Source organism: Melopsittacus undulatus, chromosome 1 (genome assembly GCF_012275295.1).
Source record: "Melopsittacus undulatus isolate bMelUnd1 chromosome 1, bMelUnd1.mat.Z, whole genome shotgun sequence".
NCBI lineage: Eukaryota > Metazoa > Chordata > Aves > Psittaciformes > Psittaculidae > Melopsittacus > Melopsittacus undulatus.
In genome coordinates, this window is record NC_047527.1 from 25644140 (window position 1) to 25788318 (window position 144179).

General features: G+C 37.2%; 3 protein-coding genes across 5 annotated transcripts in view; 1 reads left to right on the plus strand and 2 right to left on the minus strand.

Annotated features, from left to right (window-relative positions):
* Nucleotides 1-18467: 18467 nt before the first annotated feature.
* On the minus strand, nucleotides 18468-80709 carry SLC26A7 (solute carrier family 26 member 7). Its single transcript, XM_005150854.2, has 18 exons — nucleotides 80520-80709; nucleotides 67074-67184; nucleotides 62910-63082; nucleotides 53810-53974; nucleotides 46540-46692; nucleotides 45644-45726; nucleotides 43869-44016; nucleotides 42432-42545; nucleotides 40317-40394; nucleotides 38783-38878; nucleotides 31976-32082; nucleotides 29421-29487; nucleotides 26257-26394; nucleotides 24755-24803; nucleotides 22794-22894; nucleotides 20552-20606; nucleotides 20359-20462; nucleotides 18468-18503 (listed from the first exon to the last, which is right to left on the minus strand). The coding sequence occupies exons 1-18, from the start codon at nucleotides 80707-80709 to the stop codon at nucleotides 18468-18470; spliced, it is 1968 nt and encodes a 655-aa protein (XP_005150911.1).
* Nucleotides 80710-102885: 22176 nt separating this feature from the next.
* On the minus strand, nucleotides 102886-128330 carry OTUD6B (OTU deubiquitinase 6B). 2 transcript variants are annotated; one of them, XM_034063126.1, is made up of 7 exons: nucleotides 127950-128330; nucleotides 110731-110885; nucleotides 109753-109848; nucleotides 108022-108334; nucleotides 106366-106427; nucleotides 105589-105695; nucleotides 102886-105036 (listed from the first exon to the last, which is right to left on the minus strand). In XM_034063126.1, exons 2-7 carry the CDS (start codon nucleotides 110869-110871, stop codon nucleotides 104952-104954), a joined length of 804 nt encoding a protein of 267 aa, XP_033919017.1. In that variant the 5' UTR covers nucleotides 110872-110885; nucleotides 127950-128330; the 3' UTR covers nucleotides 102886-104951. The 2 variants fall into 2 exon arrangements, with proteins under 2 accessions (XP_033919017.1, XP_005150910.1); XM_005150853.4 differs by lacking the exon at nucleotides 127950-128330 and adding an exon at nucleotides 113500-113645.
* Nucleotides 128331-128543: 213 nt separating this feature from the next.
* The window catches only part of PIP4P2 (phosphatidylinositol-4,5-bisphosphate 4-phosphatase 2), a 23510-nt gene continuing 7874 nt past the window's right edge, over nucleotides 128544-144179 (plus strand). The window contains exons 1-5 of one of the 2 annotated variants that reach the window (XM_034063154.1): nucleotides 128544-128784; nucleotides 135097-135242; nucleotides 136645-136751; nucleotides 138510-138633; nucleotides 143956-144008. In XM_034063154.1, coding sequence (XP_033919045.1) covers nucleotides 128679-128784; nucleotides 135097-135242; nucleotides 136645-136751; nucleotides 138510-138633; nucleotides 143956-144008 — 536 coding nt within the window. In that variant the 5' untranslated portion in view covers nucleotides 128544-128678. Of the gene's footprint in view, nucleotides 128785-135093; nucleotides 135243-136644; nucleotides 136752-138509; nucleotides 138634-143955; nucleotides 144009-144179 lie in introns of both variants that reach the window. The other variant, XM_034063152.1, reaches the window with a different exon arrangement.

Consider the following 144179-nt stretch of genomic DNA (forward strand, 5'->3'; position numbering starts at 1 on the left):
TATATCTCCAATTACTTCCAAGATAGAAATGGATATAAAACTTGTGTTCTCTGAGAGATTTCAAGACAGCTTTAATTGATTTCAGTGGGAATTGCGCTTATGCATCTAAGTGAAGAATTCAACTGTTCATATTTAAAATTCAGAATCTCAACATACTTAATGTTGTTAGAATCTGAAAGAATGTTCAGCTTAAGTTTTTCTCAAGAGACTTGAAGATGCTGTAATTTACATGGAAAGATGGATATTCACATCAACAAGGATTTGTAAGTGCAGTGATGCAATTTGGATAGAAGCCCTGCATTTCAGATCAGAAACTGTTCCTGGGTTCATGCTGCTTTCATTTCAGGTAAATTTCTGAAAGAAATAACAAAGCGTATTTAGAGAGTTGACAGTTAAGGACTACTGCTTATTTATTTTCATTTGGAGCAGTGTGGTGAGCTGGGTTGTCATTCCTTCGTGCCCCTCTTCAAGGAATGGCAATGCATATGTGGTAACAAGCATGCTTTAGTGTCAAGGGACTTCAGCCCGCTTTGGGGAGAGTACTGTGTTGTTCAGCAGTATTGTATTGAATTCAGTTTGGGAGTAGAGAACCTGCATCTCCTCAGTTCAGAATATACTTCCCACTTTTTCTTCAGGACTGGAAGGGGAGTGGAGAAGCAGCAGCACTGCAGACCCCTCTTAGAGGTTTCCTAAGCCATGCATTTCTTGCCTTTGGCAAGATGGTAGCAGGACACACAGAAATGTGCAGGTAGGGAAGTGCTAGAGATTAGTACTGTTTAGCATGCATTTGTATGTTTTATTCTCAGCAGAGGCCAAGTCAAAGGGCACCAGGATAGCAAGCAGTAGTTTTTATTTTATGCTGAAACAGTTTTCTCAGTGTGATGTACAGTCAGTAGAATTACTCATTTATGTCTATTGAGCATTCACTGAAGCAAGTGCACCCTATTTAATTTCAGACTTGCCAAGGAACTGTATTTCATTATATGTTCTTTTTGCAAGAAAATCCAAACAATATTTTAGAAGGAAAGCTTGTCTGTCCCATTTTACTGTCTTGCATTTAGTCACTTGGCTCTCTTTAACTTAGTGCTGTCTCACAAGATCTCCTTTGGGCAGTGGTAGCATAGTTAAAAGCTCAAAGATTTATAACTTCAATTGTTCAGCTCGTTGGCAATAATGCATCATGACAGAAGCAATTGTTAGAACAGGCAGCTCTGAAACCATTCTTTTATGAAAAACTGTAGTTGGAGATAAGGAAGGCAAAAGAAGCCTCTTGTGAATATTATTATCCTCTGGAAATTATCCCAAAAAGATTTACAGTTTCTCTACAGACTATGACTAGAGTTCATTGATCCACACACTATCATCCTGAATAGCAGATTAAAACCAGATGGCCATAGATCTGCTCTTGGCTACAAATCTCAAAAGAAATGAGAGGGAGTACAGTGGTGGCTGACCACAAATGAAAGCACAGAAGGGATTCTTTTCTTTCTTTCTTTAATTCCCTGTTTGGTTCCTCTGTAGTTTTATACAAAGTCCTTTATACTTAAAACTCAAATAATATCAACACAGAGAAGGTATGCAAAGTATACTGAAGTAGATCAAAATTCTACAAAGCATCCTAAAAATACACCAGGAAGTCTTTTATGTGGGGCCTTTGTTACGTTATTGAGCTGGAGCAGCACATTGTCAGTGAAAAGAGTCTTTGTATAAACTGACTTGAACTGATGGTAATCCATTTGCTTTAGTGGCTCAGGTCAAGTGAAGAGTAGATATAAGTTATGTGTTTTCATAAAAGTGATAAATATACTCTACAAGTTAAGGCAAAGCAGAGGATGAATCCCTGAATATTTTAACTGTCATGTCAAAATCCTTGTTTTCTTTTAATGTATGCACATATGCATATTTGTTAATAGAATAAGTAATGTCAGTCCTTATGCGTATAAGCACAACCTCACAGATCAAGACTTTCCATCTTTTCTTTTGTAGTTTTTAATTCCATTTATTATGCAATGCCACTCAATTTTGAATAATATTTTCCTTTTTCTCTGCTCTGAATTAACTGAAATTATGAACTGAAATCCAAAGTTTCTCATGGCATAAAAATTCCAGAAAGTTTTAGTACATGCTCAAAGAAGCAAGCTATTTCAGCAATCTATCTAGTATTATTTTATCCTGACCTCAATAACATCATTCTAACAACATCAAAATACCATAACTTTAAACTGTAAAAATTCTGAGTTTGCAGTTATCATTTCAGATATTTTGTTTGGATTTTATGTTATATTAAAATGGTCATTACATATAATACAATGCTTAACGCATTAGAATAGGATAGTGAGTTATACCAATTAAAGAAACTAGAAATCTTATTTTTATATTTTTCATGGTACATTTTCCCAAAACCAATAGATTAAGTATTTTTAAAATAATGAAAGTGCACTTTTATTAGAACCCTGCTCTGCAAAATTGTTTTCAGGCAGGATCACTCTTAGAGAGCAAGTTACAAGTTTGGTCAGTGAAATTCTCATGCATTTTGTTATTCAGTTTTTGTTCATCTTTTTAAAAACATTTTCAAACACTCATCAAGTGGAAACAGTTTTCAGCAGGAGTCTTCTTAAATACCAACAAATTAATGGAATCAATCATATTAATTATGGTTGTATAATATTGCATTAATTATATAAACAATATTATTGTTTTCAGCATCTAGTATAAGTAGAGCAGTCAAATTACATCGTTTCAGTTCTTAGATTAAGAGTACTTTTATTTTTCAGTTCATTCTTGGAAATAGTGTCCAAGCATAGCTGTGTGTACTTCAGACTCACTGTCAGTGAAGTTGAGCATCTGTACAGGTCTGTCGTTCAAATGTTAGATGCAAGATATTGACAAGTCATCTTTTTTTTTATATTCTCAGTCCATGAAATAAATTGATTAATTAAATATGTTTCCTGTTTATCACAGTTGGAAGACGAAAAAAAATAAAAGTAAAATAACCTCAGCTCAGTTAATGTTTGTGGAACAGCATCAAAGTATTGGAAGGTGTCAGCCCTTCACAGTCAGCTTGTGTTAGCATCTCCTGGGATGGGTAACAACTTGGAATACAACATTGCAGAAGTTTTGGTCAAGACAGCTCTGTCTTCGGAATTAAAATCTGGATCTCATAAGCAGCTAAAACATCAGATGCAACTCAGTCTGAGGCTTTGGAAGGATGTTAAGGATTTTCAGCTGAACAGAAACTGGAGCTCTTGCCTCCCATAAATAAAACTTGCTTTTCCCCCTTAGATTATCATTTCATTTACATCATTGTTATTCTTCACCAATATGGAAGTATTTAATTCTCACATCAGGATAAATTGACAATTTTCTATCAAAATGTTTTCCCCTGTGAAAAATGATTTCACAATTAACTTGAAAGTTTTACTAAACGAATCCAAGAATGTTCATCTTCTCAATTAATAGTACAAAAATTCAAATTGAAAATCAAAATGTCTTTCCTGCCACTGGCTGACAAAAAGCACTTTACTCATGTTTTATGCCCCAAATCAGTATAGCTGGTGGAATAAGTTTGTTTTTTTTTTATTCATCAAAATAGCTTCTTCCCTCCCTTCCCCCCCACCCCAGTCTATCCTAAAAGAATTAAAATAGAGATTTTAATCAGAATAAAATACAAGAATTATTTTATTCTGCATACTTACCCTTTCTTTCACCATCTCTGTTTTACAATGTTGTTAGGTAGTGTCAGAATTCATCTTCTAGGCAGGGCAGGGAATATCTTAAGCATGACAACACTTCTTCAGGGATCAACCCATGAATCTGGCACTTCTTCAGTGAAGGCCAAGGAACTGATCCCTGCTGTCTCAGGGGTGTTCTGCCTTTTCTGCTAGTTCAAGGACTAGTTCTCCCCAAATCCCAGATTGGAGAAGACAACACCATTGCATTTACTCCAGATGTGACTCCACAAAACTATTGTAAAAATTATGACAGCTCTAAAACCTGTTACTTCTGATAATAAATATTCCCCATCTTCTCTCCTTTGTGACTGAATTTTGATGTAAATTAAACTAACTAAACTTTCCAGGGACCCCTGACAGAGGGTATCTTTGATGGATATATCAGGTTTGATATTTTACTCCAATAGGTAACTTACTTTTTAAAATATAAAAGGATAATGAGACTGCTTCTTTTCTGGAGTATTGTTACTACATGTGTATGTGGAAGTTAGTTACTATTTAAGAAGACAATACAGTAAAATGTCAAAAACCAGATTCCTCCAAAATATTGAGAGCAGTGCTTTTGTATTTAGAAAATGGTGGGCATTTTGAAAAGAAATGCACGAAGAACTTGCTGGTCTTGTTCAGTAAGTTTCTGTAAAGAATGCTAATTCTGATGTATTCATCCTATAACAAAAGTAATTTCCTTTCATCTTCATGAACTAAGTTAAGCCTACAAGTCTATGAATGTAAGTAAACAAGACGTCACCCACGCTAGCTGGACAGAATTTAGTAAATGGGAATTCATGATCTGTTGATTTGTTGCCAAAAGAAGACCAGTCCTTCAACACAAAACAGTAGACAATTTGGAGCTCAGCTACACAGTTTTGAACTCTGTGGAGAGCTGGGCAACTATGAAAGTCTTTCATTAAATATCAGCCAAGTTTGCAATGCCTCTTTGATTAACAAAAATGGTTTTGCATGTTATGCCTTAGAGTGCTTCCTCAAGGTCCCATTTCCCTAATTTTCTAAACGTGTACCTATTAACTTTTCATCTGCTGATTTGTTGTCACTGGTGCAGTAATGAGCACTCTTCCTCCTTGGCTGGGTTTGTTATCAGATGCAAAACACGTTCATGAATGCCAAGTATCAAAGTAAATTCACTGTTAACCATTCTGCTTTCTTACAATTCTCTCTTGTCCATTTGACAAAGTATAATTGTGCAAAGGGAAACGAAACAAAACAAAAGAAAACAAAACTGATCTCATATAATATTTAGCATTATATTTTTGGGGGGAGGTTTTTTCCCATTTGTATTTCCAGGCTTGGGCTGGGCAGCACACAAAATGTGCATGGAGACCGCAGGTGGGATTCTGAATACTACCCAAAGCCTCCAGACCTTTCTGATCTAGTGTCTGGCTTGTAGTGGTTGAGAGTTATTTCAAGCCCCCCCCCGCCCCCCCCAAATCATCCTTTTCAGTAGCCCATACTCAAATCTTGAAGTGTTTATTACATGAACAATGAAGAAAAATGTCCTGCTGTTAAAGTCACTTTTGTATAATCATGTTAAAGATAGCCACTATTTTTCTATAATTTACAATATCTTTGCCCTGCAAAGCCAGGCAACTCTTCAGCCAGGAGTGGCAAGGGAGGTTAAATAGCAGTTCCTGTCTCCAGAGATCAAGTGATGTTATTGATTATGCTGAGGAAGACACATTAATTTATTTTTGTTGAATACCCATCATAGTGAAGGGTCAAAGAAGAGCAAGTGACTAATGAAAACAAGTGGAAACCTTGGAAGGGAATAATTATTCACAGATCAGAATGGAAAAAGATGCAAAGGAGGTTGTGTATTTGTGAGTGCTGTAAATGATATTACAGACTGCTAAGTCTAAGGAGGAGTGAGACACACCCAGACTATTTTAGTCTATAATACAGACACAGAGGCTTAGAATTACATCCACCTTCAAAAAACTTGATGGCAAAATCAATCTTACTAGCCAGAGACAGTAAGTCATAGCTACATCTAAGGACATGACATACTAGGAAATGTAAACTGTCTGAATAGGGCTCATACATCGTTCTATAGAGTGCTTGAGGAGCCAGACCACCTTTGCGTCACTCACCTATAGGTCTTTTGAACTTAAACTTCTGTTGGAATGCAAGTCCATGTTAAGCACTATTTAAGTTTTTCAGAATGTCTTGTTACTACTAACCAGTTGTGTGCCCAACTTCAAGAAGTATTTATACTGCAAACCTATATGCAGTATAAATACTTCTGCTATTTGTAGAGGTATTCTATTATTATAGACAAAACTACTGCAAAGTAATTTGCTGCAGTCTCTGCATGCAGGTATAGACCTGGCCAGGGATAATAAATTAATTTTTTCTGGGACTGAGACAGATGCTGGCAAAACAGAGAGAGATTTGCACTCATTTTTTTCTTTTGCTCTGCTTCTGTAGCAGGCAAGATAGCTGCGGACTAATCTGCAGTAACCACTACATTTGTGCTTAAGCAACTATTCTTTTCCAGCAAATGCAAAAAAGCACAACCTGGTGAATTTATCACATTTTTTCATTTATTTCATTCTAGGAAAAATCAAATGACACCACAACTCAGATTATGAGACAGTCCTCCACAAGGATTTCTAGGGATAGCAGTATTTTTAATAGTAGGACAGTTGTTAAAAAAAATTTAGAAAAACCTCTTCCTTTTTCTTTTGGCTTTAGGTCTATTTTAAAACATAACACAGCTATTTTGCCCTTCTACCCTTCTATTGTCACTGTTTGTGTTTGGAAATATTTTTCACCACGTAGGAGTGCTCTGTACAACAGGGAAAGAAACCATTTTTCGCTTGTTCAAAGAAAAAAAAAATCCAAAGGTTTTACTATAGAATGAAAAAGGGTCTGATGACATTTTCTAGCAGCCAGAAAATCATGCTGTCATGCATAGGGAAAAAGCCACTAAAATATCCCCAGCTAAAATATCACAAAATTATGTAGAGCTCAATCCTAGGGAGCCATCTGCCATGTGAAAGCTCCACTGATTTCTAAAGGCGCTCATTGCAGGCAGGCTTGCAGGACTGGACGCATAATTTGCCCCTTTTAGAAACTAGCTGTCGAAAAGAAGTCTTCATGAAGAACACTTGAGTGGCAGAGGCTGCCTGAAAAGAGTCTGTAAATTCAACTGGGCAAAACCCCCACCATATACCCTCAAAAATAACTTCTGTGCTGGCTGAAAATGCACGACAACTACAGGTATAGAAATGAGTTACCCTTGAAAGATCTGATTCTGCCATGTGTATGCATGGGAATCTGCTTCCTGTCAGGGAGTTTTCTGTTCTGAAGGTGTGCAGATATGGTTCCTCCTCAGTAATTGTCCTTTTCTAAATTATCAGCCCTTTAAAAGAAAAGGTACATAATGCCAGACCATATGGAGGAGCTTTTGACATATTTTGCAAATGTATGAATATGTGTATATGTATATATGTATAATATTTTAGTATTTCCTTTTATTTTGTTAACAAATACCTGCTGGGAATGGCTTAGTGGGTCCTTCTTTGGGACAGCAAGGTGGCCAAACAGCCCCATAGGATCTTTCTCCCAGCTCTGTCTTTCTGGAAGCACTGAACCTCAATGTGGAGGAAACATTCTGCAAAGAGGCAGAAGGAGATGTGTTTTAAAAATTGCAGTCTGATGAGCTCTTCAACAACATTAAACACCCATGGAGAATTACTAGAATACAAATACTAAATGAAAAATCTTTTACGGCAGTCGTGAAAGCAAAGCATTTGATATATATAAAATAGATAAACTCCATTAATTTTTAACTTGGGACAGACGGTATATTTGAATTTACAGACATGCCAAATGGTAATTTTGGCTTCCAATCTTTGAGATGTGGCTGATCTATTATGGGTGATAACAGCATATGCTACTTTTTGAGTCAGTTTCTGTTATGTCATGAGAAGCACCACCACTAGTAATGGAAGGCATTTTTAGACTACCTAAATTACAGAATGAGGCTCACAACATAGAAAATAGGTAAGCCCCAAAGGTAAATTTAATATATCAGATGGATGTCAGATTCAATACTGAGTAAATAAATTATTGAAAGCAAATCTCACATGACAAATCAACATGACATGTAGCTTGTTCAGATTTTTTCCTTTTACAATATCAAAGAGTTGTTTATCTTGACAACTTTCTTTAGCTGGTTATGCCTGGGAGAATTAACAGAGACATTTGGTCTTTGTGGGTCTGTCCGAACATGTATGTCCTGGGGATGTAAGTAGCTGCTTGAGACACCATGGAGCAGTGGTGAACAGCTGAGGAATGGGAGCATCTGAGTGCAATTTGATGGAGCAGATGTTGTATCCTGGCACTCCACAGCTGCCTCAAGGCTTTGTCTGGTGTCAGCCCTTTCCTAAATGAGTTTTCATAATGAATTTATCTGTTAATTGACACATAAAAATCTATCTTAATATAACATTAAGCACCTATAATGAATTTACTAATGTCAGGAGATTGGAGGGAAATAAAAAGCCTAAGCTGGACTGTCACCAAAACTTACCTGCTGTTTTCCATGGGGAAGAAACCACTGAGGCAGACACACTTTACATGCCACAGAATTAAACATCACTTTTTTCTTTTTGCTGGTACTTACTAAAGGAAACAATATTTCTGTGGAAAGATCCTCTTTGACAACTGCACGAGCAGAAGCAGCGCTTACAACACCTGGTGAAAGTTTTGGCAGTTGTTCCTGGCTTTGTGTGGTGCTGCAGTGTTAGAACACTGTATTTTCTTTTACCTGGCTCCCAGAGCTTGGCTCTGCTGGCACCAGGGTGGTTCCACCACTGGCCAGGCCAAGCAGTGATGTGTTTCACTTACCCCTTACAGAAATATAAAGATGTTCCCCATTGATCTTCCAGAGTTTCCATCATTTTGACAGTAAAAGGCTAATAAAGCACAATGGTGGCCTTCATTTCAGACATAAGCTAAGACAGCTCCTTCAATATAACAGCCAGGTTTTACTATACAAGATGAGAAATTAGATCCAAAACCAAAGTCCTTCTGAGGCTGATAAGATTCAACTCTACCATTCTGCCTTCAGGGGAATACCCTCCCCACTGGATGCTGAGAATGCATTTCATCAAAGCTATACCAAGAATAGTTCAAGCCTGAATGGGGCACTCTGGGAAGAGACTCTGTTTCAGTGCCTGGTGAAGTCATATTAGCGGGACCTCCTGGGCACCAAACCCTATTCCCAGGACAATTCATATGTTTAATGTTAAACCACCATTGCAAGGACCATATCCCAGAACTTCATTGTAGATCTCTAGCTCATGCCTGTTGTCTTTGCCTTGGCCCCAGTGCATCCTGTTGCTCTCTTTTTTATTCAGCAGGATAATGTCCATAAGAATGAGAAATCATAAGAAAGTTAAGGCACTTACCCAAGGGAGGAACAGGAAATGCATGGCTGAAAATATCCAGCTAGAAACTGTGATTAAGTCTGGGTATCTCAGCTCTCAGGAGGTTGTTTGAACTACAGATACATGCAAAAGGGCACAGGAAGCCTAAGCACTTCTCCAGGTGTGTTTTGAAAAGGAAAGAGCCTTTTTCCTTCTTAGCAGAAAAGTCCTCAGTGCCTACCTTCATGAAGCTTGGGCTGGGAAATGGAGATGTTGCACCATGGTTTCCACAAACCAGGGTGTGTTTTACATTTGGGCAATATTCACATAAGACTGTCCAGACCCCATCTGTCTGGGTGCTTGTTTCCGTGCCAGCTGACAGCCAGTGTTTAAGATCATGGTATCAGCTGTACCATCCTTTGCTGCCTGTCTGGAGAGGGGAGAGGGCTGTCATACAGGTTGCTGTACAATGGCTGGTGAGAAACAGGGTGGCAACAGGCACACATAGCAGAAAGACAGACTTTAATTGGCCAGATTTTAATTGTGGTCCCCCAGGTACACAGACTCAGAAAGTCACTGAGGTTGGAAAGTACCTCTGGAGGTCTCTTTTCAAACCTCCATGCTCAGAGCAGGGTCAACTACAGGAGGTTACTCAGGGCCATGTTCAGTTGGGGTTTGAGTATCTTCAAGGATGAAGACTCCACAGCCCCTCTGAGCAAGCTGCTCCAGTGTCTGACCACCCTCACTATAAAAGTAGGTTTGAATGGAATTTCCTGTACTTCAGTTTGTTCATCTCGCCTCTTGTCCTGTTCCTGGGCACCACTGGAGAGGATCTGACTCTGTCTTCTTTACTCCCCTATCAGGTAAGATAAGATCCCCCTGAGACTTGTGTTTTGCAGACTGAACAGCCATAGCTCTATCAGCCTCTTCTACTATGTCAGGCTTTGTGGCTTTTGCTGGACTCACTTCTGTACAGCTCTCTCTTCTACTGAGAAGCCCAGACCTATGCACAACAGATTTTGGTGGTCTGGCAATGCCCAGTTTAAGCTCTCAGACTACACCTTAGTGCACACAGCTCAGTGTCAGGTAGGTCTCAGCAGTCCTCTCTGTAGGGTCTGTACATCTCCAATGCAGCTCCACGGGTACACGGGCAGTACAGAAGGCATCTCTCTCCTGCACCGCCTGGTTTGGCACTCCCCTACATGGACAAAGTGGCAGCACACATCAAGGCACAGGCTGCCATGTCCCCATCAACATTGTTCACAGCTCATTGTTGACCAGTTATTCTAAAACTACTGCCTTGTCTTCAGATTAATCTTTCAACTGAAAGTATTTCACCTTTACCTTTCTTTCTTTTGGTTAACACACTTCTAGTCCTATCCTAAGTTTTCTTGGAAACAAGCCATGAATGGAGCTGCCACTACCCCTGCTATTTCCTGATGAAATATCTGAGTGGTGACATTGATGGAGAAATGATTGAAGTGCTTTGAGTGCAATGACTGTCCATAACATGGAGGTGATCATGCTCAGATACACCTGCTCCTCCTTATGGACCACCAGTCTCTCTGAAAAGGTGTAGCCTGTGAGGTTGGAAAGAGGCAGATGTGAGCTTGCTTATACATGTACTTCATGTTTACATGGATGAAACACCTACAAATGCTGTATTTTGTCGAAAAGTCTTACTTTAGAAGAAATAACCAACTTTTACTGATATAAAGTAACTGAAATGTTATTAAAACCACATTAGCAGGATCAGTGGCAGTGTGGAGAAACTATCCTTATGTGAGGCAAACTGCACTTCTGAAGTAAATGACCTGGTGTGGTTATCAAAAGCCTGCCAGCAGCAGTCAATCAGTTCAAATTTTTATGGTCTACCTCTCCTTCATCCAGCACCTCCATGCAGCCTGACGTCCCAGCTGCACCCTGTGCTCTTCAGCTTTTCCATCCAGGCACAATATCACACAGTCTCATTACCGTGAGATTTCTAAGCTCATATACCATCTTCCTACACCCAGCTGCCCACCCCAGTGTCCTTCTCCTAAAAAGTCCCATGCACCACAGCCTTGCCAGCATCTTAGCCCTGGTTTCCAGCTTTGCATCCGCATCTTCTCACACATAGTTCAGTACTGCAGTACTGCACCCACCAGCACTTCTGCTATGCAGTCTGTAGAGCAGCCCATATCCTGATAGGAGAGATAAAAAGGAGGAAGGAGTGAAGGAAGCAGACCCTGGTCTGCAGAGCATCATGGGTCCTTTAAAGGTCACCACCTCTGCTTCATGGCTTAAAGAACTGAAGAGGCATATCGGAAATGTGTGAAATGAGGGCAACAGTAGAGCCAGGCTACTGCTAAACCTGAGCTATGATTGGCAGATTTAAACACAATTTTACTACCGAAAGTAAAATGAAAATGATCACAAATTGCAGATTGCAAATGTAATATTTCAAAACCTGTTTCAAATCTGGAGGTATTCCAAGACCACAAAAAAAGTGCACTTTTTTTCTTACCAGTTAGGATTGATCTCATTCTTTCAAAACATGTCTTCTTTTATGGAGGTACTCTGAATTAAGAATTTGGCTATAGGAAGGAAGCTAAACCAGAGATTTAAAAACAGTCACAGAGAGAGAAAAAAGAAAAGGAACTTGAGACAAAATGTTGAGGGTGTTTGAAATGATTCTATGACTCTAAATTATTAGTTTGTATTTTATTATAAACAAACCACATTGGAGTATCAACTAACAATTCCAGTACATTGACTACTAAACTCTCTTAGACAGGAAATACCATGGTGCTATTTTAAAATATACTTTAGAAGGGCTTACTAATAGAGATGTAAACACAGCACGTCCATAGAGGCAGAATGGAAAAACAGCTATAGATGTTGCAGCAAAATAATGACCACTGGTACCATAGATGAAGCTGGATCCTGAGGCAGACATGATGTTCAGTGTCTGATACATGATGTTTATAAATAGTTCTCCACAAGACTGCAGAACTAGTAAAACACTACACTTCTGCCTTTGTCATAGAAGGATGGATATGATCTGCCAATTATTCTACACTCCAAACTGAATTAGTAAATATCATCCATAACTTCCTGCTTGTTTATACAAGAACAAAAGGCAAGAATCCTGTTCCCCCAGCTCACAGGCAGATTTACAGTTTGTCCCAGCAGTTTACAGATTGAAGAGATTGCATGAGGAACATCTGTGTATGACAGTCCATTAGGAATAGAACAGGTAATCACAGGTGGAGGTGTATGAAGTACTTCAAGTGTAAAGCTGCTTCTTTGAGTAATACTACTTTCATTCCTGAAAAATCTCTTCATCCATAGACTACCACAAATGAATTGAGGCTATAACCATTATAGCCTGGTCAGGCTTAAAATGTGTGAAATAGCAAGTCATGTCCCAAGCAATCGTGAGTTTAAAGATCGTTCTTGGAGATTATAAAGCACGGTTACCAGGTATTGTATTGTATTTTCACACAGAAAATACAACTCAGTGATGAAGTAGGTCCTTTCCAGACCTCTGTTTCTAAAATTATATACTTTTCTATCGGTTTACTGGTTCAATTATCCCTAGAAGCTGCAAGTGGTACAAGTCTGAAGCTGTCCAGGGGATGTTACTTATTACTCTGTGACACTCCGCTGCTTTGCCTGTAGACTAATAAAGAACTCATTTCCTCAACTGATGAGCAGCATTTTTAACTGTACTACCTGGGTCTACATATGGCAGTTTAAGTTTCATATCTGCTGATAGTTTTACTTATATAAAGTCTGTGTTTTATTCAACAAAGCAAAAAATGTGCAAAGAATACCTTCACCAAAAACTTGCAACTATTAATTGCAGGTAACAATTAAGGGATCAAAAAATTTTGTCCCTTAAACAGAATATAAGTTATTGTATCCAACTACTGGGATATATTTTGTGGAATTTAAGTGAATGTCCCAAATCAGAGCAGCAACATGGACTTTTATGACAATTTGTGCAATGCTGTGAGCCACTCTCTTCATTCTTCTTAATTACCTGAATGTATCCAGCATAAAATACTTCTTTATTGGAAAATACACTAGGAAAAATATAATCAAACAGCCATTTCTCTGCTTTTGCATGCATACTCTTCAGAAATGCCATGGAGCCAAAGGATTCCCATCAGGGAAGGAGTTGCTCCTAATGTTAACTTTCAAGCCCCTGGTCAGAGCAGATCTTGGACTTCTTTGTGCTTGTTCTAGGAATGAAAAGAATTACACTTTTTTTTTCAGCCATCTCACTCCAAAGTGGTTTACTTCTTATTGTGTGCATGTAATTGAAAATCACAGCTCTAGGAAATAGCCTTTATTATTATGAATATCATTAAAATTATTTAGCTAGGAATTTATGGTACTGCAAATTGTTTATACTTTTGTAAACCACTGTAAAATCAAAAAAGATAGAGGTTGTGTTAATTTTGGCAAAGGCAAATACTTAACAAATAACCAGAAGTTTTAAAGATATAGCAATCTATTTTACATTAATGCCATCAAAGTTACTAGGGGTGGGTGGGGTGAAGGAAAGAGATTGACCATCATTTCCACTCTACTGAGGTAAGCCATAGACTATATATTGAATACCATCAGTATGCACAACTTGGATGAGGTGCACTATCTGTAGATGCAAATGACAATTTAAAAAGACATATTCAAACAACTGTGCATGTATAGTAGCAATATTGGAAAAATTGGCCCAAGATTTCTATATCTCGTACAGAGGTAAAAACGTCTGTTAAATACTGTAGTAAGAACTGTAAGAAAATCAAACTTCTGCATGTAATGGAATTTCTCGTCTTTCACTGTCAAAATTGAATACATTTTGAGGTTGGAGAAGGCAACATATCTCATTACAGACTGGTTAGTACAGAATGTAAAAAAATCAGCTGCTAAGTATTGAAATAATTAAGACGTTTTCCTCCTTTTACATGTAAATTATCTCATAATCCAATTTATTTATGTATAAATTTATTGCAGCATATGCTAATACACAGAATTGAAACAAGAAAAAAATTAAATGCATTGGAAAACATATGGAAACATACAGATTATGTGATCTTTACTAAAAATCAATCTTAATGATGAAAGCACTGCGTAGCATCCTCTCTGGAACTGCACTCTTTCATTTATTTATGAGATACTACTTTTTGTAGACAAAGAAAGTATCTCCCCAAAATAGGAGTGCCATATTTTCAAGACATACTGTATATTTTATTTTTGTAACTAGTAAATGTCAGATAGTATTCATACATCGTATTGACGCATTAATGTTTTCATTCAACAATGAAGATACCTTTCCTTGTTACATTATATATTTATGACACACAGAGCTGTCAAATAAATTATGTCAAAGCAGCTAAAGCCAGACCTTGTGACACTTGAATCACAGAATCAGGGCACATAACCTTTAAAATGAAAGACATATGATGAGGATTAGAAACATTTAATTTGCATAAATATAACATTAACAGTCTTTTCCTTATTACATATTTTATGTCTAATTTTTAATTGTCACTATATTAATTTCTTAACATGAGTATGCACTCTATTGTTTTTCCTCATTGCTCACTTTGCTTTGGAACATGTGATACACAACTTCTGTAGGAAACATATGATCACATTCCCATTTTAATATATTCTGATTAACACATCTTAAATTCACATAATGTACTATATAACATTTAGAATTAATTCCTAAATCCAGATAAAAACTCCTAAACATATCAAGAAAATATACCATCTCTGAATATACTGGGCCATCTCTTGAAAACAAGCTTCTATTAATGTTTTCCAATGAAGTGCAAAATACACTAACATGTGCAAAACTGAATAATTTATTTTCATAAGCTAGATGACTCTTACAATTTGAATTTAGGAATGTAAAAGCTGAGCACCTAAGTATACATATAGGAATCAAAGTGAATGATTAGATTTTCAGAAGTGCTTCCTACTCAGAGTAGTAAACCCTTTGGTTTCATGAGTTGAAATCCATCACTGAATGAGAGACTCCCTTTAGCTTCTGCTGGAGAGTACCATCTTTTTCTCACACCTTTAGAAATCAATAAGAACAGAGTGACTTTGCAGGGCTCTGCCGTTTTTGCTGTTGCAGCAAAAGCTTAGGTATACAAGCATACTTACATTACTCTGAAAATTATCTATCGATGTTCAAGAAAATAAGGCTGAAAGGTACAAAGATGAATGATCTACCTCAAGAGGCCATAATAATTAAACCCCACCTCAGTGCGGGCAGCAAGACCAGGACCTGCACCACTGTAAGGAGGAACAGACTTTGTGCAGTCTCTTTGCTTCAGGGTGAGTTTGTCCCACTTCACCATTCTGAATCAGAAGAATAAATGTGGTTTATTCTATTCTATTATCCAAAACTTAATCTAGAAGGTTTAGGGCATTTCCTTAATTCAAAGAATTGAGCAGTTTTGTTGACAATTGTCAATTTGTGAAGCTAGTGAAGCAAACACACCATCACCAGAGATTTACAGAGCACCTCAGGCAAGATGCTAAGCAACTCCCAGCTTATCAGCAGAGTGACCAGTGAACTCCTGCTGGTCAGTTGTCAGTGCATGAGATCTGATGACATGGTATCCTGGTCATTTGAAGACAGGCAATGTGCAATCACCGGTTTTAGTAAACATCAGCAGCTCAGAGGAGTGGTGGTGTTGGAATAGAAACTGCATCACTAGTAATTTGCCTTTCTTGGGCATTGGTAAAAAAAAATATGACTGTCCCTCACCCACTAACCATGGTTCTGTAAAGCAATTCTGGTCCAACAGATCTTAAATTCACTTCTGCTGGTTTAAAAGCAATTGAAAGAGTGGCTATCTTCCTGGGTCCCTTGACTGCTCTGTTCCGTTGAGAAACAGCTGTCCTAAGTGGTAACACTTTCTGGAAAGGAAAACTTGTTAGCAAAGTATATTCTTGAAAACAGAAGAAATTCGTACAGGAAAGATATCGTAAAGCCCAGAGTTGAAAGGTTAGAAAATTTAGAGTTATTATTAAATGTTTCAAGGGAAGAAATGCATTTCATCCCTGATTCTGCCCTGACAGACAATCAAGCAGTAATCACGGCAATAAGACATTTTGAAATCTTACACTGATGAAATCCTTTTTAAAATGACACTGTGCCATAACAAGGTCTTTGAACTAATGGGAAATAAATGTCTACCCAAAAAGCCATTTAGCTGTGGAAAGTTATGCCTATTGAAAGCAGTAGAAATTAGAAGCCATTTTGTTAATTTGATGCAGAGATGCACAGGGTTTCATTAAGGGCTAACACTGCAAAGAATTTTAAAAGTATCTGTGTTGCTCCATTTACAAAATCATTCAGAACGAAACCAAAAGTCTCCTGGTAGATACTATCTTTGCTAAAGACCCTATTTTTAATAATTTCATTAATCAATTTATCTGTAAATTTTCAGGGGAACCCCAAACCGAAACATTTGTCAGGGAATAAATAGTGAATGTAGTAGAAAAGATACCATTTATTCATTTATTCATTTTGTAGTTAAGTAGAGATCTCCATTCAGCTGTGACATTAAATTGATGCTTCTACAATTAAAATACATTGTAAATAGTTTCCAGAGTGGTAATAAATTACCAAAACTGTTTGAGGAAGTTATTAATCAAATGTTATAGCCTGTTACTGAGTCCAAGGATGTAATGAGTCATTTGCAACCAACTGCAACCTCCAGAATGAATGCACCTGGGACAACGTACAGAACTCGTGGTTACTAATAAACCCTTTGAATAGCAATTATGAAAGCCAACTCAGAAGAACATGTATAGAACACTTCTGGTCATCTGCAGAACAAAATAAGAAATAACTCCAAGAGTCACCTATAAGTGAAAGGGTAAAAACTCTCATGGGTCTCTCCCATTGTCTTCTAATAGTGTGAAATCACCAAGACCAGAAGAAAAGCCTTAGAACAACTATGAAGAGATGTGAAACCACTCCATGGGCCACCTCATCTACTGCAGGTAGCTGCTTTGAGCAGACAGAGCAAGGAGAGTCCAGACAAGCACATATATGTTAACTGCTGCTGAAATAAGATTCTTGACATCAGATATTGCCTACAGACTCCAGCTACACAAAGCACCCTTGTACTTCTCTCTGCAGTACTGACCTGGCCATTATGGCTGTGATATATTCATTAACCTTTTAGCTTCCACAGGTTCTTTTTAAGTAGGTGAGGAAAAAACCTACTTCTTCATCCTTTCTCATTTTTTGTCTTTTTCTCAACTTACATTTTACTGCTGGTATTCATGTATGGCAACAAAGGTAGAAGGAAAAAAGTCACACATCTTGCCACATAAAATGATACTGATATGATAGCACAATCTAATATGGTTGCTAGCAATCCATACTTACAAGCCAAATACTCAACCCTCGAATTCTTCCACCCCATTTGTGTGCTTGTACATAGAGCTGCGTATCAGGATTGGGACATCTTATATCTCTCCACTGTCATATCTCAGCTGCCACAGCTGAAGATTTCAACACCAAACAAATCACAGCTCTAACTGGAAATGAAGACTGCTCTATACTGGAAACAAGAACAAGTTTTGGAAAAATACTGCCAGATTTTCCTCTTTGACCTGAGCTAAAGGATACCTGTGGCTTTGAAAATATAGCAAACTGTAATAATAAGTTTTGACAACTACTAAAGGGGGAGAGAAGCCAGTGCACTTAGCCAGCATACATCCACCTTTTCTGAGCATACAGTGCTTCCACTGACCTTGGCAGGCATTAAAATGTATGCAAAACCCAGTACAAAAAATGGAAACGTATGTTAGCTATGATATGATGCTGCTATTGCAAATGGCTGTCTTGAACAGAAGAATGGGTAAGTAAAGCCATTAGACACATGGTATACGGCTTCCTGCATGTACTATATCAACTATAACACAATGTTTTTAAGAATTCATAATGTCTCTATTCCGTACACAAAACTACAGATGCATATTACAACTAATGTTACAATAGAAGATATCTAAAAGAATATACCTCACTGGTAAACACAGCCTGTACCTCATGTCTGCTTTCTAATAATTTGTATCTAAATGCATTTTAAAATATTATATAAGCTTACTATAGAACAATTGCATGGACATTCTCTGCCTGATGGCAGCTGAAAGATTTCTTGTTTTCTGAATGGCAGATCTGTCATTACTGAATGTAGTAAATATATATGGCATACAAAAGATCATCTATGAGACCCCATGGAGAAAAAAACTAAGGAGAAACCGTGGTGCAGTTAATTCTGAATATGAGCAGATGAAACTATCCATATTCAATAAGTTGACATCACACTTCACTCTGTTCACTGAACTTGCTGTAATTCTAAATTGGGAGAAACAGAAAAAAACATGCATTATAATGTTTTCCTAGAATATAATGCAGGATTAGCAGATGAAGCAGTCCTAGCCTGAAAATGCCACCATTATAAAAAATAATAAATCAAAAAATTATTTATTTATGATGAGGATGAACTGCAAAAAGCAACAAATGAATTTCTTAACAACTGATCAACATAAAAATGAGAATTACATGACATTATCCTTGGAGGATATAGATAAGAGCACCTTCGCATTTGCAAACAGCAGCAAAAATTTCAAGGAACCACAAAGCCTTCTTTGCCTCTGTCTTTCTGCCAGTGAAAGACTATTTCCTGCTGTGGGGTGGAAACTGGAATCTAAATTAGGATGAATCACTTTCCACAAACATCCATGTCCTTCCTCCTATTTTTTTTTTAACCCTCCCCTCCTTTCCCCTCCCCTCCTCTCCCCTTCCCTCCTCTCCATTTCACTCCACTCTGCTTCACTCCATTCTCTTTTCCTCTCCCATCCCCTCTTCCATGCCATCCCATCTTTTTCTGCCATTGCTCTTTCATGTAAACACTCAAAATACCTTCTCACCCCAGCATCTTAAAAAGGCAGAGGAAGAGTAGATAGATCGTCTGTGTTAGTTACAGTGTGGTACTGCTATTGAGATCACCCTGCCTTTCTATTCCTGTTCATCTTATTTTCAGGTGTTAAACATAAGGAACACATTAAAAAAAACCCCAAAGCACATGCTTTTAATACTCTGAAGAAGCATCAGCATCATACAGAGACTGTTCATAATTACATTTAAAATTTGAGGCTGCGTGCCTCAGGCTAATCCACTAAGCCACTATTCAGAGTTTTGATTTGCCTAGCAGCTCTGGTAAAACATAACATCAGTTCCTAGAAAAGTGGGCTCCTGAGCTCTAACTCCCCCTTTTCACTTTGAACATTTGTCCTGGTGTGGTCATGTCCCATTCCCATAAAATGAGAATGCTAATACATAACTGTCTTACAAGAATGTTAGGAAGGTTAATTAATGCCTGTAAAGAATGCAGACATTTTATAGTACAACAGTCATCCTAATTCATCTAATCAGATCCAGACAAAATATACAATAGCCATTCCCACTATTTTTGCCCTGCAGTTACCATTTCAGTAAATTATATTTTTTTTGCAGGGCAACAAAATGATAAATTATAAAAAGCTCTGAATAGAACAGGTTTTTCTGGTGAACCCACTAGACCAATGTGCCAGCTTACCTTGTCTGGATAAATCAATGAAAAGGGATTTTGTCCATAGGCAACTCTAATTTAATTAGTAAAATATAAAGTGGAGGAAAAAACCCAAAACCACAGAGGATGATGAGTTTAATGTCTCTTGGAGAAGGCTCTGAGCCAAACTCTAGCCATGTTTGGAATTGTAAATAGAACCATGGGAAAAGGAAAGCACACTACTTGTAATGCATGTTCAGTTACACTGGGATTATAATGGAAAAAGCTCACATGGTTTATGAGGAAAACCCAGGCTTTTAAACAGGGAATGCAAGAATTATTGAGCAAGTAAATATGTGTTCAAGCAAATGTATGTTCAGGCTTCAAGCTTCAGTTTCTGAGGCAAGTCTTAGTTCTCCCTCTAGCTCTCCCTTATACCTCATGCAAACACTCTCCACCAGTGAGCCAACACAGCACTCTACAGTTCAGGGTACAGACAAGCTTATTAGCTTGAAACAAACTTGCTCAGGATCCAGAAGCCTTTCAGTCAGAACAGTGTGGTGCTGTGTAAAGTAGCTGTAAGACATCCAGGGGTTGTTTAATTGCTGTGAGCATCCAAGAAGCCCTCCAGATGTTACTTACCCCTGCTGTAAGTCTCACCCTGTGAATCTGAATGGCATCGATTGCTGAAGAAATGGATTCAAAGAAGACAGGAGTTTCAGATTCAAGATTTCCACCGTACTGCATTGCTTTTATCAAAGAAGCTGCAATAAAACAAACATGTGAGCATTGCTAAGGTAGTGAGGATATATAAACCATCAGGTTAAGAGTTTTGCTGTAAACTGATACTTGCCTTTGCAGTGTGCTAGCAACACATCGATGTGTCTGCTTTTACAGTCCATGTAAATCTATATGTGTGAAAACATGAAGTTAGAAAAAGAAGAAGAAAAAAAAACTGTTCAAAATACCAAGAGAGAATAAAATACGCAAAATATGATATTCAAAGCAGGCAGAGAACTCGAGTGCTGCTGTTGAAGCTATACTGTGAGTGGCCACCAGAGTGCGCTCTTCTATAATTGTAACACCACACAGAATCACAGAATCCCAAGGGTTGGAAGGGACCTCGAAAGATCAGCTAGTCCAACCCCCCTGCAAGAGCAGGGTAACCTAGAGTACATCACACAGGAACTTTTCCAGTCAGGCCTTGAATATCTCCAACGTAGGAGACTCCACAACCCCCCTGGGCAACCTGTTCCAGTGCTCTGTCACTCTTACTGTAAAGAAGTTCTTCCTGATGTTAACATGGAGCCTCCTATGCTCCAGTTTACACCCATTGCCCCTTGTTCTGTCACTGGATATCACTAAAAAAAGCCTAGCTCCCCCACACTAATTTCCTCTCCGCAGCCTCAAAGGACTCTACAACTCTACTGAGAATTAAATCTGACTTTTATTAACAATTTTGTATTTTTTACTATACTTTTAGTGGTTTTTTTTCACAGTTCCTTTTTTTCAGTAATTTTCCCCACCTCCTCTCTGTATGGTTACCTACCAGTCCACAACCACAGGAATCAGACCTAGGAAACATAGAGACTCACAGCAGCCTATCTGCAGAAAGTTCTCTATTCTTTCTTTAAAAACGTTCAACTTCAGAGACTAAATATTCAATAAGCTATAAAGTAAAAAAATCTGAAAATAACCCTTTAACCAGAGGAGGGCCTTTTTCTGGCAGATAGGGAACATCCAAAGCAGACCCTGCTTCAAAAAATGTTTAAATAAGCCATGTAAAGAGGAACAATTCTGAGAGGAGAAATTAAATGAGAAGCAAGTCAGAATACCCTATTTTAAAAACAAACCAAAAGCCCAAATTGGTATAAAAAGCCCTTCAATTTTAGCAGCAGTGAAAGAATGTAACAAGTACATGTTGAGTATGTTTCTCCTCTGAGTAACTCAGTTTTGGACCAGTCATTCACTCAGACACTGCATTTCCAGCCTTACCTCTCAGAGTCAAATACTTCTTTGACATAATGTGAAGTTAATTCTGAGGTCTCAAGATCTTTTGGAAGCAGGGATCTGAGACCTAATTTCAAATCTAGTCTGTCTTACTCAAAATAATTATATGAACCAGACTTTGCATACCCACTTAAATCTGTGTCCACTGCACAACTTGTAAATGCCAGATCCAATGGAAACATAAGGAATAGCTTACAAGCATATTTTTACCCACTGAATAGAACCACTGATTATGTAGAGACATAGACTCATTTAGGCTGGAAAACACCACTAAGACCAATGAAGTCCAATCAGTAATCCAGCACTGCCAAGTCCATCACTAAACCATGTCCCTAAGCCCCACGTCTACACATCTTTTAAATACCTGTGGGGTGGTGATCCAACCACTTCCTGGGCAGCCTGTCCCAGATTTGACAACCCTTTTTCCTCATATCCAGTCTAAATCTCCCCTGGCACAATTTGAGGATATTTCCTTTTGTCCTGTCATTTGTTATTTGCGAGAAGAGACTGTACCCCACCTCACTACAACCACCTTTCAGGAAACTGTAGGGAGTGATAAGGTCCCCCCAAGCCTCCTTTCCTCCAGACTGAACAACCCCAGTTCCCTCAGCCACTTTTCATCAGACTTGTGCTCCAGGCCCTTCACCAGCTTTGTTGCCCTTCTCTGGACCCGCTCCATCACCTCGATATCTCTCTTGTAGTGACAGGCCCCAAAGTGTGCCTCACCAGGGCTGATCACTGCTCTACTCCTGCTGGCCGCACTGTTTCTGATCCAGGTCAGAATGGATGTCTGGGCACACTGCTGGCTCATATGTAGCTGGCCATGAACCAACACCCCTAGTCCTTTTCTCCACTACATACAGATACTTTCATTTGCACTGAATGTCACCTAAAGTCTTTAGAATTATTTTTTATGTAACTTCAAACATTACCACATTCTAGTTTAATATGAAATCTGTGTTCATGTTTTCCACAAGTTGCATGTTTATCTACCAGTATGGGTGAGGTGACTGGTAGCTGGTCCTAATAACTAATACATGTAAACGACATTTCCATGCACAAAACTTGTGTGATGTCATAAATACCTGAAGCAGCACTGAGACTCCAGTGTAGTCAAAGAAATTCAGCCCACTGCAATCTAATATCAAAACACGTTGCTCACTGTGACATGACTGCAATGATTCACCTACACATTTGATAAATGGAAAGCTTCAATTAAAAGGGAGAGTAGTCAAGAAATACATATAAGAATAATGACAGTTTAACAAAATAGGCCCAAACTTTAACAAATAGCACATTTTATAATCAGAAAAGAAGGATCTTCAGAGCAATGGGATGCAATGATGGTGGGTAGATTTTTTTAGACAGGCATAGTCTGCCAAGAATTAAAGAATTGCTTCTTCAGGTTTGAATTTCTAAATGAGTCAGGATAATATCTTGTCTTGTTTGGAAAAGTTTATATGGGACACACAGACAATGTATCTCTTAATATCACATTCGTTTCTGTAATATCCAAACATCTGCTATGGCTTAACTAATATTTGCCTGTAAGGAAGAAAAATATGTAGAGTGTTTCATTTTCCTAAGGTATTACTATGATGGGTTTTGTTTGGTTTATTTTTTATATACGATCACATGTTGGAAATATGTTGGTAAGATTTGCTAAGGTCTTACACTCATTCTTCAGTCTCAGGCCATCTTGCACTAAAACTAAGAACACTCTGTACTAAATGTATACTGAACTAGCGCACAGATAAATGATTCCTGGCTTTCATAAAGGGAAAACTAAAAAAGAGTGCACATCTTATTTACATTGTTCCGTGAACAAATACTAGTTATCATAATACACAAAACTGAAAAAAAACCCAAACCATAGTAAGGAAAGGAATCCTGAATGTAAGAATGGGTTAAACTAAGTGCTTTTGACAGAGCAGAGATAAAGATTTTAAACTCTTGAGAGGACTGAGGATATTCTCATGGTATAGATTTATAGTTGGTGTTAATACCTTTCTGACAGTAGTCTGAAGCCAGAGCCTTTTGGACTTGCACCTCTAGAGATTTACTCTCTTTGTACTGTCTAATGTACATTAATAGATACATGCCAAGCAAAAATACTAAATTTTAAAGGAAACTTCCTGTCTTACATTACTGTGATGGAAGCCCGGAAAGAATTTGTGAGATCTGCTATGCTGCTCACTGCAATAATTTCTACATACCTCCTCTCCCTCTAAAAGAAAAGAACCTAGTCTTTCTGCCTCCAAATCAGATTCTCTACTGTGGCCTTAATGCTTATAAATATTTTAGATAAGCACAGTGTTTTAATTGCATCCACAATAAAGTTGTCTGTATAAAGTATCTTCTGCAATAGGTTGTTGTAGCTCTGCCATGGGAATATATGTGCTCTGGTTTGATTTATGTGTTACAAAGGGTGAGAAGACCAGAACTGCCCAGCTTAATCCTTAGCTGAAAGCAAACCCTTAAGTTCTTTTCTTTATACTATACTGATATACTGTACCATACTGATGCTCATTGTGTCACTGACAAGTCAGCTGACATTTCATGAGATTTTTCTCCTAAGTGGCTTTAAAGATCACAAAGACTTAACATGGCTCTAATCTTCTCCTTATTTTACTTTTGCATACTAATATTCAAGAGCCACTCTGAATGCAAAAATCAGTGCTTAGCAAAACAGCCTCTTCGGCCTTGATCTGAAGACCAACCTGTGGCATACCCATCTCAGTATGCACACAATGATTACTGTGAAATAAGCAGGGACTCCTGCAGAAAAGGTATTCCTCTGGGTTCCCTGCTTTTTAAATCTTAAAAAAGTCAGTCAAGAACAGAATAAAAATAAGACCCACTAGGCCAAGTTTAAAAGAGTATAGCACTATTTAGCACTCATGCTTCATTCATTTAGGTCTAACTGAAAATACTAGTTTCTAAACTTCTTGAGTTCACCCAGAAATAAATAGAAAAGGATAGAGCCATTTTGCATGCTTACATCCATTTTCATTTTAATATCATTTATGGATGATAATAAACTCACCATGACAACTTCCATTGGAAAATGAACACAGCAATGTGTTCTGCTCACACTGAAATAAAAGCAACAAACTATTAACATAACAAGGAAAACTAGTCTGGCATAGCAACCAGAGAAAATCAATGCAATATATAAGCATTCTGTTTCTCAATATCAAAGTTAACTCCTCATCAAAATCATTTTATGCAATAGCCTATTAGATACGTAAGATTTGCTGAGTACGTATCTCAATTGTTCTTCTAAAGTTATACCAAACTGATATTCCACTTTTCTTTTTAGATGACTCAAACTATCATGTTTGGATCCACTAGAAAGCATATTATAAACATGATGCTTTTGAGGAAGCAGGGGTTGGTTAAGAGATGGGTCAAAAGATGGGAAAGATGTTGTTGGAAAGATAAATTCTAGCCAGTGATTTTATAAGATTAACTTTTGATTCATCTTCTACTTGCTATGATCTCATCTGTTACATAGTATTTAGTATGGACTTTTTTTGACATGAAAATTTATTAAAGAATTACCTTTATCTGGATAAACTCTTTATAATTATTTCAATATGAATTTTAAGTTTTCAGTAGAGATATGAGTTAAAACCAGAAATACAGCACAGAAAAAATCCAAAGTGAATTTTTTTCATTCCCACTGTGTGCTACAGAGAGACCTTTATTTCACAAGAAAAAATGCATACACAGTATTTCAGACATCTGTACTGCCAAGAACCTTACAGAAGAGACAAAGGATAAAATCTCCTTCCTAAGTAATTTATATATTAACTTACTAAATTAACTTATTAGACTTATTAAATTAACTCATAAATTATTTCCATGCAAATCCTAAGTAATTTCTCTGTTTGGAAGTTTGTTATCATACTAATCCTAATCAATTAGCCTGGCAGAACCAAGGAATAAAAGCAGCATAATCTCTGAGCTGAGTTTCTGAAAAAAGAGGAGAAGCCACCCATCAAGGGAGGTATGGGTAGCACAGCTTTTTGGCAAGAGACAGGAGAAGTGGTAGATATACATTGTTGAATCCTAAAATCATAGAATGTGTGGTTGAAACGGACCTTAGAGATCACCCACTTCCAACCCCCTGCCATGGGCAGGGACACCTTCCACTAGAGCAGGGTGCTCTCCAGCAAAAAAATAAATCACATCTTATTCAAGTAGATATGTAGCTACTCGTTCTCTTTTCAAAATCACCACCTTATGTTAACTGAAGTTATGTAAGTTCTTTCAGAAAGTTTTAGGAGTTTCAGATCAGTGCTTTAATGGCTTTTACAAGATCATATATAGAAATAGTAAAGATATTCTTTTCAATTAATAATTAGAAAATAAACCTTATCAAATCTGATTAAGATAAGCATTAACTTTATCCTATTCTAAATTAATCATTTACCTTTTTATATCTGTTTCAATATCTGATTACATTCTCTATGAAATATAAGGAAAGAAATAAAGATCTTCAACACTGTCACCATGATTACTCAAGCGTATAGCATATCCTACCTTGTTTACATCTTCACATGCTTGGCTGCTCCTGTTATCCTTCTGGATTATCTTTATCAGATCAGTATGAAATTTCCTGGCATTCAGAAAGACTAATGGATTGTTGACTGAAACTATGTTTACCTGTTTTAATGATTCCTGTGGAATGAAAGAAACATACAGCTGAAAAAAAAAGTATCTTGGGTTTGAAAACTAAAAACTGAACTAATTTCTTTAAAAATTCTAAATATTCCTGGAAATCAACCTGTCAGGAATTCTGGATTGCAAGAATGTTTTAACAGATAACTGTCTTGATCAGTCTTCACACACAACTGAAATAAAAAGGAAATATAAGTAAACCATAAAGGAAATTATCCTTAATTCAAGTTAGCATAAAAGGAAAATCATGGTCATTATGTTGCATGATCCCCAAACTTAGGAAAGCTCAAGTTTTCAGACAGCGAATATCTTTTATTAGGTGAACACATGTATTGAAAAAAGTACACAGGGTTTTGAAGCAAACACTGCAGGTGGTTTAAGGAAGGCTGTAAATGTTCATCTTGGTCACATGAAGATGACTTTAGTACAACAGGGATATTTCTCTGTGGAAATACTTAGTCAATTCAGACCAAGCTTGTTTAGCTCAAAACATAGATGTTACACAACAGAACGATTTCTGAGGGATGTCAGATGAAGGTCAGAAACTCACAGGTACCAGTGGGGAATATTTCCCACAAAACAAGTACTATTTCTCTCATTCTCAAAGTAGACTTAAAAAATGCATTGAAGAGCCAGTAAGAAAATTTATATTTATATATAAATATACTGGATATCAGCAATCACAAGCCCAGCTGAAATGCTGGTTTTGTAGGTAGGTGGAATTAAACTAATTCTACCAAGCTCTCAATTTTATGCAGGTTGTGACCCATGTCACTCTTTTCCTTAGGAAAATTAAGACTCAGACAGACCTAATTCTGTGTGGAGCACAGCTGCTTGGATTTCTGCTGTTCCTGCTTCAGACTTGAGGAAAAGTCTATCAGTTGTTAGGGTCTTCTACATTTCCTATTTATGTTATTTAATCTATTGAAAGATATTACATCTACTTATAAAGTTTTTTATGTATATTCCAATAAATAGTTATATTAATCTTCAACACTGTAAACAGAAATAAGCAGGATCGTGTGTGACCCATGAAAGTTATTAATATTTTCAGTAGCATTTTCTGGTTTTCTACCTGACAAGCAAGCATGCAACTAGAGAATCTGAAATAAACATAATAACACTGCTCATAAGCACCAGCTGCCAAAAAAAGTAACAGGATTAAGAAAGAGAATTATCACAGAAGTCCTATCCCTGCTGTCACTTAGAAGGATACTGGCAATTGCCCTGTGCACTCTGCACACCACTGTCTATACTTGAGTAAGAATTCAGTTCAGTGAGTGCCTGTGATGCAATGTGTTTCATATAAGCTTCTAAATGCCTTCTTGACTTTTTCCACATTAAACTGTCTTTTCTCTTATTTATGAAATAACCTCTATAAATCTATAGACCTTAATGGCAGGGTAGACCATTAAGCTTGCATATTTTCATGTTTAAAAGTCCTGTTGTTCATGTGTAAGCTGTTATTTACCAGGGGAACTTGGATCAGTCTCACATTCATACATTAAAAGTTACCCTAAATGCCTGCTGTAACCCAGCAACACTAAGTTAAATTAAAGGCATTTTTCTAAATCTTAAAAATACTTTCCTGCTTTGTTTTTGTGTAATAAGCTCTTAAGCAATTTGCTTTCTTAACAAAATATTATTTTCTCCACTGTCTGCAGACATTACCTTGTTATTACTTGGTTACTGGCATTAATCTTCATGATTAAGGAAAAAAAGCAGGGGAGCAGTTAGCATAAGAAAACAAAAAAAAAGTCACGTAGGGATTTGTACAAAGTATTTTGTGAACTGATGTGAGTACAAGCAGGCAAATAAAATTCTGGTTGCCCATCTCTGACAAAGTTACTGCAACATATTTCTTAAGAATGAAAAAGGATATAATAATTGACAGATTAGACAACCTCACCAACACTGGTTTTAATTCACATTTCAGATTCCTCCCCATTCACATGTACCTTTCACATTCCAGCATTGTTCAGTATGCCAAAACAGTAAACACCCCTAAGCCAAATTCAGATTTTGAGACCAAGATAGCTCTGATGGAAAACATTTGTCATAAAAAAATAAACTCTTTAGAGGAAAGCTTCTTAGTTATGAGGTAATAACTGATGAGCATGTTGCTTACTGATACATAAGACCCTTCATAAGCATTATGAAAAAGTACATAATAGAAGCTGTCACCGTGGAGAAGGCAGGATGTCTTATTGTTGGGACTCTGTGCTGAAAGGACACATGGTTCTGCTTCTCCTTGGCTCCTGACCTAACATTTCATCTTGGAGGAGGGATTTCACCTCTCTGTGTCATTGCCCTTTTCCTCTTACCATAGGGCTGACAGCAAGCAGCTTTGATGATAATTGTAATGAAACTAACCTAAAAACATAAGATTTCTGACTAGGTAGATTTAAGTTTGTAAAAAATAAAATTTCAAAACCACAGTCTTTGGGAGAGATTTTTCATTTTAGATGTGAGGTACCCTTGCTTGAGTACAGAGTGGTGAGATGTATGAAACAGTCTGTGACAACTTCATGCTGCTGTCACTCATTTCCCAGACATACATGGTGTCCTCTGAGACAGTTGATCACAAGGGGCTGGTGGCAGAAAAGGGGTCACAAAAGAGATTGCAGATGATGAGAATGCCAAAGGGCTTTCAGGAAATTAGAAAATCTTATAGGAATATAAAGAGAGCTGTTGCCTGCTCAGATGCTCTTGCTGCCAAGAAATTTCCTTAGACTTAGGAACTAGGAAACTTTTACAAAGAGCAATTCCTAATTTAAGAATAATGAATAAACTAAGATGGACAGATCTAAGAGGACTTGCTCGACTTTACTTTGCAGGCCAGCAGCTGAACCAGGAAAATATTACAATTTCTGATGCCCAGACTAGTTTTGTATTTGCAACATCATACTGGTTTTAGATTTCAACTGATCATATAATAAGAATGTTCCCTTAACTCACTGCTTACAATCTGGTAACCAACTAGAGAAAATGAGGATTAGTGTAACACACACACAAAGTTAACTCACACAATTATCTTCTGTTTTGTATTTATATTCCACTTCTTTCACGTCTTTCAAATTCAGTGTCTTTGCTCTGTAATCAATACACACAGAAAAATCTGTAAGGCAAATCATTAGTTGTCTTGAACAGAAACAGAGACACCCCCCTGAAACTACAGCATAGAAGTTTAAAGTTGAGGCAATGCATTCCATATGTATTTTCATGCATATAGAGCTTATTTTTTTGTGATAATGATCCAGGTAAAGAGTAAAAAGCATAATTTAAATTATAAGATATCACTTAGAAAATATGGGTAATGGAAATTTCTGGCAAATAAACTCTTGGCTTTAAGTTTCATTACTGTTTTGTAGCTGGCCAGAAACCTAGTCTCAAGTCAAGGTAGGTAACACATAATCTACAGCTTCCAAAGGAGAGAGGTTTAATTATTTTTTTTTTTACCTGGAAAATCATAATTACAGGAAATTTAAAAAAAAATCAAATAGCTGTGGGTCATGAAATTTAAGAGTGTTTCATTTGTCATTAAAATTGACATAGCTTTGTATGCAGAAAGCAGAACATTGCACTCTAGCTATCAAAGTGGGGGACTTAACTAGAAGAGCCAATATCCCTATGCTCTCTATACAGTCAGTGAAAAGACAAAGTTGCCTTCAGAAGGTAGCTCAGTGTAGGACCTTCTGCTTAAACACATCATTAGCAGGAATACATTTAACTTCAGGAGAAGATGACTATGAAACTAGCTATCATCTGAGCTTAGTGCCTAAAGCTAGGGAATGGAAATAATCCCAGAACACAAACATTTAATAGATGTGTCAATATGCAAGGAGTGCTTGCAGGTACTGGCTAAATGAGGCTTGTAAAGTCAGCTGTTCTTTCATGTTTTCATAAATTGAATTGTAGCTGCTGCAGGTTTTAATACATTCAGATACATGATGTGTACCTTGTTCAATACTCTGGCATAAAAACAGAAAGTTCACAACAAATCATCTACAGTGTTTTTCTTGCTTCATTTTTGCTGATGCTTTTGCCTAAGACTGAACAGTTTACTACATGTTCTCTTGCTAATCTCATCTGCAGTACAGATTTTAAGACTGTCAGCTTGTTCAACGCCTTTAGGTTGCATGGACAATCATGCGTAGCCTGCCTGGAGACCACAGAAGTCAATAGGAAAAGTATTTTTTACTTTAATTAGAGCAGGTTCAGACTCAGGTCCGAACAGCCAGCAAAGGATTACGTTCTTCTGTGTGAGATAAACCTTTCTTTCTGCTGTCCTTTACTAGCAGAATTTACCAAAATTTTAGTTTGCTAAGTAGCTGAATGTATAGATTGATTCAGGCAGAACCAGCTTCCATAATTTGCAATTCTTGTCATTTTTGGCCATTTTCACACTGGATCTGCAATTTATTCCATGAGAACAGAGCTATGCATAAATGGTTAACACCATTAACTTTGATAAGCATTAAAATTAGCTGTCTATATTGTGCTTGATTTCAGTGCAATTCAATATTCCTGCAAACAACTGCCTTCAAGCAGCAAGTCATTTCCAGGACTGGTGAGCTATGGATTAATTCTGTAGCACAAAGTTATCATGACCTCAGCTGATATTTTCCTTTACTCATGATCCAAAGTAGCAACTGTAATACATACAAAATAATGAATAAATTTATGAAGGGGACCTACAAGGATGCTGTAGAGGGATTCTTCAAGAACAGTACTGATAGGATAAAGGGTAATGGGTTCAAACTTAAAAATGGACTATTTAGTTTAAATATAAGGAAGAAATTCTTTACTGTGAGGGTGGTGAGGTAGTGAAACAGGTTGCCCAAAGAAGTAGTGGATGTTCCATCCCCTGAGTGTTCAAGTACATGTTGGACAGGGCCTTGAGGTCTAGTGGAAGGTATCCCTGCCCATAGCAGGGGGTTTGGAACTAAATGAGCTTTAAGGTCCTTTAAAACCCTGACTGTTCTATGATTCTATGACTCTCTTAGCTCTAGTTTCTTTGTCCTGGCTTTTCTAATTCATAAGTAGAATTTATACTTTTCATTAGACATTAGAATAGTGATGCAGTTCAGTTTCCTTAAGTTGTATTTGATGATCTTAAATGACTTTTCCAACCTAAACAATTCTATGATTCTGTACGTTAACAATGCATATGTCAACTATCAACTCCAGTGCAGCATAGTATCTGGGAGTTTATAAAGGCACTTTGTTACTGAAGTTTGCCAGACATACTTTCACCTTAAGGAGCATATAAATATCTAATGGGAATAAAATGATATTATTGATCCCTCTGTTGATTTTATGCTACCTTCACCATCATACACATGTGTAATACTAAGACAAATCACAAAATATTGCCATAGTATGAAATATTTTAGACATCCTTAGCCTACCGTAAGTGCACAGGTGTGACTTTTCCTCTTGAATTCTCTTACCTTGTAATTTTCTACAAATAAAAACCTGAATTTCATTGTTAAATTTAGAATACCATATTCCTATCCTGACTGTGAAGCAATATGCCAGAAAAAAAGACATAATGATGTGCTAGTAGAATGTTTCTTACCTGGGAAAGCGGAAAATCACAATTACTATAGTGCAGAGAACACCATACAACAGTCCCACGTTAGCAGCAAAGCATATTGTAAATACGTAGGTACTAACCCATATGCTCTTTATGGAAGGAAACAGAAAGAAGTGGTTAGTTTTAATTCTTGTAACAATGTGCATTTTATGAATCAGAAATAAAGATTTAAAACTAAAGATAGTTTCTCAAAGACAAACAGTTGGATCTTTGAACTGACAAATATTAAAGACTGAATTAGCAAACAACGCTTCCCTCTGGAAGAACATATATGATATAATATTGCACTATATATGATATTGCACTATATATGATATTGCGCTACTCATCCCAGTGCTCACACAAGTTTCTTTGAGAGTTATATAAAATAGCATCTGTAGCTGTGCTAACAGCATAATTTAGAATTAACTCAGTTGTTTTGTGAAACCTTTATTTTATTTATCACATTGAAAGTTTTTGTCACCTTTCTCAGAGCACACATTTAAAATCTTCCTTTAGTTTTACACAATGACGTACCTGAAAGGTCAAATACAGAAAGCTCTTCTTCCACTAATTGTATAAATGAGAATTATAATTTGCAAGTTAATTGAGAGTGGCATTTATCAGAGTACAGCTGACTAAACCAACTCTATAACAAATAAAAATTGTTGAGGAACTAATTTCTTCACATAGAAATGGTGAGATTTCAGATTCCTTCCCCATTTTTTGATATTTGTTTAGTAAAACTTTAGATTCATTTAAAATATAGTAAAAAAATACAAAGGAGCATATCTGAAACAATAATCATTTTGAAAAGGAATTTAAAATTAAAAACATCAAAATATTTCAACATTTCAAATCTTTTTCTTAATAATTTTCCAAAGAGAAAAGTGTATGACTGAGAGATATCTAGATTTTATAATTAAAAGGAGAAAAGTATAAATTACCTGATTTCTTATACCAACCTAGTGTCAGCCCATATTTCTTTCTTGAGGGAGCCTTAAGCAAAGACTGACACCTAATCTTTATATAAAAAGTGCTAAAGAAGAATGGAAAGCATTTTCACTCCTCTGGATACTCTGATCTCAGCAGGTGCCCATTTCAATAATTACAGTGCTTCTTGTTAATGTTTGCAGAGGAACAGATCACATTAGAACAGTACAATCAGTGTTAAAATTATCCTTTCTGATGCTTTCACTTAACTCAGGAAAGCCAGAGGTAATACAATACTTTCAGTCTAACCACAGGAATTTTTCTCGAGCAGATTTCAGAACTGTTATTTTCCAAATTATAAAATGGAAGTCATACTGTCCTAATTTGTGCTTCACAGGGGACAGAGTTAGACTTTACTGAAAAACATTTTCCTCCCTCATCTTCAAAATTCTAAACTACTGCAAAAGGTTTTGCAGTTTCTTCAAGGGCATGGCTTCTAGGTAAAGAGGTAGTTCACTCTTTGAAGCAGTGCTCCATCTCCAGTTATATATTAAAATGACATTTTATACAAATTTTGATATATATATTTGCAAACAATACCTTTATGAGCAACAGATATTGAGTTCTGATTAATAAGTAAGCAACTAATTCTAAGCTTTACAAATACAGTATATATTTATAAAGGAGCTTGCTGGACATGAAAAGGCTAACAGACATACTACAAACCCAGAAATCCAGTGGGATCAAGAATTAGCCCATGCTGATAAGGCTGAATTCTTGACACCTGAGATCAAGCAATCTACTTCAACTGCAGACCTGAGCCTCATCGCATCTAACTAAATCACTGCTGCATGACCTAAAAAATTCTTCTGCCTCAGAAGAAAACAGAAAGCATGAAAAAAAAAATATGAAGTCTGCATAGGAAGAATCAAAGACAAAAAAGTTTAAGGACTGTTCAGTACTGAAAAAGCTACTTGAGTACCTCTTTAGTAGCCTAGTATCTTACATCTTAACTGTAACCAGAGATTGCCATTATTGTAGAGGATGAGCCAAAACAATTATGTTCTCATCTGTCAGTCATTCTTCCAGTGCTTTGAATTGGCCTGAAGTCAGTACTTTTTTAGTCAGGGAAGCGTCAGACTTGTAGAAAGGAGTTATGTTGATCTCAGAGACATTTTTTTAATTCATGGGTTTTCACAAGGTTCAGCAAAGAAGTCATAAAAATATCAACATTTTCTTTGGCAACTTATTTTAACATGACTACCATATAGTCCAGGACAGACTGAATCTAATCATTCTTCAAATCTTAGCAATAATGTGTTAAAAGCAAATGTTATTCTCTAAAGGCAAAACAAAATCCACCTCCAAAGTATACTTGTACTGTATTAATTAAAAAAAACAAACTTCTAAAGAGAGAGAAAAGAAACAAACAGAAGATTTATGCTGAATCCTGAATATGTCAGAAAGTACTGGGAGCCCTGAGAGGTACAGTAATGGTGTAGATATAGCAGCTGCCTATAGAATTCTGTGGACAGTGTGTTTCTATCTAGAACTTTTTATTTCATAGGGTCTACACATCCACCATTACAGGGAGCCTGAAACAGGAAAAAAGAAGTGGGAGAATACTCTCTGTGCCTGTGGCTAAACAATGCAATACTACAGTATCGTGATGATAGATGTTTCTGCACCACTTTGAAACTGGATCATAAACTTCCTTTTTCATTGCAAACTGATGAGATTCTCAGCTATTGCATAAAGTGGTTGGGCTCATTTCACTTGGCATTAGCTATCAACAACACAGATATCTACAGATGTGTGAGCTGTCTAGACACCCACCATAAACAAAGAAGATCTGGTTATCAGAAGGGAATTTAAAACTCAGTGAAGGCCCCCCAGCCACAGAGCAGAAACTCCTTAATAGTGAAATGGCATGGTAGTTCTTTAATAGAATTTTTCACAAGCATTCCATACACAATGGTGGAATGCTTGAGAGGGTATTTGTTTGCAAACTGCCCTGGAGACAGATGGACTGGCATAAATATTATTCTTTAAAAAGAATTTATATGGCAGTCATATTTTCAATGGACTAAACATTTTTAAATTCCTTCTCACTGCACTGAGACTAACTACAACAATGGTAATGTAACTCAGGGTAGCATATTCCTAACAAAGGAAAGATAGAAAATCTCCCTAGAATGTCATTAGCTAGAAGCATAGATGTAAATTATTACACAGAAGAAATGGCTTCCTACTCTGTGGAAAATATAGCAAAGCTCTCAGAGGTCTCAGAGCCCTGTCATGAATCACGGCCCCTATCTGATGAATACCTGAACAAATCTTAAAGGTCATCTCCTCCCTGGGGATATCAAGTTAAAAAGCTCTCAAACATACATGAAATTGGACCAGTGATCTTCAAAATACCATGGAACACCCTCCCCTTTCCCACTCCTCCAAACTACTGTGACAAACTAGATTGACAAGGTGGTGGATCCAAGGCTCAGAAACTTACACGGGCAAGATCTTGCAGGATACTTGTTCAAAACGAGACTCTCCCTGTTGAATCCCCTTTAATTGCCGAATTAATAAAATTTTTTATGTCCTTACACGTTAATATATGTGCATATGCATACAATTCATACATAAATAACTGCCTCTCAGTCATGACACCATGCAGGGAATGTGTAATTTTTACCACAAGTTGTTGCCACTCTTTCTGCTTTACAAGTCAGGCATGCAACTTGGCTTTTTGTCTGCTGTGGTCATTTCCTGGCCAAGTCATTTGCACAAATTTGTAATATTTTCTTCTCTTTAAATGTCTAAGATTTTCTCTGTTAAATATCAAAAATCCATGTGTAAGATTAACTCATTAAAATAATCCTTATTCTGTTGTCTTTTTCACTTAAAGCATCGCCTTCTGAAATACTTTTTCCCCATCTTTGGTTGCTTCAAAGTCCAACTTCAGAGCTAAAAGAATATTTTCTTCAGCTGGTCTTTACCAGTCTTAAATCGCTCCAGCTTATCTGGGATGCTCAGCCTTAAAAACTAAGTTAACAAAAACTTCACTGCCTTTTTATTGAGACCAGAAAAGTGCACCTTCAAACTGGAGAATAAAGGGAAGTTGGTCATCAAGTAGGCCTGCATAAGAAATGAGACTTGCAGAAAGAATATGGAAATCAACTTTCTATTTGATGACCTGAAAAGTGAGGTACACTTAAGATGAAATCCAGATCAACTACCTGATTGCTCCAAAAAAAAAGGCAAAAAATTAATGACAAATCACTCTCAGGTTAACGTATAAAATTCAGGTAACACAAATCAACATATTGGAAACCACCAACAGATGAAAACAATGGAAGGAGGGCAAATACTATTATGTATAGAGTTATGTGTTTAGCATATATATCATGTAGTAGAACAATTATTGATCTGAAATTATTGAAGTCATCTAAGAAGATGTGGGGACTGACAGAAGACCTTAACTGAGGCAAGAGACCTTTGAAGTTCATATAAATGCTGTGAATGGCAGGAAAGGGCACTTTGGAGTAAGGGCAACGGTGTTTTACCTAGAAAGATATTGAATGTGATTTGAGATGTGAAATGTAAAACCAGGACATTTCCTGAGGGTTGATAAAAAACAAGTTAAAAGAAAACCAAACCAAATATATGTAGTAATATTCAGCTGATAACATTTGGTATTACCTAGTGAGGTCTGTCAGCTTAGCTCCTTCGAACTCAGCTGTTTCCAAATATTAAATATGCAAAAAAAACCAATCCATGGCAGAAGGATGATTCCATAGAATCACAGAATATCTTGAGATGGGAGAGACCCATGAGGATCATCAAGTCCTACTCCTGAGCGACACGTTTCAAGCTGTGCCTTTTACATTTAAAAGGATGACATTTTATAGAGAACTAAATAACAAATATTACCTATCCTGTTTGTGTTCAATGAGAAGCTTAAAATGTGAAGGAATAATGTAAGAAACCTCATAATGTTCCCTTTCCAGACACTATCATTTGCCAGACTTATAAGCACAACAAATCTGACTTCTGTGCTACAATGACACACACCCTTCAAAGAATCAGTTCCAGAAAGGACAGATGTTAATTATTTCCAAATGTTTTGTTAGAGTTTCTGTCTTCAAAATGGCTTGGATAACCTGTGTAATGTAACTTATTCATTTCTGACGTGCTGTCAATTGCAAGGGTGAATATTTCAGGCCAAAACCAACCCCGGTGTAGCTACTCAAATCACTGGGCTTAGTGGGGCACCTCTGACCAAGCAGCAGTGTAATGTTTATAGCCTTACTTTAGATTATGCTATTTAAAGCAAGATGATTTACCCTGTCAGGCTAAGTACTGATGGTACAACTACTTGAAGATAAATAATTGTTCAAGTATGTTCAGTCAAGAAGATAAACCAGGCAATCTCTCTCTCTATAAGCTCTCTTAGTAACAATGACAGATGTCTGAGATATATACACTACTCCCCCATCTTTTTCTGCCAAAATCACAAAATCAAAATCACAAAGCAAAAAATCAGTCATGCTAGTCTAACTGTGAAGATACATCAAGTCTAGTGAGATTCCAGAATGTCCTGCTGGAAAACTTGACTACTTACTGTTTCAATGCACTGATAGACAGGCTATCTGTCTCTCCCATAACTACCAACTTTCTTAAACCCATTGTCCCCAGAATAATTCTTGATCTACACCATCCACCATTTGTGTCACTGGCAATATGGAGTAGAAAATATATTCAGAATTTTGCTGCTTGAAAAGCGTAAGACTTCATGAGAGATAGAGGTTTTCTTCTGAATGGTGAAAACCAAACAAAAACCAACAACAAAACCCCCCCAACCTCTAGTCTTCTGTGACAAAATATGGAAAATCACACATAGCCAAATCAGTATAGGTTACTCAGCTCTGCTTTCCATACTGAAATACAGTATTCTATTTAAAAGCATTTTACTCAGTTTAAACTTCCCTTTACTGCTGTAGAATATTAAGTCACTGGTGTGTTCAAAGCCCAGTATTACCTCCAGTAACCTGTATCTCCCACAACAGAGAAGGAGGATATAGCTGAAATACTTTCCTAAATATTTGTTAACTTAAACAACATAAACGAAATTTTCAAAAGCTTTATGGAATATCAGTATGTGTTTATGGAAATGGCTATAGGTTTCAGTTCCACTAACTGGTGAGTATATTCAAGAACTCCCTCAGAAAAAAAAATCTAGGAGTCTTCCTAAACATGGAGGCATCTTTTAATATTGGCTAGGAATTCTGTGCAAATGTATGTTGGACTATTAAGACTCTGCATTAAACTAGAATTTCATATTATTTCCTTTTCTATCTAGCTTTTTTCCTCCTCTCATACTGCAAAATGTTTCATTATGGTCAAACTGCAAAATCTGAATGAGTTAAGACATTTACCTACATCACCCTAGGACATGTATCTGTCTGCATCTCTAGTGTTTCCAGTGCTGTTTGTCCCATATGATTATTCTGTACCCTCAGAGGACAAAGATACCAGAATCTCTTCAAAAATACTGCAATAGCAAAAACATGATAACCAGCTAGAGAAGGCATACAAAATTAGACACACATCTGCTGAGAGCAACCTGATCTGTCTGTATACACATCTTTAGCATTGAATTAGGCTTAATTCTTTATCATCTGCTATAATTCCCTTTTTTAAATACAATTGGCATTACAGATGCTGTTATTCTGAGACAGAAAATAATCCGACAGGACACAAACCCCCTATAATAATGGCTTGGTTATCCCTTCTAGGGACACAGAATTAATAAAGTTTATTTATCAGGTATTTGTTAAAGGGTCACAGGGAGACCTTCTTACATTAAGTTTCACTTACCCAATCTACTTTATCCACATTCCAATATTTTTTTAAATCCCGGAACTGTATTAGCATCCCCTTCAAGCCCACAACAATAATGCTTGCTAGCACACACTGCAAAGAAATAAAAACCAAAAGCCATTTGCAGAATTGGTAGTGAAAACAAATGCTCTTTCTTCAGTTCAACAGTCAATATTCTAACTAAATCATAAAAAATCTGAAGTTAATGTTTCAAAAATTGCATTAATACAGCTGTAACATTATCAGATCCATTTGTTTCATTTCCTGAAGGCAATCTATAGGCAACCTAATTGTGAGAAAAGCAACAGAAACTTCAGGACTTCCCAAGACTCTCCATGCATTGCCAGACCAGCAACATTCTGCCATAGTCTGGCAGACTCAGGAACAAATCAGTGCCCAACTTCTACACAGTGAAGAATTTCCTTTCTTCACCACTTAGAGAAGGCCTTTAGAGCAAAAAATCCATAAACTTGGAGGCAAACAAAATAATTTATTGTTCTCCAAATCAGAAATGGGGAGGAGATGGATGAAAAAATTATCTGAAGCCAAAAAGGATGGAGTACAAAGTGGTGGACTTGGAGCACATAGGTGGGGAGGCTAAGAAAACACAGTAGAGAAGAAACAAAATATCCAAAAAGCAACATATAGAAAGTTAATATGGAAAGGAGGGGGAAGTCTACAGGAAACCAGTCAAAATTTACATATAATCCCTAAAAAAAAAAAAAATTAAGGGAGGAGAGCAGTATAGTAAGAAAAAACACATATTGTGCATCCCTCTTCAAGTGTCCTTATTTTGCATAGTTAAACTATAAAAGAATCTGTGTTTGAAAAGCGAGAATCTTCATTTGACACTATGTAAACAATAGCACAAAGTAAATTTTAAACACAGTTGAGTTAAAATATCATGTACACACATGGCAGAATTCAGGATAATTTTGGAGCTGTATTTTGCATCTTTGACATGCGTCTGGTTAAAATTAGCTATTAACTTGTAATTTCACATAAGGTATATGAAGATAAAGCTTATGTGAAAACACACCACCTTGCTCTATAGATTCTTAGTGTAGAAGAGGTATTCCATGACAGAGATGTAAGAACACCTCATAATCTTTCTAAATTAACCTTAGATCACTAGCTACAATCATTTGTGTCAAATCTATTTGAGAAGCAAAGCCATACGTCATATGCATAACTGGATAAAATTGATTCATTTCTATCACACTTTGTCAATTTACAAATACACAGCAATCTGGATGTATATTTTTCATAAACTACATGCCAAAAGCAAGCGGAAGAGAAATGCTTATGTGATAGCTTATATATGCAATTCCATATGTGTAAAATCTATGTATTATGTTGTCATCTCTGCATTTTATGATTCCAAGACTTGCTGTGCCCTTAAATACTTGTTCTCCCACTGAAATTAAACAGTGCTATTTTAGAGGTAGTGCTATCTTTCCCCGAAAGAAATCAAGTCACTAGAAAATGCATGACATCATAATTTTGAAAAAAAAAAAGATAACTACCATACCATAGGCAGCCAGTACAGCATAGGTCCAACTGTATATATCACCACTAGAATTAATGCACAAGAGATAAGGCAAGCGACCTAAAACAACAAACAAGAGAAGCAGATCGTTCAGTCTAACAAAAGAAAATTATATTAAAATGTGTGAAAACGAATAATCATCGAATATTGCAAAGTCAAGGGCTAGATGTTGAGCATGTTAGCTGTTAATGTATCTATGGATTGCTGATGCATTTAACTATTGTTTTAGTTTCCGGTGACTACCTTCAGCCAGCTACAGTGAAAACATAGTAAGAGATCTCAACATCTGTGCTTGACCCTGTTGACAGATCCAGACCACAGCACCCCTTATACACTTTGTAATTAAATGGAGCATGTGCGTGCAATATCTCATCCCAGAGATTTTGCAGCACCCGCTCTCATTCTGCAACATATTTATAGCCATGAACCCTGTCTTTCAGTAAATAACAGACCTGTTATAGCACTGAGCAAAAATTATATATGGAGAACTGTCATAATTTTTGCACAAGAGAAGTTTTCTAACTTCTTTTACTGGGATCAACAGTAAAAGGAAACTATTGTGTTTAGTCAGATGCCACCAATGATTTCACATTATTATCAGTGGACTTTAGAAAAGGCAGGAACATTTTTTTTTAATATCTAAAAATTAGAATTAATGCAGGTGGCATGAATCCAGAAAAATATATGATCTAAGAATTATATTTCTCTTCATAATATTATATGTTATTAATCTGACAGAAGACTACAGTAAAATTGCAGTCTCCTACCCCACTTTGATTGCTCACAAAGTGGAGTACTTCTGGTCTCATTAAGATACAGTCCAGATTCACATAAGTTTTTTGATGATAAGTAGACAGATGCTTACTTTATTTTTATATTGATAATATGTTTCTTTACTAAAATAATTAGGTTTCATTTTAAGAGACAAGTTGTTAAAAACAAAACCAGACAAGTTGCTAAACCACTAGAAAATTAAAGCCATGATGTACTCAAAAATACCATCAAGAAGGATAGACAGAATGTTTACAGAAAAAGGGACACAAAATCTGTTGGTGAAGTCACAAGGAACTTTTCCCTCTTTCCACTCTCCCAAAAGGAAAAAAAAAAACAAACAAAAATGTTGATTCTATTTGAAGGACACTTCTATCCTGTGATGATCTTTACTGTGAGGGTGGTGAGGCACTGGAATGGGTTTCCCAAAGAAGTGGTAAATGCTCCACCCCAAGCAGTGTTCAAGGCCAGGCTGGGCAACATGGTCAAGGGTGAGGCATCCTTGCCAATGGCAAGGAGTGTCAGAGGAAAGAGGGAGAACAGGGCTTAGAAGGCTTCCCCAGGGGTGCCCCAGCTGAGGTGGCCCATCACACAGGTAGGTCACTACTGAGCAGTTTGCAGCCTCTCTTGTTCATGAGCATGATTTGAACAGGTAACAGCCTCACAGGGTCACAATTATAATTTTCCTCAGTTGCAGTTCCCTCTTTTCTAAGCTACTGAACTTGGGGGTTCAGTTGTCAGTAGTAGGAAATAGCCCTCAAAATCCTCAAATATCTGAGTGTCTTTTCTGTGGGCTCAGTGTATATGGAGGGACAGGACAAGTACACTGTGTCACAAAGCAGACATTAGTAGATTAATTGGGGTTTTTTAAATGAGCAGCTCTTAGGGTTACTTTCAGTTTAATTTTAAAATCAGGTAGAAGCACCAAATGAAATCTGACCTTTTTCTAAAACTTCAGTTTAGCCTGTACCATTAAATCCATTAAATACCATTAGAGGGCACTTTTGTTAGGGTGATGACAAATCTCACATAAAATTGCAAGGGCTTGTGTGCCGTTTCCTACAGCCTGAAAATACAACTCCCAACCTCCTTACTGGCACGGACTTCAGAGTTTAGATTGAATTAAACAAGTAGAAATGAGTAAGTAGAACCATTAGCTTTTCTAGTAAGATAGTTGAATTCCATGCAGGTTGTTAAAAATAACAAATCGTTTCCCAGGGCAGAGGAAATGAGAGAATAGGAAAATATGATGGATAAATCAGTACAAGTTTCATTAAGCAGTACCATAGCCTTAATTCTCCTACATACTTCACTCTAACCCATTACCTGTGTTCTGGCGCCCGTACTGTACAAAAGTGCTGTCCGTCCCATCGCTGCAGCACTTGGTATGCAAAAGAAAAATGAAGGAATCACGTTGCTGAGGCCATGAGCCAAAAATTCCTGCAAAGTTGTTAAACAGAATATGTTTTTTCTTATTTTTCTGTCATTTCAATGTTTCTTGCCAGCAGAAGAGTCCTCGATGTAAATATTAGCAATGACAAAGGATGTTTGAGGGAAAAAAATCACATATCTACACAATAAAAGATCTCCCAATAGAATATACATTCACACAACTGTAATTTGAATGATAAAGCTGCTGAAACAGATTCGTCAAAAGCAGGAGGCTCATTTTTTTCACAACATAAAAGGTATTGCTAAATTTTGAAGATTAAGTTCAACAAAAATATTTACATCTTGATGCACATCTTTTTAACAGGCCTCAAGTAGTGGGATCTGGATGGTGTTCAGGTTGTTTCTAGATTATGACTCTACTGAAAAAAAGACACTGATTCTTTTTGTCTTGGAACATACTCTCATGAAAGCAAAATATGGTAACAAGCCTATCTGCATGCTATCTTTCATTACAAGTGCATTTGGTGTTAGAAGAAAAAAGTGGAGAAGCCACCTTGTATCTATAGAGCCATCTGAAGAACGTTTTCTAAGAAAGCACCCCAACTTGGCTACCCAGCACCATTCATTTCCCCAGACTATAAGGAGTTTATTTGTCTGCTGAGATTAATGTGTAAGAAAAGATCTCAATACTGCTAGAAGTGTTTAGGACACAAATAGTACCTTATGCAGCCAAGGCAACACCTAAGCATAACTTTGTTTTCACAGCACAAGACAGCACTACCTTAAAGTTCCCCAGACAGTTTTACATAGCCACATGCCAACAGGCAGAGCCCTGTGCCTGGATCCTGAATGCAATACAGCCAGATCCTGCTATTGTAGTCTCTGATGTTATGGAGGTTTTGTTCTTTGGCACCATTATTCCATGTAGACTTACACCTAGTTTCCAACATCTCAGTAGTTAAACTGTGTAAGCAACAAGATTTCCAGAGGTCCAGAAAGACAGGCAGGTTGCTGTACTCCCTGTAGTGCCCTTCAGACAGTGCAGCATATCTCCCTGAAGTATGACCTGTGTTAAGATCAAAACATTTTCCCTCTGCTCCTTGGAGAACATGGCCCTGAAGCATCAACATAAATTCACAGCCCAATGTATTCATTCTGAAAAATAATTAGAGACCTGAGCATTTCTATAGAGCTAATTTGGACTACATTTGGGGTTTCCTGTAATCGGTGGAAGGTCTCAGGATGCCATATGGAACATACCCTTTCCTACTGGGCATCCATCTATTTTGGAAATCCAGGAATTTCGAAAATTGCTTTGCATTTCCAAAATGGTGAAGCAATTTCAAGGACCATAAGGAGGGAGAGGTTTACCTGATTGTCATCCATGGTGTATTTAAATTTTTTAGCAGAGTCTTGGGCAAGAGCTAGTGATGCTACATAACCAACCAGGGCTACTCCAAAAGCTTCAGTGACTACTTCAGGCAGAACATTCATAGGTGGTGGTTTTGGAGAGGGTAATCTATAAAAAAATAAAGACAATCCTTTTTCAGAAGCCTGATACATAGCCTGCATGTACCTGCAAGTCATGAAGATCAAAGATAAACTATCTCTGCATGCACAGCCAATTTTTGTAATGCTTGTAAGGTGACCATTTTCAATAATTTAGGTTAAGAAGACCTCAGTCTGTAGGGATCTGCAGAGGAGAATTTGCAGGAGAAGATGAAGCAGTTTCAGATAGATTGCTCTATTTCTGAACTTTAATCTGAGGAGTTATGAAGGGATCTTTATAAATTAACTCCCTCTCTGACAGATAAAATAAGCAACCATTACCTAATTCTGTAATGCTCAATAAAAGAGACTCTTCTGTATATCCTTTTCTTCTTTACAGTTGGCTTTCCTGTAATGTTTAATTTAAACATTTTAAACAATTTAGTATTCCTGTAGATTATGGACAGTGTGGATATTTATTTCATCTAATAGAGACTTTCTAATGGGGACTGCAATGAAATGCCTCAGTAAAGAACCGAACCATCCTGGTTTGTCTCCATACCCCACAATAAGGGTTCATTCTCTCCAGAGTACAAACCGCACGACCTAGGAGCCAAATTATGCCCTTAATATTTCTAGCACTCTTCACTGACAAGGCAGTTATGTATTTCAAGCAAATTACTAAAAAATACATCAGAATGATCCAGACTCTGCTCCTGTTTTTCAAACTACAGAATTTTCTCATGCAAGGTTAGGCAGAAAATAAGTTCTTGATTAAAGCTGCATGAATACACTGTAACTGTTTATAACATACATTGAAAGGGCACACTTAGCCCTGTGTTTATCTCAGATACGTAGCATGTAATAGCATACTCTAAACACTTAAAACTGATTTTCTTTCTCAGCTATTTCCTTTATTTCATTTCTATCAGTGTAAACTGCCACACATGTATTGATGCTGTCCAGGACTTATATTTTGTGGAAATTTAGGGAAACTGCAATTTGCAAAGGGGAGATTATACAAAAGGTGTGCTTACCAACCCTTAGATTTTGAGCATTCTCTCTAACATCTAATCTAATTTCTCTCTCCTGCTAGTTATTTCAAGTATGTTTTTCCTCCTCTTCAAGGCTATGGAGAAAAAGGTATCACTATTTGTAGTCAGAATGTTCTTTTTCTAGATTAAGCATATCTAAATCCTTTATATTTCTTTAGGAACCACATTTTCTAAAATTACTGTGTGAGTGGAGAAGAATAAAGTGTAGTCATCTACAAGCCTGATCACAATGCAAGTCCTTTCTGCTACAGTAATCCAAGGCAACCCTCAAAATGCAGGTTGCAATAGTCTTGTAGAGAGTGGCCTGCCCTCCTGTCTTATACCCATCAGCCATTATCAGGTACTTAGTAGCTGCTTGTTATATCACAAAGTAATAAAAAAGCTAAAACAATGTACAAGAAAGCCTGTATTTTGACAATGATATCTATGCAGATACACCTTGATAACATGGGGTTCAATTGTGAGAGAACGTTTGAGGAGGCTGGAAATTAACATAATAGATTTTTGCCATTCCTTATTTCAGAAAACTTATTTGACCTCTTCAGAGACTGTTCTCAGAAGTAAACATATATAAAAGCCACAAACTAATAAAAACCACATTACCCTTCAGGAATATGTCCCACAACTTCTAGTCCGTAGAGGTATTCCATATCAGCACAGTAGCAAGCAACAGACGTAGCAATTATCTATTAATTCAACAGAGAAAAAGATGTTATATTTCTACTGCTTTTAGTTTTTCACATGGTCGCTATTATTGCCGTACCTAAGCACATGATAGTGTTCATACATTTATCCTTGGATCAATCGAGTAAGACGTGGAAATATTATTATGAAAATTTTTGCAGATGTAAAAGAGAGTCAAAAGAAACTAAGATCTGGACACAATAATAAATTTAGTAAAGATGGCTGAAGAAGAACTATGGTGGACTTTGTATATTCTAAGTTAATGAAAGGGATCTTTACAAGCCTCTGTGAAGCATTTGGAACCTTTCCAGTTAGTGGCACCATAGTTCTTCTTCAATCATCTTTTCTAAATTCATGCCTATGCTATGTGATAGCAAAATTGTAAGTAAAACCACAGAAAACAATAGCATAGCTATTTAACCTTGTTGCAGATAGATAACAAGCAGCATCTAAGTCACAGCTACACAGCACAAGACTTGCCTGGAGTTACAATTGGACAGTTACTTTTCATTTTCCATTCCAAACTTCTTACACTTTAACATTCTAGGCTTCATGTTCTTATGATTATGTAAAAAGTAATAAACACATGAAAAAATAGTATATAAATTGGGAATGTATGTCACTTCTGTCTTAATTATACAGCCAAACTGCTCCCTGTTCTTACAGTTAACATACAGCCATGAAAATTACCTGTCCATTTAATAAATGGCAGCATGACTGTGGATAGCTGTAGACAGCACAGTAAAGTCCAGCAGATTAGTTGAACCACTGAAATCTTTGTAAACAAAAAGCCTGATATTTGATTCTGTACTTACCAAAAGGAGGTCGATGGGAAGAACAACTTTAATGTTTTTCTGAAATTTCTCGTTCAGTTCTTTAACAAGAACAAGCACTGCAATGCTCAGCAAGGAGAGAAGTAGAGCTTCCAACTGAACCGATCTGATATTCTCAAATATGTAGGCATAAATCTACAGTGAATGGCAAATAAAAATCACATGTCAAAAAAATCAATGATTCTGCTAGGGCATATTCTACACAACTTCAGACATCTTAAGTACTCTGTGAGAGCTGAATCAGTACAGCAGGAGCTGAGTCATCTGACAAATTGGCCTACACGTAAGATTATGCAAGAAAGAAAATCACAAACTATTATTACTATGGACTTTTGAGATCTAAAAAAATGCAGCAAATATTTGTGTATAGGCATTTACAAATTTCTATTGATAGAAGCAAGGAAGATAATTACAGTTAACATGATATGTATTTTTTTATTCGGTCTCATTAAATTCAGTGAGATGAGTGTTGCACAAAAATGTTGAGAGAAGCGTCCATGCACAAAGGTTTATTTTTCCAGAGTAATTGTATAGCTTCAGTAGGGTGCACTCAGTCTCCTTGTTGGTTGCTCTTGATCATCACACAAGCAGTGCTCCATGGAGCAGGCTTTGGTCAGGTTCAGATGCCACATGCATTAATTAGCTGTCAAACTTGTGTATGCATGTTATTGGTTATTTAAATAATCAATGTTATCTACTAAGCCCTGTGACTTTCCTTAGCCCACACTTAAAAGCTGTGAAGGAAGAAGTAGAAAGAGGGTAGGGGACAAAGAACAATTCACAAGTCAGTGACAGGTGCTTTCCAGGGGAAACTCCATGGCAAGGTCCAAGAACTGCAGGTGCAAGGATGCAAAGCGGTACAGCATGATGGACCATAAGGTTCAAAGTCTTGCTGCAGCGTGTTCTGGGTTGTTAGTGTATGACTATATCACTGCACATGAGAGGATGAGTACAGTATTAAAAGAGAAAGAGGAAAGTTGATCAGACCTACAGAGCTGCAAAGAGGAGGCCTTCAGCTTCTCAAAGTGTGCTACAACATGCTGTAAAACATCACCAGAAAAATATAGTTGGGTCTATGATGAATAAAGGAAATGTGCTGAATATAAGGAACATGTGGAATGGAAATATGGAACAGTAATATAATTATGGCTTAACCCGAGTCAACAACTAAGTACCACACAGTTGCTTGCTCACTGCCCCCCCTCCCCCCCCCCCCCATTGATGCCCTTGTGGGATGGGAAAGAGATTCAGAAGCAGGAAAAACCTGTGGGTTGAGATAACAGAAGTTTAATAACTGAAAAGTAAGATATAATGTAACAATAACAAGAAAAAGAGAGGAATAAAACTCAAAAAACACACATGTTGCACAATACAATTGCTCACCACCCACCGACCAACGCCAGTCTCTGAGCAGCAATTGGCGCCTCCTGGCCAACTCCCTCCAGTTCATATACTAGGCATTGATGTGCTGCGTTATGGAAAACCCCTTTGGCTAGTTTGGATCAGGTGTCCTCTCTCTGCTCCTTCCCATCTTCTTGTGCCCCTCCTCACTGCCAGAGCATGAGAGACTGAAAAGTCCTTGATCAGGGTAAGGGCTACTTAGCGACAACTAAATCATCGGTGCATCATCGGTGCATTATTCTCAGACTGAAGGTAAAACACAGCTCTGCACCAGCTACTAGGAAGAAAATTAACTCCATCCCAGCTGAAACCAGGACAAATGATCAGCGGTGATGAATGACAAGGATCTCTGATGATGAATGCAATGTTGTAAGTAACAGACTCAGAAGAATTCTGGTGCCTTCTCACCAGCACAGATGACAATGAACTGTAATTTCATTTCTACACTGAATTTGAGAGTCCAGGAAATGAGGCATAAATCAGTATGATAACAGATTTACAGAAAGCAATGAAAAAATTTACAAGTTTACTGGTATGGTTAGAAGAGGTAAAGAAAGTTATATGGAACTTCTGTCCCAATAAATCAAGAAATAATCAGATTCCTATCACTAGTTATTTTCAGGCCTCATGAATAAAAGCCTATTGCCTGAAGGAATGGAGAGGCATGAAATATAAATATGTATATATGTGTATATATACATGCTTATATAATACACATGCTTATTAAAGTTGCAGGGGTAAAAAATAAGGTAGGCTCAGACTCCTGAATTCTGCATTTATACTTGGGACCTGTTGTAAAATATAAACATAGAGTGAACAGAAGTTAAATCTAGGATGTAGATTTAGACTGCATCGCAAGTAACTTCTTTTTAAACAACAACATTAAGGATAACAAAATCAATCAACGGAGGTTAAAATAATGATATTTAAAAATGTGTTTTCTCTAGCAAAAACTAAGATGACCACTAAAATAAATGAAAAGTGACACTTGTAGTTTTATCAAAATAAAGATTAATAATTTTCTGCTCCAGAGAACCTATTCTCAAAAACATGTATAGACCTAACAAGTTTTGACAGTTTGGAGTTTAAACACACATATTTATATTGGAAAGGAAAAGGTACTAGAAAAAATATCTTAGGAAAGATCCCTGTTCTAGGAAAAGGCAATCAATATGACAATAAAATTTTTTTCTACTCTTTTATCACTCCTTGAAGAGCTGATGCTCATTTTAAAGAATGAGTAGATTGAAAGAAATTCCTGATTTTTCTTCTCTCATATGTCTATTTTCATGATATATAAGGGAAAAAGTATTTTAAAACCTAAAGATAGTTACAGTAAAAGAGACAATATGTTATTTTCCTCATAAAGAGGAAAAATGAAGTCTAAAATTTAGCCCTTGGACCTTTTTTAAGGATGCATTGTATAACCCAGCACAAATGTTTCTTGGAAGCCCAGAGAACATTTTGAGATCAACTTGTTAAATAATATAATCTATATATGTTGTAAGTCTGAAGAATGGTAATCAACCCATGGTTTTCAACCACATATTGCCCCACTGTAATCAGACTATATGTGGAATGTGTTTTGAGTGGCTTGAGACTAATCTCTGTACCCATAACATCCAAGAATGAATTTTTATGAGAGCACAGGACTTGGCTCAGGGCCCAAGCAGAAGCTGTGATTAATTAGGACAAAAGGAGGCAATCTGGAAAACTATACTGCAAACTGTGCCTACAAACTCACCAAAGACTAAACTAGATCTAAGGTGAAGTAGTAAGAAAAGGAAGGAAATGGATTAAATCCTAAGTATCTAAGACAAAGAGATGCGGGCTTGTTTTGAAATGAACAGTGTCTATTGAAGAGTCAGCATTAGCTATATATGTTTACAGAATTTAATTTCATTTTCCTAGACAAAGTGAGACACAAGATTGAGTGAATAAATAATTTTAACAAAAGATTACAAAGAAGTATGCACAAGCTTTTAGTATTTCTGTTTGTCTTTACAAATTGTTTAGAAAAGAAACTTCCATTTCAATTTTAAAACATATAGCCAAGTCTTATAAACCTTTGTCACAGCTTTTTCAGATGTACTGTGCTTTTTCACAGTTGTACCACCAGCCCTATCCCCAGAGTGTCTGTAGTACACTGAAAGAGTTCTGGCAGCAATATGTAAATATCAAATCAATTACTGCCTCAGACTAAAGAGCTTCCACTGATTAGTCTGTTCCCATTTTCCTTGAAAATCTAAAAACTCCCATTTCATGTCATTATGACCAGCAAAGCCAAGAGACCATTTTACAAACCATACACAGGCTCTTCAGAAAAAGAGACAATATGGCTCTTAACACAATATACTACATTATAACATATACTATAGCCTTCTCTCTGTATACACAGTTCACACATTGTGTTATCCAGACAGTTAACTGTACTCTTTTGAGGTGAAAATGTAAATTCTAAATGTAAGCACCTAGGGTTCAAGCTTGTAATATAACCACCATCTGATTCAAAAGAAATATTTACAAATATTTTCATTGTAAACATTACAAATTTAGTATTTTAGATAATTTGATTATACACTTACTGAAATAATTTAGAAATTATGTAGTAGAATTTAGTTTGATATTATAATGTAAGAAGCAATTTTTGGTGTCATTATATAAATAAAATTAAAAGATATAACAATAATATATTCAGCTTTTTGCCTTCAGATTTTTATTTTTATGGTTAGTTTTCTGTAAAGATTTTTAAGGGAAATCTGATGAGGAATCAGTGAACTTTTTTGGCAATCGATGCAAATTTACACGTAAGTGAAAAAAGCAATACTCTTATTTTGCACAAATATATATACAGAGACTGAATGTCCCTGTTCTCATGGGAAATTAATGGCTTTGAGCTCCATTATATTTTCACATGCTTTCATATGGTAATAATCAACACTGTAATGGTTTCTCTTCTAGAAAGGATGTGTATTCTGATGTACTAATGAAAAGCCAAGTTTTATTTTTTTTTAAATATAATGAAAACTTGAAAGATTCATTCTAAAATGAACATAGAGGCTGAAGCAGACTAAAAAATTAAAGGAACATATTAGTTAAAACAGTTAATACAGTTTAGACAACTTCATTTAATTTTCAGAAATAGTTCATTCTGATTTTTTTTAGACAAATGCAACACACTGTGGGGAAAAAAGTACAAGCATCTACTGAGACCTGCGTAAGAGACAAATAGGGGCATAAAAAGGGGGGCAGAAAAAGAATGGATAGTGGGAACATGAAAGCAACACAACCACAGGGATTTTGCAACAAATTTGCAACACAACCAAAAAAGACCCTGTTTTGCAAAGTTTGTCATGTTGCAGTTCATTTTGCAGTGCTTCATTTTCTCAGAAACTTGTTGAAGGATAAATATATCTACATATGGATAACGGGCAAATATAGATATGTTTTTCTGTTTTCAGATACTAAGTAGAACTTGATAATACTTTTCTTGTCTCTTGTAAAAATCAAATCTCGCATGTAACCTCTCACCATTTTTCTTCTTCACCTTGCCTTTCCCATTTGCAAAATATCAACTGATGATGCAATGTGCAGCTCAGTTGCAGTGTTACAAACCACATACAGAGAAAATGAAATTTAATAAACGACATAAACAGTGTGTAAACACAAAAATCCCATAGGCTCAATGCCAGTGTAGTAGATTTTTTCTCCATATGCAAAGTTCATTTTTACATATTTCATAATGATCTCACTTGCTATAAAGAATCGGTTTCACTGGCTAGCTTCACTTTCAACTCTCCTATCGCACTTTATTAAACACTCATATTCCTGCTTTGCCAGCCCAAGGTCTTCATGAGGTGAAACAATTGGCTTTGTGAGTGGGAAGTGTTTTGGAGTGAAGAAACTCCAAAAAAAAAGTAAGCAAAAATGCCAGCCTTTGGGTTTCAAGAATATGGAGTAAAGAACATGGCCAGAGAGATTTTGCCTTTCCCTCTCTAGTTAGATGTACACATTAAGAGATATCTAATTAGTATAATTTTTATATAAAACTACTACTAGTGAAAAAAGAAAATGTTAAAATTCAAAGTGGTGCTTCCTACTTGGGCAGCCCAAACTCTGAACAGGATACCAGAAACTTTTAGAAGACTTCTCGGGTAAAATTTTCCCTTCTAAATATGAAGACATTTTTCTTACTTTTTAAGTCGTACAGGAGGATTTCTTATTCTTTTGTTTTGACATTACTCTGCAGAGCAATTCAGAACCTTAAAAACATCAGGAAAATTTTTCTTTGGAAAATGTTCAAAGGGGTTTGATTTCAGAAGTGAAGTGAAGGGCAAAGGACTTGTTTCAGATATATTAAAAAATACAGGGGGTAAGGGAATATATTTCTTTCAAAGCATTTGAATGACCTCATTTATGATATCATCAGCACACCAACATGGACATATTTCTTCTTATCATTGCTGCACTTTATTATTGCTCATAACGTATATTTTGATTATGTCTGGGCTGTGGCACCTAACACCAGTCATCTCTACAAGATGACAATGTTCCTATATGTAAGTATAGTCTCCATGGAAACACCATGAAAAAGAGGCTAGTCAAATTTTATATCAAGAAGTATTCATGAAAAGGTTTTTAAAGAATCACCAAATATTTTAATATATGATGAATCATTTGCAATAGTCTCACAAGCTGACTACTCTGATACTTCTAGTTTTATGTCTACAAAATAAATTACTCGTGTTTAGCACAATAAATTGGTCCTGTAAAAAACTTATCAATGGATTATCCATATGAAGTTATGCATAACTTCATGCTTCATATCCATATGAAGTGCTATCAAATCTATAAAGTATTATGAAATAATATTCTAAAAAGCAACACCTTCTCATCACAGAATTAACATTAACAAATTTCCCAAAATAACAGGAAAAAATAAAGAGCAGAACAGTGCAAGAAAATAAAGTCAGTGCTTTTAAATGAGGTGTCCTAATTTAGTGGTTAACTAGATTAAGCTTCATTTCAACTGGAAATCCATTTATTGTTATCAGTGCAATGTAAATACCACCACAACAAATAAAGTTCTATTATGATCAAAATATCATTTTGACAGATACCATTGTAATACTACTAATGCTTCAGCCAAAAGATTATGCTCACAGCTTCTAAACTATAGGTTTGCTGGAATGAGTTACCATAAAGAATATGTTCTCATATCTTTTATGCAATAGGATTTTATAACTTTATCCTTTAAGGCTTCAGCCAACACTATCTACTTTCCAAAGGGAGTAACCATGATACTGTATGGAAGGCTGTATGCATTTTCTGAAAATTACATTAAAGTTGTACCATTGCAGTGCTCATGGCAAAGTAAGATAATGTAATAATGCAACAAGCAGCATATCTAGGGCAATTTTTGCATAGGAGATCCACAAACCACAAGTTATTTTCCTTTTGCCACAATGATGGTTAGATTTCATTCAGTAAAATATGAAGAAAATATGTTTGGAATGGCATTTCAATATATCCCTCCCACATGCTAATACAGAAAGAGTTAACACTCCCTGTACAAGTGTGTAATTGCTCAGGATAGTAAATTGAGTTATTGATGCTGTAATAAACATATTTTAAATTGATTTCTGTTACCTTTCAAAATAAGACCTATTCATGCTAATTCTTTTTCAAGTTTTCCTAACAAGTTCTTACAAACAGACCTAGCAAGATGAATGTTTTGGTATTGCACCTTCTGTTTATTCACAAGCATGCATAACAAATTTCTTATATATAGCCAAACAACATGGTTAAGAAAATGTTAGCTAATGGAATAACTCTCTTTTACTGGACTCACATGAAAAAATCCCAATGGTCCTGATATATATGGCATTTTCATTCCCAGCAGATACTTCACTTGTGAAGTCACAACATGTGTAGCTGCTCCTGTTGTCATTGCACTTATCACTGGTTCTGTTAATAAGAACGTGGCACTGCCCAACTGCAGCATAAACATCACTACCTAAAAGGCAAAGGCATGAGCATCAGCAGTTATAATAACAAGCAGCTTTCTGGTGATAGGACAAAGGGCCAGGGTCCTTTTAACAAACTTTAAGATAAATGAGATAAAGACAAAAACCAAAAGTCCTTTGAATGACAGCTATAGCTGAAAAAAGAACCCACTGAAGTTCTGTGCATTTACCTGCCTTATGTTATATCACTCTAACACTAGATTAGTAACAAAAGCAGACTCGGAGAAACTTAGTATTCTGTCCTGCTCAAATATGTGAGCCCAATAAATACTATAAAAAATCAACTCAATACACTGACATGGAATACAACAACTCAAAAGTTGATGGTGGTGCTAAGTCTCATTCCCGTTCTACTGCTATTCAGCCTGAGTAGGCAATGGGCCATATCTTGGTCCAACTTAACAACTGACAATATGTAAATATCAGGATTCCCAATGTTAGTAATTTCAACTGCTACCAAATTTATTAGGTGCTATAACTGTGGAGAGAGGATTCACATGATTAGAGCTCCATCATCCCCTGGAGCCCTGCCCTACCACAGACACCATCAAGTTTTCCCTTCCCAAGTCACACAATAGCTTTGCTCCTCCAGCAAACTCTTAACCTCCTGATATCCTACTGACCCTGCATGCATAGTTCTATATACTGTGATACTTGGCACTATCATGCTGCAATCTGATAATACCAAAAACATCAAGTATTGGCAGTCCACTACCTCTAGCTGCATCAGCTTCATATGCTGAGGTTTCTGGTTTTGCAGGTGTTCAGGGAGTGACAGAAGTTACTTCTGATGTGGAGGATATAAAAATACTTACCATCTTTACACAGAAACAGAGATGTTTATATACTTAAGTGTTGTTTGAACAAACTTTATAAACTTACAGTAAGAGTAAATTATTTTGAAGACCATTCAAATCTATATCCGGTGTATTTAAGAAATACCTGAACTACCTTAAAGTAAAATATCTGTATATAACCAGAAAATTTAAAACAGGAAAAAAATTCAACATCCCATTTCATAAACACAATTGCACATACAAATTGAATTTCTCTGCTAGAAAAAAAAATAAAAGAGTAGATTTTGGCTCTGCTATATTTGAAGATTATTTCAACTTTGTTGCAACTTTTAGAGAAGTTATTTCAAAGCACAGTCATATAATGAAAGAATAATATTCCTCTCTAATTCAAGAATCTGAACTACAGCTGAATCTACTGTTGCAAATACTTCACAGAAATATAGGACAAATACCCAAAGTATTGCATCCTGCTGTGTTTTCTCACCTTATCCTAGACTGCGATTGTTCTTTTTCTTTGAAGAATAAGATTTGACAGCTCTTACTTCTTTGTACACGGCTGTTAAAGATGCTACCCTGGTTTATGTAACATTTAACCCTTTCTTATCTATATTAAGTTACATTTAAAATATCTCCCCTTACAGTTGAATTCTGCACATTCATAGGATAAAAAACCAGTTTCTTAATTTTTTATAGTCTTCTGCATTTGCTATTCTTCTGCCTGAAAAAGTACATGCTCTTGGCAAAGAGTTTTTGTTACAATGCTTTCTAAAAGGCTTATGTTGTGCTTACTAAATATCATCTTTTGATATATATCATGGTCCCCTTTGCTTTATTTCATTTTGTTATGAAGCTAAAAGAATAATTCCTAAATGTTGTCATTTTCTATGCCTGAACACTATTTTTTCACCATAAATTTCACCTGTATGTAGTGAGCTATGAGTACAACAGCACAAAAGAAACAAAAATACCAGTGTGGCTTTTAATTCACCACATAAACCTCTAGTGAGCAATTTTCTCTTCCATTTGAGACATTAAATCTGAGATGTTTTTTCTATTTCCCACTAACAGTGTGTGAATGGCTCTGCACTGTGAACAGTCAGAACATTAATTGCCATTCAAGATTGGACCCCAGTAATGGTAATTACTGTTATACCCTCAATGAGTGGTAATTTAGTTAGTCAGGCCTAAAACTGATAATTACTAACTTCAGACATGTTATTTAGCTGTTTGTTCTAACAGTGTGCTTATTCATGTGTTTAAAACATTGGTCACAGTAGCAAAGTTCAATGAGAATTAAATTCTTCCTTCCCTAGTGAATTTTTTGTTTGTTTTCTAAAATCAGTTTGTATTGTATGGATGTGAAATTTCTAATTGTGTAATAGCTTACTTTCCAGAGAGATGGATTTTTATTTAGCTGTGGAATCCAAACCACAGAGACAATTCTATGAACTACATGATATCACAGAGAAATATTAGCTAATATTAACTTTCAGAGAAAGTTATTACAGTGAAGCATGGGGAAAAGTTGTCATGGTTGTGGAACTTGGCAACTTCAGCTTCCCTCTCATTTGTTTCTTTTTTTGCATTAATTTTTTTTACTTTAAATCTTCAGCATTTTAAGGGGATGTTTCACAGGTAGGAGCTAAAAGGTCACATTTCAAACACATTTTTAATTGGTTATAATCACTGTTTTTACCATAAGTATGTTTTGAGGTAGCCAATTTTTGCAGACACTCAGCTAAATAAGCAGCAGAAGGTAGCAGAAGGTAGCTCAGAACTTCCAGAAACAAAGGCAATATTTCATCAGCATGTGCAATCGACTTTTTATTTACATTGTAGCTAAATAAATATAGCATGCATCTATATATCTTCCATGATGAAGACCTAGCAATGAAGCAACCAGAACAAAAAATATTCAGAGAGTATAATTTTCAGCATAAGTTGGTATGGGAAACTTCTGCTGCCTTTGCAATATGAGTAATGTACAGAAACTGCTTAGATCAAGATGAGACAAAAAGTTGTTTTGAAACCAGCCTCCCAAATGTTGTTGCATGTGAGTTTTCTTGACAGTTACCGTTAATTTTTTTTACTTTTATATAGGCCCAGATCAACTCCAATGACACCAAGCTGTGTGGTTCAGTTGATAAGCTGGAGGGAAGGAATGCCTTCCAGAAGGACCTTGACATGCTTGTGAGGTGGGCAGATGCCAACGTGATGAAGTTTAACCATGACAAGTGCAAGATCCTACACCTGGCTCGGTGCAATCCCAGGCACAGCTACAGATTGGACAGAGATTCAGAGCAGCCCTGCAGAGAAGGACTTGGGGGTGTTGGTCAATGAGAAAATGAACATGAGCCAGCTTCAGTGTGCGCTAACAGCCCAGAAAGCCAATTGTATCCTGGGCTGCATCAAAAGAACCATGACCAGCAGGTCGAAGGAGGTGATCCTGCCCCTCTACTCTGTTCTCGTGAGACCTCACCTGGAGTACTGTGTACAGTTCTGGTGTCCTCAACATAAAAAGGACATGGAACTGTTGGAATAAGTGCAGAAGAGGGCCACGAGGGTGATCAGGGGGCTGGAGCACCTCCCATATGAAGACATGCTGAGAAAGTTGGGGCTGTTCAGCCTGGAGAAGAGAAGGCTGCATGGAGACCTCATAGAAGCCTTCCAGTATCTGAAGGGGGCGTACAGGGATGCTGGGGAGGGACTATTCATTAGGGACTGTAGTGATAGGACAAGGGGTAACGGGTTAAGAGTTAAACAGGGGAAGTTTAGGTTGGATATAAGGAAGAAGTTCTTTACTGTGAGGGTGGTGAGGCACTGGAATGGGTTGCCCAGGGAGGTTGTGAATGCTTCATCCCTGGCGGTGTTCAAGGCTGGGTTCGATGGAGTCTTGGGTGGCATGGTTTAGTGTGAGGTGTCCCTGCCCATGACAGGTGGTTTGGAACTAGATTATCTTAAAGTCCTTTCCAACCCTAACTATTCTATGATTCTACGAACTCTCCAGTTCACCCTCCATGCTGGGCAACAGGCATATAGCTTGGCTTTCACTGCTTCTTTATAAACACCTTTTTAAAATAAGCTCAGCTGACAGCACACTATTGCATCACATTACATAATGCTATAAAATTTTTCACCCACCAAGCAATAACCAAAATGTAGAAAGTTTAATATTCTTGAAGAAATTTCTAATAATCTACTTTATCTTTGCTGTGGTTGTGAGGCTCATTTTTTGCAGCTTTCCCATTTTACTTTCTTATACATTGTATGATTTTTCTTCCTTTTGATACAGACAGACTACAAGGAAAACTGATAGAGAAATGTCAGAACAGCAAAGAAAAAAAAAACTGCAAAAAAATGCCAAAGGTAAATATGTTTCTGTTTTCACTATTTGTGCTAATCCTGGGCTTTTCTTAAAACATAAAAGGAAGAAAATTTTCATGTATTTTAGGATTGTCTCTAGAATTTTTCATTCTTCAGAATTTAGTTCCCAGGGGATGAAGGAATATTTCAGAGAGAGAACAATCACAGTAACAAAAATGGTTTGAAAGACATATGGCTCTATCTCCTTTGTGCAGCTTCTTCAGTACATCACACCATGTGAAAGGCTTGAGATGAATTTTGCTTTCACCAGGTATACATTTTCAATTAACTTCATGTGAATGACATCAGCAGCTGTCAGAGAAAGAAAAAAAAACCAACAAGAACTCAGGAGAAAGCAAAGGAAAGCAATCTTGATTTAATGCACGGTAAAAGAGAAAAGATCTTGGAAACAAGTCATAAAACCAAGTGATTAAACAGAAGTGGTAGCATTTTGAAGAAAAAAAAAAGAAAAAGATAAAAAAGAAAACTATAGCTTCAAATGGAAGAAAGATAATATGAAGAGAATCTTTTCTTGCAGCTGTCTTTACTGGTCCATAATTTTACTCTGACAAGTAGAAGAAAAGAATGGGGATGGAGCCAGGAGAAAAGAAAAGAAATGAGTAATAGCAAAGCCCTCTATGTTCATTAATTCAAGTCCTTTTGGTTCTTGTCCACTTTCAATACTTTCTTACCATGACAACACACTCAGTTTATTATTGTTAAAATTCCACTCTCGCTCTGTAGTCAATCTAACTTTATGGCCAGTAAAAATTTTTATCACTTAACAGCTCTCTGGAAATCACTAATGTCAGACTTTCTGTCCACAGTAATTGAAAGGTTGATGTCACGTTACCTGCTCCATAAATTCAGTTTTGGCAAATGCAACTTAAACCCCTCAAAACTCCACATCGTAGAAGGTGTGGCTTTTTTCCCCCTGTTAAACTGAATAAAACCTGGTGGTACTCTTTCTGATTATTTGCTGCATGGGCCAAGAAGACAGGGTGAGCCATGGAGAATACCTCTTCAAGGGAAACAGTACAGGCTGTGAGCTTCTCGTTTAGTATGTTGCACTGGTTATCTCAGAATCTGAAGCTGCAAAAGCGAAGGCATCTAGGAACCATATGGAGAAAATAGTCAGACACTGTGATCCTTCTGGACTAACATGTAGCATCTTAAAGGTCTTTTCCAACCTAAACAGTTCTATAATTCTGATTCTATGATGTATCGTGATTGTGGGAACCAGGATTCCCATGCATCCTAGTTGTACTTTTCAAAATACAGAATATGAGCCTGCAAGAAGTTATTTCCGCTGAAAGAAACATGAGCTCTTTTCCTGATTATTACTCTATAATAAAGACTCATGTTTGTAGGCAATGAAAAATGATGTGTAACATAGAATAATGCAGCAGAATTTTCCCCACAGGGAAACAAAGCTTTGGACAATACCATTAGCCTTCCAAAAGCACACTTAATATTCAAATGTGCTGTTTCGTTCTTAAGCAAACTGGAAATAGACCATGTAAATTTGTTCTACTGATAACCAGACATTTTTTATTTCAAACACTGTACATCAGCAACTAATTACCTGTAAGTCTTTAAAATACAAATTGCTGGAATGCAATAACCAGCACTTACAGAAGAGTAGCACAACTGAAGTATGTAGCACTGCAGCTCTTAGGAGAATAATGCTTGTTTCTAGGATAAAACATATTTTTTTTTCCTCACTCTAAAATGCAAGCAGCTTTCTTCTGTTTATCCAGCAAATTAAATATTGAATTTCAATTTAGCATTTTGAGGTTTTTATAGACACATACAATTATGCAAGCATTCTTGAACAGATAATATACTAATAAGAAAAAAATATCTTACCCAAAAGCTTATTTTTTGAGGATTATTTTTCTGCTATAAAGGCATCATCCAATTCTAATTACAAAATTTTTCCATTGCCATCTGTATATGCTATCATTTCGTCTCCCCATCAATAATTCTGCGGTATTTAATATCAGGGAATAATTTCACTAATTTGTTTAGTTTTCCATTACTTTATTTATAGAGCAGCAGTTACACAACATGGAAAAATCTGCATTATACCTTACATTCTGCTTTTAAAAATGAAATAGCCTCTGTGAATGCATTATATTTTTTCTTTTTATAATTACAGTTTTTATTTTGTGTTTATTTAATTTCTATTTTAATACTCTATTATCTTCATTAGAAGACTCTTAAGATAACCAAATATCTTCCTTCTTTTATCAATACTGCCTCAAATATTAGATATAAAAAGCACTTAAGGATTCTAAAACTTTTTAACCTGAAAAAAAAATAAGGAACCAAGCCACAAATTTAAAATCTCAGAAGCTCTTTCTGTTCTTACCTGATGATCAGAAACCAGTTCTAATGTATTTCAAGTCTCGATGGCACTGAGATTCACAAAGTCTGCTCAGAGCTTGCCTCACACACAGATGCACACATCTAGTCTTTGTAAAACACAAAGCTGCCAACAGCAATTCATCTCAAAAACACACCTCTTCCCTTTGCCTTTCCTCCATGACTCACTAGTTTGTAAGTTTTGTTCTTTTTTTTAACGTTATTTGCTGATTGAAATACTTAGCCAGGCTATAAGAAAAATAGCATCAAATTGCTCTTCTGGCCAAAAAGATTCAGGTCTTCCCTACTGTTTCTAAGAAGGAACCACCTACTTTAGAGAGGGACATTTCATCCTTTGTATGGAAGCTGCCTAATGGGACAGTCATAGCATCAGCTGCTTCTGTATAATTAGTGGCTAATTAGAGCAATGCATCTTAACTTTTATCAGACTGAATGAGCAGTTTTATAGTAGACACCATTTCCCAGGTCTTCTCCCTTTCCAGAGAAATACCATCCCAACGCACTGACAATTCCACTTTTTTTTTGTATTTCAGGATGTCTTCAATGGAAAACTGTTGCCTCAACATGCATCACTTTATTCTTCTTGTCACAGAATACCACATCTATCCCAAGCTATTCCTTAATTTCTAATTTAATCTGATAACTAGAAGCAGCTCACTGACTTAGCTCTTCATTAAGAGCAAGATGTGCTCTGTCACCTTATCTAGGAATTGCAGCACCTGTTAGTCAGGAGGCTGGAATCATGATGAGAAACATGGATTCCCACACTTCACAGCACCTAGGATGACGGCAAAGTTTAATCACAGCCTTGATCCAGACTATCACTTATATATCACATATCAGTAGCTACAAGGCACTACTCTAGGAAATAAGTATTTTAATCTGGTCTCTAACCATTAAACTTGCATAAAAGACTAATGGCAGCACTACAAGCACCAGCTGTTTTAGTATGACTCTAATGCAAGCAACATTATTGACCTGGGAGAAGAGCACATGGCACAGTTCCCTATCAGACCTGCTTTGAAGATGCAGGCAGAGGATTTTTTAGTTCTTCTTATTCCAATCAGGATTAAATAGGACATAGGCTCAGATAAGCCAGCTGGTGCAGTCGAAGGCACATGATAAAGCAGAACTTTTCAGAATGAAAGAGTAATAGGTCTAGAGGATTTACACACCTAATGGGATTCAGGAGCAGCTAAGCAAAATAATTCTGCATTGGATTTTGATGTTAGATCAAATGCAGGTACCAGCTTGCCACTTGAGTCATTTTGGCCTCTCTGAGTGCAACACAGGACATTGTCAGACTGTGAGTGCAGTACTCCCATATGAAGAACTCCATAGATGCTCAAAGGACTCTACTGTTACAAGCACCCTGCACATGGTGCAGTGTCATGTTGCATACACCAGTGCAACAGGACAGCACATGCAGCAGCCAGGCACAACCAGCATCAGCTCTATCCTGTATGTCATCCATATAGTTTTGCTCATGCTGCTACCCCAAGTCATAACTCTGTAACCAATAAAAGAATGAAAAAAAATGCAACAGAAATGAACTTGCTTCTTGATGTATCCTACTGACTAACATAAGCATATGACCCTGCTCCCACCAAGCATGCAGGCCACTGGAGATGACATTCTGAGTGGCATCACTCATCCTCTGTATGGTATAGAGATCCAAAGCATCAAACACAGGGATTTAGATTTCTTTCAGAAGGCCAGGTACCCAGAAGGTGTTGTAATGTCAAGTGGTGGAACATTTCTTCCATTTTAATATTAAGAAGGAAAGAGGAAAGCCTTTTTTTAAGACCAAGAAACTGGTGATGGATAAAGGAACTCAGAGCTTGTGATCAGAATAGAAAAAGACAAGAAATTTATAAGATCTCTGACCATTTGAATAAACTTTGGAGAATCATTTGAAGGCATCTGTTTTACTAACCTATTTTGTTTTAATGATGTGTGTGAGAACTCTAAAAGATTTTAAAGATGTTTTCCCTACTGTTTTTAATTATTGAATACTGTATAGGGTTTTTCTTCCAGCAAAGAGCAACAGAAATCCTCAGGAATATGTCAGCACTTACCAGGAGCTGATTCATGTTTTGTTTCTGAAGGAGAACGAAAGGGAACCCCAACAGCAACTGAATACTGTATTAGAGCTGGCTGTGGTTTTACTTCACATTGCAACACCCGATGAACATGTATACATACATTCACTACATCTCAACAAAGGAGTAGCAAATTCTTAAATCACATTAATTCCATCATTCATTAATATTGAACCAGACCCAATGTTCTCTTTTTCTCAAAGAAGTGATGAAAAATATTACAAAAGTCACAGCTGTCACTAATGCAGTTTATAAAGAATGTGTTCACCACAAACCTGGATGATTCCTCCTAGAAATGAAACTGCTGCTGCAACACCAATCCTCTGCATTTCGAACTCTGATAGGCCCCAAACTCCTGAATTATTGTTTGTAGTGAAATTAGCGCTGGCTGAAGGAACAAGACGCTCAACAGCATTGGCAGATATCAAGGAAGTTAAAGCAAATGTTCCTATAAAGAAAGCCACACATTAGTCATTATTAGTTCTGTATCTGTCCACACACATCACTCATGGTCTCTTTTTCAAAATTTGGCCATTATGAGTGAAAGTGCCATTTTGTGCATTCTTGTAATGATAACAATTTTAATGTAATCTTTTTATGTAACACACATTTCTTCATGCAAAATATCATTTGTATGACAAATTAAATGCAAATTCTTTTGTAAGTACATTCATGTAGACACATTAACAAAAGAGTTTTGAAAACAACAATTCACAATGATTTCAAGTAATCAGAAATGCTTTTAATTCACCCTAGATGTGATGAAACAGCATTTTTTTTCTGAGAATCCCAAATGCTCACCATTTAGATTTCTAGGGCAATTAATCACACTATATATATATCTATATATAGTACCTAGCCCTTTATAGAGTACCTAGCACTCTAACAGATGGAGACAGATTATGAAAGAAACATTAATTTACTGAAAAAGGCAAAGCAAGTTTAATGACATACAGATAAATAAGGATGATAAGTTAATATTAAAAGGCACAATGCATTTCTGCAGAGCTCTAAGAGCATAAGAAATGCCCTCCTATCTCAGTCCAATGGTCCATCTTCTCCAGTACTCTGCTTCCAGCTGTGGCAATCAAGAGTGTTACCCAAGGAAAGCACACAAGCCTGGCTGTTCTCTTCAGGCCATTCCTCTCATAATCCTTCAGTATCCATAGCTGTTATGTTAGGCAAGTACATCCTTATCTGGCCTTTATGGACTAGCATTCATGAATTGTCAAAACTCTGAAACTGCTTGCATTTTTTGCCTCTACAATGTCCTCTGGGAGCAGGCTCCTTAAGTTCACCACCTGTTGCAGTATTTCCTTTAATCTATATTTTAAAAGTCTTTTAAAGTGATCTCCCACCAGTTTCATTGGGGCCTCCTTGTTACTACTGTTGCAGGACATGGCGAACACAGTTCTACCTTCATCTTGGCATTCATAGAGTAAATGTCCCCGCATGAACTCCTTGGGAGCTTACCAAGGACACCTTCACGCTGAACTACTCAGTCCCACCTATTATTTCTTATCCTTTAACCTGATAATAATCAATAAAAGAACTTTTTTTAATCATGAGGGCAACTTAATTTCTTTAGTAACCTTTGATGTGGAGCCTTATCAGTAGCTGTTTGACCATTCTGCAATTTCTTTTTTCCATGTGCTTACTGACACTCGTACAGTACTCGATGACGTTAGTGAGGTAGGATTTTTCTTTACAGGAGTCATATTAACTCCTCTCCAGCAGACTCTGATTATATTTCAATATTCTAATTTTTATTATAGAGAAGGCAGCAGTTCCCAGGATTCCCTCCAGAGCCCTTCTGACAGTGCAATTACACTGTTAACTTGACAATGCTGTGATCTTGTCACAGGATGTCCTTCTTACACTTTTGTCAGAAAGGTGTCCCACCAGTTTCTTTCCCAGAGTCCTTGTTTTGATGTACTGAAAGAACATTTAACTGCCAGTTTAATTATCCTTTCCATGGCATTCTTCAAATTCATTTTTTAACCCTTCTATACTACCTGCATATGTTTGACCTGCCATTTCATGGCTTTTCTGCTCACCTCATTTAGCTAAGCTTTCCACTCTACAAGTGCCAAATTCTTCCCTGTGACAGTTCCCCTAGGGTTTTGGGTTTTTTTTCCATAAAATGCTCAGGATTGTTGTAGGTATTCTACTTTTCAGATTATTCTTTTTTTTTCTTTCAAACTCATTCGCTCATTTTTACTTAAAAACAAACAAACAAAACCAAACCAAAACAAACCCCAAATATAACAGACAAAACCCAGTTTACATAAAATTGGACTTAAAAAGAGTTTACATATAATTCTACCTGAAATCAAAGACCTATATGTGATATTATGACAGATAAAGCTGTTGCAGAGGATGTTCCAAGATCAATTCTACCACAAACAGTCAAGAAAAAGGGGTAGGTCAGATGTTAGATGTTCAGATGAGCAATCTTTTAAAGTAGATCAACTTTCTCACAGAAGAGACATTTCAAGTGAGTAAAAGTTGACAGAACTGGGCCACTGATTAGTTTTTCATTTCATATAAAGATGGTTGACTTTGCTAACACAGGGCAATTTCATAACCTCTCTACATATGAAAAGCACTGTTCTGTGTCACCAACGTATATGAGGAATTACAGAGTATTTGAGGATGTGAGGCAGACAGTATAGCTCCAGTTCAGCCTGCACACCAGGATGCCTTAAGCAAGGTTGGTAGGACAAGTGCATGAGACATTTCTACAGAAAGGAACAGCATGTCTCACACATTTATTAAATAAAAAAATCCTTCATGAGTGCAGGAGAACTGCTTTGTTGCCTTTCTTTAATTCTTAAGATTCAATTCTGGAACAGGCATACATGAAAGGAACAAGTTTTCACACCAAGGACTGCAGGAATCTACAACCATGGAGCTATGGGATGCAGTAAATAATTCTCTGAATTGTATTCCCTCCCAAGGATAAAGCATCACACTGAACACCTTTACTTACCCATTTTATCATCTAGTTTCATTACCAGAATTTGTCAGCCAGATACTTATCTGTTTTCTTACGTATGATCATAAGATGGATTCTTGTCTTCCTAATAATCTTACACTAATAAACTGCTGAAAATACAGTGTAAATCATTCCGTTCTGAAACAGTTTTTTAATACAGAATTATCTTTTAATACGTATACTAATAAGTATCTACTCAAGAGTCAAAGTTATTTTCCAAATTCTAAATTTTCACTTTTTTAATGCTTCCCTTTTCACATAAGCTGAATACATCCCAAAACTCATTACAGCATCAGGTCACTAACAGCATCCAGATCCTTCTCACCTATTAAAAGATTCAAATACTTTCTGGGCCTTTAAGGAAAATAAACTTTCATCTTTCCTGTTGCTCTAAGAAAATTTATAGCTGTTCAGCATTTTTAACATTTTAAAATATTTTAATTTTTTTAAATTATATGTAAACTATTTTTTAAACTGTTTTTAAAATAGTAATAATATTTTAACTGTTTGGTTTTTTTTAACAAAAAAGGTGTTCAAAATATGTGGCTAACTTCTTACTAAATCACTGCATAAACTAAAGTATCTACACTCAAGCAATCAGATTCTGCATTTCATTTTGTGAGTGACTACCCAGAACTATCTTTTTTCCTTTCAGGAGCTTTTGTCCTCCAAAGGGAAAACGTACTTCCTTCTACTTAAATATTCTGACAACCAGAGGCTGCTTCTCTTTAGGCAGTCCTGCTCTGTGTTATTATGGGCCTGCCTCATACTTCCTGCAAACTTCAGAGGCCACCAAGTGCCCATTTCTGCACACCACTTCCATCTATAATTTAGTTTCTTGGAGTCAGAAACAGAACATTTGCCAACCTATTAGGGAATCAGTCATTCAATTCTTGTAGCTACTTTTGTTGCCTTCCCAATTACTCTGCAAGTGGAGAGGGGTTGTATTGAACTCACTGGAGGAATCTGTAGCTTTAACAAAATAGAAGGCAATAGGCACAGAAAGCTTCTTTTGTGAAAAATGAAAGGTTTGTGTTTTAGACAGGTGAGAAGTAATGTGTGTTTTCTATGGTTTAAGAAGCAGTTGGGACTTTTTCATTCCTGCTTGCGTACAGCTTGTTGGCTGCGCCCTCTGTTAAAATCTTAGCCTAAAGCAGATTTCTAAAGTAGAGTTAAAATACAAAAGCCCTTAATAAACTACATTTACAAAGGGAGTGTCAATGCAATATTAAATTATAATGGCAGGAATAACTGCTACATATTCTTAATGAGGCTCTTTGAAGTACTTAAGCTGGAAAAAAGTTGTAAAAAGTAGCAAAAAAAAATCTTATTTCTGTTTAGTGTTAGATAATTTCCCTTCCACTGATCTTATAACAACAACAAAAATGTTCACTTTTCAATTTCTTATTTCTGAAAGTGTTATTAGCAAATAGACACTTACCTGTTGCAACATGATGTCCCATCCCAAATATGGCATAAATAATGACAGGGAAGAAAGAGCCATATAAACCAAAAACTGGATGGACTGAAGACAGAATAGCAAAGGCCAGCCCTATAGAAAATTAAATGGAATTACTTCAGTATATGAAGATAAAACTGTTCTGCATTCAATTTTTTTTTTAAATGAGGAAACAGCTACAATTTTATTGAAAGCAGGGGAAAAACCCACCTTCATTTACAAAAACCTAAACCATAAGTCAGCTACTGTATAATTAGGCTCAGGAAGAACTGTGGAATATTTTTCATCTACTATCTGCCATCAAAATCCTCACACTTTCTCCTGAGTTCAGCAGGAGAAACAAATGCGTCATAGATCCAACCTATAGCACCAGCTACCATGGTTCCAGGTTGTCTCCATCAGTGCTTTTCTAACAACCAGTCCTCATGGGAGGAGTCAGAGCCATTTTACCGCCACCCTCACAAACATGAATTTGAGACTGCCAGGGCTTCAGGCGGTCAGATGTTTTTTTCTTACAAACAGTTCAAAAACTGCAATTTTGGTTTGGATGGAGCCCCTTCAGTCTGCTTTCTTCTTAAACAAAATAATATTACAGGGTTCATTGTCTTTAGGTGCCTGTTTTTTTTTTTTTTATTCCTTTAGATATTAGCATTTTTTTTCATTACATAAAGTTCTCAGTCCAGAAATGGAATGTACTTGACTTTCATGTTGAGCTAAATTGGTTAGGATTTAACTTTACAGCCTTACTAGCCACCTTCATTGCTCAGCTATAAAGGACAGGAGGACAGCACCCATCTTTTCTTCAGAAATTCTCAGAATATGCCAAGAAATCAACCTTTAACAGAGACATTCTTGCAAAGCAACAGCTTTGATTGCTGTTCATGTTTAGATACCTAAAATAACAAGCAAGTCTGCACTGAACTATTGCAAGCCAGCAGAAGGAATAAAGTATGCTTCTGACCAGCAGGTTCCACTGCCCTTTCACAGTTTTTACTCCTAGAAGCTAAGAGTAGGAAGAATTGCCCAGCAGAGTTGTTCCGTAAATCCTGGTGAATACCTTGTTATGCAGTAAGGAAGACAGAATTGGCTTGTGTAACACATAAGGTGCCTGAGTTCCATCCTTGGTTGACCTGAGTGACCAGTCCAAGATAGCATGGGTATTGGGAGAATGACCATGGATGATCTGTGGCAGAGGTGATTCAGACAAATGAAACAAAGATGCTTTCTGCATACATTTGAAATCTTTAAAGAAAATTAAATGTATGGGGTGAACTGTTCCCACCAGACTTTCCTGGCTGCTCCAGAAAGCATTTTTTACCTGAAACGCTGGTGTATGGGGTTTTAATAATATGGAGAGCGCAAAGAATATCTTTACTTAGATGCTTTAAGTGGCAATTCTGAATATTTTAATTCAAGAGCTCTCTTCTTGAATTGGCATTTGAGTCTGTAACAAAGAGCACATGGCAGCAGAAGGCAATAAAATACCAAGAGGCCAGAAGTGTCAAGTTCCCTGTGAAGCAGACAAGGCCAAGCAGTTCACCTGTTCTCAAGAAAACATCACAGTGAAGATTTTGCTGAGATGGATCTTTCACAGGTCATCTTCATCAACACTGTGCTCAGCAAAGTAGCACTATCAGTTGTGAATTGGAGAGAAGACATATTTCAACATGTCTGTTTTACAAATTTGATGCCTTTTAAACAGAAATGGACTTCACTGTTCTTTTGCTTTTCAATTAGCATATATACCAATCATCACTTCTGCTTTTTTCTCCTAGCACACCATTATCAGGACCCAGAAAGATCTTTGAAATTATAGTTCCACATCCATGTTCACATGATCAATAGATGTAAAAGAAGATTCTGACACAAAAGCAACACAGAAGGGTCTGTCTGAGGAGAACAAAAACAGCACAGGAGAGAACTGCATGGCCCTATCCAGTCAAAAGTGAGCATGGAGTTAAAAATATAGAAAAAAGGAGAAAGACTTTTAAGGCTTGTTCAACATTGAAATGCTCTTCCATTGTAATATAATATAATTAATATAATAATGAACAAAAAAAACTCAACCAAACAAAACTTTGTAATTAATTCAATGTTAGAATACCGCTCACACAGATACTCCAGACCTGAAAAAAACAAGGGTCAGATCTATGTTTAGATATTCTGCCGTAAAGAAGAGCTATTCCTCATCAGCAAGTCTGTGAGTAAAGCAAAGTTCCTGTTGGATGCGGGGCATTTGCTGGGCAAGGCAGGTCATTATCAGTCCTGTTAGCTTTATGCTTCCATTACTGAAGCATGTCAATAGTGTGCAAGTGCAGAAAGGCATTATAAAACAGGATTAGCAAAAACTTCAGGCTTTCTGATGAGGCATATAATGTTCAAAAAGTTCAGATACCTTTAAAGATATTATTAGTAGCATATTTCAGCTTATTTCATTATTTTTATTAAACTTTGCTACAACGTATTCCATATGCTCAAGACATAGCCAAAAGACAGGAAACATTATTTTAGTTTTTTCATTCCCAACAGTAATAATACTAAAAGAAATAGATCATAAAATAAGGATCCCCCCTAATCTTCACTGGTAATATGGAGAAGCCTCTATGATAGTGACATTAAGGTTTTCAAACAAGAATACAAATTCCATGGAAAGAAATACAAACAAAAAATTACCAGTAAGTTCAGATACAGTACAATAACATTGTGGTTCTTTGTTTTAACTAGCTCCTTATCATAAGATAATATTGAGCGACACACTGTCATTGAAAACTGTGCTCTCTGACTACCATGAGATGCATAACAATCCTCTGGCATGCCACACTGAGATGTTGTAATACTGTCAGTAAATGTCAAATGCAGATAACTATAAAATAACTAACTTGATACAAATAGAAACAAGGCCACATCCTACCACAAGAGAAAGGTCTCAGTTTAAATTGATAGCTTCTGCTCATTAACCTAGCACCATAACTATAGCAATAAAAAATATTTTCCGTAGAAGGATCTATGAGTCACCAGAGTATGGTCAACTACCTAACAACTTCCTGCATGTGGAAAAACACTCAGGATACATATATATGACCTGAAGAAACCTATACCATGTCTTTTGGAAATACAACATGCAAACCAGAAATACAAGTGAAGAAGCAGGAAAATTAGTAAGTCTATAATTAATTTGAGGAATTTCAAAATTTGTATCATTCATTATTTACTATGAAAACTATAAATTTGCAAGTTTTTCTAGTAGAGTGTATCTTCAAATTACTTTTTGTTTTGGTAACTTTTTATTCTTAAATGTGACTATAACAGTACAGCCAGGCCTCAAGTATAGGGAACCCGAAGTGTCACTAGTGTCGTGGTTTAAGCCCAGGCTGTAAATCAGAGCCACACAGCCCTCTTGTTCACTTCCCCCCTTTCTTCCCCCACCCCATTTCAGGAGGGACGGCGAGAAGAATCTAAAGAATGTAACTCCCACGGGTTGAGTTAAGAACAGTCCAGTAACTAAGGTATAACACAAACCACTACTGCTGCCACCAATAATAATAATACTGATAAGGGAAATAACAAGGGAAGAGAATACAATACCACTCGTTGATACACAGCCTAATCAAGCAGTGAACTAGCCCTTCCAGGTGACTCCCAGTTTACATCCTGGGGATGATGTGCTGTTGTATGGAATACCTCTTTGGCTAGTTTGGGTCAGGTGTCCTGTCTCTGCTTCCTCCTGGCTTCCCCTCCTCCCTGGCAGAGCATGAGACTCAGAAAGTCCTTGGTCAGACCAAACATTTGAGCAGTAACTAAAAACATCGGTGTTATCAGCGCTGTTCCCAGGCTGAAAGTAAAAAATACAGCACTGCACCAGCTACTAAGAAGGAGAAAACCTGACTGCTACTTCTGAATCCAGGACACACTAGTATATCTTATTCCACTCAAAATGCTATCTGCAATTGTAACGACTCCAGTGCTTAAGAAAAAGACAATTCAGTTACAAAGTTGAATCACATAGTAAGAAAGGTATTTCCTGTAGATTCCTAAAAATGTAGAATTAACACATATTTAATGAGTCTCCTATCAATCTTTCTTGAAGAACCAACAAATCAGACACTCAGTGATTCATATCACAAACTTTAATTTCTAGGGCCATGGTAGCTAACTTTTACTGAAGGAGCAAAACACCAGAGGAAAAAAATATATATATATTTAATGACAATTTTCTCATAAAACCCTGCAGTTCTAGAAGGTTCTTTGACATCTGGGTTAGTCATGATACCTGAATTCACAGTATTTCACAGTATCTGAAATTTAGCTCTCCCAGTATACCATCTGACCATTATATGGAAGATATGTTTGAGAAAGGACTGCTCTATTCTGCCACTTTTCAGATCTTCAGATCCTGACATTACATCTGGATATTCAAAAGACAGGATATGCAAGTATTATGATAGAAGAAAGAAGTGGAGTGCATGACCCATATGTGAATTGTCTGTTTGAGATAGCTTGACCCTTGGTACATAAAAAAGCTTGCATACAACCAAAAACAGACAGAAACAAAAACAAAACAAAACAAACAAACAAACAAACAAAAACCTTAACCTACTATTTTCTGGTTTTTTTATGGTATTTCTGCAAAAAATATGATTCTTGACAGACAATCAAACATTAAATGTTCAAAACTCTTTGGAATGAATTTGACACAATATTTGAACACCACAAATATTTTATAAACTATTACATAGAGAATTTTATGAACTACTCTACACTGTTCAGCTATAGTACCTGAAGAATCTGGTCACCTCCAAAATAAAAATAAAGAGGTATTTGAGAGTAGATTATTGAGAAATTCCTCTGCATCTGAGTAAGAATAAACAGAATGAAACCCTTAAGATTCTGGCAACCAGGTAACTATGAGGTAGTCTTTTGAGAAGCATTAACAATGTAGAGAAGCAAACCCCAGTCATGACTGATGTCAGGCTTTACTCAATATGAACTGAACTTTAAAAATCCATAAAAAAGGCATCCATTTTGACAAATTGATAGGCAAGGATCTCAGCATTAAGAGTTTTCCTGATCTCTCTGACCTGATCAAATACAGGTGAAGTAATTTCTTTTTTTTCCTTCAGGAAATAAGCCTTTCCTAGCTTTGTCAGTCTCTGTCCATGGTGCTCAGGCATGCTACGGCACAGGGATTGGACATCTGCACAGTTTGTCTGGTCGTACTAACACAAGTGTACCGAGACATTAGGCTCCAAAGGATTCAGAGGTCATTCAGAAGCTGAATTCACATTTGTAGTAGTCTGTCAGACACGTCTGTATTAGCACATGTGTAACTTGTAAGAAGCTTAATAGACATCAGTAATTAAATATTTCATACACAGCAGCATCAGTGCCTTTCTCTGCTGCAAAGGTGTATAAATATGAAACATTTCCCTAACTTACTTACTAACATGTTACATTTCGTAACCAGCTTATATCATTATTCATTGTATGGGAGAACTATAACAAAGCTCAGCTGGACACTCTCTTCCACAAATCATTTATGAACTACGTGGATTCTCCAATGCATTCTTTAGGAGATTTTTCTGGCTTTGTTTCCAAGTGTTCTTATTCAATTTCATCTACACATATTATTTGTATGCCAGATATATATTTACAAGACAGCTCTACCACTTAATAAAATTATTAGCTCCAGTTAGTCTGCTCAGGGTATATTTATGTCTACATTTATGGTCAGAACCTGAACAAAAAAAACCAACCTGCAACTATAATCCTTGAGAAGACACAGCTGGGGTTCCTCCATGAAAAGCTAAGAAAAAAAGAAATGTATAAGGTTTTGGCATCATGCCTTACAAAACACTGGGCACCAGTTCCGGAATGCATGAAGGCAGTATAGATCGTTTTTTTAACACCAAGGTCTCCAGCCAGTGTTAAAGAATTAGTTGTTCAGCAATAAATCCAGCTCAAGATGAAATTAACTTTAATTAAAACATACAAAGCACACCAGTCCTCAGAGAGTTATTATTGGGCTTGCAGAATGAAAAAAGAAGTTGGCAGGAATAGCAATACTGATTTAATCAGATGCCATCTACATATTTCACTTTTAGAGGAAATATGTCTCAAGGGCCCTCCAACCCCCAAAAGAAAAACAACCCACCAAAACCTACTTGAGCCAAAGCATTTCTTGTTTATGATAGGTCATTGGAAAGGCAGAAAATATATAGCACTATATATAAATTCTATATGAAGTGTATCCATGTGCTAGCTGACTACAAAAAAAATATGTTCCTTAAAAAAGAATACTGCCATAGTCCCAAACCTGAGAAATTTGAAAGTCCAGATCCCATACCATCATGCTTTCACACAAGCAACTTTTGAGTGTATGCAGTATAGCACATGGACAGATGTTTATTTCAAAACAAATAACATAATGTTTATGAATCCAGCCAAACACCACGAACTTAGCTAGATGTAGACTCAATCAGTGAGAGCATTTTAGTTCGAAAAAAACCCACACATTTGTCTTAACTCATTAATAGGTAGACCATTGCTCAATACTGTCCATTTGTTTTCAGCAGCAGCAGATACTGAAAGGAAACAAACTCATGAGGGACCCCCCTTGTGCACTGTGTTCTGTTCCTTCTTATGTCAGGCAAACATAATTCAGTACAGCTATGAATGGAATTATGTGAGATAAGGAGATACACTTTCATATCCAAATATTTTAATGGAATATTTTTAGAACTACTTTCAATTTTAAGTCTAAATGTTTTCATGCTGCTTTATGCTCATTTTTTCATGTGCTGAAACTGTCTTTTACTTTAAATGCCTTTCTTGATAAGGAAAAACCTTCTCAGGTTTTAATTAACCTGTCCAAGCCATTTAAATCTTCTCCAAAATATAATCTTTGTTTTTCGAATCCTTCTCATAGCCTTTCCTTCTCATACTGAAGTTTGAAATAATCATCCATGAACAGAGACAACCAAAATTACACAGTATATTTCAGACAATGGATCAAAACTCAGCACTACTTGTGGTCATCAGCTTCTTTACAGCTCTTAACCCACCTGAAAAACCATTTTTTCCCAAATAGTCTGATTATTTTCCAGCAGATCATTAAAGCTAGCCCTACCTGAAAACATCAACAGAGCTGTCTTTATAATACATATATTAACCTGAAGCAAAACTCACCTGTCCTAGAGCCTTCCTTCAGAATTTGGTAGCAGAACCAGTCACTCTGGTATCCTTTATTGCTATACATGCAAATGTTATTTCATGATCATTAAAGGGAAATACATCTCTATTGCTGACATCTGGTCCATTCCCTCATAGGATTATAGAATGGTTAGAGTTGGAAGGGACCTTAAAGATCACAGAGTTCCAACCACTTTGTCCATGGAGGGGGCACTGGACAAAGGGGCACCTTTCACTAAGCTATGTTGTTCAAAGCCCCATCCAACTTGGATTTGAACACTGCCAGGGATGGGGCAGCCATAATTTCTCTGGGCAATCTGGTCTAGTGTCTCACCACCCTCATAGTAAAGAATTTCTTTCTAATGTTTAATCTAAATCTACCCTCATCTGCAATACAGACTTGTAGCTTGGATACAACACAATACTCAATATGATGCAGTCACAGAATATCATTCCAAATTTGACAAAATCGTCAGAGGTACTTGTTGCTGGATATGCAATGCCACCTACCTATTATTTCAGAATTCTGAGATGACAATTGCCCATCTCATCCTTTGATCTGAGTGTGTTTGATTTGCTGTGTTTAATCTCAGCTACATAACCATGTGGTTAACCATTTCCCACATGGGCTAAGTAATCATCCTTCAGGAAAACCGAGACAAACTTCTAATTTTGTACTGAGGCTTCAGTTTAGGCCAAATACTTCAGCAGAAAGTACCATATCTTTGTTTTGTCCTTTTTTTTCTAAGGCAGAAAAAACATTAATGGGTTTGGGCTTTTTTGGAAGGATTTAACTCAGTTGTGATGCTGGACATTCATATTAGTTGCAAACAATCGAAACCATATGCTGTCAATACAGTATTGCATAAGCCATTTCTGTGTTACAAGCAAAAGAACTTTAGTGTTTCTGATTTCTCTCTCCATATACTTTTCTATTATGGGATAGAAAAAGAGCTCCAAGATGTTGCAATGAAAAGTGCAGGTGCAAGTATTATCATCACCCAGTGAATGACAAATAGAAATTAAGTCATGTATTTTCTAAGCAGGAGTCTCTCTGGTTGTTAATGGTTCACAGAAGAGGATTATAATTATCAAAACCTCAAGTGAGATCTTGGAAGAAGCTTTGGGTGGAAGGGTTGCCATTGTCTGAAGCTGGGTACCTACCTTAGGAATTTGCATCCAGAAAGAATGTTAGGTGTGCCAGGTGTTAAGCAGAGTACTTAATTTTCACATTATTTAATGTCCTAACCAAAATACTTCAGATACATCTGTCTCCCTTAAGTATATGGAGAACTGACATACGTAAATAAGTTATGGACAATAATTAATATAGACTAAGTTTGGGGATAATTTCTCTGGTGAAAAACTCAGCTGCATAACAGAGGTTATATTTACATAGACCATTTCAGATGAACTTAGACTTTTCTATAGTCCATGACAGTGAGAGAAGCTTACTGATGGGCTGCAGCACTACTTATATGACTTTTAGATGCCAGTCTTCATAGCCAGGCTATATAGTTCTGCCCAGGAAAAAAAAAAAAACCCACAAACAAAACATCAAAACAAACAAACAAACACAAACAAACATACCATAAAGAAACACATTCTAAACATCAATGTAAAAGCAAACACTGACATGTGATGTATCTAGAGACACATATTGCATAATTAAAATTCTGAGAGAAGGCACAAAACTATTTGTTTGAAAAGACAAGATTAGAGAATGAAGACTAGAAAAATGAATTAATGAGAGATAGATCTGCAGCTTGGTAATGAAAAAATGATGCCAAGAAAGATCATCTATGAAAGGCCTTGAAAATAAACATGAATAACCTGCTTGTTGCAACAAAAAGTTACCACAGACTTTGAAAATGAGATAAGCAGCTGCATTCTGAAGAAATATTAAAGGCCTGTAGCACATGTTCAGAAGACTGAGGAAAAAACACACTGACAACTTTATGAGATTTAGCTGTCTGGAAAAACAGCACCATAATGCATCTTAATATTATCATGCAAGATAAGTGAGAAAAATTCAGACATAGCTTGATTGAAGTATGCTTCTCATACAAGTACGTGGTGTTCAGGTCATACAAAAAAGCTACAAGAAGAATTCTGGTATAGTTGTGACAGGTCAATAGAGGAGTTACAGAAATCAGGAAGACCTGCCTTTAACCATGTTGAACATGAACTGTTTATTACTCATAATGCCACAGATATAAAGGCTGAGACACATATCACCTAAGTTTTGATGTCTATGTCATCAGAGTCTACAGCAGAGCCAATCCCCTGTTAGCAATTGAATTTGTGTCTATGAATGAGGAACACAGAATGAAATGGAAAGTTAAGCCTTCATATGACAACTGTTGATGGGGTATTAATAAGTTTTAAAAGAAAAGGGAATAGAACAGCAAAGTACTATTCCAAGAAAAAAAGTAAATATTTATTTGTTAATTTAGAGGCATCTTGTTCTAGCCTATCAATAACAGAGTTTTGAGAAACAGAAGAATTAAGTAGTGGTTACCAAAGCATGAGAGCTCAGATTTCTTAACTGTGAAAATATATGGCAAACTTCAAAACTGGATGAGAAAGCTCACTTTAGATTTGAAGGTTATTTTTCAACCTTAGGTATCAGAGTAAGAATAAGGATTTTATGTCTGGAAAAAAAATAGATGCTGAGCTCTGTATTAAATGGTAGTTGGAACTGATATTAGATGATGGGTGGAACTAATGAGCCTAGTTTCTTTCACTGGTTTTGACTTGTGGCTTTGCAATTTGAAAGAGTACAAGTTCCAACCAAATATTTCCAGCAATTGGAGCATTTGAAAGAAATTTTCTTTTTTTTTTTTTTTTTTTACACAGATTACCAAATGTCTAACAGGGTATGTGCTTATATGATCATTGTAGGGTCTGTTTCAGCTGGCCATTTAAAAAAATTGTATGAACATCATTATATCTTACACTTTCTCCATCTTCTGTGGAATCAGAGACAATACAAGTATTGCCTCAGAAAATAAATAGGACAGAGTTCAGCACTGAATTTTGGGACTCATGAGTTTAGATTAATTTGGCATTTTTAGCAGACAACGAAACAACTATAGGAACTCTTGGAGAATGCCTGCTTGGTTTCAGCAATGACTCTTTCATGATAAGTGCCAAGAAGCAGATAATGATAATCCCATGCTTTTCCTTCCCACCTCCCTGCACTCAGCCTCCTCTCTCTCATCCCAGTAATGATCAATGGATCCCTCTGAATGGTTAAATAAGACTTGGGCATGTTTTAAACAACTTTCAAAAGCATTTGAAAAGAATTATCAAAAAATGTACTCTTCAGAAGTTATTACATAATTTGTTATGGATTCTTTGATAATTATTGTGTTCTTTATTAGATAATATTGTGAAAGAGTAAGGATAACACCTTAGGCATTGAAGCATATGGCTTTACCTTAGTTCAGTGTTAGGCAAAGTAACACCTAATCTTTTAAAGATCCATTTCTTACACACTGTACATGGAAGTCAAAACAATTAAATACCCAGGTAGCATGCCTTTTTTGCATGCAATTCCTAGACTCTATCACCATAGAACATAGCTTCTAGTTTATGTGTGTTATGATGGAGGACATTTAAACATGAGCTGATATATGAGCTCAAGTGGTTCAATTTTAAGGTAGCATACTTGAAGGTATCTTACAAGAGTTTGAAGGCTTAAGTAACATTTAGAAACTAATAATTTTAACCATGACAAGAGGAATGGTAGTAGCTCTTTAGAACTTCATCCAAAATGAAAGATGGCATAGGAACAGCTATTCTGACCTACACAATACCTTTATAAAAGACTTCTTGGGAGCAAATATTATTCGCATACATTGACTGCTATATTTGTATTGATTTGCTCTTTTGTTTTTGTCGCTTATAAGACAGACACCAAAACCTGCTGTTGTATATGAATTCTCCAGGAAAAAAAAAAAAATCAGAAAATTCTGCGAGGAGCAGTTATGAGGATTATCTTTGTTGCATTCACTACAACACACCAAGGACTGTGACTTTCCTTTTTACTTCCTCCCTTTACAAAAGGCAGACAGCTATGTAATCTAAAGATTAGGTACATTACAGTAGATTAAAATAGCTGCCAGCCTGAATAGTCTGAATATGGCCAATGCCACATAAGTAAGAAATCTTACAGCAGCAAAACAGTGAAAAACACAGCTCAGTTGGAAGACTTTTCTGAATTATTCTCAAGCTACTGGACTGCTCTCTACCTCGGAGTATGCAACTTTCATCACTCAAGTAATTGTTACATACAAATACAACTGCACACTTTTCCATATAGTTCCATAACTCAGGTTTATTTCCATACACTTGAATTTACTTAAACATGCTGTTGCAACACCAAATGACGCTGTGCTCTGCATGTCAGTTATCACTCGTCACTAATTTTTTCCTACCATTTTTAGAATTTCTGCCTGTCTTTTAATTACAAAACTTCTTGGTTCACTTTGTGGGTGGAAGGAGACAGACACAGTAAGACCTCAAAACTGAGGGCATTTTCCCTTTATTCTATATAATAAATGAGACTTTATTTTCTTGCATAACCCTCTCCTTGAAAGCATTAAAGGATAGTGATGGTAACTGGAAGGCTTATGAAACTAGGAAAGGAACTGTGCAAGCAGGGTTCAAACAAATAAGTTGTGTTCAAGTTAAAGCAACACAAATACAACAAAATGTTTTAGTATCTAACTCATCTATTTTTCCATCCTTTAAAATTATTCTAAAATTTTGAAAAGTCATAAAGAAGAGAAAGAAAAAACAGTTCAGCAGGATGGAACAGCTTCAACATGTTTGTTTTTAAACAGCATAAAATAAGGATAAAATTGTTTCTAGAGTACTTGGTAATAACCTAGAAAAACAGTGCCATTATTTTATGTCTTCATGGGATCTTCTTGAATTTATCTATTACACTAAGTTACTTCTTGGTACACAAGGCTCAAACAAGAAAATCCTGGCTAAAACTAGCAGCAGTTCAAGAACTGCTGTTTAACTTAATATTTTTAAAGAATTTCAGCATACTGTTATTAGTAGCTTTTTAATTACAATTGTTGTATACACACATACCAGTGAAATTAGATACTTTGCAGTCTTACAGCATTCAGGTTCTTAAATCATGCCAGTGCAGATGTTCCCAATTACTTTAAAGCACAAATACACAAATCAGTTGTTTCCAGCTCCAGCATAATTCAGTTAAAGGAGTTTTTACAAATGAAAAAAAAAAAAGAATAATAGTTAAGCATAGCTAAGATGGGAAATTGTTAGGAAATAATTATGTATGGTTTACATAAGGGAAGGAATTCAAGTCCATCTGAGGCAGATAAAAAGCCGGATTTGCCTGAGGCAAATATAAAATACTGCCAAATGAAGGTGACACTATCAAAGACATCAAAAAATGAGAAAAGTGTTTCTTTCTCAGCAGCAATCATGACTTTACAAACCCACATTACTAGGACTTAAAGTTTTTGCAGGTCATTGTGCAGACTTCTGTTTTGGGGAGTTTTTCCTTTTTCTTTAAGCTGCCAAACAGAGTCTAACTCCACCCCTACTTTGTATTGTTTCTTGAAAAAAGAAACAGTAGGTAATGTAAAATAGCATTAAATCAACAAAGGAGCTAAAGCACACAAGCTGCAGATGCAGGCAGATCCTCTCCATGGGTAATATCTCTGGCAGAGCACCCTTATGCACACTCTCCTGTTGGGCTCTGGGCTTCCACAGGTAATAGTATAATGCCAATGTTTTTATCCAGAACAGAATGTTTTATAATGCAATTAGCATGTAGATATATTTTGTTTTCTAGATAAAATAGTGAAAAAGGTGGTCATTTATCTGATAAAACACAATACATACAACCATACACTGTGTGAATAGACTTACTGCTCTCTTACCTTCTGTATTGTCTTCAAAAAATTGTCAGGGTGATGGGATATATAGTAAAGTTCCAGCTCACAGAAATTAGCTACAATAGCACAAGGTGCTTCTATACATACTTGAACAGACTCTATATGCACTAAATTAAGACTATGCATTTTTGCTTATATTTTTATTTAGATTAAATCAACATTAGGTATACAAGAATGTCTTTGCTTTGATCAAGGCTTTACAATAATATTAAACAAGGAAAAAAAAGAGAGAGAAAGAAGAGAAATCCAGCATAACCAGGTTCAAAAATATGAATTTGAAATGAGTCCACTGTACCTTGAGTCACCTGTTGAATGGCTAGCATCATCCCAGAAACGGTATCAGGAATCAAATTTTCCTTCCAATTGTAGACAGGCATCCATTTCAAGATGGGCAGCCTTCTCATACACCAGATTTTGATATCTTCAAAGCGAACAGCCTGAATCTTCCTGCAGACTGCATTTCTTTTCCTTTTCCCTCCTGTCATCTTTCCCAGCCCTCAAAAGCAGTTTCTCTTTTAGAAGAGTGCACAGTTGAGGAATCGTCCGGCTCTCTGTCAGTCTTCAGTTCTCTTCAGAGATTTTGTAGCTCCAAAACTACACAGAAAAAAGAAACAATGAACAGAAGCACTTCAGATTTCTGCAGCTGCTGTCTAACTATACTCAATAAAGACACTTATTAAATGCTCAATCATATAAACAGCTACACGAAATGTAAGAACTGTTTATTTCAAGGATCACATTTTCTGCTCTTTGTGAAGAATTTGGTCCAGTCTCATGTTAGTTTGTGATTCTTTCCAGTAACCTCTCGCTTTATATTCACTGTAATGCTTGTGCTTTTGGCCTCAGTCCAGTGGCAAAATGAGGTATTACTGGGTGTGTGTGCAATACAGGCTGGGCTATGCTAATATAAGCAGGAAGTGCCCAGAGGAGCAGGCATTTCCCTGCCAAGCCTTGCCTCTTCTAGATCTTTTCTGGCTGCTGATGGAAGATGTGAAGTCCTCAGCAACACTGGGGCTAGCAAACTTGTTTTAGTCCATCAATGCTCTGTCTTCTAAATGACAGCAAAAAGCTTATTTATGTAGAAAATGCAGAACATCAGGTAGCAATAAATCCTGCTGAATATATACATATTCTGTCTGTAGAAGAAGCCTCAGACAAAAGTGTAAACAAGCTCAAAGTGTAGTGAAAACTGCAGCTATCAGCTCCACATGGCAAAGTACCGGAAACCCTTGAGACAATTATTCTTCTTCAAGGCTACTCCTTTTTGCTCTTGGCAGTCCATCCAGCAAAGGCTCTCTCAACAAAGACAGTTCACCAAGTAACTCCTGATCTTGTAATAATATCATGTAACTTGTGTACGGTACAAAGTGCTGAGACGCAAAGTGATAAGAGCATGGAAGAACCTTAGAAGTTATTAGAGCATTTAAATGCTTTGTCCGATATAGAGCAAGGACACAGTGGCTTTCCTCCAAGTGTTTTTGTATCTCTGAATGAGAAAGCAATTTAAGTTAAAGTGTAAGGAGCATCACATGAGTAAAATGTCTTCCCAATCGCAATTTTGCAGACAGCAATATTTTTTTTTATATTTCCATTTCAGTTGTATAAATTACTTTATATTTTATTTTTTAATTTCACATGAACAGAACTGAAGCTTTGTCCATACAAAATTACTTCAGAAAACTGAGACTTTGTTTCCAGATGCAAGAGGGAGAAAAGCACAAGGGACACATGCACCACAGTTCATTCTGCTGAGTGGCATTCAGGTGGTGTCCATTGTTGTGTACGTTATAAGTGCAAAGGGAAAAAGAACAGGGAAAGATTGTTTAAGGCAGACCCTCACTTTTAACTATCCCAAGCATACTTATTCTTTGCCTTGCCGATCTTTTTAAAAAATGTGCATTTTTTAAAGAAGAAACGTGACACAGATTTCTCCTTCTTACTTCTATTAATAATAAAACTCTATGCTTCAGTTCCTTTTTTCTTTTCTTTTTTTTTTCATTTTTTCATTTTCTTCTTTTTTTTTTCCTTTTTTTCCCTTTTTTCTTTTTTGTTTTTCTTTTTTTCTTTTGATGTAGCATTTCTGGTTTGGGTTTTGTGTGTGTGTCCCTGCTTTTAGCTCAAAAGTCCAGTTCAAGGACTTCATAATCAAGGCTTTTATAGCTATCAAGTGTTCTACAACACAGATCTTTCCCTACTTTCAATAACCATTGGACAGGAATATTTCTGGCTACAGCAGAAGTTACTCAGCTGTCAGGGGCTGCTTAGTTTATATAAAATGTTCAATACCTCTATCTATAATAGCATTTACTGGGGCAAACCCAAAACTTTTCTACACATAGATACATATGTATAAAAACATACACATGTACAAATACCCAAACATGGATATTACTGTAAACAAACTGGTCCTCTTTTTTCTTTTTTTTTAACTATGGCTCGTTAGAAGTTCTGAAAATTATGAAACAGTGGAAAAAAAAAGACATTACGAAACCAAAGATCCATCTCTAAACACTCAGGAACATGTTCTTCATTTGCCAAATTTTTCACATCAAAACGTTGAGGCTGTTTGAAACAGTCTGTAATTGAGATTTTCCCACCTCATATTTGCAGAGTCATCAATCCCAGATTACTATGTGAACTCCTAGGATTAGCTATATCAACAGACTTTTGTCCCTCACCGACAACAAAGGATGGTTTCTCTCTATGGGTGTGTGCATGCGTGAGTGCAAACATCTTGCAAATAACACTTGAAAATAAGCCCTGTTAGATAAAGACAGAATCGCATGTGCAAATCCTTGGGATGTCTGTGCTAGTGTGGAATTTGTCCTGAAAATTTGTTTTACTCCAACAATTACTTTGATGAGTAAAATATTACATTATCATTAAATCTGGAGTTGATAACACATCAGTAGTCTTGAAAATCATTGTTCCTTGTTATAACTTTGAAATTAATAAAGTACTCTTAGTTAGCAATGACAAAAAGCAGTGTATCACTTACAACCCTCCAGATAAAGAAATCAAAAATTTTAAGGGAAAACAGATGTACAGGTATTCATAACAGCAAGCCTGTACCTCCCTACACAGTAGTCTAACATATAAACTTTAAAGAAAGATGAAAAAGACACTTTCCCAAACCACACCAATAGCCTGAAATACATACTGTGTCACACACACACAGTGTTTAAAAGCTTTCACATCAGGAGGTTTTCATTAACCTATAAATCTATAAACTCCCAGACTATGCAGAGTTTTCATACTTCAAACTGTATCAGAATGCACCTGAGCTACCAGAACTATGAGAAGCTCTTCTTTCCTAAAACAGGTGTATAAAACTTAGTACTCTGGAATGCCAAAAGTTAAGTTTGAGAAACATTTGGTTTTATACATATAAATCAGTGTATACACACACAGTGTTGTGAGGTTAGATGTTTAACAAATAGGTCTTGTGAAGATCTTATGTAAGTAAAGCCTATTTTCAAGTGATTAGACAGGGGTTTTTTCTGGGAAACACACAAAAGTATGATTCTAGTGGTGTATATATGCACAATGTTAAAAAGCTAACTACCAAAAGTCAAAATTTCAAATACAGATCATATATAGAAAGAATTACTGCATCATAGATCAGATCTGGTGGGCTTTTCAAACCTGATTTATAGCAGATTCCGTAGAAATGATGTGGGCATAGAAACGTGGGGACACTGTATTTCCATCAGCTCCTCTAACATTTACATACGTTGAGTATTTACATGTATGGTGCATACATGGAGGTAGGAAGTTTGATTCTCTGGCTCTTACCTCAAAAGATTAAAAAAAAAATATCAAAATACAATCTAACACCTTACTCCTACTTAGATATCAAAAATAAAAAATTCTGGTAAACTCTGAGAGAGAAGTCCTAAATCTCACTTTCTATGGAAGCAGCTTTGGTAGTTAAACACTGTGCTCTTGCTTAAGAACTGGTTTTAGTCTCCACATAAGCTGTCAGGAAAGTTCAAGAACTATAAGACCTATACTTCTGTTTACATATGCTCAAAAAAATTAAGTTATTTATACCTTGGGCAGGCATAGGTATCATGATAGAAATAATGTGACTTGTCCTTTGTAAGTTTTTTTTGGAAAGACAGGTCACTTACTGAATAATTGCAAACATCCAATATTAGACCAATCTGGCCTAACTAAACATGTATTCCTTCTGATGTGTTTCATTTGCTCCCCAAGAATTTCTAGTACATCCAAGTCACTTCTCCACATCCTTCCACCTATTTTTAGTGAACAAGAAAAAGTATGTGCTATCATTAATTCAAAGCCACATGAACCTTTCAGGCTGGCTGGCCCCTGACAGAATATATATATGATTGAGCTCTGAATTTGTACTGAATATATAATGATTGAACTTTTCTCAACTATTCTTCAGTGGAGAAAGTAATTTCCACTCATCCTCACCCCCTATTCTGAGCAACAGTCTCTGAACTCACTTTTGATACTGCTGTCTTTCTTTCAAATACAATTCACAATGGACAAGGGATTAAGAAGATACTAGCGGAAAGAATTAAGAAAAAAAGACTGGCAAAAGTCTTCGTCACACAAAGCTTGTGACTTCAGGAAGAACAGCTAAAAATCCAAGAAAAAGCCTAGGAAAAAATTCCAAGTATATTTGACAAAATACAGCTGGATAGGAATGGAAATCAGATTTAAAGTAAGGGGTGGTAGATACTAGTTCAAAAAGACAAAAAAAGTGTAGTTCGTACATCACAGAACACAGCACATCGGACACAGTCCCCTAGACACAGTATTACACAGTCCACTGGAATGATAAGAGATTGCTGACAAATGGAAAACAACATCAAAAAACACAACAACAACAACAAAAAAAAGTGACAAAAATACCTTAAAAAAGAATTCCTGGAGTTTGAGAATTTGTGGAAAAAAAAAAAATCCTCAATCACATGTATTACATAAACCCAGCTGGGGTTAAACTGCAGCAGCAGGCCACGGAAGTTTAAATATGTGTGTTAATTTACTGCTGAAATTTAAGGAACTTCCCCCTCTAAAATTCTGATGCATTAAAATCGAACATAATTCACAAATTCCAAAGCTTGTCAATGTATCTTCCACAGTTGTATGCAGTGCAGTTATTTTCGGTAATACCTAACTTTAAAAGCACTCCTGATTTCAGTCATCACATATTTAAATGTGGACCTAAATGAAAAAAGATATGATTCTTACCCTTTACAAAACAGATTAAGCTAAAATCTCCATCCCTTCAGGATGTTTAGGAGCTGCTATGGTGACAGTAATAACTCTTTTGTCACATAGTAATCCTAATTTATCACGAGATAAAGGTGAGCATCCAGGTAACACAGAAGTCAGACCTGACTCAGATGACTTGGACTGGACTTTTAACATCTCTTTTCAGCACAGTTAATGATGCCGAGCTGCAGGAAACTCTGTGTAGAAACACTGACATCTAGTGGCTTTGCTCGGTATATGCCACACAGGTGTTAATGAGAAAAACTTTAAAACTAATTGGAAACTATGTTAAACAATTTTAGAACATCTAAAATGAACATAAGAAACCCATTAGCGTCCATCTTTCTTTAGAAATACATCTGTAAAGAAAATGTAATTTTTTCACTCTATTTTAAGGTTATTTCTCACAGCTCTTTGAAGGTTACTTTCAAATTTACCTTCAAAATTGTAAAAAATGTGGGGTTTTTTTTCTTCTTTTTAAGCTGGGATAAGTGTCACAGAATGGACTGGAAACCGAAGTTTATGAACTCATACATTTGAGAATGCATCTTCATAGCCACTATACATAAGTATATACATACGCTGACACTAGACACAGAAACATCTTGTGGTAACCCTTAGCCTTGACACAGAAACATCTTGTGGTAACCCTTAGCTTTGACACAGATTAATGTGTGCAAGACAGATCTATTTAAAGTCTCAACATAAAAAACGGACCTTGAAAAAATGTTTAAATCATAAACATCAGTTTCTTCATATTGGTTCACTTATCCAAATGTTAAGGCAGAGTGCATAAACCAGGTTTTCTGATTACTTGAATGCAAAACCAGCCTATAAGCCACACAATAAAAGGAGAACATTTTAACTTTGTAAATCAACAGATCCAAACTGAAGTGACCCCTTCTCTTGAGTATGCCTTGCCAGTCAGACAAATAGCAGATAAGTCTAAAATGTAACTATGTTCAAAAAGTGCAACCCACTGTTCCCAAGCCATCAAAGGGTTCATATGTCAAGTTACTTTTTACCTAAATTAATATCATGTTCTCATTAACCAAAGAACATGTAGGTGCTCACGGATTACTGTTTGTCTCATGAGAGAATTATCTGGGAACAGCTATAATGAACTAAGCATTCCTGAAGAACTTTATCTCCAGATATCCTTAGAATTATAGAATAATTTAAGAGGGGAGGGACTTCTGAAGGTCATCTCATCCAAACACTTCATCAAAGAAATGATAACTGCAAAGCCAGATCAAGTTGCTCAGGAACGTTTTTCAAATCTCCAGGGATGGAGATTCCACAAGCCCTGGGGACAAACTACACTTGTGTTTAACCCCCCCTTGCTACATTTTTCCACCCTTATGTATTCAACCAGAATTTTTCTTGGTACTGCTTGTGAGCACTGCCTGCTGCTGTTCAGCTCTGACAACAGGCTGGCTCTGTTTTCTCTATTACATTCCTTTACTTGTTCCTCAGACATGAGGCTCCCTTGCTTCGGTTCACTTTCAAGTGGACTCAGAAAATACAGCAGTCTTACTAGAAAAATAACCACAGATGAAACTAATCAAAATATTGATTGTCTTTTATATCAGTGGGCAACATAAACTGATTCCAACACTTCAGACACAAAAAGTATGTTTAAGGTAAGTGAAGTTTGCTGCGCTTAGGTGGAGCAGTAGCAATGCATGACTGAAAAGAAAGCCACCTCTGTGCTACAGGAATTCTACTGTCTGTGCTGTTGAAGGCAGGAAAACCTTAGCTACCATCACGATCATGAAAAATAATTTTAATAGTCATATAATAGAGCAATAGAACAAATTTTAACTAAGAGGAAAAAAATGCTGAAATATCACTGTCCTTTTGCTTCAAAAGTGGTGCAGAAAGCATCAATTTCCTATAGCATCTTCTGGTTACCATTTCTTCCTCAGGACATATACTACACTAAAAACTGTTGGCAACATAGAAAGCTTTTCATATTCCCTCTCTTCAGTGTTGCATCGCCTTATGGCAGAGAAATGGATACTAAATTAAAGGTTATCCCAATTCCCATAGCCTTCCGTTAACAGTAAGTTTTTGTTCTGACACTCGTACAGAGAGAAGATCTGAATAATCAGCAATATCTTGCCTCCAGACTCTTCAGCAAATAAAATCCCTTCTTTTGCATGCCATGGTAACCTTACTACACTCCTTTTCCTGTGTGTGGAAGTTTCTAAATGCCTTGTTTCTACATGCTCTTACCATGCACTGTGCTGCTGCTAAGGGTTTTACAGACACATCATTTGGTGTGTTAGAAAAGCCTGCAGTTTTAGACTGTCCATATACTTTACTCATTGGCTTAATTTCAGCCAGCTGAAATGCATAATTAATCACCTCACTGAGGAAAGTAAGTTAATAGTGTAGTTATAAGGCAACATATTAATCCAGATCTGTAGGCTGTCATAGTATAAATCACAGTGGTAATAGATTTTACAATATACAACAGAAAAACAGCCATTCAAATAGGAAAGCTTATGAAGTGTAATAATTAAAATTTAGTATTTAAATATCTAGTAGCTTGCTGCCTTCAGAGACAGCAAATTGATGGAATTCCAGGACAACAGCCAAGTGAATTTCACGGAACCTGAGGGACAGTTAAAACAATTCTTGAGAAACCTGATCCAAAACCATTAGCATATTCATGTAGCCCTTTGTTTCTTCATTTTGATTTAAAATACTTGAAAAGGTATTTTATAAGACTACTACCTTGTAATGTGCATACTACACAGACAGTTTCACAGAAGAACTCATAAAGAATGCACAGTGTACTAAACAAAAGGAGATTTTCAAACATGAGCCCAAATGCTCTCTGACGCCAAAAATGTTGTTTGCCAAACTGACTTAATAAACATTATCAAGTGCACATGTAAATCCATTGTATTATATAAAATACTACCCTTGAGGCTACGAAGTTAGAGACAAGACAAAAAACTTCTGTGATATTTCTAATCTGAATTGTAACATCAACTTTAACCGGTTACAGAAATAAATCTGAAAGACATACAGAGGCATAAGAACACTATTTTTCTAAACAACTTGACTACTAAAAAGACAGTAACCTCAGAAAACCCACACAACAAACAGCTGCACTGAACTACCTTGCTTCTATGAAAAAAATCTCATCTTTGCTTGGGACTTCAGGAACTACACACAAAACACTTAACTCTGAAAGAAATTATCTTAAACTACATGTATCCACAACTTCTTAAAACAAATTAATTTCAAATTCCAGCAGTTATGTTGGAAATAAGTCAAAGTAAATCCACCAGTATACTTACCAAGAGCTCTGAAATCAGGAGCCTTGTTGCTACTTCTCCAGCACTTTATTCCAAAGTGTTGGGAACAAAACCAGCTCAGTCTGTGCCAGGTAAATCAGAACACAGTGACTCGCATGCCAGGTAATTAAGAACCAATGAAAATGTATTAAAAAAAGAAAAGAAAACAGAAAAAGGGGTTGCTCTTTCAGAGATGCAATCAAAGTGAACCCATATATTTTACTAAAAGTTCCCACTACACAGATCCATATTCCCTGATTCCCAAGACAAGGTCAGTTTTAATTTGCACACAAAATACAGAACAATTGAGATGACAACCCAACCAAGTGCAGTTATTTGCACGTTTTATGCAACTCTGTACATTTTACACAACTCTTTACATTTTATACAACTGATTATGTAAGAAAGTGATCAGGTTTGCATGGCCTGGACTCTATTATTTGGACATTTTTGCTCTTACTGTTACTGGTCTATAACTACTGCAGCTCCAAATCTGATGAAATTGACACCCTCCCTTTTACTGGTGGGGGAGCACAGACAAATGAGATGTTTGCTCTGTACCAATGCTCTCTCCTAAATAATTCAAAACCTGTATTCTTAAGACGCATTGCCAAAACAGAAAAGCATCAATTGATTACATGCAAATCTTTCAAATACATTTTGGAAAGTAATTGCAAAGGCTGTGCTCTTCATGGGGTATGCATTTAAAATTTTATTTATAAAATTTAAAAATCTTTCATAATCATTTCCTCAGCTTCATTTTCTGTAACCCCATAAACAAAGGGAACAGAAAGCCTACATCTTAATGAAAAAATCTTAATGAAAAAACAAACAAACCCCAAGTCTGAGAGATTAAACTAATTCTTATAGCAGTTATGGAAAGATTTCTCCCGACCTCAGTGATTGTTTAATTGACTGTGAAGTGCTTTGTTAAATAAAAATGCATTTGAGCATACGGCTGGATAGTCTGCTGATTCAGGTGCTTAAGCAGTTGCTTTTGTTCAGCTCCTTATTTTTCACAAATGACACAAAACCTTTTCTTTTGCCATTTCCTCTCATAGTTTCTTTCCTATTGCTACTTTTGAAATCTAGACTCTTTAGCTCTTGTGTTGATTTTCCCATTTCGTCCATTGGTTTATAATTTCTTTTCCTCCTTTCATGCAAGATTTCTGCATTCTGACTTTCAAACTCCATGAAGGCATTTCCCTTCCTCACCATTAAAACCTGTCCCGTGTGCTCAAACATGCTGATGCTATTATTTACTGATTTTTTTTCTGCCATAGATTAATTTTGCACTTTCTCAGTTTAGAATTACTTCCTGAAATGAATCTTTCATTCAGAAACTTGCAATATTTTTAAGTTAGACATTAGAAAGAACAGTACATAAAATAAGGCATATATAGCACAGATTTGTTTCCAATTGCAATTACTTTGAGTTTATCTTGCAAAGCTGAAATTGTAACAGGATTTCACTAAAGGGGGGCTTTCTCCAATATACAGTAGTGTTTAAAAAATCTTGCTTTAAAACACATTTTGAGATTGTATCTACAGAAAACTTACTTACCAGAATCAAAGAAACTTAGATTAATTCAGAGAGTGACTTTTCAGACTTCAAGGAAATACGTTGTGCTTACTTACACATTTTGAATGAGAAACAAGACTAATTTCACATACACGTACTGACACCAGTTTGTCACATTGAACTATCATTTCAGCCTCCATGGACAGAAGAGTTCTGTGCATGGTCCTCTTATATTTCAGATGCTCTCTGGCAATCCATAAAGGGAAGGAGGAAAAGTTACAGAGAAGTTTATGAGGAAGTAAAACAGTGAGACACCTGACAAACTACCTTTACACAGACCATAAAGAACTAAATAGGAGCAAAGAGAACCCATTCTGGGTGACCAAAGGTTTGGGCAGCTATGAGAGCCAATATCCACTTTGCCACACCATGACTTCATTACTTCATTTCCCATTTTTTCTTATACCTCCCGCTGCCTCAAGCCATCTTAGATGCCAGTGTCTGACAAATGAGGGCCCAGTCCACCATCAAAGACTTACTTTATCTTCATGTATAATTAATAGCTACCACTTTGATGTTGCCTTATTTGTTTGTACATTCATTTGTAAAATGTGTTATTTAAAGAGTCAACACTTTAACACAATGTCAGTATAACATCAGACAGGAAACGCTGTGAACCTTGATGCTTTAATGAAGCTGCTTTTGAAAAGGAAAATGAGACAAACATTGCAGTGTGAATTAGAATGTCTAATGTATATAAATTACAGATAATTTTTGAAGTTCTAGAAAATTCTCTATGTATATATATCCAAGGTTTCTAAACAAAACCTGTATGTGGGTATTTTTTCCTGCATATAGACAAAGCGTGCAAGTACACACATGGACATTTGCCCTGTGACAGCATTTGCATAAACTTCAGTAGTATGTTTTTCTCCTCTTCACAAATGGATTTTGATATACTCCCTACCCAAAGGAAAAACAACATATCTATTACATAAATTACTTGAAGGTAGAAACTAAAATCTGTGTAGGTTCTCTTTAATTTTTTTATATAATTGGCCTTTCTATCATGCATAATGTTATATCTTACACTAAGCAGCTATGAAAATAGTCTGACTCTGCTTTTCTGGTGTTTGGAATTACAACTTGATTGCAAATAAGACATTGCTTTCTAAAGACCCTTAAAAGGAAAGCATAACTAAAGTCTCCCAACCAATTTTGTCATTTCCATACATTTAAGCATCTCCCATACACTTCTTAACATCCTGTTAATGTGTTAAGGATGTGAATTAACTACACCATATTTACATTTTTATTCCACCTCAAAATAAAAAAAAAAATAATTAAATGTTTTTAAACCACCTTTGTGTTGAAATGTTCAGATTCAGGAAGGTGACAGAATATTTGGAACATCACTGAGACACCCCTCAGAGTCTGCACAGCAGTATAAAAGAAGTTCATCACCTCTCAGCCATTCTTATTGTTCAGAGATCATGCTGAAAGTCTCCACTGGCTCCATTACAGACCCAGAAGTCTGCAGAAATGTTTGCATTTCAGCAATCTTTCATCCTAAACAGAAAACCTGTAGAAAAATATGTGCACCTGTTTATGGAATTTTTATTTATTTATGTATTTATTCTTTAGCCTTCTAAGTATCTACTATATGAACAGTAGATTCAGTAGGATTATTTCAAAATAAGTAACAGTGGGCCACTCAAAGAAGTTTACTAAGCACATCCTTAAATTCAAACACATTGAGAAACTCACTGAAATTACTAATTATATATTTACATTTAGGAATATGCTTCCTACATCAGCTTTGTCTTTGTAACATCATGATAATTTCTCTTGGCCAGAGTGGTGGAAGATAAGCCATCCCTGGAAACATTCAGGGCCAGGCTGGATGTGGTTCTGAGCAACCTGATCTAGTTGAAAATGCCCCTGCTCATTGCAGGGGGGTTGGACTAGATGACCTTCAAGGGTCCCTTCCAGTACAGATTATTCTATGATTCTATGATAATAACTACTGTAATTCCAGGGGAGAATGAAATGTCATGAATAATCAGATTCTTAGCATAAAAGGAAGTAACGTCAATGCTTCCACATAAAATCATCCATAGGAGTAAAAATACAGGCAAGAGTATGAATATAGAATTTCTAAAGATAAGGTACTTCGTGCTTTCTCAACGTTTCCCATGGGGTATATGAGCCTCTTTAAAGTTGTATGAGAAAAGAAAAATCAAAACTTCCAAACATTTAAAACATGATCTTTTTTCTTCATTTTTAAGATTTTATGTTTTGATATTAAGCAATCTGTATGTCACATTTCAAAAGCAAATTTCAGAACTAAGGAAAAGTAAGACTCATAATGAAAATGCTGAAACATATTAGAAGTAACACTTTATGTACATCCAAACATTTTCTGCAACTTTAAAATTTGAACCGTAAGTCTCTAGCTGAAAAACTGTTAAACACAATATCACATCACAACGCATGGAAGAAGCCGGTCAAAAAGCAATCATATATCAACTGTTTATGGTTTACTCAGTAAAACTCCAAATAATATTTAAGCAATGTCATCTGTTTGATCTATCTTTTGCTGGAGTTTAAACAGCCAAAACACCACCATCACGGAGTAATGCTGGAATAATTACATATATGACTAGATTACTACTTCAGAATTAATTTTCGCTCCATCTGGTGTACATTTTATTTTGACCACAAATTAAGTACTATACTAGGAAACTAATTAACAATTATTGTAAACAATACCAAGGAGAGTAATCTGATTGATCTACTGAGTGCATTCCTTGCTTGCTCTACAGCACAGCAACAGCAACCAGTTCATGACCATGCTGGATAGGAGCACAGCACCATCCCTGTAGGCAGCAGGTGGACATTTCAGCTTATTTTCATTTTCTTCTGAAAATAATGGATACTTTGTATACTCTGTGAAGAAAAGCGTGTAACACCAATGTTTCAAAATCACTCTCTACAAACCTATACCACAAATACTGCTGAAATCTTACTCTGTCAAACATCCTGTAGTGTTTTTTTTTAAATGACTTAGAACGCAAAAAGGCTTCCAAGGGCACAATTTGCACTCAGATTTTGTCTTCAAGAGTAATATTTACACGTAAAGATCCTTAGGACAGGGACCAATGTTATCTGCTGGGTCATATGCAACACTGAGTGAGGAGTGGACAGGAATGTTGCTGCAAAGCAAGTTTTCTGAGACAACAAAAGTGGATTTTTAATTTAGGAAGAAGGAATTCATTAATAATATGTACTGCAGTACAGTACTAACTCTCTCCTCACACTGCACTCTAAAAGGTGCATACATACCTTCACTTACATACTATAAAAACATCAACCTGGTAAGCTGAGCAAACTGCTTCAGTTTATTTCAGAAACACAGACACCAGACAGCCTGTGCCACCTGGCTTCAAGGCCAGTGCCTGACTGCCCATATAACCAGCGGTGGTTTCAATCCTGTGCAGCCTAAGACTAAAGAGACAGAGCAAAGACACAGTGGCAACAAAGAAAGACCACCCTGACTCCAGGCAGTGGGCTGCAGCAGCCTTCTGCACTGCTTTTCCTGTCAAAGTCCATCTGTATGATGCATCCAGCAAGGTAGTCACTTCCAACTTCAAAATTCGAGGTATTGTTAATATTATTCTCTATTCAACATTCAGTTTACTATCTTAAAAAGCCTAATTCTATTTCTATCCATGCTAACATATCAAGAGATTTCAATTGCCTGAGCAGGGTGTTACACTAGATGATCTCAAGAGATCCCATCCAACCGAGACTGCTTTGATTAAGCAGTTACATAAAAAAACAAATAAACATTAAGTCCTTCAATGAAAAGTACTGTAAGTCCTCTTATTTAGGATCATCCAGAACCAGGAAAACAATACAGCTTTAAAATCGAAATACTTTATCCACTTAAGATTCATTTACTTCCATAGAAATGTGTGCTCATGCTGAAAAATATACATTCAGGATTTCCTGTTTCTCAATCCTGCACATCCAAACACTTCTTGGAAATTTACAATTCCATCTCAGTTTCCCATCCCACACCTACATGTAACCCAATTCCTGTTGTATGATTCATCACATTACAGACAAGCCATTTAACCTCTATGACCTTATCTACCATAGCAGATTGGTGGACTGTATAACAAGCACAAGATGCACCTGTGTTCAAGTGATATCATAGAAAGAGCAACCATTAATTCACAACACCTCATAAAAATTAGGTTTACATAAGAGCACATCCTTTACAACTCAGTCATAAACAAAAACTAAAATTAACCACAAATAGGCTATGACATCGGGCCTTTGATCTAAAGACATTTGTCTTCCCCTACATTCACTAGCATATAGAACCTAAGTGCTGGTGCCCTTAAGTGACTGTGTAGCCATGATTAAAAAGCCATCTGTGTTCTCTTTGAAATCTTGGACTAAGATATTGCTTCAAGTTGTTACAGAATGTCAAAAATCAACAACAAAACATGGATTTTCTTTTCCCAAAATTTTAGGTTTGAAATAATGCTTCTATACTTTATTTTTTTTTAAATAAAATTACTTCTCTAATTTCCATTACAGAATGCTTAAAAAAAATTAAAAACTGACAATCCCCTTTTGCACAATGGTTCTATTAAAACAGACCTGAAGGTCAAATTGAAAAGCAGTATATTGTTGGCTGGGGAAATGTAAGTATCTCATTTTACACTAAAGTGCTTGAAAATATCCTGATATTTCTCTACATAACAATAATCTTCAAATGGAAAATGTAGATGAATACACAATTAGATTTCTCTGCTACTAATGAAGATATCACCACCATGCTATCTCCTCTCAGATGAGAAAAGACAGCAAGAAAAACACCCAAACAGAAATTTCCTCTCCCAAGCAGTGCTGACAGAAATATATTAAAAATAAAACCCCTGACAAACAGTGAAGTTCTCTTGTTCATTGCTTTGCTTTCATGAGTTATCAGAATTCCAAAGCTGAAGGTATTTCTTAACCTAAAATCTCAGCACACTGAATGCAGACCTGCAAATGAAATAAACACTTGTATATTTACTGTTATGAAATAGCTGTTTTTTTTGAACACATCCATAGCAGGACCAGTCATAGCTAAAAGAAAGGAAGTTCATGTTGTCTTTTAGTACTTAAAATAAATTACAATAACATATCAAGCAGTAAAATACCTACTCGCCACTTTGTCTGTCTTACCAAGCTTAGCTGTTTTTCACTGGCTTCATTCTGTCGAACCTGGTGGGGTAATTTTTGCTTTCACGGTATAATTCATTGGCAAGATTAACAGTACCTATTAAGATGATGTATGTTTTATTGCTGCTCAGCTAAACATGTCAGCTAAAGTAATTACAGCTATGAAGTTCCATTTATTTTTCCATAATAAGACCCTTTAAGTCACACACATTTGGAATGAGGTATATCCACCTCAGTCTCTTTCAAGAGCAGTGTTTTAACTGCATTACATCATTTAATATGGGGTTGAAAGTTCATTATCCAGCACTCAAATCGTTTACTCCCAAAACTCTGTTCTTCAAGAGGATCCAGAGAAAAACTAGCATTAACAGTGCTACAGAAAGTAAATATATATGAAACTGTGTCAGGACTATATGGCTGATGGAGATGGCAATGGAATTTAGGACCTTCTGTTTCCAAATCACTCTTTCATTATGTACCCTCTGAGTAATAATCGAGAGCTGTTACTCCAAACTATCTGATATTAGCTCCCTGGCCTGAGTCCAGATACTCATGGATGAAGTCCAGATTTTGAAAAAAAACCATCATATGGTTGTGACTCTTCATGGCAGTTGCAGCAGTAAGAACTGCACGTGCAGAGAAATCATTAACCACTCTGAGATGGAGAAGCCCTTTCAGAAGAGGTGAAAGGCATACAAAATGAGTGATAAAGTGGTGTCACTTATGTCCAACTAACAAAGTATTTGATGCCACATAACAAAGTCTGCCAGAAACACTCCATACTTTTTGGGACTGTCTGCTCTGTGACATAGATTAACACAGGGTGAATTACAAAAGTTCAAGGCATCCGCTGAGAGAGAGTGCTAATGCGCTGTGACAAAGTCCATTATTACTGTCCCATTCAGTCTTACATAGCTTTCATTTAATGAGGTGCAAGAAGTAGAAAATGCCCTAATGAGATGTGCAGCTGCTGCTAAATTGGAAGGAGGTGCAATCAGAGAAAGATCCTTGCAAACACAAATGAAAAGTAACAAACTGAAACAAGGGGCATGTTGCTTACCATCTGCACAGGAGTGGTAAGAAGACTTCTGCATGGGGTGTGTTCACAACCACCATGATATGCAGGTGAGAGATTTGTCAATCTCTAGAGCAAGGGCTGAGGTGAAACAGGTGAAGTTCTTCAGTAACAACTTTGACAGTGCAAAACCCTAAACAAACATCTCACTATGAAATAGGAGGCTGAACTGGATGAAGCTGTAGAACTCTGCCTGAAGTTAGTGCTGCTCTGAGCTGGATGTTGATCTAGGGAACCATCAGAGATCCCTTCAAATTTAAAATACTCTATTAAATTATACTTCATATTTACTCATCTGTTTTGCAATGCATTTTTAAAAAGTGTGATCAATTTTTATATTTTGCATACCAACTGCTGGAAGGTACTTGTTCAGTTTTGACATGTGTTATTGAGGCCACTGATAACCTTGTCAAGAATTTCTTGCCCAAACTTGAGAACCACATTCCAACCTCACATTCCACCACTTTGTATTTTCATTTATGCTGTTTTAAAGCTAAATTTTTATACTTACAAGATTAAAAGATATTTAATACATACCTAATCTTGGTGTACAGTCCTTTCAAATACTTGGTTAAACTATCCTTGAAGCACTTAACTGAATGAGCAGAATGTCATATGCTTTGTGTACCAGTAGTATGTTCAGAACTGACTCCATCAATTGGTTAACTATTGTTTTACTTTAGAAAATATACTGAAAAAAGGTACTACCAAATAAGTGGACTTTTTTAATATATAAACTTCTATATAGCTTTTTATGACCATGAGCAGATGAGTGACATGCAGAATCATAGTTTCTTCACTTAAAACATAATTTGAGTTACTCTGTATAGTTATGGGTTATCTATTCCCAGACTTCTGTATTTCAAAAGCAAATGTTTGTGAGATGTATTATATACAAAATTCAAAGTGAAGTTGCTTCTAAAATTTTAAGGCTCTTTAATTAATATCCACTGACATATATATATAATGTGATATATTATTTGTACAGTGCTTTAAAAAAATAATTTGGCAACTTTCATTTGAAAATTTGGAAACAAGAAGTGTTTCACTGCTGAGACAATCTACTATTAAAACCACTCTTTGATTTGCACTGAAACACAGATAACAAAACTGAAGTACATCTAAAATCAGTCAAGGATGTTTTTATGTGTTGATCTCAAATATTCTGATCATCTTTGGTGTCTTAAATGGGCAGAGTGACAGTTTCTATCTTTCCAGTAAACTATCACTCAAGTGGCAAGATTAATCTAGTAAATGAGAATTAGCTGTCTGATTAAAATATGAGAAGTATGCATTAGGAGTATGAGGGGGCTATGAGCTCCTAAATTTTTGCAAAGGAAGATGAGCTTTAACTTAGCATATGCATGGAACATCTGTTTTTATTTCCTGTATTCTTAAATAGCTTTATAATTTGTAAAACAGTTGATGTAAACAGAAGCAGCAAAACTGTTGCAAGAGAGGACTTTAGGTTAAGGGAATTACACTGTAAGAATAACGCACCGTTTTGCAAACAACTCATCAGTCTTTGGTCCTCTGAAAGCTACTCAAAATATTCCATTTACTATAACTAAAGCAATGCAAACCAACTATTGAGATCTTCAATAGTATAGTATTTGAAGAAACTTCAGATCATCCTTTTTCTTGGTGTATTTCTGTGCTACTTTTTCTGATGTTCACTCAGGTGATGAGTAGGAATGCAACCACAATAGAAGTTCATTTTTCATCATTATGACGGTGCATTTTGCATCATTTTTAGTGATCAGTTATACATCTTTTTTAAACCTATTGGTATGAATGTAATCAAAGATCTTGTGTCATTGCTTTGTGAGAAACAGTAAGTTTTGACAGATGGGCAAATGGTTCTAGAGATCTTTAGTAAGTTCTTTTAAAAATTAATTATAGAAACTTTAGGAATTACTTTTCTATCTAATATTATATCCTAATTAGGCATTCCTATTTAGGATGATAATTTTAATTAGCTAAAATGACTTGTAGCCCTGAAAATATCTTATTTATGCATAAGTAATTCTGCTAAAGAAATTAACATCAGGTTTTCCAGATAACCTGTTTGTTCTCCTCTCTGACTCTTTATTCAGATTCCGTTGTAATAGTAGCAAGCAGCTCTCATCTCTTTTCACAGTGCACAGGACAGGGTTAGATTTTTTTTTCTCCTCACTAAATGCATATCTGATTATTCCTTAAAATTACCTTTTTTAAGTGCTCTGATCTGGGAAATGTTGTATACCAATGCAGCAGAAACGTATAAAGATTATTTCAAGACTCTTAATCTTGCAACATTTGTTATCAGTTTTGGAAAGCACACTTTGAAGATAATCCCTTAGTTTGTGCATCTAACAACTTTTAATGTTACATGCATCACTGTGATACATACTATTCTTTGTGTGAAATAAGCAAGAATACACGAAAGCCTCTACTGAGAGGTGGTTTCACCTGTTGTACAAATAGGTTACCTGGTGTACTCTTAAAATACATAAATAAATCATGCAGGAAAAAGACACTGAGTTTCATATTCAGGATTTAATAGAGATTTCCTAAACAAACTTATTTACTAATCAATATCTTTAAATTTAACTTGCTTTGTCTTATGTTTAGATTAAGGCTTGAGTTGCCTGGGGAACTTGGACTGCACAAAAAAAACCAAAAACCCCACTATTAGTAAAAATCAGTAAAAATATGCTGGTTGGTGGACAGCAGGCACCCACTACAACATGCTCCCAATCCTGACCTATAAACTACAAACAGATTACAAATAGGATCTACAAACCTGTCACAGCCATGCACTAAGCTAAATATCTCCTCCTCACCTTCCCAGCCTGTCCTTCCTAAAAGCCTGTATCCATCCAGTGCACCGCTCCAGTCCCAGAATTTGTTCCACATTTCTTTTTATTGCCAGTGATGTCCTAGATCTGCAACAGTCCACAGTCTAGCTCTACCTCCAACCAACACTCTGTAGTAGTCTTTTCTGAAGGGGCTTTCACATGGGACATGTCAGCACAGATCCAAACTGTAAATTATATTCTGACATACAGATTATTTAATACAGTTTTCTCAACAGACCCACAGAACGCCCAAGTATCAGTTCAATTATTGCCCAGTTCAGAAAAGCAATCCATGTCACTCCTGTCCCCCCAAAACACCTCCACCATTAAAGGCACTTCTTTAAACTAAAAAAAACTCTCAAAAGCTCTACCCCTACACCCAGCATCAAGGATGTTTCACAAAAAAACATTAGAAACTCAAATGGTCTTACTAGAAAAAAGACCTTTATCTTAATTTTTGTGATGTGTCCTTGCACTAGAGGGGGAATATCACTTGTTGTGCTGAGCAAAGCTACCATTCTTTAAGAAACAGCAGAATCTGCAAAACCTCAGTACACCCTATCGGAGGTGTGACATCCACTTTGTTCTTTAATAAAAAAAATAAATCTACTCGATTGTCACAATTAAACCATAAAAAGTAAAATGGAAAGGTTTGAAATATCATCAGGGTAATTTTCCTTAAGAATCTTTTCTTTATTCTTTTTACTGAACAGCACAGTTTTTCCAGCTGGATTTAAAGCATTCTTTCATTACATTCTCTAGCTTCTTGTTCCATATAGGTATTCTCACAGATCTCCATGTCGACTCAGTCTGTATTTGTCTGCAAAAACTGTGAGAAACCATACAGAAGCAGATGGATAACACCCAAAGAGCAGATCGAGCAGACAGCAAATACTGCTACTAAATAATTGACAAAAAACGCAGTATGCCAAATACTGATAAATATACCAGAGATTAAAATAAAGTTGTCAAAATCCATTGAAGTAATCTGCAGTACTACTTGACAGGACAGTTTAATTAAGGATGCCAGTAAAGCTACAAAACAGGTCTCTATTTGGAGGAGCTCATCAAATGTTTGAGACTGCTGGTTATATAGTGCGATGATTCAGAAGCACAAGGTGCAAAGACACATACAAGTAAGATCTGTACAAAGATGTATATTATTTTTCATATTGTTAAGTACCTTCTGAGCTGCAGAAAGCAGCAAATGGTTACCTTCTTTCCTTTCCCTTTTAGAAAGGTATCTTAGCCTGAGAACAGATCCCCACATTCTCACAGACAATCCACCTGCATTTTGCTTCTGGAAAACAGGTTACTAGCTTAGCTTGCCATCTCTCTGCTTGGCCACTCCTACAGCTATTCCAGCCCTTACACTTGTATTCTCAATCGCCTCACTGTTCTTAGCCCAGGTATTCTCATACATTTCATTCAGGTATCCCCATTTAGCAACAACTTACCCTCTTCTGTTCCTGTTTTTTTGTGCTCCAGCATTCTGCATACTGCTAAGGGAAAAATGTTTTCTTCGTGTTATCTTGTCCCTTGCTTTTTCCCCAAGTCAGTGGAACTTCATTAGGATTTAACAACTACTGCTTATTTATACTGCTGAGGTTTAATTCATAAGTTTTATAGGATACATATGTATAAAAGGAAGAAATGTTAATTCAAAATCTCCACATCCTTAACTTCCTTGAAAGAGTATCCAAATACTTTCCAGATTACAATTATTAAAGTGTATCTTCATGACTTACATAACAATGTGACAGAAAGATACCTTGCCCACATGTTTTTACAGATCATTCTTCTTCAAAGGAAAAAAATCCCAAAAACCCCCAAAACCTTAAAAAAATAAAACAGCATTACTCACATCTGGAATGTTTTTCTGATAAACAAAGCACTTTCAGACTCCGCATGGGTCTCATCTCTCCAGATACCATGACAACTTGTTTGCGAGACTGATGAAGTTCAAGGAGGCTTTGCAGAAGATATAGCTCCCTAGGAATATTTTTTATCTCCTTACTATTTAAGCTTATGCACTCTGTTTTTTTCTGATTTGTGGAGGATGAAGCTTGTTAATTGACACCTTGATGTATTATTTAATCTGGAACATAGAGACTAAATCAGTTTATTTTGAATCTTACTGAACATTGTGTGTGTAAACAATTCTTTTTATGATGTATCTGTTTATAATGTACAGAGGCAATTGCTAAAGATTTTAGTTGCATTCAGAAGTACATATATCATAAGTCTCTAGTGATTAATTGTAAATCATCTGCTGCTTTTACTAGTCTCTCAAAAGAAAGGAATTGGTGGATTAATGTTACTGGAGCCAAGGAAAGCACAGAAAATGCCTTCTATATTTCAGATGCTACTTTTATGTCTGCTCAGCTACCACACAGATCAAGTAATCAACATGGGCTGCTTGTCATTTGTAAGTACATCCCAGGAGACCAGAGAGAGCAGAGCAGGTTTTGTCTCGAGGACTAAAAATAGGAAGCAGTACTCACAGCAATCTCTTGGCCTATAAAAGACGATAGCCCAAGGTGCTGTCTCAAAGTGCTGTCTTGTCTACCAAGATGCTGCAGATGGGACATTCCGATGCCCACCCTCATCATGGCCTTCTGGATATCTCTGGGGTATTCTGCATTCACTCCTTTGGTACAAAGGCTGTAGCACCTCTGAAGACACCACTTACCCAGCACATCTACTCAGTATGTCTGATCAGGTCTTCTCAGAACACACACAACTGTGAGCAGTCTAAGTGAAGAGAACAGGCACGGATGCTAAATACTACGTGTAGCTCCAAGAAGAGGCCAGTCTCTTCCATGCCCCAAATTGCCTGACTATATCCATTGCTTTCAACAATAAATAACTTCTTCCCCTTAAGAATATTAACACACAACTGACTGCAGACCACAAGACAGTTTCACTCCTATTCATGTGAGCATTCCTAATGTAAACTAATCTCAATCTTGCAAAAAAAATTAAGTCTTTAAAAGAAGTAAATAGTGGCTGAAGAAACTGTTAATTAACTGCAGATGAAAGCAAGAAAAGCTACTTAAATACATAAAACCTCAAAATAAGTAGTGATACTTTGCCGAGAAAATGTAATCTGACAAAGAAATTAAAAGGCAAATAGTATGAGAAAGCCCTCTCAGTTTCTCCATACATAAAAATGATCAAGTTCAATAGTATTTTCAAACGTATCTTTTCAGAAGAGCTCAAGATTAATTGCTAAAACACCGAGGATAAATTTTGCTTAGAAACAACTTCATTTCATAAGTAAAATTCTGAGTAAGAATAGCCAGTTTTGGAGAATTCATACCACAGTAGGACCCTAAAGCCATAAAAATTACATGAGTAAACTTATTAGGAATTAAGAAGCGAACAATGCAAGTACAAGATAAAAAGTGATCACAACAAGATTTGCCACAAATAAATCAATTTATTATTTTTTGGCAAGTCCCATACAGCCTGAGTAAAGATCTTTCACTCACTATATTAAAACAGTATTTTGCTTTATACAAATTGTAAACATCTTCAACAGGACAAACTGTTGGTACAAGCCTCCCAGAATTCTGGCATCTTCTCTGTCAGTTAATCAAACAAGAATGAAAACCAAAGAACTTTTTTCACAGGGTATCTATAAAATGCAACATGTGCATTTCATATCACGTCAATTCCAAACAGCAGAGGATTTCTCATCATTATTTGTGAAATTCATAGTGGTATTAAAAATAGAAACACTTTTTCCATATTGGTGTATCCAAATTTTTTGTTTGAAATTAAAAACATCATTTTATATAACCATGGTAATAAACCAAATTCTGCAGTAAACCAGCTGCTATAAATACAGCTCTATTTGTTATACTGTATCAGATAAATAAGGATGTAAGAAATCTCTTGATCTGATTAATACTTTGTTTTCCCGGCAGGCACCAGTCCAAAGTCACAATTCAAATTCTTCTTGTCCAAACCTCCCTGATACAATTGTCTGATTTTTTCCCCTCCCTCTCTTTCAAAGTGCTTTAAATCAAGACATATTCTGATCCATACAGTGAACACTTATCTCCTCCTTCTTAAGAGCAGCTTTTTCTTTGCTATTTATAAGTCCCAAGAATGTCAATCTGATGGCTAGCTTTATTGAAGAACTACAAGATGTGCACTGTTATAGCTCATAATCCTCAAATGAGGGCAAAAATGTTTAAACTTGGTATGAACTGACTTTCTCCAAACCAGTTCATCAGCACTAAAATACAGACAAATTATCATGTTATTGACTGAGACTTAAAAAAAAAAAAAATCCCACTTCTATGGTCAGAAAACAGCTACATAACTTTGGTTTCAGTATGGTGCTTAATTTTGGAGTCACATCTACAGTAACTTAAAGACAAAAATCAGCACTTCTAATGCAAAATAGCCAAGCCATTTTAAAAAACCTCCACCTTTCAAGTCTCTGTGCATCATAAGGAGCAATGAGAACAACCTTAATTCTTCTGAAGAGCACCTTTAAAGTTACTAACAAAACTCCACATGTTTAGTTTGACACCTGTATGCAACCATCTGTTTTAGAGCATTACAAAACATACTTTAGAACACTGTTTACCTCAGCAGATCCATAGATTACAAAGTCAGACGAGTTTCACTACCTCAAGTGAGGATATTGAGAAGCTTTTTGTTTGTAAGATTTCTGTGTCACTGAAATGCACAGATGAAAGACTATGAAGGACAAAAAGCACATTTAACCTGCATCAATATTATGATGTATAGTCACAAACAACAGTGCTTTTCCTACAGATTCAGTACTAGGAACAGCACCAAGTGTTCAGCTGACCTGCTGTCAACAGCAAGGAAAAAAAAAGTGAAGCCCTCAAATCTTAGTAAAATCTTAGGCAAAAGTCTTTAAATTGTGCGATTCCTTCAGACAAGCAAGATACTCTACTACTGGATTTGCCCCCTGCTCTTCTCTGCCCAATTAAACAAGATCCCTACTACAGTTTTAGAGCTAGATCCTGCTGGAAATAAAAAAAATAACAAACAACATTGTAGAGCATATTCCTTTCATCAAAATAAAATCAAATATTTTAAATGTCTTTACTCTTCCACAGTCATCAAAACCTGCCAGAAAGAATGTAACAGGAACCTTCAGGTAATCTGAACTCTACAGCAGAAATGCAGATTTACCAAAACATTTACTACTTGGTGTTTTCAGTGCAGCATGGGAAGAAGTTCTATTAAGAAAGCTCTATTAAGAAAGAAAGATCCATTCTACACAGCCATCTTTTTAGAGCAATCTTCTAAGCATGATTCATTTCAACAAGTTCAAAATACTGTTGTTTGGTATATATCAGCGCTATTTCTGATTTACAGTCAAACCTTGTAAGTATTTTTCATTTTTAATCCATTACATTTAGTTTTACTTTCCAGTCTATCTGGAGCCCAACACATCAAGATGCAACTGTTATCCATGTAGATATCTGATTTTTGTATGCTAGCTCCCATTTTCTGTAGCCGTGTCTGTTAGAAGTTTTACAGAATTGTAATGTTCTCCTAATCCATAGGCATGTCTCATATACCTGGGAAAGAAAAAAAAGTTACAGAATTAGTGTTCAGTTTAACTAAAAGTATACATCATAATAAATGTTAACAGCACTGGAAAATAGCTTAGACAAATTCAAGTTTTAGCACAGAAAATACAGGGTCATTAAACAGAAGACTATTAATAGTTTCAAATTCTGGTGACTTCCAGGTACAGATCGACATCAACTTTAAAGAGGGGGAAAAAAAAATTGAAAAATTCCCGCATCTTCCATTATTTTCACTATTTTGTAATTATGTAAGAGATAAAATAACATTGTATCATTCTATAAAGCAGTGACTAAATCACACTTCAGACTGATTGTCAGCATTTTAGGAACTCTAATCATAAGTATCTTAAAACTTATCTTAGTATTTTTAAACTCTGTCAATCACAAACATAATTTCTGACCTGCAAGATCATTATTCAAGCAGCATTTCAACATCAGATACGTAATAGCAAACAAAAGAGCAGGTAAGAATCACAGCTGAGCCCTCTGCTATAGAAAAAAGAGCAGTAATTTTAAGAGGGGATAAAATTACATACTTACACAAGTATTATTGGTTTCCCTGAATATTCTTCACCAACAATAATGGGAGGGGAATCCATCTGCACAACTTCAATAGGTGTTTGCAAAATGTGCGACAAAGCCCTTAGCTTCAAGGCACAAAAGCAATTCAATAATAGGATTAAATCCAATGCAGGGAGGAGAGAGGAAGACATGACATCTAGTTAGTTTTAGCCAACATGAGTTCAGGCATAACATTTCAAATATTGTTAGAAAATAGACTTTACTAAAATAAGCAAAATTATTTTTTTAAACCTTAATTGAGAATGGGTTACTTTAATTACTGTTTTGATGATAAAACACAGGTAACATTGGGCTAACTTCAGCAAATTGGTAACTACTCTTTCATAAAAGAATAAATGAGACAAACTAAAATAAATACTTATTTTCTCAAGCTCAAGTTCTGGTTTATATTACAAAAATTAACATTGCTCTATTCTAATCAGCCTTGTTACCATCTAAGCTTGCATCATAAAAGGCTTTCTCCTCAGAAAGTCTTCCCCCACTTCACTGTCAGTCTTTCTAATGAGATTTAGAAGTACTAAATTCATTAACTTGCATGTTGTCAAATACATCAGAATAGTGATGCACCATGAGAAAAGCAAAATAATTTATAACCATAGGAAAAAGTTCTGGATAAATAGTTTATTACTATGTTCCCGTATGCCTTTGGGTATTCTTTCTTGTGAAGCCCTTTTTTGAAGGTATATTCACAGACTTCAGAATTTCACAAATAAAAACAATCAATACAGTACTTACTTCCAGCTGACCACCCCATGCAGCTGTATTTGCTATGTCATCACAGTATTTTTCAAATTCTTCTGCAGGGAAAGAAAAGGCCAACTTTTAGTCATTGATTAAAAACAAGCAACTGAGGAAAAGTACTGATTCTATAATGAAGAACTAGAACCTGAAAATCCCAAATACATTATACAGGAAAATATCTATGCTCACTGAAGAGAAGGAAAATAAAACAACAGAGGCAAAAAAAAAATAATCCATACATTAACTGGTTTAGGAAAAAAAAAATTAAAAAATGGAAGACTGAAGACAGGAATAAAAACAATTATGTTCAAGAAGCACAGATTTAAATTTTAGATTTTTTATTCAGGGAACTGCTAACAAACATGAAGCTACATACACTTTTCTTCCTATTAAGTTTCAGAGAGTGCTGTTTTGTGACTTTAGATAAGAATGGAATAGCAAGTAGTACACTAAGCTGTTAAATTACCTAGGCATTAGGTATGTTTAGAAAAATCTACTTCAACAGGTTTTCAAATTAGCTGCCTTGTTTTTAACCTCTGAGGTATTTATTCCCAATAGCTTCTTTGTTAACAGCAAAATAGTCCTTTTACAAATCATGTTCTACTGGAATCAAGCTTTCAAATTTATAAATTACAGCCCTTCAGGCTTCTGAATCCTACAAACAGATTCTGATAAAGAAAGAACAGATTCTCTGAAGACTGCTGAGAATTGTTTTTCATACATTCCCCCTAAAACAGATTTCAGACACATAAGAAAACCACAACTTTCTGCTGCTTTGTAGCAACTTTATTCAGTCTTCTCTCGGGGAACATTTATCCTGTGACAATTATCTCTGTCAACATGGGAAAAGATGCCTCCTACTTCACAACAGCCCCCACTCTGAAATGAAATTTCAGCCCCCAAATGAAATCCACAGCTGTAACTACTAAATGAATGTAGCAGTAAGTTCAAACCAATGTATAAAATTATTTACATGGTATTCCAGACAGGGAGTATGAATAACATGAATGAATAAACCACCTATCACTCAAGTAAGTAGTACATAAATTCCATTTAACTACATTTACTCAGCCTACACCACTGCTCTACACTAAATGTTTTTATATTTTTCAGTTTAGTTTGTTTATAAGGGCTCCAAAAGACCTAGCATAAACACTGAAAATAAAGTGTAGAATAATGAAAAGCATCTAAGCAAACTGTTAAACAGATTTGTTTGAATTTCACAATCAGTTTTAACAGCTTTCCTATATAAACTGAAAACACCAGCATGAAATTGTCAAAAAATCATCCTTAACCTGGTAAGTTAATTGTAACAAGCTGTTCATAACAACTTCAGTCACATCCCAGAACACGATTACCACCCAGTAATCACCATTTTTGTATGTTTTTTAATGAGGAATAATGTTTTGTTAGATTACTGTAAAGAAAAAATATACAAAGATTATTAAAAAATAATTACAAAAATTCGGGTATACCAAGTATTACAGTAGATCATAGTTCTGCGTTCCGGAGAACACAGCTGAACCACCAAAGTAACAAAGTTCAGGAACAAACCATAATGGGTTAATCCCAATTCAGCTGTAACTGACATAGATATTTATCAGAAATAACTGTAACAGTTTTTAAAGTCTCTTACGTCCCAAGTCTTACCTCTGCTATACATATCTCCGGTACTAGGATTTGTAAGAAATGGCAGGAAGTCATCAAAGTGACTCTGAATATACTTTGCTGTTTGATTCCTCAGAGTTGCAACAGTCCAGGAATTTTGCTGATCCTTGAGCTGATCTTCAATAGCTCTGTACATGCAGTGGCCATCTGAAGGGATCTGTTTAATCTCCAAGTGCCTTGCTGCCAACAGGGAAGCAAGTTTCTGACTTTCAAGATGTCTAGCACCTGTTAAGTTTGCTATCTCAGCTTCAGCTATCCTTTCTTCTCTTTCTTTCTCCAAAGCAGCTTTTTTCTCCTTAAATTGAAAACACACATACAAACATTAATATTTAGAAGACACATGTACAGTTCTTGGCTTAGTGCTTGCTTCTAACTCTGCAGGTGTTTTCTTAGTACATTCATATCTGTGAAATGTTCACCTGAATCAGTACTACCAATCTTAAGAGACCTTCTAAAACCAAAGTTTAGCAATTGGTAAGTGACCAGTATATCCTAACTCCCTCAGACACCACACCAGAAATTATGAGACTGGAGAAATCTTCATTATAACAATATATAAATTAACAACAACACTGCACAAAGGCCATTAACTGTAGTAATTTTTTCATTTCACCTATTTCAACATGCTGAAAAAAAAGTCAAGTATGGGAATTCTAACTAAACAACAGAAAATATTGCTTTTTCGTAGTAAGTGTGAGATCTACTGCTTATGCATATGATGGCATAAAGGAGTTCATGTCATGAAACTGAAACTCCCTCGGGTTATGCTGTACACATAAAAAAGGCTGCTCCTAACCTAAAGGGCAGATAAGAATGCATGCATACACAGAGAATACTAGGGGGATGAAATAATGCACAACATAAATATAACTTTAATAGAACATTTCATAAGTTTACACTCATATGTACAACGGAAAAAGAGTCAAAGTAAATGAGCAAATAAAAATGAAGCAGTAGAGAATGATCTTTCCCACTTTCATACTTAGAATTCACCACAAATTAAGACCAGACTGGTTTAGGCAACCACAATACAGGAAAACCAGACTCCATAGCTGCCAATTTGCCTAGATGTGGTGCCATGGATTAAGAACATTTTTATCATGTGTGTTACAAGGCAGCTCTGCAGCAATGATGATGCAACAGGGGATAGACTCTACCATAAACCAGTGGTCCTCTGGCCTGAACTGACATTCATGTGGATATGATGAGAATGTTAAGCCATCGCAATCTAATAGTAATAAGCTTAACAAGATTCAACCCTAATGGCATGGACACCGAGTGGTGTTTCTTAAATCAAAAACTACAAGAACTTCAGTATTTATGTTCTTTTGGTAAATATTTAACGTTCTATTTGCATAACTTCCATGTAGTATGTTACATTATTTTAATACAATTACTTTATTTATTAAAGTTTTTAGTGAAATTCTTTTAAAAGCATCTGCTTTATATAACGATTTTTTTAATGCCTCCTCTCTCCAAACCTATTCTGACTACCAGCTCACAGCTGAGGGTGAAAAACTACAACTATTTAGAAAATACATCTCTAGGTAGCAGCTTTACAGATTTTCAAGGCATGCAGTAGGTACAGTATCAATACTGAATTAGTCAGGTAATGCCCCCAGCAAAAAGGTTTAACTTTGGTTATTACAGTTTAGTTTAAGTGACTATAACTTAAAAATTTTACAAGTGTTTGATTGAAATATTAAGTCATACCCTCCTCTTCTGTGCTTTTGATATTCGAGGATGCTGAATATGTTGCTCTACTCCTTCAAGCTCTAAATTTGCAACCCCGTCAGCTATAGAATCTGTCTAAAAGAAAAAAGAAAAGTTAAATGTTCTTATTAGTATAAATGATAAAAAAAAGATATCCATTCAGGATATCCATATCCATTCAGGCTATCCAAGGATACCAATATCCATTCAGGAGATGCACATCTCCTGAAACAATTTTATGTTCTGTTCCTAGGCAATTCCAGGGTATATTTATGAAGTTTAACCAGAAAGATCTGTGTATAGCACAGAACCCATCAAAGCCAAAGTAAAGCACTTTACATCCCAGACCAGAGTCATGTATTTTATTACTTTTTCTGCAGTCTCACCAAAGACACAGTTATGAGCTGTGAATCTCCAATTTGCTCTGTTCCACACTGAAGTGTGAACACTGTTTACTGGCCAAAAGGGAAAGCTATGTACAGGGCAAGGATTTTAGCCTAAAAGGTCCATCATAAAATTTTTACAGTTCACTTAGTACAGTCAGAGTTTTGAAAAGAATCTAAGACTCAGGTAAACAGAGGCATTACGTTTAACGCTTATGCATTAAACATCTACTTAAAAACTACTACAGAAGATTGTTAAAGGCTCATGACTAACAACTGATCATGTTTCATTCCCCACAACACTTCTCAGCAGATGCTTCACAATCAAGTCTATTTCCCTAAAAGTAATTCAGAAGTGTCTTCACCCTCATTTTCAAACCAAAGTACATTCTGCTTAACTCTTTGTTAGGTCACTAAAACACCTAGTCCAGAAATATTAGACAGACAGATTTTTGTTTGTTTCTTTACAACTTAAATAGCCAAAAGAAACACTTCAGGAGATGTATAAGCAAAGAGCATATTAGCATCATTCACAGGTAACTGTATTGCACCAATTTAACTATAAGCTCTGTCCAGCTTAAGTTAAGGCAACTACCTTATTCTGCTCAGGTGAAACTTCCTTCAGCTGCTTTAATTCCTCCTTGTGCTTCTGTTCAAGTTCTGCTTCTAGTTTGGAAACTTCATCAGCCAGCTGTTTTCGTCTCTTTTTATCATTCTTGGGAACAGCATTTTTCATGCCTTGAATTTTTGCTGTTAGAGAAGTAGTGTAATAAAGATTACCTCTAAACATAGATAGTCCAGCCATCACAGAAAAGACAACTGTAGGCAAGTCATGCAGAAGAAACTTTACAAATACCAACATATTGGTAGATTTTAACAGTTCAGCTATAAGACTGCCCTTTATGATAATCACATTTTAAAGCAGATATATTTTTCTTAAAAGATGCAAATGCTGTATCCAAAAAGGAGAAAACTTGTGCCAGGTTACTATGATACATGCTTGTGAACTTCAACGCAGCAGACATCAGCCTGTTGCCTTCGAAGAGATTATCTCAGCATTGAGATCTCAAATCCTGTCACAGGGAAGACATGTAAATTTTTAGTTACATAAGCAGTAAATTAAAAGTAAAAAAAAGAGTTTACTTATCATTTAAATAAAGTTTCCAAAAGCAAATATCTTCTATTCAAGAAGAAAAAAAAATAAGCCTCAACTTGCTTAAATTCTGTTAAGTATTTTTAGACTGCAAGTCAATGCTCCATTTCTCAAACCATAGAATAGCTTTGTTAGAAAGCATGTCCAGAGATAATCTGGTTCAACCTCCTGCTTGAAGCAGGGCTGAATTCAAAGCTACATCAGGTAATGCTGATTCAGATTCATCTGGAATTTATTCAGGTGACTGTGCAAAGTCTCCAAGGATGGACACTTTGCAACCTTTCTGGCCAATTTTTTTCCAATTTTGGCCATCTGTGTCATGAAAATATTCTCCTTTTTTCCTCCCACAAGGATTTTTGTTGTTACCACTTTCAGACATTATCTCTAATTCATTCTCTACACTTCACTTTACAAAATCTGCTTCCATATATTATGCAGTTGGATCTACACCCAGATCCCCCATAGTCTTTTCTTCTTCTCCAGGCTAAGCAATAACAGCTTCCACAACCTGTGCTCTTAGATGAATACTCCCTGCCAGTTCTGTATTCACTGTTTTAGAGTTACAGGCCCAACTATTTAACACCCTGCCACCTATTCATCAGCTGTACAAATTCCTGCCATTCACCCATGACTGACACATTAAGCTGAAGATGATGGGGATGATAATTAAACTTTTTAAGAGAAGGCAGCAATTATGCTTATACTGAAAGATTTATGCAAAGCATTCAGCCTCACAGATCAGGTGAGTTGGAAAGACAGAAGAGTGTTTTGTTCATAAAAATTAATAATGGGGGAGAAGGAAATCTGGGACATAAGAGGCACAAATAAATATAAATGGAGAGTGTATGGGGGTGGTGGAGACAAGTGTCATCAACTGGAGGAAATGCTGGATTTTCAGAGGCTGAGATGCACTTTATGTTATTCTTATGAACAAATTGTTCTGCTCTCTGTCAAACAGTTACCACTGCATTTACCAGGAATGTATTTTTCAAGTAGGAAGATGTGTGACTATAGGACATCTGCCTCTCTTAACTGGCAAAACAAGGGCTCTGTCTTCTGGATACCCTTCCCACCTTTAGCTGAGAACTACATTTAGATACCCCTTATCACCTTCTCTAGGTGAAAAAACCCTTTGTTCCTCAGCCTCTCCCAAACAATATGCCATGTGCTCCAGCCACCTAACCACAATCCTCAATTCCTACTCCTCTTTTCAACTTCAGCCAAACTTGAAGGAGGAAAAGGCATATCAAAAAAGTACATACATATACACATATATATATATATGTATGTATATATATGCATGTATATTGTATACATACAATACCATGCCCAATACTGTTTCCCTCTTCTTTAACCCTCTCACTGATAAAAGGCTGCAGATGGAGCTATTTCATTACATGGTAAAAAAAGCCAAACAAGGAAAAGACCATAACAATGAGAATAGCTTACCAAAGAATAATAGCTTATCCAAAAACACCAGCAATGAGAAAGGCTTAAAAACAAGGTTAGAATCAACTACAATACAGAATCCAGATAACTACTGAAATTACTTAACTGTATTGATCTACCATAACAGGGTAGGTGAAATGTGAACTGTCCACAAGCCACAGGTAACAGCGTAAGACCACAGAGATCTTCTATTATAGATACTTTACTGTGGCTGGACAGAATATAAAAGCTAATTTCAGATCAGCTGCACTTTGAATGAAGAAGCTGTGTGGCAGCAAGGCCCCTAATGTAGGCTTTTCACTCTAAAATGTCTAACAAAACCACACCTTCTTTACCTCAGAACACAAGCAGCAAAACGCTAGCATAATGCTAATAACCCAGCATTGTGTTACGGCCCTTGAGCGTTACCGTACCCCAGAGGTGCCAAGAACCACACCCTGCAGCACAGCACAGCTCTGACACCCCTGTCAAGACGCAGTATCTCCATGGCCGTCGCTCGCTACCGCTGTCGAAGGCCCTCCAAAGGCCACTCCCTCCCTCCCCAAAGCCGTGCGGCCGATCCCCAGCTACCCCCAGGGCCATGCGGGGCTCCCAGCTTCTCTCCCTTGGAGCTCCCTCCGGGAAAAAGCCGAGAGCAGGAAGCCGAGAGCAGAACGTGAGCCAGCCCCACGTCTCCTCACCATCCAGCGGCGAGGCCGGCGCCTGAGGGAGCTGCTCTCCTCTCCCCAACTCCCAGCCTTCCCCGGCCCGCGGGCCCCTCACCCTGGAGCTCCCGCTTCTCCTTGCGCTGCCGCTTCACGAGCTGCTGCAGCGGCCCGTCCGCCTCCGGCTCTTCGTCCCCGGAGCCCTCCATGAGTGAACCAGAGCCCCGCGAACGTCCCCCACCCCGCACCGCCGGCGCGCCTGACCCCTGACCCCGGGGCGAGGCGGGAGCTCACCGCGCTTCCGGCAGTGGCGCTCCGCCCAGTGCAAGGGGCTGGCGCAGCACAGAGAGGCCCTGCCATAGAGCTCAAGGGTTGTCTATCGCCCTCCAGCACCCCTTGGGATCCGAGCCACTGTCCCGGTGTCCTGGGGCTGCCCCTGGCCTCTCCCCACCCCGAAGTTTCTGTCCCCCTGACAAACTGCAGAGCTACCCGCTCGTATCTCCCCTCTGATAAAGGACTTGCATGTCTGCACTGACGAAAATGGTACCAGAGACAAATCCTATTAAGGAGGAGGGCTGGAGGTGAGAAAATAATTGGTTAGGGGTCTGCATTGATTTATCACGTCAAGGGAAATTATTTAACCTGTTCGCTTTTGTGCAAAACACATAGTGAACTTTGTGTGCAAGTTTTATACCTGAAGTTACTGAAAGCTAAAAAACACACGATTGTGGATTTTCCAAGTTGTGATATATGTGATTTGTCTCACCCCACCAGTGTGAAATTATGTCTCATAAAGTTACATTTTTATTACAGTAAAATCCCCCCCCCCGCTAAACTGGGATCTACAAATTCCTGAGTACCAGTGCAGGGTGAGATGCTTTTCTGTTCACCTGTCACCAGCATTATTTTGGGGAACATTCAATGCATGTGGCCAAAATTTAATTTATAAACTTTAATACTGTAATTTGGTTTAAAGTCATTCATATACTGTGAGTGAATCCAGAATAAGGACAAGTCTGGTTTAGATTTGACATGACTAACATACAAATGTGCTCTCTTACCAGTTTGTTGATGCCATATATTTGACAACACATCTATGTGAATATGCTGACTTCTTTTCTTAAAAATGCTGTATATTTAAGAAATAACATTCTGTTTTGCCTTCTGTATTTAAGTTTCTCTCAGAATTTTATAACATTACAGCAAATAAAAAAAAATCCTCTTTTTACTATAACAAGACATTGTAATTGGGTGTTCAACATATGACCCAACCCATCATTCAAGCTCTCTGATATTTTGAAGGACTACAGGCTTAAATCTTTCAGAAAAATGGTAGTGGAGGCTCCTTCTCTCAAGCACAACTACCACAGTCCATGGGGATACATCTGGTGAGGTCCCTGTGGTGACTACTTGTTTTAGGCCAGACTTCTGTCATATCCCTAATATATAATACAAAAGAATAGAGAATAAATGCCAAGGAGCAAATAAATAAATACATAAGGTGACCAGATGTAAGTGATGATGAAGGTAGGTTGATTGAAATGATCTTATGATATGCTAGCCTCATTTGAACACCACATACTGGAATACACTGGGGACTTGGAGTCATGACATCTCTGTGCGATTGCCAGAGCTGCAGGTGTGCTGCCTGCCCTTCCTGTCTGCACCAAGGGCCCTGATACTTCCTCCTGCACTGCCTGTTCCAGGGGCCCTGGCAGCTTATCGGGGCCAGGTACATCAGGATTGTGTACGTATGTTTTTCCCTCCCACAAATTCTATGTGTTCTTTCTCTCTGACACTCTTAAAGCACTTTAAATTGAGCCATACTGCAGCTTGCCTAATTGTGATTTCTGGGTAGAAAGGGTGGTTTAACAGGTAAGGTCATAATAAAATCAAATGGTTAGAAACTGAAATAAAAAAATAAAAGAAATCTGAGGTAACTAACTGTGAAGCACTTTATCTAGGATGTGATAGGCTCACTATCACACAAGTCCTTAAATCAAGACTGAAAGCCTTCCTATGGATATGTGTTAGCTGAGCTGTAAGTTACAGGCTCCATGCAAGCAATATTTACTGAAGTGCTGTCAGAATTCAAAGAAGCCTGACTAAATGACCATAACAGCTCTTTATGATATTAAAATTTATGACATCATTAATCTGTCTTGTAGGAACTTGAAGATCTCATTCAGGTCAATGATAGCTGAAGGATGTTCTGTGCTAAGTACAGTGTGTGTCAAAATTAAAACTCCAAGAATTTAAACGGGCACTTCTGAAATTTGATCGAATATTATCAAATTAGTCACTGAAATCAGTGGCTGAGGGTTACCTCTAATACCAGTTGACTCAGCAAATTAGTCAGATGCTGTGTTCTCTTTATTTCATATTTCTTTTCTGGGGACAAAAGCATGTGTGGTTATTTAAAGCATTACACTTTGACATCTTTTCTAGTATCTTTCTCTCAGTGGTTTCACAGCACTTAGTGAACATGCTGAAAATCAGGAACATTGTTTGTTCACTGGTATTTTATATGTAAGTCAAGGTGGGACCCCTTGAACTTCTGTCACTACTCTAAAAATCTTCATTTTGTTTCTTCAGTTGCAGACCCAATAAGCAAATGTTTTGTAGCAGATGGTTTTCATGACAGCAGTAAAGAATATCCAAATCTTACTCAGGTAAATGATACAAAATGTTGGTGGAGCACAGAAGCTCTCTTACTACTTTTAGGTCAGTGTTTATCTCATTCCCCTCCATTATGTCCAAGATGGTTTTTGCTAAGCATTAAAGTTAATTATAGACTACTTGTAGCTACAAACTCTTTAGTTGTACACAAAACTCTGACTGGCTCTGTTGTTTCATTGAGGTTTTGTTGAGCATTTTATGTTTAGGTACTACATAACCAGTAAAGTTTGGATCACTTGATCCCAGATACTGAAGCAAAAGTAACTAATTTTTCCTTTACACTATGCTATAAAATTGGCTAGCAGCAAGATTTGCAAATATTTCACATAATTAAGTAGTATACATGACCTTGCAACAAAGCTTCCACAGAACATGAAGATCAATGTGGCACATTCTGTTAAGCTTCTGCAATTGCTTAGTGTGGTACATGTACTTTATGTTGTTGTCTGAAAGTTCATTTATATCAGTCAATTAATTAGCTGAGCTTTTCATGTTCATTTATGTTTGCTGGAAGCATTGCTAACAGATTTTTGCAACAGGACATCTGCAGCTAAGATTACCTCATCTGTGGAACTGTTTTCTAGTAATTTTGCAACACACATCTGAGAAGTGTCAGGACCTAATGCAAATCCAGTCACTTAATAAAATCTGTAAGGAGTCATACTTACCAGTTAAACAAAATAACGGCTTTATAACACCAATGTATTTACCTTTTCTGTGTGTAGCACCAGAAGGTGTAAAAGAATCTCAGGTCTCCATTAATGGAGAGAGATTCAAGGTCACTTATTATTCACAGTTACCTTACAAGTGCTAGGATGCAGAGAAACTGTGACTGTTATCTGGAGACATCCTTGATTTCTACAAAGACTGCCCTTAGGAAATGTGTGTGTTAGTGCTAGCACAATTTTGCCAACCTCTGCAAACGTATGGTGAGCTTTCAGTGTTTTGCTTTCCTAAATCTCAGCAGCTGTAATGGTGAGATTTCATGAAAACACACGTCTGGATTTTTAAGCATTTTTCTTGGCTATATGGCTGAGAGATGTGTTTGAAAAGAGGTGACTTGAATGCATACTAAATGCTCAGAAACAATAAGCAAAAAACCCAGCTCCAGCTCCTCACACTGCTTTTCAGGAGAAAAAAAAATAAAATTGGACACTTGGGATTTCCAGTACTGAAATATTTAACGCATTCAGGAAAGGCTGTCAGTCAGGTTTCATGGGGTTAGCACTGAGTGTCATCATGTTCTGCTGGTGTGGTCTTGGCAAGGATCATGGCTAATAATCCACACTCCACTAAAAATCCCTTGAAGATGCTGTCATTTTCACTGTGCTCTTTATTTACTGTGGAGTTTATTTACTATGGACTTGCCATTTATAGCTCATCTTATTGCTATAAAGCAATGAAAGATAGTGTTGCATGTTAAGTGGACATTTTTTTTTTGCCAGGTAATCTTCCGAGATTTCATTATAATGAAAGAGAAGAAAAGAGGGACCCCAGGAACTCTTTAAACTGCTAAAAAGTATAACTGAATAGTTATACTATAATCTCTGAGACTCTCAAAGTAGTATTTAGTAGCAAGCATTCCAGCTAAAATTGCATTTTATGTGTACATATACTTCACGACAAATATATGACTAAATATTTGTACTGTGATTCATGCAATATAATTTCGTATAACAAGAAAATATAATTACACCTTGGTCCAGACCATTGCTGTCCTGCAAACAGACCACTGGTTAATCCTCTCCATCATTGTTACAACTCAACCAAAAATATTTGTCCATGTCAGACAAACTGCTGATGTACTTGAGCAGACCCATCCATGCATATTCATCAGCAATGGGGGAGTCATCAGGGGGTTCAAGAGTGAACCTGCTGGGTGACAATCCTAAATGCTGGTGGTATGCAAATAGCTTTACAACCCATCTAGTGTGCAGACACCACCTCCACCTCTAGCCTCCCACATTTAGGTCTGTAATGATAGGACAAGGCATAATGGTTTTAAAATAAAAGAGGATAAATTTGGATTCAGTATTAAGAAAAAGTTCTTTACTATGAGGGTGGAGAGACACTCGAACAGGTTGCCAGAGAAGTTGTGGATGCCCCATCCCTGGCAGTGTTCAAAGCAAGGTTGGATGGGGTTCTGAGCAACCTGATCTAGTGGAAGGTGTCCCTCATTGCAGGGAGGGTGGACTAGATGACCTTCAGTGATCCCTTCCAACCCAAACCATTCTATCATTATGTGAATTTTAAAACAGGAGATGAACAGTGGGAATAGAACTAGTCAGAGGAGACAGAAAATCACTGATCCTTATCACAGATTGGTGGAGTTGGGAAATAGCTCTGGCAAGATACAAGGCTGCAAGAGAAAATTGAGATATGCTGAGTAAGAAGCCAGAGAGAGTCAAGGAATCACGCATCCAGATTACAAGAGCAAGTGGTAAAATAGGGTAAGAATCTGGAATGGAAAAACATGAGTACAGGGGGAAGGGAATGGTTAAAGAGATCAACTAAACAGATGGACAAAATCCAAAACTCTGCAGTGCAAAGGAAGTGGGCCACGCAAATATTCTGACTGACACACAGAGACATTGCTGCACACACTCCAAACAAAACTGTCACACTACGCTCAACATTTACAAACAAACAGCTGATTAAACAGTGAATGAATTTGGCAACAGACTTTTGTTTGTTCTTGCAGTATGTTGGAATGAACACCCTATACAACAAATGATTTATGACTGAATTGTGTAGAGGGATAAGGAGGAGTAAGACAACACATGATTAGACAACAAGCACAATTAAATTATTTGAAAAGGTTTAGAACATATGGAGGATACAGTGGTTGGTAAATGAAGAGAACAGGTCAAAGGACTCAAATCAGTACATTATAACTATGGGGCTCTAAGCAGAGAAGCAGAACTTCAAACATTTCAAATTAGTGTTGCTATTAACAACAGTCATATTTCAGTCCTCTCAAACTGCTTCATTAATTTTTATATCTAGATTATAGAACCTGTTAATAAGCACTTGCCACGGCTCTGTACATTTGCAGTGTAACATGCAGGAGAAAAAAGAAAATCCTGCAATTTCTCCAGAACCAAAGTAATAAATAAAGCTGACCCATATTTTCATTTATCTTATTAAATATATCACAAAAATCTTTTTCCATGCTTACAAGAAAGTGATACAGAAACAAATGACATTCCTTCTGTTTTTCTGTTTTTTTTTTGTTTGTTTGTTTTTTTGTTGGCTTGGTTTTGAGGAGGAAAGCTGCATTTAGTGCTTGAATATGGGGTAAAACTGAATTTTCCATTTCCATGGAAATCCTGTATCAGTTCCTTTGAACTCCAAGCTCCTGAACTTCCAATAGCCTACTCTCAAAAATATGTTAGAGAATTGTATTAATTCTTGCAGTGTCATGTGCTCTAGTAACATGCCCAGAGATGATACCATGTCTGATCGCTGTTGGATGATAAGGACATATCAGGGAAGACAGGTATTATAAATTTCATATAGCAGGTTGTTGAGATTTTTTGTGATCTGTAATAGATAGCATACTAGAGATCTCAAATGACACAGCAGGTCATCTGGGAGGGTTTGTGGAAGGAAGGCAGATCTGGAGTTACAGTGTCTGCCTGCGGGAAATAAGGGAAGTGGAAGTTTTCTGTATTGCTATATGCATATTAAATAGGAGCACAATGCAGTCTTCCAGCTTTACAGGGAAAGAACAAAATATTATAACTTAAGTGTGTAACCTGATAACAAGATCACAAGAAAATTGTGTCATTAGTTCCCAAAGCCAATGCACATCAAAATAACTTTTGCAGAGATACACTGGAAAAACTTAAGTCTCTTTCCTCTCCCACCCCCCAAGATAAAAAGATCTCAGGAATCAGTTTCATGCATGATGTGCTGAGTAACAATGTGGAAAGACTCCATATTTATTATCTCTTCATTAGGAGAACTACTTACAAACATGATGCAATGACATTAAGTACACTCATTTCATTGCACTTTAGTTCAGTTGTATGGATCTTGAAACTTGTTTGCATTAATTGCAGCATTTGCATTCTTTCTCCTTGTTATACATCCTTACATCCTGCATTTTTTCTTGACAGTCCTAAGATTGGTCACTTGATGAGTAGCTCCCGGCTCTGTTTTGACCTCTCCCAGGAAGATATATTGGGTTTTGCAGAAAAAGCTGTAAATTATTCTTGTACTAATGATCACAATGCTATTGTCATGCTTCTCACATCAATGGGAGAATCATATATGTTTTCACTTTTCCATTTTCAATCTGTAACATGTAGATACAGACAAAAAATAAAAAAATAATATTTTATTCTTATAGTAAGAAATACAGCTTTCTAATAGCTGGGGTTCCACCAAGCTTCTAATTTGTCTGGTTTCTCAGTAAATTATTATTTCCTCTTTATTTGTGGCTGTGATTAGACCAGCTGTTGCCACCCTTGCATCACATGCTGAGAGACAAATAGGGCTCCATATACGTAAAACTAAATTATTGCTTTATGAAATGAATCCATTAAAGAGGTTCTGCAGGTGCAGCCAATATTAAATGCAAATAAGCAAACAGTTTAATATCTGGGTATTTACAGTAAACTCACCCCTCCTCAACTTCTTTTCTTTCCCATGTGAAGGTTTCCCAACTCACAGAAGTCTTGCAGAACCCCAAGCCATAGCAGAACCAAGTACAAGGCACCTGACGCTCTTGTAAAAATTAATTCAATCGGATTTCCAACATCTGCACATTCCTTCTGCAGCAACATGTCTTTTGGCAGCCCCCAGTAGTAAAACTTATCTTGGAGATAGGCCATCAGCACCATTTTCACTCACCCAGTCTGATTTCAAATGGTGATTCAGCAATTGAAAGTTCAGTATGAATGGTCTTGATCACATTTGAGCACTATGTTAACAAATGCGGTTAGGTTTAAAAAGCAGCACTGTGCCACTTCACACCATCCATATCTATGTGGAACAGTCTTTGCAATACCACTTCCAATGTTGTCATTAATCTGATAAACACTAGATCGTCACCAGGAGTGCTACTTATCTTAAACAGAGATTGATGCCTGCATAAAAATAGCTGGAGTAACAGGCCTTGTTACACTTTTTTATTCTCCTGGACAAATCGTGAACTTTATGTCACTTCATCCAGTCCTGAAATGGAGCAACTCTCTAATGAACACATTGTCTGAAATGAGTTCCAGTGAGTTCCAGTTGAAAGTGAAGAAGGCTGCTCATTGAGACTGAAATGGCAAAGGGAATTCAAGTCAGATGATTAATTATCCAAACTGGAGTTTGACCAAGATGCTGCTGTTCTCATGATAAGTGTCATGGGATAGCTCATGATCAAAAGCTGTTATAACCTTGACTTCAGTTTTAAGCTTCCTTTTTTATATTTAGTCTCTACCTGGTATCAGCAGCTCCATTCTTCCTCAGGGCAAAAGGTGTCATTTACTGAAGCACCAGAAGAACCTTTAGACCTTTCCCTATTTTCCCTGGATGTATTTTATCTAGGTACTGACTAAGCCTGATACTGCTTGGTTTCATGACTAAAGATTCAAAGGTGTTTCTAGCTAAAAAGTAACTCCAATCAAAACTGCAAAAAAAGCTCAAATACAGAACCCTAAGACAACTTTTTCCGTGTTATTCCACCAAGCCCCCACCCTCAGAATTAAAAATCAGAGATCAAATTAAAATTGTAGATGATGCCAACATTTAGAAATGTCTACAAACTCAGAAGTATCTACTCATCTCTGTAATATTCATCCATTGAAGAATAGAAAAGAAAGTTGAAAAAGTGAATTAAAAGGTTATTTAAAAGCTACTAGTATGATACCATTTGACTGGCATTAGTAAACAAATGGAATGATTTTACACAAGGAAGTGATCTAGATACAGGTATTTAGTGAGTAGCAACCTCTGACAAGTAATAAGGAAGGAATCTTCAGTATATGTAATGGGATTAAGAGGAGATGAATATATTAAATAAAGATTTTTGAAAACAGCTGGTGTCTTCAAGACAACCAGGAAAATACTTAGCATGTTATGTTAATATGCTGGTACAGAGCTGGGCTGGAATTTAAAACCCATATACAATCTTCCTGCCAATCAAGATTACATTTTCCAGTGTGAACTGCTTCTGAATTGAAACTGAAAATTCCTCCATTATTCTAAAAATAGGGTTAACTTGATATAGCACCAAGACTGTAAGATAAATGACAGATGTGCAATCAGGAAAAGATGATAACAAGAATAAGCTTTGCAAGAATTGCAATTCCAGTTAGGAATAAGAGAAGAGGTTTCCTTTTGTGTAAATGAAGGCATCTTTGCCACGATAATTACTGTCTGTCATAGTCGGCTGTAGTAAAATTAATGCAGTACAGTAAATTGCAGCTTTCTAACAGCAGCCTCCATACATACATTTGCATGAGTGCCCTGTAGTGACAAGAATAGAATATACAGGATAAAAAGTTACCAAAAATAGACTTCTCTAGTCACTGGCCAAATGCTATCAATTGTTTTTGGGAACAGAGGGTGGCAATAAACAGAGGCTGTCAGTGCAGCAAGCATGACCCTTCCTGCTGCTCTGGTGCGCTTTCTCCTGCCCTCATAGCTCTGCAGGTGGGAAGGAGTGGGTTGGAAGAGCAACTACTTTCTGCAGCATTAGCTGCTGCCATCATTGAATAACATAATGTTCCTTGTCTGTGTTTTGCCAGTGGGAGGGTGACTTATCACATAACTGTAACAGGATGAGCAGTGTTGATGGGACTAGAGATAAAATTCTCCTCCATATAAGGTCCATATTTAATTCCTATAGACCTATCTAATTTCTGCTGTATAGAAAGTAATCAGTCCTTTCCCCAAGATCAGATAAATATGGAATTGTATGATGTTCCCATTTTCATGGTGCTTGTATACTTTTGCATGTGAATAAATTACAGACATGTATGTTAAAATAAAAGAGGAAAAAAGATTAAACATCTCAGGTTGGATTGGGCTTTGAGCAGCCTGGTCTAGAGGAAGGGGTCCCTGCCTATGGCAGTGAGGTTGGAAGTGGATGATCTTTAAGGTCCCTTTCAATCCAAACCACTCTGTGATTTTATGATCCCAATACACTAATAGTTGCAGAGGTTATCACACAGTTGTGCATATCAGTGCCAAGTTACAATACTATCCTGATTCAGAAGTCTCTGCTCGGTTGTGGCAGGGAACAAAGTACAGAGGTAAGAAGTGTTTTCAAAAGACTTATCTGTCTCTCAAAATATGCCGTTAATACTGTATCATAGTTATCATGCTAGATTATGTTGTATTACCTTACCTGAAACCACATATGCAAACCTATAGTTAGTTATTTTTATAACTGGTGCTATTATATTCTGCATTTCTTACTATACACACTAATGTAATTTTGTTTCTCAAACTCTGTACAGGATAGAATTTTACCTTGTTGTAGACTTGATCTTGGAGCACAGGATATCTCTGCAAATGGAAACCATGAGAGAATTGTGTGTACACTGTGTGTGCTGCTCCTATGTACCTCTCTGTATCAGTTTTAAAAAATAAGCCAGATCTTGTGTTACTGTGGCTCTTTCCAATGTAGTGGATCTGGGAAAATGTAAGAATAAGCACTTTTCCTTCTATTTATATTCAATATACTCACCAAAGAACACAAGAGAAATTAATGTATTTCAGTAACACAGGAAAGAGACATCAATACAAAGGCACAGCACACAGTGTCAGAAAGCTTCAGCTGCAATTTACCTACTCCTTCACCGTATGGCCATATTCAATATCTGACATATCCAGAAATGCAGGTATTTTACCAGTTATAGTCAGGTCCTTCAAAAATTATTTGAACTGACAAAAATATCTTTAAACTTGATAAGGCAGATTAGTATTCTCTTTTACTGTCTTGTTGAGTATCAAAACCAGCAATAGATGGGCTTTTCACTGGTTTTAGCCATTCTAAAGTAAGATTTTACCATCCAAAAATTTAGACATAAAATACAAATTTAATTTCTGTCTACTTATTACATCCTTTGCATAGCACCTGAAAATTCTGCTTAGGCCATGGTGGCACGGAGTTTGGCCAGGTACAAAACAAATGACCCCAGACTTTTCTTTCCTCTTCTTCAGGTCATTAGGAAGAAACTTGGTTTAGCAAACAGCCCTTTGGCTGGACTTGAGAAGTACTGTATTCCATTTTTTACCTTATGGGTGAGATGTTACATGAAATTGCATAACCCCTATTATGCCTGAATTTTTTTTTTCCCTTTTTTATCTTTTAAATGCTCAGGGTAGTCCTCTGTGTCTTTCAACAGCTCCTAGCACAGTGGATTTACCTGAAAAAAAACTCTGCAGAACACAAAATAGACTCCCTAAGAGGTTTTGCACTTACTACTTATTAAAGGGCAAGATTAAGGAGTTGTGGTTGTTTATAGTCTCAATAGACAAATACTTCTGCATTTGACAGTGAGCTTCAAGATTTGCAGTGGTTTGTCTTGTACTGAAGTAATCTGATTTTTTTTTATCTATGGAAAATAAACAAAATAATAAGGATGATATTTTTAACATGAAGAAAAATAAAGCTTGAGTATTACCAAGCTCTTCAAAAGACCACACTAAGCATGGGAAGTTAAAAATAGTAGAAGAAAATATGTTGCACACTGTTCATTTTACATCTCTGCTTAATGTAAGCCTTGTTAGTAACTCATGTTCTGTCTTGCTAAGCCTATATTTATTTGGTACAGAAGTTCATATGAAACAATCCAACTTGGAGGCAGGATGGAGAGGTACCTGTGTGATTCAATTCTGTGAAAATAGATGAAGACACCTTAAGAAACATTCTGTAAGATTGTTCTCAGAGGTATAGTTGGTTCATTTGCCTGTGACATTTTCAGAATTGTTTAGTAGTATGTTTTCAGTTTACCTGCACTTAGACATTTTTCATAGAGGCATGTGGTTGCATCCATAGTCTTTTATCACTCAACCTTTATTGCTGGAAACCTGTGAGATGTCTTGGCAGCATGAAGAGGTACCACAGTACAAGCATGAGGCGTATGCAGGGTGCGATTCACTGGTCGAAGAGCCCAGGGGCAATGAGGCCAAGAATCAAGAAAACTACTGTGATATGCTGTGCACTGTGGCTTTTGATGTTGCACTGAACTCGAGTACTGATGTCTCTTCCAGACAGTTCAGTCACAAGTGGGGCTGCTCAGCTCAGAGCATCCTACGCACCAGACAAGGTGGGATTTTCATAGAAGGAAAACTGCACAGCAGTGTAATTAAACACATAAGGCATTTGTGTCTAGAAGAAGAGCAAGAAAGTAGCAAGCGCTTGCTGCCTAAGTTGTCTTCAGCCTAGCATTATCCAGTGTTTGAATTCTTCCCTTTACAGCCCAAATAACATCCAAAGAAGGTCTGTTACCAGCTGAGAGCTTTGCCTTGTTTCCCCATATACCTTTTGGTACCTTGTTACTAGCTGGGTCTATCCGGCTTCATGTGGATATTGCAGACAGTGCTAGCAGATCTGCACATCAGGCTGCAATGTCTGAGTTAGAAAATCCTGTAGACCTTTGGCTGCCTTAAACACATGGACTCAAAATATTGAAAAACAGAGGCAGATGCCTGAACTGTTGATAATTTCTGCTATTTCAACTGTCTAGCTGCTCGGGTGAGTAGGGTTTAAAGTAAAAATAAGTTACAGGGGCTAGAGGAATGCAGATTTTCTTTAAATCCCAAATGGGTGATAACTTATATGACAGTCAGATTTCCAAGAACATGTCAGCATGCTGGGATGCTTAGTAACAGTAATTCTCAGCCTTTTGTGCAGGCTTGAGCTGTCAGACTGAGTTGTAACATAGATTTCTGTGCAGGTCCCTGGGAGCGATCTTAAGGTTTTTAGTCTTCTTCAGACTTAACACCTTAAGCCCTAAAAATCCTCACAAAAAAGAGCTTTTACGTATTGATTTGAGCTTGAGAAAGTTCTTTTTAAGCTGACTGTAAAACTGAAAACTCAATCTAATTTATACCAAGAAGCATCTTCCAAGGTAGTTACCACACTTTCCAAGTGAAGAGCAGTTTGACTTGGCATGATGGCATTTCTTGCAGGATGAAGACTGTTGGTGTAAGGAATAATGTGCTACAAGTCAGCTGCCTTGTTGCACTTTATATAGCAACATTAACTTCTTGAAATCTAGACTTTATTTCTGCAAGAAATAGTGCTCAAAAATGCTTTTCCCTCCCAAATGAGAAAGAATGAACAATATTTTAAAATTTGCTTAAAAATAAAAGCTTTTATTCTTTTTTTTAAGCATTAAAATAATTGGTAAAAGCCACTGTGTTTTGCCATCACATTACTACAGCGTATTATTTCCACATTATAGCTCTTAAGGAATTCCATATTAGAGTTGTTAAAGTAAAAAAGAATAATTCAAATTTTACAGAAATAAAGCACATCAGCCTCTAATGTTTTGATTATTTCTCATAAACTCTCCAATACATCTGTTTTTATAGAACAGCTTGATTTCTTAGACTCAAATTTTTTTGGTGAAAAACAGCTCCCACAGGAAATTTTCAACATGATGCAAGAAGTCCTATTTTATTCTATAAAATGTATTATTAAAGAAGGAGTATGACCAGTGGGATTAATAAACTCTCAGGCCAAATTCTCATCTTTATTCAGTTCTTATGAAAACATCTGCACACCTTCCACAAAACACGTTTCAAGAGGTGGCTGAGTTCTAGGTGATGGCACTGTAGTAATGCTGGGTGGCACTTGACAGTCCTGTCTGCTTGTGTACAGAGTAACTGCTTATCTTCTGGTCACATGAGTTACAAACATCAGTTTTATCCCAATATAGACTGAAAAATTCATCCGGGAAGGCTATTTTCCCTCTTTGCTGGAGACTTCCAGATGGTGCCTGAGTGGGTTGTCTAGCAGAAGGAAATTAAGTCGCTATTGTCCTTAGAGAACTCAGTGACACTAAGGCAAAGACTTCTCAATTAAGTGGCAGATTTGATTCCATGGATTTATCTCCTCACATTTAGAGTGCCCTTAAAGATTACCACCATTTTCACACCCATGAGTACTATGCCTCAGTCGAGGCCCTCACTGCTGGGCTGCATCCTCAGATTACTGGAAAAGGCAGCAGTTAAATCAACTATAGTGTTCCCCAGTATTGATATTTATAACCACAGCATTTCAGTAGGGGGGAGGGGGCGAGAAGACAAACTCTTCCCCCCCCCTCCCCGAAAAGAAGCCCAAAAGCACTTCTTTTTCCCCCCCAAAAAAATATTTTAAAAAGCTTGTTCTGGTTCTCCTCCATACACACTCTTAGAATCATAGAATCAGCAAGGTTGGAAAAGACCTTTAAGATCAAGTCCAACATTAAACCATGTCACTAAGGGCCTCAACTATGTGGTTTATTAACACTTCCAGGGATGCTGATTCCACCACTGCCCTGGGCAGCCTGTTCCAATGCCTGACCACCCTTGTGGTGAAGAAATACTAAAAAATTCTTACTAAGATTTTTTTTTCCTAAAGATTTTTCCTAATATCCAGTCTAAACCTCCCCTGGTGCAGCTTGAGGCTGTTTCTTCTCATTCTATCACCTGTTACCTGGGAGAAGAGACTGACCGACACCTCACTGCAACCGCCTTTCAGGTATTTGTAGAGAGCAGTAAGATCCCCCCTGAGCATTCTCCAGACTGAAGAACCCCAGGTCCCTCAGCCTTCATCACACTTGTACTCCAGGCCCTGCACCAACTTCGCTGCTCTTCTCTGGACCTGCTCTAACACCCTAATGTCTCTCTTGCGGTGAGGGGCCAGAACTGAACACAGAATTCAAGGTGCAGCCTCACCAGTGCCGAGCAGAGCGGGACGATCACTCCTCTGATCCTTATGGCCACACAGGTTTTGACACAGGCCAGGATGCCGTTGGCCTTCTTGGCCGCCTGGACACAAGCTGGCTCATGTTCAGCTCCGTCGGTCAGCACCCCCAAGTCCTTCTCCGCCGGCCGCTTTCCAGCCACTCTTCCCCAAGTCTAGAGTGTTGCTGAATCCACCCTCACTCTATCTGTCGGTGCAGCTGGCTCTCACCAGCTGGCTGGAGGTCTCTTCACCCCCTCCTCGGGACTCCGTGGGGCAGGGAGGGCCGGGCCGGGCCAAGCCGCGCCTCTCCGCCGCAGACCCGCCTCCGGCGGCAGTGCGGTTGCGGGCAGGCTGCACGGCGGCCGCAGGACAGCCTCAGCTAGGGAGGCTGGCTCGGGAGGCGCTGGCACGGCACGGCACGGCACGGCACGGCACAGCCCAGCACAGCCCAGCCCGCCGCAGCGGCGGCACACCCCTGCCTGTTTCACCGGAGGAAGCCCGGCCCTCCGCGGCCTGCCCTGCTCATTAGGCCGTGACGGGGGCACGGAAGGAGGCAGGCCCAACTAGCGCACCCCCCGCCCATTCTCTCCGCCCCGTTCCCATTCATTCCCAGCCCCTTCCTCTGCGCTCCTTCCCCTCTCTCTGGCACTGTTGGCTCGGTTGCCTCCCCGCCCCACGCCGTGAGCCCGGCAGTGGCAAGGGCCCTTCACGCCACAGCTATGGCTGCCAAGGGGATGGACGAGCGTTCCCCCTTGCTCTCCGCGCCCGGCTCTGGCAATGTCACCCCGACCGCGCCGCCCTATTTGCCGGACAGCAGCCCCAGAGGTAAGGCGGCCGCTGCCCTCCCCGCTGGCCTGGCGCCACTGAGCCGCCACCCGCGGGGCTGTTCCGGGCTAGGGGCAGCGGGGCGGGTAGGCCCGGAGGGGCCCAGGGCGGGGGGGCCGGGGCACTGCGGCCGCGGGGGACGCGGCGGCTCCGCCCGGCTGCGGCGGCTCCTCCGTCCTTGTCGATGGGTGAAGTTACCGCCGCGGCGGGACTGGGGCGGGGGAGCCCTCGTCCTGCCCTGACGGCAAGGGACGAGCTGGGCAACAACAGGTAACGCCGGTCAGGGCTGGGTAGGCCGAGCTCTGCGCTCCGGAGGGAACTCCTTAGAGGGGAAAAAAATACAATAATTGTTCGCAGTGGCAGAACAAGCCCGAACCAGTCTCTTTATTATAACTTAGGCTCATGTCGGAGCTTGCAAGGTAATTGTTGAGCTTCGGCTCCCCATTAATTAGGAGCAGGACGAATTCTGAGCTATGAACAACTAAACTCGGTGCAGTGAGCTGCAGGGCGGCAGCAGCAGAGCTCTAACGCAGGAGCGTCGAAGCAGACTAAAGTACGCAGATCCCTGTCTCTAGCGACCACGGAAGTGTGCTAATCCAGAGGTGCCAGCTACCCAGCTCCTGGTCTGGCAGCCAGATAGCGGAGGGGATCTATGCAGGGCCGTAGGTGAAGAACCATTAGGATGTCCTTGCAAACATATTTCAAGGCCGTGGCTGGTACTGGCTTTCTTTTTGAGGGAGGTCAGATACTGTGGTTACAAATCTGGAATCGTCCTTAATAACATAGCATTACATTTCTTGCACAGACTTAAGAAATCATCCTGTTAATCAATACTGGAGTTTTAGTAATCAGGTGGAAAAAAAGTATTTAGAATTGGGTGGTTTACAAAATACATTAGTAGATTCCCTCCCTGCCCCCATTAAACGTTCTGAGCAGAAAGTGAGGTGGGGAGAAAGCTGAAGGAATCAAGACTAAATAAGATTAGTGTAGCTCTGCTAGCAGTAGCCTTTAAAATGTAAGATTACAGCCCTGATCTCACTGGCTTCAGTGTGTTGGCCCTTTGAGGATTTTTATGTAATTGTGTAGGTTCATGACACATGTATGCAACTAGAATGCTTTAAGTGAGCATCTGTCTGTTTTGAATAATATTTAAATTCGTGGAAAGCTAGTCCTCTTTGCCTTGACATGAAAATGTGTCTCACTTAGTGCTGTTGCTAATGTTGGCTGTTTAGTTAGTTTGAATTGCAGAAATGAATATCTGCCTGAAAAACAGCAGAGGTTGGTTTGAATTATTTTTGTTGTTGTCGTTTTTTTTCAATCAAATTGTGTAGGACTGGCATCACCCCTTAAGTTTTGTAGTTAAAAGAAATCCACCTTAGTTTAATTTCTGTTATTCAGTGTTTTCATTCATAGTAGTCCTTATCCTCTGTTACTTTTGTGCACATTTCAACTTGTTTTTAAAAAGGTCTTTACAGACTTAGAAAATAATGAAGATGCATTAGATCAGGGACTCTTGTTTGAACCCAGGGTAAAACTCATGACTTGGAAATAAGCAGGACCCCAAATGCTCATTTCAGTTGGTAGCTGGGTTGTGCTGTGCCTTCAAGAGCATGCCTGTAGCTCACCTGTGGCCCCACTGGTGGGGTGTGGCAACTGAGATAAGTGGCTTGTTCCCAAAAGTGAGGAGGAACCATAGAGCTTTCTTAAACGTCAGACATCTCTCCACAAGTTGAGGACCTCTTGTTGGGTTAGTCCACAATAAGCGTACTGGGTAGCACTTTAAACCTGCTCTACAAAGCTTACAAGAAGATACCTACAGAATGAAATTTTGCAGAGCTGTGACATCTGTACAGTGGCTCTAGTTTCCTTGCTCTCAGTAATTCTTAGTGAAAGGATCTATGCAAGCTAAACCATCTTTTAAGCTAACAGGCAGTGTTTATCTCTCTCCTTAGCACAAGTCCCGCTTCCCATAGAGGGAAGAAGCATTCTTGTGGGGAGATGGGTTTTGCTTCCAAACCCCTTTCTGCAGTGCTTCCTTGCTTAACATCTGGCCTAATGTGGAGCTGCAGATAAAGGAAGAAGCAGCTGATCACCATCCAGACTACCACCTGAAATACATTAATAGATTTATCCCTGTAATTATCTACTGGGCTCAATATGTCACCCTGAGTTTTAAATTAGAGAGGCCATGGCTTGCCTCTTCCCTTGTTGCGCTGCAGCTGAGACCTAGCTGACTGTTCAGAGTAAGCTGGTAGGTGATTGAATCGTGGTAATGGCTCAGGGTTTGTTTATAGTGATGGGTGCAAGCAAGAAAAATCTGTTCGATTTGGACCCAGGGCACACTATTTAAGAAACATTTCACATACACTGTGGGTGGGATCATCAGCTCTGCTCCCTGTACTAAGGTAGTTACTCAGTGCTTTCACCCACTTTAGGCTTTTTTTTTTCCAGGCTTTCTCAGTCCTTAATGACCTCTCTCTGACACAGATCAACACTTGTTCTCTCACCCATGCCCTCCCAGGTCAGATAAAGTAATTTTATTTCATATTTCTAAACAAATAGCAAAACAACCTCCAAAACAAACTGATGTCTGTTTGACCCAGGTAAGCCACGAGTGGTTCTTTGTGGTTTCCGCCCTTCAGATAGCAAGGTAGGAAAGTGCTTAAGTGCCACAAGGAATTTCTAAGGTCGAATATGTGGTATTTTCCACTGTATCTCTGTCCTATGGGGGTAAAAAGGGAATTGTAGGCTAGTCAGATATGCTGCATGCTAGGGCACTCTGCTAATCTTGCTGATCTAATTACTGTTGGATTTTTAATTTTTTTTAAAGAAAAACTGATAGTAAATCTGTAAGCTGGCATGTCAGCAGCAAAGTATTCAATATTTCATCAAATGTATCCCCAAACCTTCGGTGTGTACACTAGACTTGCCAACCATATAGTCACATCCAACATAATGAACCTTTCTGAACTGGTTTTAGCCTGAAATTCAAGCTGTTAAAACCAAACAAAATATCTTATAAAATTATATGAATGTTCTTCGAAACCTCTTTATTAAGTGGTAATGATCAAACTCTTGAGATGATGCCTTTATTTTTCCTTTTCACTTCTGCCCCCTTTCTCACCCATATACCTTCCTTAAATTTAATTTTGGTGGCTTTTGCAGGTTTGGTTGTTGGGTTTTTTTTTTGGAGCTCTTCCAAGTGCACTTTTTCTTTAAGCATGAAGGTTGCAGTGCCAAGATACCTCAGGCTTTCTGCTCCATAGCAAATGTTATTTCCTGCAGCACCACTCTGAAAAGCAGCCATTATTTGCTTGCTATGTGAAATTTGCTGAGCTAGCAGGACAGGAACAGCAAGGCTGCTTACCTGAAAGCCAAGCAGCTCCAGGATGAGGCTTGAGAACTGGCTGGCAGTGTCTGCAGGTGTTCATGTACTTCATTTAACCAACTTTTAAAATCCTAAGAGTTGATACTTACAAGCAGGTTATGGGATATTATAAATGTCTAGAAAGCTATGGTCTCCAATTCTTCAACTATTGCATTGTGGAAAGCTGAAAGTCTGGAGGATGTGTGTGTCATTTTACCTCCTAGTATACCTGAAAAGGTACTGTTTGCCTTGTCTTTGTACAGCTGTGCTGTGCCCAGTTGCTAGAGTCGAGAAGTTGTGCTTTAAATGGAGAAGACAAAGCAACAAAGTTCTTTAACATTATTGTTTTGCAGAAAAGCAGCTTCAAAGCTGGGACTGAACTGTAGGGGTGTCTTGACAGAGAGTTTGATGTTTGGTGTACTGGACATGACTTTTTTATTTATGGCTATTTTCTAGCCAGAAAGTGTGTCAGCTGCTTGCTGCAGGGGAGTTAAGCAGCTTGCTTACGGCCAAAACCCCCTTGCAGCAGCCTTGACTTTGCCATTCACAGCTAAAAACACTGTTGTTCTAATCATTCAAATCTCAAACCTGGTTTCTGCAGTGGTCTAGTATGATGGATATTCTTTCCAGCTGCCAAAGTGTGTGTGGGTTCAGGTTTTGTCTTGCATGTGTATTGTACTGAAATTAGGGTATCACAGTACTGTGAAATATTTGTTACTCTTAATATAGCATTCAGTCAAAATTATTTTCTTAGAATGTAATTCCTGAGAAACAGAAAAAATCAGGACAGTACTTTTAAGTCACCAGATATTTATTAAAGATGTTGGTTTCTTCAACTGCTGTACCAAAGCTGAAGGTGTGAAGTTTGCTTGCTCAAGTAACAGAGCATCAGTTTGCACAATGACTTAAGAGCTGCATTGCTGCATATAAATTAATTTTGTTTCTCATCTGAAAGAATTCAAGTATGTTGCATGTGATTCTCAGACCATGAAGGTGCCCACCTTCCTTCCACTGCCTCTGTGACTTAAAATCATATGTCTGGATTGTTTGTAGGCCCAGTAGCAAATAGCAGGACTGAACAGCAGTGCTGCTTCAGAGGTTTGTGATTATTTTTCTCTTGTATCCCTCCAGCTTATGATGCTCTCTTCAAAACAGAGTGAAGGAGTGATGAGTGCTTTTTTATAGGCTTAAATTTCATACTTGGTGACACCTTTGGGCTTGTCACCTTTGACAGCAGCCTGTGATTTCTTCCCTTGCTACCCTACAGCAGATACTGCTCTGTTCAGTGTGTTTGTAAACTGAAAGTAGGTTGCTCTCTCACTGCTTTCCTCAGGATTTTACTGGCTGCTTAGGTATAATTATGAAATAATTTATTGAAGTACAAGGCTGCAGAGTATTTCAAACTGTTAGTGTAAAAAAAAAAAGTTAACTATGAACTACTAAATCCGTTCCTTATTTGCTTACCTGAACAGCCCTGAACTTCTTGATGAAATAAAAGGCAGTGCTGTTACATGTGAAACAATTGTGGTGATTAGCTTGTGAGAGATTGTTGTGTTGAATTGTTTTCATTCCACGGATTCTTGAACTGAGAGGGATCTTGAGGACTGCCTCCTGTTTGTGGTGAGCTCAGGACTGGCAAAGCTGAAATCTGCCCTTCCACAGGCCTGGAGATGCTGTGGTCTCTCTTATGTTAGCCTGTCCTAAGAGATTAAGGACCTCCTTGTGCATCTGTGTTTTGGCTCTTGGACAACAAAAATAACCTGAACCCTTCAAAGCAGAAGCTCTGAAGGCTTAGTTATTTTTTATTTATTTTTTTCCCCCACCAAGATGGCATAAACCTGGTGTTGTTGCACTCAAAAAAGAAGCACTTCATGCCATTTCAAATCCAAGACCTGTTTCCTTAACAGGACTTTTCTGTATTCTTCGCCTTAAGCACTGTGTCTGTTTCTGGGCTCCCCAGTGCAAGACAGAAGCTCTCAGAGGAAGTCCAGCTAAAGGGCTACTAGAATGACTGAGGGTTTGCAGCCTCTCTCCTGCGAGGAAAGGCTGAGGTAGCTGCTCCTGTTCAGCCTGAAGAAGAGGAGGCTCTGCAGGATTTGATCAGTGTGTTTGAGTATCAGAAGGGAGTGTGTCAAGATGACAGGAGCAGACTTACTGGTGGTGCCAGGCAATTGGACAAGAGGCAAGGGACATAAACTTAAACCATATGAAGTTCCACCTGAACTTGAAGAAATGCTTCTTCACTGTGAGGGCGACTGAGCATTGAACAGGTGGCCCAGAGAGGTGGTGGAGTCTCCTTCCATGGGGGATACTCAAGAGCCACCTGGACACAATCCTGAGCAATGTGCTGTTGGTGATCCTGCTTGAGTAGGGAGGTTGGACCAAATGACCTCTGGTGGTCCCCTCCAGCCTCAACCATTCTGTGTTTCTGTATTTTTACCTGTAGTATTTGTTACTATGTGATGAACACTTATCTGTGTTTCAGTCTCTCCAGGTGATGGTTATGGCTCTTCTGTCTACCTGTGTCTTGTTTTATCTTCTGTATTTTTTTCCATCTGAAGCCAGTCTTTGGTTGCTACTAATCTGCGGTGGATTTGAGGTTTGTTCAGGGTTTTTCACCCCCTTTTAAAGACTGTAAAAAGCTGGTTTGAAAACAAAGTTGCATAGATGAGCCTTTTGACTGATCTGTTTTTCTGGGGTGACTTAGAGCGTGTTGCTAGTATGCTTTATGTACAACTACAGTTGATGTTGGGGTACACAGAAGTTGTGGGGGAGAGAAAAGCAAACTTAAGTTTGTTTTGTGTTTATACAAATCATTAAATTAAATTTTTATTTTTGATATATTTTTTCTTATTTTGAAGCTGAGACTGTTGGATAGTATGTTTGCTGATGTTGTTTTAGGATCCTTGGTTTTCCAACTGAGATTTCCTGATCTCTTGCAGCAGAGCTTCCTCCTCCATATACTGCCATTGCAAGTCCAGATGCCAGCGGTGTTCCTGTAATAAATTGCCGTGTGTGCCAGTCGCTAATCAATTTGGATGGCAAGCTACACCAACACGTTGTTAAGTGCACAGTTTGCAATGAAGCTACGGTAAAATGGATTTTTAGCATTTTCTTTTTGTAAAGGAAAGTGGGGGGAAATTGAAGTAAGTTGGTGGTAGAATTCATGTCCTCACCTACAAAGAGTGAGTTCCTGCTATCCCTGCAGAGGACCTGTCAGCACAGCTGATTGTGGTGTAGCTAGTGTGCAGATTCCAGAACTGCTGGCCAGAGGACAGTCAAAAGCAGTTAGGATAAATGTTCATGCTTCTGAGCTGGCTGTGCAGGATGTTTCTTTCTGAGGAGGACAAAAAGCAAACATGTTGTTTAAGCAATTGCTCTCCTGTAAAGAAGGGTGAAGCTTGTTTTGGTGGGATGAAAAGATCTGAATTATTTTAACAGTGGAAGAAACAAAGTAACTAACCCATACCTCTCTCTAACTGTATGCTTTCCTCCTGCAATACTATTCAGTCAGTTATTAGCTTGCAATGAACCACAATGCAACAGTCTTGATGTGCATAAATTCTAGGTTCTTCCCTAGTGATCACAGACCTTTTTGCTCTTCTGTCTTCTTCCCCTTTTTGTATTTCAAGTCATCAGTATTTGTCCTTCTGCTTCTATTTTTTTTAACTTCCTGCCAGTTTTAGTTTTGGAACCCAATATTGCAGTATTCCACAGCTGTGGGGGGCATTTGCATGAAAAATGCTGGATTGGATTTCTATTATGAAAAGAGCTTCAAAATATGTCCTGAAAATGGGAAGCCTTAAAACTGTAGAACTTTATTCTTTCTTCTTTTGTTTCTTCCTTTTTTTCGCTTTTTATCTAAGGGAAAGTAGAGAACCTGGTGTTAATATGCACTTTGCCTGCCAATGTATAATGTTTCAAGGCAAAGGTCTTGCAGCTTTTGGTTTGCTGTATGAAAGGGACCTGGAAACTTGACTCCCATGTTGGAGAAAGATAATTTCAGTACAGTTTAAATTAAAATTACAGTTCAGTGATGTCCACATAGTCTCTTGGAGACTGAGAACCAGACTGATGCTTTCACTGTTGAATAAAGCCATTGTACCAGGCAAGGAGGCTGGTTTGATGTTTTGACTGTTTGTTTGTTTTTAATATACCGCTACTTAAACTCACATTTTAAAAAATGATTAACCTGAAGTTATAGCAATGACTTTAATTTGTCATTGCTAAAAACACAAATGTTTTTTCCATTCGTTTGCAGAATCTCTTGGTTTTTTCTAGTGAGGAAACTTGCACTTCTTTCTCTGGAAAGAGAGAAAGCTTCTAATTTTGTCTTGACTCAGATTTCCTCTGTAAGAGGAACTGTATTTCTCTGTTAGCCAGAACTTGTAACTGAAGTTGTTCTGCTTTGTCATACTGTTAAGAGGAAAAAATGTGAATTGCTATGACTTCTGATATGTGTTCTTTTATGGTTTTTTTCTTTGTTTGTTTAGCCAATCAAAAACCCTCCTTCAGGGAAGAAGTATGTTAGATGTCAATGTAACTGTCTCCTTATCTGTAAGGATACGTCTCGGAAAATAGGCTGTCCAAGACCAAACTGGTAAGAATAAAAAACTGTGCTTTGAGAAAGTTTTCTGTAAAGCTGTTCTGTGTTGAATATTTAAAAGTGAGAGGTTCAGACCTGTACCCCTGTACGCTGGACACTTACAGAGCATTATTGACTTACTGCAGACACAGGTTGTCCTAGTGTCAGTTTTGAAATAATTTTTTTTAAGATTAGCTTTAAAGAGGAAGAATTGTCATTTTTTTCTTATTTAGTGATAGAAGTGTGTTTCCCAATTTAGCTACTTCATAAGAAAGAATCTTATAAGGAACAAGGAAGAAAATACTTGTTTCTGGGACATGGCTTTCATAATTTCTTGCAAACTCAATTATTGTAAGCACACAGGTTGCTCCCTCTGCCTAGCTTGGACTGGAGACTTCAGAATGAAATGGGAGAGAGCAATAGGTTGGCTTCAGCCTAGTTCTTCCTTCTTTATTATGCTGAGTTTTCAGTCTCCTCTCATTTCTTGACTTTAATTTACACATTCTTTATAAAAGAAACAAGCTTGATTGCCATAGTGAACATTCTTACCCTTGGACTTTGAGTGTTAAAGATACCACTGAGGTAGGAGGTTTTTTATTGTAAGTGATGCAGCTCTATCAGGAGAAATTGAGATGAAGGCTAGGTCTGCAGGTACATGTTCTACTGCATCAAGAGCCCTGGTTGCCAATCTGTTGGCTATTCTGATTTTGAAACATAGTTTAATATTTGGGATGGATTTAATTATTTATGTATAACTAATGCGGAGTTGAGGAAAAAATAAAAAATACAAACATTTTCTAAGTGTGAAAAAATGTTCGTGGGATGCTTCAGTTGTAATATATCATGTGGTTGATAACGAAGCAGAATCAGAAACTTCTTAGTGTTAAAATAATCCCAAAAGCATGTATCTCAGCAGTTTTTCTATGATGGTAAATGTATTTACCTACTAGCAGATGAGCAAACTTGGGGTACTTTTAAAGAGAGTTGGGGATATAGCCTAAATGGAAGGCTCCAGATTGAAGGGAGGCCTTCCAGAATACGATTTTGGTTGTATATGGAGAAAGATGCAGTGCAGTGTAAATAATGTTTTAATCTTTCCCTTCACTTTTTTTTCATGCTAGGAAGTCTGATGCTTGTTCTGCTTTGAGTTGGTTAATTTGGGTACTGTCATTTTGGACAAACAAGTTGTATAATTAAACTGGAAACTTGACCATAAAAGCAAATACTTACAAACTGTGTTTTAAAGTAAACTGATTGCATTTAGTCAGCCTGGGGTGGTTTTCTTTTTTAATTCATTCAAGTTGAATGGAATTTTTACTGTACAAATATGGATATGCTGCTTATATTGACGTGGTTATAATAGTGTGGGAAGGAGGAGTATCTGACATGGGAAGGAGAATGAGGTTATAGAAGAGTCCTTACCCTTTCTGCATGTTTCACGTGGGTATGTACATTCCAGATCATGGGCTTGCCTCAGCCAGGGTATTAAGATTGCGTTTTCCTGAGGAGTGTTTCTGCCATATGACAGCAAGTCTTTGATCCCTACAGGGTTCTGGCTTGCGTGGCTGATCTTGCAGTGAAAGAGAATGTTTTGAAAACTGAAAAGGAAAACACTTTGGAGAGAGACCAAAACTGGATGCATTGTCTGTTTCCAAAAGCAGATGATAGTTTAAAAGCCTAAAATATTTGGTAGTGACTGAGCTAATCGCTTAAGTGCATTGTCCTTCTCTTTTGCTACCTTAATTACGTGTACATCTAATGTTCTTAACGCAGTAGACGCATCATTACTCTTGGTCCAGTAATGCTGATCCCAGAAGAGCAGCCAGCTCAGCCTGCCTTGCCAGTTCAACCAGATGGAACTAGAGTGGTGTGTGGGCACTGTGGAAATACGTTCCTTGTAAGTAAAGCACCATGTTTGCCTTTAACCTCACAGTGCTATCCCGCAAGCTATTTGTTGTAAGCACATTAAAGAGCGTATTGCCTCACAGTATGGCATCATTGAGGAACTAAAGCTTCTTCTGTGCTCATGTTGCTATGGATTTTTGTTCTGTATGTGGTTATCTTTACATGCGTGTAAAACTTTTAAGTCTTTCTTGTGCACATGTGGGTAAAGTGCAAAGTCAGTCTTACTGGTTAGTGATGTGAGAGTGGATGGTGCTGGCAAAAAATGTTACAATTCCGGATTCTGTTCTGCTTGCAATGATGGTTATGTTCTGCAGTGGCTAAGAGAACTGTTGTGCTGTTGCTGTATGGGCCCTTGAAAGCTGTTTGTTATAGCATTTGCCATTAGTTTATCTTACAGAACTGGAGATTTTAGTTTCTCTGTGATGCTGACAGTTGATCCTGTTTTTCAAGTGGATGGGTGCAAGAATACTCATTTGCTGTTGAACTGTTTGTAGCCTTTTACATGGATAAGTGGCTGCCATGCTTGAATATTGACTGCAATGCACAGGTTAGCTTTAGTTTCAGCACCTAGCAGTGCTTAAATATTTGTCAGTTTTGGGAGTTACGGGAAATAGCTGAGTTAAGTGGTACAACTGAAGGACCTGAACAGTCACCAGAGTGGTGTTACATTCTTAAAACAAAGGATTGTTTCAGGCCAGAGAACACTCAAGTGCATTTTGTGAAAGGAGAAAAGCTTAGGGGATGGCACCCTATGTTGGCTTGTATCAGCACTGAGAGAAAGGGTTCTCTTGTGATGCGCTCTATAATGGAATAGACGTGCCTTCAGGCTTATGGATCAGTGAGGTGCACTGTAATGGCTTAACTACTGTAGTAGATGATGAATGCAGACACCAAGAGATGATGATTTTTGCCTTTTTTTTTTTTTAAGGGAAACTAGGGAATTGATTATGAACTTACAAGTAATGTGCTACCTGCAAAACCATTAGATGCTTGAGAAATATTTTGTCTGCATTTAACCCTTCTAAATGCGAGTCTATATAGGGCCCTAACTAATAAGAACATTGTATGCAATATAGAATAATGATACTAACAGAAAACCACTGGATCTACAGAATAAAAAGTTGTCTTAAGTACATATTTTAAACCAGGATTCCTTTATTAAAGGTTCCTTTTTTTTCTATTTTTTTTAATATAGTAGTATGTAAGTAAAAAAGTAAGTAGTAAAGTGCTGAGTGTCTGCATGAAACTATATTTTGATACAGACTCATAATCAAATTTTGTTACGCAGTTAGGCTTTTTAGCACAGCTTTAAAACTGCATAGGTTAAAGTAGTGCTGTAGAACAGTTATGGTATTAAGTTTTAATATGGTCTCAGTGCACAAGACCATCTCCTGTGTGATCTTAAGGGTTTATTTTTTTTTTTCAATTATTAGGGAGAGTCAGCGCTATGAAGTAAAATTTTCATTACTAAATTAGTGGCTGAAATTTGGGGGCTTTCATAAGTATGGGGGTTTTATTTGTCTTTATCTTCCATTTGCTTTCTGTAAGTGCAGCCCAAATTGATTCTGTAGCTTACACTATGAACTTCTTCAGGTGAACATAAGGGGAAAAAGCACCAAACTCACAAAGGCTGATTTTGTGCCTAACTACTAGATTATGCCTTAAAAGGCTAGGTTTTCTTACTTGAAATTTGTGCATGTGGCTTCAGATCTGATGGTTGCTTCTGCCAGTAAGACCAATTTACTACTTCACAGAACATTGAAAAGTAACCATTAAATTCATTAGAAATTTGAAGCTTGAATTATTTTATGGTAGTTACCAAAAGACCCTTTTTTCTCACTTTACACAGCGTTCCCACCACTCTTCTACTGTTTTCTGTTACTAAGTTGTGAAAATTTTTGGTTAAGAAAAATCAGGAAATTGTTTGGGTTTGAGAGTGAGCAGAGAAGCAGAAAACAGAAGTGCTTTAGCCAGCCTGGAAATTCAGCTTCTGCAGGGGTATTTCTTCTGCCCTTTGCTATATCCATATTGTAAGGCAAATACGTAATGCTGAATGTTCTCAGCAACTCAATAAGGTATCTGTTTTACTTTACTTGGCAGTTAAAAAAATAAAATAGACAAGCAAAGCTAGAATTGCTGGAGTGTAAAAGTCAAGTTGTTAGTTGCTTGTTCAGTGTTCTTTTAAGAGTATCAACTTGTTCATCACCTTTCCAAGATTCTTTTGTTTATTTGTGTGTAAGTATGGGCTGGGCTTTCCCTGCCTCTGTGTGTGGAGGTTGTTTTTGACAAATTGTTAAAAGCATGCTTCATGCTATGGAGTGCCTTAAAACAATCTCTGTCTTAACTGGGAAAATGACTTAGGACTGAGGCAATACTGAACTATCACTAGTTACTCTCATTTTGTTCATCAGATTATTTTTTTCTTCAGTAACCTGATAGGATGAAGTCCCTTGTGTTTCTCTTTCTGGCAGTTGGAGTTCAGGCAAGTGGAAAAAGTGGTGGAATAGAAAAGGAGGGCAGGAGGAGGGTTTAACTGTCTTGCTAAATTGCAATCTGATAAGGTTTAAGGTTTTTTGAGAGCTTCTGGTCTTGGTCTGTGGCTGAGATACTGTTTCTGTCAGCAGTAAGGCATTCATTGCAACCCCTCTCCCAGGGGTCTCTGGCTCTGAAGAGTTGTGGCTGTCAGAGGCTCAGCTGACTTTGGAAATGTCCCTGTGTTGTCCTCCCCTCCACCATCTGTCCACTACCATCCTGCTTTTGGGAAGACCCTTGAGGACAGGAGACCAGGAACAAGCTATGGAAGCCAGATGCTGTAGGCTAAGCACTGCACTTTGTCTGTTGTGCTCTGACAATTGTATTTTTTTTCTAAATCTCATCAAATAATGAAAATTATTCCTTCCAAAATAATCAAATGAAAAACCCTTTGTCCTCCCCACCCGCTTTTTTTTTTCCTCTGTCTTGTACTGAAGGTACAGAGAAGTATTTTAGGCTCAGATGGAAAAAAATTACATTTTTCTAGTAATTTCCTTGATACATGTCTAGTTTTGTCCACAGCTGAAACATTGAAGAGCTCTCTGAAATCTTCATCTGTGTTTTACTACATGTAACCAGAGGTTTGGTCTATTGTTTATTGTATTGTTTCAATTGGAAAAATAGTGTTTATTCTCAGCAGGGAGTTGAGTTTCATGAAACTGTAACCTCAAATTTTCTTAACAAGATTAGATACTCTAAAGCACTATGGAATACATGTAAAAAATAGCAGGTTTAAGCATGATTTAAACTACTTGTTAAACCCACCAAAACTCCACAAAAGACCACATATATGAAAATAACATTTTCCCACTGTGCTAATGTGATCTGAATTCTTGTAGCTTGAATGTCTTGTCATATTTTTGCTCTTTTTCTACAAATATTTCCAATTTGTTCAGAAGGCTTCATAACAGTCCTTCTTTTACCTCCAGGTAACTCAATGAAAGCAGATTGATGCTTCTTTATTTTTCCCTATCAGTATTTGGAGTCCAAATGCATTTCGGTTTGTATCTGTTAGTAATTCTGTCTAGTAATCAGGAATCTTAGGATAAATAAAACTCTAGAAAGATTATTAATGAGTAACCTTGGAAATGGAGTTGCTTACACTGGGATAAAACTAGTATACAGCAGTGAAGTTAAATTGCAAATATGTAAAATGCAAGTCCTGGGTTTACACTCCATTCTATTTCTGGAATTGCAGTTTAAAAAGCATAAAGAACAGCTCTGAAGAGGCCTATCTCCATCCTTGGTACTGAGAATTGCACCTTATCCCACTTTTGCTGTGTAGAGCGAAGGGAAATTGAGTAGCTTTTGACAGGGATGCAGGAAACCAGCTAACTTGCTCATATGGTAGGAGTATGGAAATAGAATTAATGCTCCTAAAATGCATTGCTCAGGTGGGAAGTTTACAGAAGCTTTTGCTTCATTAAGGGGTAAAATAGAACTATGCTTAGTCAGTTTGCCCAAGTCTTTGTAAACAAATAAAGAACAATTATGTAACTGGTATTGTAATTGGATACTTGAGGACCAGGGGACATAAAAAACAACCTGGTATCTTTTTAGTGGAGGATTATCTCCATTAGAAATAAATAAAACAAAGGGAGACTCTTCAGGAGGCAGGAAAGTGCACCCTAAATGCTACAGATCAGAACCTCTCTTGCATCAAAACCTGCTTAATACTAACAAGGTATTACAAGCCACGTACTCTTTTTTTGCCCATCAAATCATAACTCTCTTCTCAGTGTTTAAATGGTGCTGTGCTGTAGGTAGGTCCTGTTTTCTGTGCAAGGATGAGCTCTGATCTGTGTTCACAGCAGTTATAACAAGGCTATTCACTTCAGCAGATCAGCTCCTGATTTCTCACACAGATAAGGATCTGAATGAATACATTGGTGGTCTGTGCTGTGGCTTCTTCACTTGCTGGTAATTTGAAGTGTTACTTTTGCATAAATTAAGTAGGGAGGGGAGAATTATATTTCACCAGGAAACTGTACTAACTGTCCACTTGAGAAAGGCAGCAGAAGAGAGCTGCAAGTACAACAGAGAGCTGCTTGCAGAGCAGAGAACAATAATCCTCCCCCCTTGTTCAAACATGTTTAAAATGCTTGTCTAATACTTCTATTACTACAATTAAATTTAACAGAAAACTGTTGTTTTTAAATGAGTGTATCTTGGGGTTGAGATAGTTCTAAGCATTACTTTCACTAAAGCTGTTTCCAGGTTTTTACTGTGCATGGGAAGTTGTGACTGTATCATGTACCTATATCACCTTTTTTAAAATGTCAGCAGTAGCCAATGGTGGTCTTTACTGGTATAGAACCTGTAAAGACATGTACTTTCTCAAATATTCTTTAATCTTTCTGTGCACTGTTTTCAAAATGATGAAAGGGTTGGGGAAAGATGGGGAAAGGCGTCTATCTGTAAGTGTGCCAAAGAAAACACGTTTATTTGGATTTGGGGTATATGCACAGTCCTGGAAATAAGAGAAAAAAAAGTATTAATATCATCATGTTGCTCATACTGTGTCAGTGTATGAAACCACATTGCGTCAAGTGAATCTTGTAATACTAAGGCAAGTCATGGGAAATGTTTGGATGGAAATCCCAGTCAATCCCAGTCCTATGTTGCCACTGACAAAAGGGCACTGCATTTATGGCAGAAAGCAAGAAACAAATTAAATAAAGCCTGAGAAGCGGAATGTTTTCATAGTGATGTTTAGTATGAAGTACAACAAACACTTTCCCAGGCCAGCTTTTCAACCTTTTTATTTTTTTTCTCTTTACAGTGGATGGAGCTGAGGTTTAACACACTAGCAAAATGCCCACACTGCAAAAAAATGTAAGTTCTCTCAAAGCAAGGTTACATAAATTAACTGCTAAATGAGTTGCCGGAGTTTCTTCCATAAAGTCTTTGGAGTAAAATATCTGCCATGCTGATTATTTTGCTGTGCTTACCTAATTTCAGGACTAAAGAGCATGTTATGTGCACATGAATTCTTCAGTCTTTATG

Excerpts from the sequence above, each read along its gene's own strand:
- OTUD6B (XM_005150853.4), bottom strand. The coding sequence starts at position 113,590 with ATGGAGGGCTCCGGGGACGAAGAGCCGGAGGCGGACGGGCCGCTGCAG. Across the intron at positions 106,428-108,021 it reads CGGAGATATGTATAGCAGAG|AAGAATTTGAAAAATACTGT; the intron begins GTAAGACTTGGG and ends CTTTCCCTGCAG. Across the intron at positions 105,037-105,588 it reads GGGAAACCAATAATACTTGT|GTATATGAGACATGCCTATG; the intron begins GTAAGTATGTAA and ends TTTCTTTCCCAG.
- SLC26A7 (XM_005150854.2), bottom strand. The coding sequence starts at position 80,709 with ATGACAGGAGGGAAAAGGAAAAGAAATGCAGTCTGCAGGAAGATTCAG. Across the intron at positions 42,546-43,868 it reads ACACCATGGATGACAATCAG|GAATTTTTGGCTCATGGCCT; the intron begins GTAAACCTCTCC and ends ACAACTTTGCAG. Across the intron at positions 40,395-42,431 it reads GTACGGGCGCCAGAACACAG|GTCGCTTGCCTTATCTCTTG; the intron begins GTAATGGGTTAG and ends TTGTTGTTTTAG.